This window comes from Symphalangus syndactylus, chromosome 13 (genome assembly GCF_028878055.3).
Source record: "Symphalangus syndactylus isolate Jambi chromosome 13, NHGRI_mSymSyn1-v2.1_pri, whole genome shotgun sequence".
Lineage (NCBI taxonomy): Eukaryota > Metazoa > Chordata > Mammalia > Primates > Hylobatidae > Symphalangus > Symphalangus syndactylus.
In genome coordinates, this window is record NC_072435.2 from 135,427,599 (window position 1) to 135,571,777 (window position 144,179).

The window sequence follows — 144,179 nt, forward strand, 5'->3', positions numbered from 1 at the left end:
CATGCTAAGCGCTAAGAGGCCTACATTGGGAAAAAGAATATCTTCAAATAAAAACTACACAGATGCATTCTGTGAAACTTATTTCTGATCTGTAAATTCAGTTAACAGAGATAAAACATATTTTTGATTGAGCAGTTATGAAACACACTTTTTGTAGAAAATGCAAGTGGAGATTCGGAGCGCTAACAGGGTAATAGTGGAAAAAGGAATGTCTTCAATTATAAACTACACAGAATCATTCGGGGAAACTTCTTTCTGATCTGTGCATTCAGCTAACCGTGTTAAACCATACTTTTGATTGAGCAGATCTGAACACTCTTTCTGTAGAAAATGCAACTGGACATTTGGAGCGCTAAGAGCGTAGTAGTGGAAAAAGGAATATATTCAAATATAAACTACACAGAAGCATTCTGTGAAACTTCTTTCTGATCTGAGCATTCAGCTAACAGATTTAAACCATACTTTTGATTGAGCAGTTTTGAAACACTCTGTCTGTATAAAATGCAACTGGACATTCGTAGCGCTAAGTGGGTAATAGTGGAAAAAAAATATGTTCAAATAGAAACTACACAGAAGCATTGTATGAAACTTCTTTCTGTTCTGTGCATTCAACTAACAGGGTTGAACCTTACTTTTGATTGAGCCGTTCTGAAACACTCTTTCTGTAGAAACTGCAATTGGACCTTCTGAGCGCTAAGAGGCCTATATTGGGAAATAGAATGTCTACAAATAAAAACTACACAGAAGAATTGTGTGAAACTTCTTTCTGTTCTGTTTGTTCAACTAAAAGAGTTGAACCTTAGTTTTGATTGAGCCGTTCTGAAACACTCTTTCTGTAGAAAATGCAAGTGGAGATTCGGAGCGCTAAGAGGGTAATAGTGGAAAAAGGAATGTCTCCAAATATAAACTACACAGAATCATTCTGTGAAACTTCTTTCTGATCTGTGCATTCAGCTAACAGAGTTAAACCATACTTTTGATTGAGCAGATCTGAACACTCTTTCTGTAGAAAATGCAACTGGACATTTGGAGCGCTAAGAGAGTAGTAGTAGAAAAAGGAATATATTCAAATATAAACTCCACAGAAGCATTCTGTGAAACTTCTTTCTGATCTGAGCATTCAGCTAAGAGAGTTAAACCATACTTTTGATTGAGCAGTTTTGAAACACTCTGTCTGTAGAAAATGCAACTGGACATTCGTAGCGCTAAGTGGGTAATAGTGGAAAAAAGAATATGTTCAAATATAAACTACACAGAAGCATTGTATGAAACTTTTTCTGTTCTGTGCATTCAACTAACTGAGTTGAACCTTACTTTTGATTGAGCCTTTCTGAAACACTCTTTCTGTAGAAACTGCAATTGGACATTCTGAGCGCTAAGAGGCCTATATTGGGAAAAAAAATATCTTCAAATAAAAACTACACAGAAGCATTGTGTGAAACTTATTTCTGATCTGTAAATTCAGTTAACAGAGATAAAACATATTTTTGATTGAGCAGTTATGAAACACTCTTTCTGTAGAAAATGCAAGTGGAGATTCGTAGCTCTAAGAGGGTAATAGTGGAAAAAGGAATGTCTCCAAATATAAACTACACAGAATCATTCTGTGAAACTTCTTTCTGATCTGTGCATTCAGCTAACAGAGTTAAACCATACTTTTGATTGAGCAGATCTGAACACTCTTTCTGTAGAAAATGCAACTGGACATTTGGAGCGCTAAGAGAGTAGTAGTGGAAAAAGGAATATATTCAAATATAAACTACACAGAAGCATTCTGTGAAACTTCTTTCTGATCTGAGCATTCAGCTAACAGAGTTAAACCATACTTTTGATTGAGCAGTTTTGAAACACTCTGTCTGTAGAAAATGCAACTGGACATTCGTAGCGCTAAGTGGGTAATAGTGGAAAAAAGAATATGTTCAAATATAAACTACACAGAAGCATTGTATGAAACTTCTTTCTGTTCTGTGCATTCAACTAACAGAGTTGAACCTTACTTTTGATTGAGCCTTTCTGAAACACTCTTTCTGTAGAAACTGCAATTGGACATTCTGAGCGCTAAGAGGCCTCTATTGGGAAAAATAATATCTTCAAATAAAAACTACACAGAAGAATTGTGTGAAACTTATTTCTGATATGTTCATAAATCTAACAGAGTTAAACCATACTTTTGATTGCGCAGTTCTGAACACTCTTTCTGTAGAAAATGCAAGTGGACATTCGGAGCGCTAAGAGGGTAATAGTGGAAAAAGGAATATATTCAAATATAAACTACACAGTAGCATTCTGTGAAAATTCTTTCTGTTCTGTGCATTCAACTAACAGAGTTGAACCTTACTTTTGATTGAGCCGTTCTGAAACACTCTTTCTGTAGAAACTGCAATTGGACATGCTAAGCGCTAAGAGGCCTCCATTGGGAAAAAGAATATCTTCAAATAAAAACTACACAGATGCATTCTGTGAAACTTATTTCTGATCTGTAAATTCAGTTAACAGAGATAAAACATATTTTTGATTGAGCAGTTATGAAACACTCTTTTTGTAGAAAATGCAAGTGGAGATTCGGAGCGCTAAGAGGGTAATAGTGGAAAAAGGAATGTCTTCAAATATAAACTACACAGAATCATTCGGGGAAACTTCTTTCTGATCTGTGCATTCAGCTAACAGTGTTAAACCATACTTTTGATTGAGCAGATCTGAACACTCTTTCTGTAGAAAATGCAACTGGACATTTGGAGCGCTAAGAGCGTAGTAGTGGAACAAGGAATATATTCAAATATAAACTACACAGAAGCATTCTGTGAAACTTCTTTCTGATCTGAGCATTCAGCTAACAGATTTAAACCATACTTTTGATTGAGCAGTTTTGAAACACTCTGTCTGTATAAAATGCAACTGGACATTCGTAGCGCTAAGTGGGTAATAGTGGAAAAAAAATATGTTCAAATATAAACTACACAGAAGCATTGTATGAAACTTCTTTCTGTTCTGTGCATTCAACTAACAGGGTTGAACCTTACTTTTGATTGAGCCGTTCTGAAACACTCTTTCTGTAGAAACTGCAATTGGACCTTCTGAGCGCTAAGAGGCCTATATTGGGAAATAGAATGTCTACAAATAAAAACTACACAGAAGAATTGTGTGAAACTTCTTTCTGTTCTGTTTGTTCAACTGAAAGAGTTGAACCTTAGTTTTGATTGAGCCGTTCTGAAACACTCTTTCTGTAGAAAATGCAAGTGGAGATTCGGAGCGCTAAGAGGGTAATAGTGGAAAAAGGAATGTCTCCAAATATAAACTACACAGAATCATTCTGTGAAACTTCTTTCTGATCTGTGCATTCAGCTAACAGAGTTAAACCATACTTTTGATTGAGCAGATCTGAACACTCTTTCTGTAGAAAATGCAACTGGACATTTGGAGCGCTAAGAGAGTAGTAGTGGAAAAAGGAATATATTCATATATAAACTACACAGAAGCATTCTGTGAAACTTCTTTCTGATCTGAGCATTCAGCTAACAGAGTTAAACCATACTTTTGATTGAGCAGTTTTGAAACACTCTGTCTGTAGAAAATGCAACTGGACATTCGTAGCGCTAAGTGGGTAATAGTGGAAAAAAGAATATGTTCAAATATAAACTACACAGAAGCATTGTATGAAACTTCTTTCTGTTCTGTGCATTCAACTAACAGAGTTGAACCTTACTTTTGATTGAGCCTTTCTGAAACACTCTTTCTGTAGAAACTGCAATTGGACATTCTGAGCGCTAAGAGGCCTATATTGGGAAAAATAATATCTTCAAATAAAAACTACACAGAAGCATTGTGTGAAACTTATTTCTGATATGTTCATTAAGATAACAGAGTTAAACCATACCTTTGATTGCGCAGTTCTGAACACTCTTTCTGTAGAAAATGCAAGTGGACATTCGGAGCGCTAAGAGGGTAATAGTGGAAAAAGGAATATATTCAAATATAAACTACACAGTAGCATTCTGTGAAAATTCTTCCTGTTCTGTGCATTCAACTAACAGAGTTGAACCTTACTTTTCATTGAGCCGTTCTGAAACACTCGTTCTGTAGAAACTGCAATTGGACATGCTAAGCGCTAAGAGGCCTACATTGGGAAAAAGAATATCTTCAAATAAAAACTACACAGATGCATTCTGTGAAACTTATTTCTGATCTGTAAATTCAGTTAACAGAGATAAAACATATTTTTGATTGAGCAGTTATGAAACACTCTTTTTGTAGAAAATGCAAGTGGAGATTCGGAGCGCTAAGAGGGTAATAGTGGAAAAAGGAATGTCTTCAAATATAAACTACACAGAATCATTCGGTGAAACTTCTTTCTGATCTGTGCATTTAGCTAACAGAGTTAAAAAAATACTTTTGATTGAGCAGATCTAAACTTTCTTTCTGTAGAAAATGCAACTGGACATTTGGAGCGCTAAGAGCGTAGTAGTGGAAAAAGGAATATATTCAAATATAAACTACACAGAAGCATTCTGTGAAACTTCTTTCTGATCTGAGCATTCAGCTAACAGAGTTAAACCATACTTTTGATTGAGCAGTTTTGAAACACTCTGTCTGTAGAAAATGCAACTGGACATTCGTAGCGCTAAGTGGGTAATAGTGGAAAAAAGAATATGTTCAAATATAAACTACACAGAATCATTGTATGAAACTTCTTTCTGTTCTGTGCATTCAACTAACAGAGTTGAACCTTACTTTTGATTGAGCCGTTCTGAAACACTCTTTCTGTAGAAACTGCAATTGGACATTCTGAGCGCTAAGAGGCCTATATTGGGAAAAAGAATGTCTACAAATAAAAACTACACAGAAGAATTGTGTGAAACTTCTTTCTGTTCTGTTTGTTCAACTAAAAGAGTTGAACCTTAGTTTTGATTGAGCCGTTCTGAAACACTCTTTCTGTAGAAAATGCAAGTGGAGATTCGGAGTGCTAAGAGGGTAATAGTGGAAAAAGGAATGTCTCCAAATATAAACTACACAGAATCATTCTGTGAAACTTCTTTCTGATCTGTGCATTCAGCTAACAGAGTTAAACCATACTTTTGATTGAGCAGATCTGAACACTCATTCTGTAGAAAATGCAACTGGACATTTGGAGCGCTAAGAGAGTAGTAGTGGAAAAAGGAATATATTCAAATATAAACTACACAGAAGCATTCTGTGAAACTTCTTTCTGATCTGAGCATTCAGCTAACAGAGTTAAACCATACTTTTGATTGAGCAGTTTTGAAACACTCTGTCTGTAGAAAATGCAACTGGACATTCGTAGCGCTAAGTGGGTAATAGTGGAAAAAAAATATGTTCAAATATAAACTACACAGAAGCATTGTATGAAACTTCTTTCTGTTCTGTGCATTCAACTAACAGAGTTGAACCTTACTTTTGATTGAGCCTTTCTGAAACACTCTTTCTGTAGAAACTGCAATTGGACATTCTGAGCGCTAAGAGGCCTCTATTGGGAAAAATAATATCTTCAAATAAAAACTACACAGAAGAATTGTGTGAAACTTATTTCTGATATGTTCATAAATCTAACAGAGTTAAACCATACTTTTGATTGCGCAGTTCTGAACACTCTTTCTGTACAAAATGCAAGTGGACATTCGGAGCGCTAAGAGGGTAATAGTGGAAAAAGGAATATATTCAAATATAAACTACACAGTAGCATTCTGTGAAAATTCTTTCTGTTCTGTGCATTCAACTAACAGAGTTGAACCTTACTTTTGATTGAGCCGTTCTGAAACACTCTTTCTGTAGAAACTGCAATTGGACATGCTAAGCGCTAAGAGGCCTACATTGGGAAAAAGAATATCTTCAAATAAAAACTACACAGATGCATTCTGTGAAACTTATTTCTGATCTGTAAATTCAGTTAACAGAGATAAAACATATTTTTGATTGAGCAGTTATGAAACACACTTTTTGTAGAAAATGCAAGTGGAGATTCGGAGCGCTAACAGGGTAATAGTGGAAAAAGGAATGTCTTCAATTATAAACTACACAGAATCATTCGGGGAAACTTCTTTCTGATCTGTTCATTCAGCTAACCGTGTTAAACCATACTTTTGATTGAGCAGATCTGAACACTCTTTCTGTAGAAAATGCAACTGGACATTTGGAGCGCTAAGAGCGTAGTAGTGGAAAAAGGAATATATTCAAATATAAACTACACAGAAGCATTCTGTGAAACTTCTTTCTGATCTGAGCATTCAGCTAACAGATTTAAACCATACTTTTGATTGAGCAGTTTTGAAACACTCTGTCTGTATAAAATGCAACTGGACATTCGTAGCGCTAAGTGGGTAATAGTGGAAAAAAAATATGTTCAAATATAAACTACACAGAAGCATTGTATGAAACTTCTTTCTGTTCTGTGCATTCAACTAACAGGGTTGAACCTTACTTTTGATTGAGCCGTTCTGAAACACTCTTTCTGTAGAAACTGCAATTGGACCTTCTGAGCGCTAAGAGGCCTATATTGGGAAATAGAATGTCTACAAATAAAAACTACACAGAAGAATTGTGTGAAACTTCTTTCTGTTCTGTTTGTTCAACTAAAAGAGTTGAACCTTAGTTTTGATTGAGCCGTTCTGAAACACTCTTTCTGTAGAAAATGCAAGTGGAGATTCGGAGCGCTAAGAGGGTAATAGTGGAAAAAGGAATGTCTCCAAATATAAACTACACAGAATCATTCTGTGAAACTTCTTTCTGATCTGTGCATTCAGCTAACAGAGTTAAACCATACTTTTGATTGAGCAGATCTGAACACTCTTTCTGTAGAAAATGCAACTGGACATTTGGAGCGCTAAGAGAGTAGTAGTAGAAAAAGGAATATATTCAAATATAAACTACACAGAAGCATTCTGTGAAACTTCTTTCTGATCTGAGCATTCAGCTAACAGAGTTAAACCATACTTTTGATTGAGCAGTTTTGAAACACTCTGTCTGTAGAAAATGCAACTGGACATTCGTAGCGCTAAGTGGGTAATAGTGGAAAAAAGAATATGTTCAAATATAAACTACACAGAAGCATTGTATGAAACTACTTTCTGTTCTGTGCATTCAACTAACAGAGTTGAACCTTACTTTTGATTGAGCCTTTCTGAAACACTCTTTCTGTAGAAACTGCAATTGGACATTCTGAGCGCTAAGAGGCCTATATTGGGAAAAATAATATCTTCAAATAAAAACTACACAGAAGCATTGTGTGAAACTTATTTCTGATATGTTCATTAAGCTAACAGAGTTAAACCATACTTTTGATTGCGCAGTTCTGAACACTCTTTCTGTAGAAAATGCAAGTGGACATTCGGAGCGCTAAGAGGGTAATAGTGGAAAAAGGAATATATTCAAATATAAACTACACAGTAGCATTCTGTGAAAATTCTTCCTCTTCTGTGCATTCAACTAACAGAGTTGAACCTTACTTTTCATTGAGCCGTTCTGAAACACTCTTTCTGTAGAAACTGCAATTGGACATGCTAAGCGCTAAGAGGCCTACATTGGGAAAAAGAATATCTTCAAATAAAAACTACACAGATGCATTCTGTGAAACTTATTTCTGATCTGTAAATTCAGTTATCAGAGATAAAACATATTTTTGATTGAGCAGTTATGAAACACTCTTTTTGTAGAAAATGCAAGTGGAGATTCGGAGCGCTAAGAGGGTAATAGTGGAAAAAGGAATGTCTTCAAATATAAACTACACAGAATCATTCGGTGAAACTTCTTTCTGATCTGTGCATTCAGCTAACAGAGTTAAACCATACTTTTGATTGAGCAGATCTGAACACTCTTTCTGTAGAAAATGCAACTGGACATTTGGAGCGCTAAGGGCGTAGTAGTGGAAAAAGGAATATATTCAAATATAAACTACACAGAAGCATTCTGTGAAACTTCTTTCTGATCTGAGCATTCAGCTAACAGAGTTAAACCATACTTTTGATTGAGCAGTTTTGAAACACTCTGTCTGTAGAAAATGCAACTGGACATTCGTAGCGCTAAGTGGGTAATAGTGGAAAAAAGAATATGTTCAAATATAAACTACACAGAATCATTGTATGAAACTTCTTTCTGTTCTGTGCATTCAAGTAACAGAGTTGAACCTTACTTTTGATTGAGCCGTTCTGAAACACTCTTTCTGTAGAAACTGCAATTGGACATTCTGAGCGCTAAGAGGCCTATATTGGGAAAAAGAATGTCTACAAATAAAAACTACACAGAAGAATTGTGTGAAACTTCTTTCTGTTCTGTTTGTTCAACTAAAAGAGTTGAACCTTAGTTTTGATTGAGCCGTTCTGAAACACTCTTTCTGTAGAAAATGCAAGTGGAGATTCGGAGCGCTAAGAGGGTAATAGTGGAAAAAGGAATGTCTCCAAATATAAACTACACAGAATCATTCTGTGAAACTTCTTTCTGATCTGTGCATTCAGCTAACAGAGTTAAACCATACTTTTGATTGAGCAGATCTGAACACTCTTTCTGTAGAAAATGCAACTGGACATTTGGAGCGCTAAGAGAGTAGTAGTGGAAAAAGGAATATATTCAAATATAAACTACACAGAAGCATTCTGTGAAACTTCTTTCTGATCTGAGCATTCAGCTAACAGAGTTAAACCATACTTTTGATTGAGCAGTTTTGAAACACTCTGTCTGTAGAAAATGCAACTGGACATTCGTAGCGCTAAGTGGGTAATAGTGGAAAAAAGTATATGTTCAAATATAAACTACACAGAAGCATTCTATGAAACTTCTTTCTGTTCTGTGCATTCAAATAACACAGTTGAACCTTACTTTTGATTGAGCCTTTCTGAAACACTCTTTCTGAAGAAACTGCAATTGGACATTCTGAGCGCTAAGAGGCCTCTATTGGGAAAAATAATATCTTCAAATAAAAACTACACAGAAGCATTGTGTGAAACTTATTTCTGATATGTTCATTAAGCTAACAGAGTTAAACCATACTTTTGATTGCGCAGTTCTGAACACTCTTTCTGTAGAAAATGCAAGTGGACATTCGGAGCGCTAAGAGGGTAATAGTGGAAAAAGGAATATATTCAAATATAAACTACACAGTAGCATTCTGTGAAAATTCTTTCTGTTCTGTGCATTCAACTAACAGAGTTGAACCTTACTTTTGATTGAGCCGTTCTGAAACACTCTTTCTGTAGAAACTGCAATTGGACATGCTAAGCGCTAAGAGGCCTACATTGGGAAAAAGAATATCTTCAAATAAAAACTACACAGATGCATTCTGTGAAACTTATTTCTGATCTGTAAATTCAGTTAACAGAGATAAAACATATTTTTGATTGAGCAGTTATGAAACACTCTTTTTGTAGAAAATGCAAGTGGAGATTCGGAGCGCTAAGAGGGTAATAGTGGAAAAAGGAATGTCTTCAAATATAAACTACACAGAATCATTCGGTGAAACTTCTTTCTGATCTGTGCATTCAGCTAACAGAGTTAAAAAAATACTTTTGATTGAGCAGATCTAAACTCTCTTTCTGTAGAAAATGCAACTGGACATTTGGAGCGCTAAGAGCGTAGTAGTGGAAAAAGGAATATATTCAAATATAAACTACACAGAAGCATTCTGTGACACTTCTTTCTGATCTGAGCATTCAGCTAACAGAGTTGAACCTTACTTTTGATTGAGCCGTTCTGAAACACTCTTTCTGTAGAAACTGCAATTGGACATTCTGAGCGCTAAGAGGCCTATATTGGGAAAAAGAATGTCTACAAATAAAAACTACACAGAAGAATTGTGTGAAACTTCTTTCTGTTCTGTTTGTTCAACTAAAAGAGTTGAACCTTAGTTTTGATTGAGCCGTTCTGAAACACTCTTTCTGTAGAAAATGCAAGTGGAGATTCGGAGCGCTAAGAGGGTAATAGTGGAAAAAGGAATGTCTCCAAATATAAACTACACAGAATCATTCTGTGAAACTTCTTTCTGATCTGTGCATTCAGCTAACAGAGTTAAACCATACTTTTGATTGACCAGATCTGAACACTCTTTCTGTAGAAAATGCAACTGGACATTTGGAGCGCTAAGAGAGTAGTAGTGGAAAAAGGAATATATTCAAATATAAACTACACAGAAGCATTCTGTGAAACTTCTTTCTGATCTGAGCATTCAGCTAACAGAGTTAAACCATACTTTTGATTGAGCAGTTTTGAAACACTCTGTCTGTAGAAAATGCAACTGGACATTCGTAGCGCTAAGTGGGTAATAGTGGAAAAAAGTATATGTTCAAATATAAACTACACAGAAGCATTCTATGAAACTTCTTTCTGTTCTGTGCATTCAAATAACACAGTTGAACCTTACTTTTGATTGAGCCTTTCTGAAACACTCTTTCTGAAGAAACTGCAATTGGACATTCTGAGCGCTAAGAGGCCTCTATTGGGAAAAATAATATCTTCAAATAAAAACTACACAGAAGCATTGTGTGAAACTTATTTCTGATATGTTCATTAAGCTAACAGAGTTAAACCATACTTTTGATTGCGCAGTTCTGAACACTCTTTCTGTAGAAAATGCAAGTGGACATTCGGAGCGCTAAGAGGGTAATAGTGGAAAAAGGAATATATTCAAATATAAACTACACAGTAGCATTCTGTGAAAATTCTTTCTGTTCTGTGCATTCAACTAACAGAGTTGAACCTTACTTTTGATTGAGCCGTTCTGAAACACTCTTTCTGTAGAAACTGCAATTGGACATGCTAAGCGCTAAGAGGCCTACATTGGGAAAAAGAATATCTTCAAATAAAAACTACACAGATGCATTCTGTGAAACTTATTTCTGATCTGTAAATTCAGTTAACAGAGATAAAACATATTTTTGATTGAGCAGTTATGAAACACTCTTTTTGTAGAAAATGCAAGTGGAGATTCGGAGCGCTAAGAGGGTAATAGTGGAAAAAGGAATGTCTTCAAATATAAACTACACAGAATCATTCGGTGAAACTTCTTTCTGATCTGTGCATTCAGCTAACAGAGTTAAAAAAATACTTTTGATTGAGCAGATCTAAACTCTCTTTCTGTAGAAAATGCAACTGGACATTTGGAGCGCTAAGAGCGTAGTAGTGGAAAAAGGAATATATTCAAATATAAACTACACAGAAGCATTCTGTGACACTTCTTTCTGATCTGAGCATTCAGCTAACAGAGTTAAACCATACTTTTGATTGAGCAGTTTTGAAACACTCTGTCTGTAGAAAATGCAACTGGACATTCGTAGCGCTAAGTGGGTAATAGTGGAAAAAAGAATATGTTCAAATATAAACTACACAGAATCATTGTATGAAACATCTTTCTGTTCTGTGCATTCAACTAACAGAGTTGAACCTTACTTTTGATTGAGCCGTTCTGAAACACTCTTTCTGTAGAAACTGCAATTGGACATTCTGAGCGCTAAGAGGCCTATATTGGGAAAAAGAATGTCTACAAATAAAAACTACACAGAAGAATTGTGTGAAACTTCTTTCTGTTCTGTTTGTTCAACTAAAAGAGTTGAACCTTAGTTTTGATTGAGCCGTTCTGAAACACTCTTTCTGTAGAAAATGCAAGTGGAGATTCGGAGTGCTAAGAGGGTAATAGTGGAAAAAGGAATGTCTCCAAATATAAACTACACAGAATCATTCTGTGAAACTTCTTTCTGATCTGTGCATTCAGCTAACAGAGTTAAACCATACTTTTGATTGAGCAGATCTGAACACTCATTCTGTAGAAAATGCAACTGGACATTTGGAGCGCTAAGAGAGTAGTAGTGGAAAAAGGAATATATTCAAATATAAACTACACAGAAGCATTCTGTGAAACTTCTTTCTGATCTGAGCATTCAGCTAACAGAGTTAAACCATACTTTTGATTGAGCAGTTTTGAAACACTCTGTCTGTAGAAAATGCAACTGGACATTCGTAGCGCTAAGTGGGTAATAGTGGAAAAAAGAATATGTTCAAATATAAACTACACAGAAGCATTGTATGAAACTTTTTCTGTTCTGTGCATTCAACTAACTGAGTTGAACCTTACTTTTGATTGAGCCTTTCTGAAACACTCTTTCTGTAGAAACTGCAATTGGACATTCTGAGCGCTAAGAGGCCTATATTGGGAAAAAAAATATCTTCAAATAAAAACTACACAGAAGCATTGTGTGAAACTTATTTCTGATCTGTAAATTCAGTTAACAGAGATGAAACATATTTTTGATTGAGCAGTTATGAAACACTCTTTCTGTAGAAAATGCAAGTGGAGATTCGGAGCGCTAAGAGGGTAATAGTGGAAAAAGGAATGTCTCCAAATATAAACTACACAGAATCATTCTGTGAAACTTCTTTCTGATCTGTGCATTCAGCTAACAGAGTTAAACCATACTTTTGATTGAGCAGATCTGAACACTCTTTCTGTAGAAAATGCAACTGGACATTTGGAGCGCTAAGAGAGTAGTAGTGGAAAAAGGAATATATTCAAATATAAACTACACAGAAGCATTCTGTGAAACTTCTTTCTGATCTGAGCATTCAGCTAACAGAGTTAAACCATACTTTTGATTGAGCAGTTTTGAAACACTCTGTCTGTAGAAAATGCAACTGGACATTCGTAGCGCTAAGTGGGTAATAGTGGAAAAAAGAATATGTTCAAATATAAACTACACAGAAGCATTGTATGAAACTTCTTTCTGTTCTGTGCATTCAACTAACAGAGTTGAACCTTACTTTTGATTGAGCCTTTCTGAAACACTCTTTCTGTAGAAACTGCAATTGGACATTCTGAGCGCTAAGAGGCCTCTATTGGGAAAAATAATATCTTCAAATAAAAACTACACAGAAGAATTGTGTGAAACTTATTTCTGATATGTTCATAAATCTAACAGAGTTAAACCATACTTTTGATTGCGCAGTTCTGAACACTCTTTCTGTAGAAAATGCAAGTGGACATTCGGAGCGCTAAGAGGGTAATAGTGGAAAAAGGAATATATTCAAATATAAACTACACAGTAGCATTCTGTGAAAATTCTTTCTGTTCTGTGCATTCAACTAACAGAGTTGAACCTTACTTTTGATTGAGCCGTTCTGAAACACTCTTTCTGTAGAAACTGCAATTGGACATGCTAAGCGCTAAGAGGCCTACATTGGGAAAAAGAATATCTTCAAATAAAAACTACACAGATGCATTCTGTGAAACTTATTTCTGATCTGTAAATTCAGTTAACAGAGATAAAACATATTTTTGATTGAGCAGTTATGAAACACTCTTTTTGTAGAAAATGCAAGTGGAGATTCGGAGCGCTAACAGGGTAATAGTGGAAAAAGGAATGTCTTCAATTATAAACTACACAGAATCATTCGGGGAAACTTCTTTCTGATCTGTGCATTCAGCTAACAGTGTTAAACATACTTTTGATTGAGCAGATCTGAACACTCTTTCTGTAGAAAATGCAACTGGACATTTGGAGCGCTAAGAGCGTAGTAGTGGAAAAAGGAATATATTCAAATATAAACTACACAGAAGCATTCTGTGAAACTTCTTTCTGATCTGAGCATTCAGCTAACAGATTTAAACCATACTTTTGATTGAGCAGTTTTGAAACACTCTGTCTGTATAAAATGCAACTGGACATTCGTAGCGCTAAGTGGGTAATAGTGGAAAAAAAATATGTTCAAATATAAACTACACAGAAGCATTGTATGAAACTTCTTTCTGTTCTGTGCATTCAACTAACAGGGTTGAACCTTACTTTTGATTGAGCCGTTCTGAAACACTCTTTCTGTAGAAACTGCAATTGGACCTTCTGAGCGCTAAGAGGCCTATATTGGGAAATAGAATGTCTACAAATAAAAACTACACCGAAGAATTGTGTGAAACTTCTTTCTGTTCTGTTTGTTTAACTAAAAGAGTTGAACCTTAGTTTTGATTTAGCCGTTCTGAAACACTCTTTCTGTAGAAAATGCAAGTGGAGATTCGGAGCGCTAAGAGGGTAATAGTGGAAAAAGGAATGTCTCCAAATATAAACTACACAGAATCATTCTGTGAAACTTCTTTCTGATCTGTGCATTCAGCTAACAGAGTTAAACCATACTTATCATTGAGCAGATCTGAACACTCTTTCTGTAGAAAATGCAACTGGACATTTGGAGCGCTAAGAGAGTAGTAGTGGAAAAAGGAATATATTCAAATATAAACTACACAGAAGCATTCTGTGAAACTTCTTTCTGATCTGAGCATTCAGCTAACAGAGTTAAACCATACTTTTGATTGAGCAGTTTTGAAACACAATGTCTGTAGAAAATGCAACTGGACATTCGTAGCGCTAAGTGGGTAATAGTGGAAAAAAAAATATGTTCAAATAGAAACTACACAGAAGCATTGTATGAAACTTCTTTCTGTTCTGTGCATTCAACTAACAGAGTTGAACCTTACTTTTGATTGAGCCTTTCTGAAACACTCTTTCTGTAGAAACTGCAATTGGACATTCTGAGCGCTAAGAGGCCTCTATTCGGAAAAATAATATCTTCAAATAAAAACTACACAGAAGCATTGTGTGAAACTTATTTCTGATATGTTCATTAAGCTAACAGAGTTAAACCATACTTTTGATTGCGCAGTTCTGAACACTCTTTCTGTAGAAAATGCAAGTGGACATTCGGAGCGCTAAGAGGGTAATAGTGGAAAAAGGAATATAGTCAAATATAAACTACACAGTAGCATTCTGTGAAAATTCTTTCTGTTCTGTGCATTCAACTAACAGAGTTGAACCTTACTTTTGATTGAGCCGTTCTGAAACACTCTTTCTGTAGAAACTGCAATTGGACATGCTAAGCGCTAAGAGTCCTACATTGGGAAAAAGAATATCTTCAAATAAAAACTACACAGATGCATTCTGTGAAACTTATTTCTGATCTGTAAATTCAGTTAACAGAGATAAAACATATTTTTGATTGAGCAGTTATGAAACACTCTTTTTGTAGAAAATGCAAGTGGAGATTCGGAGCGCTAAGAGGGTAATAGTGGAAAAAGGAATGTCTTCAAATATAAACTACACAGAATCATTCGGTGAAACTTCTTTCTGATCTGTGCATTCAGCTAACAGAGTTAAACATACTTTTGATTGAGCAGATCTGAACACACTTTCTGTAGAAAATGCAACTGGACATTTGGAGCGCTAAGAGCGTAGCAGTGGAAAAAGGAATATATTCAAATATAAACTACACAGAAGCATTCTGTGAAACTTCTTTCGATCTGAGCATTCAGCTAACAGAGTTAAACCATACTTTTGATTGAGCAGTTTTGAAACACTCTGTCTGTAGAAAATGCAACTGGACATTCGTAGCGCTAAGTGGGTAATAGTGGAAAAAAGAATATGTTCAAATATAAACTACACAGAAGCATTGTATGAAACTTCTTTCTGTTCTGTGCATTCAACTAACAGAGTTGAACCTTACTTTTGATTGAGCCGTTCTGAAACACTCTTTCTGTAGAAACTGCAATTGGACATTCTGAGCGCTAAGAGGCCTATATTGGGAAAAAGAATATCTACAAATAAAAACTACACAGAAGAATTGTGTGAAACTTCTTTCTGTTCTGTTTGTTCAACTAAAAGAGTTGAACCTTAGTTTTGATTGAGCCGTTCTGAAACACTCTTTCTGTAGAAAATGCAAGTGGAGATTCGGGGCGCTAAGAGGGTAATAGTGGAAAAAGGAATGTCTCCAAATATAAACTACACAGAATCATTCTGTGAAACTTCTTTCTGATCTGTGCATTCAGCTAACAGAGTTAAACCATAGTTTTGATTGAGCAGATCTGAACACTCTTTCTGTAGAAAATGCAACTGGACATTTGGAGCGCTAAGAGAGTAGTAGTGGAAAAAGGAATATATTCAAATATAAACTACACAGAAGCATTCTGTGAAATTTCTTTCTGATCTGAGCATTCAGCTAACAGAGTTAAACCATACATTTGATTGAGCAGTTTTGAAACACTCTGTCTGTAGAAAATGCAACTGGACATTCGTAGCGCTAAGTGGGTAATAGTGGAAAAAAGAATATGTTCAAATATAAACTACACAGAAGCATTGTATGAAACATTTTCTGTTCTGTGCATTCAACTAACAGAGTTGAACCTTACTTTTGATTGAGCCTTTCTGAAACACTCTTTCTGTAGAAACTGCAATTGGACATTCTGAGCGCTAAGAGGCCTATATTGGGAAAAATAATATCTTCAAATAAAAACTACACAGAAGCATTGTGTGAAACTTATTTCTGATCTGTAAATTCAGTTAACAGAGATAAAACATATTTTTGATTGAGCAGTTATGAAACACTCTTTCTGTAGAAAATGCAAGTGGAGATTCGGAGCGCTAAGAGGGTAATAGTGGAAAAAGGAATGTCTCCAAATATAAACTACACAGAATCATTCTGTGAAACTTCTTTCTGATCTGTGCATTCAGCTAACAGAGTTAAACCATAGTTTTGATTGAGCAGATCTGAACACTCTTTCTGTAGAAAATGCAACTGGACATTTGGAGCGCTAAGAGAGTAGTAGTGGAAAAAGGAATATATTCAAATATAAACTACACAGAAGCATTCTGTGAAACTTCTTTCTGATCTGAGCATTCAGCTAACAGATTTAAACCATACTATTGATTGAGCAGTTTTGAAACACTCTGTCTGTAGAAAATGCAACTGGACATTCGTAGCGCTAAGTGGGTAATAGTGGAAAAAATAATATGTTCAAATATAAACTACACAGAAGCATTGTATGAAACTTCTTTCTGTTCTGTGCATTCAAATAACAGAGTTGAACCTTACTTTTGATTGAGCCTTTCTGAAACACTCTTTCTGTAGAAACTGCAATTGTACATTCTGAGCGCTAAGAGGCCTCTATTGGGAAAAATAATATCTTCAAATAAAAACTACACAGAAGCATTGTGTGAAACTTATTTCTGATATGTTCATTAAGCTAACAGAGTTAACCCATACTTTTGATTGAGCAGTTCTGAACACTCTTTCTGTAGAAAATGCAAGTGGACATTCGGAGCGCTAAGAGGGTAATAGTGGAAAAAAGAGTATATTCAAATATAAACTACACAGTAGCATTCTGTGAAAATTCTTTCTGTTCTGTGCATTCAACTAACAGAGTTGAACCTTACTTTTGATTGAGCCTTTCTGAAACACTCTTTCTGTAGAAACTGCAATTGGACATTCTGAGCGCTAAGAGGCCTCCATTGGGAAAAATAATATCTTCAAATAAAAACTACACAGAAGAATTGTGTGAAACTTATTTCTGATATGTTCATAAATCTAACAGAGTTAAACCATACTTTTGATTGCGCAGTTCTGAACACTCTTTCTGTAGAAAATGCAAGTGGACATTCGGAGCGCTAAGAGGGTAATAGTGGAAAAAGGAATATATTCAAATATAAACTACACAGTAGCATTCTGTGAAAATTCTTTCTGTTCTGTGCATTCAACTAACAGAGTTGAACCTTACTTTTGATTGAGCCGTTCTGAAACACTCTTTCTGTAGAAACTGCAATTGGACATGCTAAGCGCTAAGAGGCCTACATTGGGAAAAAGAATATCTTCAAATAAAAACTACACAGATGCATTCTGTGAAACTTATTTCTGATCTGTAAATTCAGTTAACAGAGATAAAACATATTTTTGATTGAGCAGTTATGAAACACTCTTTTTGTAGAAAATGCAAGTGGAGATTCGGAGCGCTAACAGGGTAATAGTGGAAAAAGGAATGTCTTCAATTATAAACTACACAGAATCATTCGGGGAAACTTCTTTCTGATCTGTGCATTCAGCTAACAGTGTTAAACCATACTTTTGATTGAGCAGATCTGAACACTCTTTCTGTAGAAAATGCAACTGGACATTTGGAGCGCTAAGAGCGTAGTAGTGGAAAAAGGAATATATTCAAATATAAACTACACAGAAGCATTCTGTGAAACTTCTTTCTGATCTGAGCATTCAGCTAACAGATTTAAACCATACTTTTGATTGAGCAGTTTTGAAACACTCTGTCTGTATAAAATGCAACTGGACATTCGTAGCGCTAAGTGGGTAATAGTGGAAAAAAAATATGTTCAAATATAAACTACACAGAAGCATTGTATGAAACTTCTTTCTGTTCTGTGCATTCAACTAACAGGGTTGAACCTTACTTTTGATTGAGCCGTTCTGAAACACTCTTTCTGTAGAAACTGCAATTGGACCTTCTGAGCGCTAAGAGGCCTATATTGGGAAATAGAATGTCTACAAATAAAAACTACACCGAAGAATTGTGTGAAACTTCTTTCTGTTCTGTTTGTTTAACTAAAAGAGTTGAAACTTAGTTTTGATTTAGCCGTTCTGAAACACTCTTTCTGTAGAAAATGCAAGTGGAGATTCGGAGCGCTAAGAGGGTAATAGTGGAAAAAGGAATGTCTCCAAATATAAACTACACAGAATCATTCTGTGAAACTTCTTTCTGATCTGTGCATTCAGCTAACAGAGTTAAACCATACTTATCATTGAGCAGATCTGAACACTCTTTCTGTAGAAAATGCAACTGGACATTTGGAGCGCTAAGAGAGTAGTAGTGGAAAAAGGAATATATTCAAATATAAACTACACAGAAGCATTCTGTGAAACTTCTTTCTGATCTGAGCATTCAGCTAACAGAGTTAAACCATACTTTTGATTGAGCAGTTTTGAAACACAATGTCTGTAGAAAATGCAACTGGACATTCGTAGCGCTAAGTGGGTAATAGTGGAAAAAAAAATATGTTCAAATAGAAACTACACAGAAGCATTGTATGAAACTTCTTTCTGTTCTGTGCATTCAACTAACAGAGTTGAACCTTACTTTTGATTGAGCCTTTCTGAAACACTCTTTCTGTAGAAACTGCAATTGGACATTCTGAGCGCTAAGAGGCCTCTATTCGGAAAAATAATATCTTCAAATAAAAACTACACAGAAGCATTGTGTGAAACTTATTTCTGATATGTTCATTAAGCTAACAGAGTTAAACCATACTTTTGATTGCGCAGTTCTGAACACTCTTTCTGTAGAAAATGCAAGTGGACATTCGGAGCGCTAAGAGGGTAATAGTGGAAAAAGGAATATAGTCAAATATAAACTACACAGTAGCATTCTGTGAAAATTCTTTCTGTTCTGTGCATTCAACTAACAGAGTTGAACCTTACTTTTGATTGAGCCGTTCTGAAACACTCTTTCTGTAGAAACTGCAATTGGACATGCTAAGCGCTAAGAGTCCTACATTGGGAAAAAGAATATCTTCAAATAAAAACTACACAGATGCATTCTGTGAAACTTATTTCTGATCTGTAAATTCAGTTAACAGAGATAAAACATATTTTTGATTGAGCAGTTATGAAACACTCTTTTTGTAGAAAATGCAAGTGGAGATTCGGAGCGCTAAGAGGGTAATAGTGGAAAAAGGAATGTCTTCAAATATAAACTACACAGAATCATTCGGTGAAACTTCTTTCTGATCTGTGCATTCAGCTAACAGAGTTAAACATACTTTTGATTGAGCAGATCTGAACACACTTTCTGTAGAAAATGCAACTGGACATTTGGAGCGCTAAGAGCGTAGCAGTGGAAAAAGGAATATATTCAAATATAAACTACACAGAAGCATTCTGTGAAACTTCTTTCGATCTGAGCATTCAGCTAACAGAGTTAAACCATACTTTTGATTGAGCAGTTTTGAAACACTCTGTCTGTAGAAAATGCAACTGGACATTCGTAGCGCTAAGTGGGTAATAGTGGAAAAAAGAATATGTTCAAATATAAACTACACAGAAGCATTGTATGAAACTTCTTTCTGTTCTGTGCATTCAACTAACAGAGTTGAACCTTACTTTTGATTGAGCCGTTCTGAAACACTCTTTCTGTAGAAACTGCAATTGGACATTCTGAGCGCTAAGAGGCCTATATTGGGAAAAAGAATATCTACAAATAAAAACTACACAGAAGAATTGTGTGAAACTTCTTTCTGTTCTGTTTGTTCAACTAAAAGAGTTGAACCTTAGTTTTGATTGAGCCGTTCTGAAACACTCTTTCTGTAGAAAATGCAAGTGGAGATTCGGGGCGCTAAGAGGGTAATAGTGGAAAAAGGAATGTCTCCAAATATAAACTACACAGAATCATTCTGTGAAACTTCTTTCTGATCTGTGCATTCAGCTAACAGAGTTAAACCATAGTTTTGATTGAGCAGATCTGAACACTCTTTCTGTAGAAAATGCAACTGGACATTTGGAGCGCTAAGAGAGTAGTAGTGGAAAAAGGAATATATTCAAATATAAACTACACAGAAGCATTCTGTGAAATTTCTTTCTGATCTGAGCATTCAGCTAACAGAGTTAAACCATACTTATCATTGAGCAGATCTGAACACTCTTTCTGTAGAAAATGCAACTGGACATTTGGAGCGCTAAGAGAGTAGTAGTGGAAAAAGGAATATATTCAAATATAAACTACACAGAAGCATTCTGTGAAACTTCTTTCTGATCTGAGCATTCAGCTAACAGAGTTAAACCATACTTTTGATTGAGCAGTTTTGAAACACAATGTCTGTAGAAAATGCAACTGGACATTCGTAGCGCTAAGTGGGTAATAGTGGAAAAAAAAATATGTTCAAATAGAAACTACACAGAAGCATTGTATGAAACTTCTTTCTGTTCTGTGCATTCAACTAACAGAGTTGAACCTTACTTTTGATTGAGCCTTTCTGAAACACTCTTTCTGTAGAAACTGCAATTGGACATTCTGAGCGCTAAGAGGCCTCTATTCGGAAAAATAATATCTTCAAATAAAAACTACACAGAAGCATTGTGTGAAACTTATTTCTGATATGTTCATTAAGCTAACAGAGTTAAACCATACTTTTGATTGCGCAGTTCTGAACACTCTTTCTGTAGAAAATGCAAGTGGACATTCGGAGCGCTAAGAGGGTAATAGTGGAAAAAGGAATATAGTCAAATATAAACTACACAGTAGCATTCTGTGAAAATTCTTTCTGTTCTGTGCATTCAACTAACAGAGTTGAACCTTACTTTTGATTGAGCCGTTCTGAAACACTCTTTCTGTAGAAACTGCAATTGGACATGCTAAGCGCTAAGAGTCCTACATTGGGAAAAAGAATATCTTCAAATAAAAACTACACAGATGCATTCTGTGAAACTTATTTCTGATCTGTAAATTCAGTTAACAGAGATAAAACATATTTTTGATTGAGCAGTTATGAAACACTCTTTTTGTAGAAAATGCAAGTGGAGATTCGGAGCGCTAAGAGGGTAATAGTGGAAAAAGGAATGTCTTCAAATATAAACTACACAGAATCATTCGGTGAAACTTCTTTCTGATCTGTGCATTCAGCTAACAGAGTTAAACATACTTTTGATTGAGCAGATCTGAACACACTTTCTGTAGAAAATGCAACTGGACATTTGGAGCGCTAAGAGCGTAGCAGTGGAAAAAGGAATATATTCAAATATAAACTACACAGAAGCATTCTGTGAAACTTCTTTCGATCTGAGCATTCAGCTAACAGAGTTAAACCATACTTTTGATTGAGCAGTTTTGAAACACTCTGTCTGTAGAAAATGCAACTGGACATTCGTAGCGCTAAGTGGGTAATAGTGGAAAAAAGAATATGTTCAAATATAAACTACACAGAAGCATTGTATGAAACTTCTTTCTGTTCTGTGCATTCAACTAACAGAGTTGAACCTTACTTTTGATTGAGCCGTTCTGAAACACTCTTTCTGTAGAAACTGCAATTGGACATTCTGAGCGCTAAGAGGCCTATATTGGGAAAAAGAATATCTACAAATAAAAACTACACAGAAGAATTGTGTGAAACTTCTTTCTGTTCTGTTTGTTCAACTAAAAGAGTTGAACCTTAGTTTTGATTGAGCCGTTCTGAAACACTCTTTCTGTAGAAAATGCAAGTGGAGATTCGGGGCGCTAAGAGGGTAATAGTGGAAAAAGGAATGTCTCCAAATATAAACTACACAGAATCATTCTGTGAAACTTCTTTCTGATCTGTGCATTCAGCTAACAGAGTTAAACCATAGTTTTGATTGAGCAGATCTGAACACTCTTTCTGTAGAAAATGCAACTGGACATTTGGAGCGCTAAGAGAGTAGTAGTGGAAAAAGGAATATATTCAAATATAAACTACACAGAAGCATTCTGTGAAATTTCTTTCTGATCTGAGCATTCAGCTAACAGAGTTAAACCATACATTTGATTGAGCAGTTTTGAAACACTCTGTCTGTAGAAAATGCAACTGGACATTCGTAGCGCTAAGTGGGTAATAGTGGAAAAAAGAATATGTTCAAATATAAACTACACAGAAGCATTGTATGAAACATTTTCTGTTCTGTGCATTCAACTAACAGAGTTGAACCTTACTTTTGATTGAGCCTTTCTGAAACACTCTTTCTGTAGAAACTGCAATTGGACATTCTGAGCGCTAAGAGGCCTATATTGGGAAAAATAATATCTTCAAATAAAAACTACACAGAAGCATTGTGTGAAACTTATTTCTGATCTGTAAATTCAGTTAACAGAGATAAAACATATTTTTGATTGAGCAGTTATGAAACACTCTTTCTGTAGAAAATGCAAGTGGAGATTCGGAGCGCTAAGAGGGTAATAGTGGAAAAAGGAATGTCTCCAAATATAAACTACACAGAATCATTCTGTGAAACTTCTTTCTGATCTGTGCATTCAGCTAACAGAGTTAAACCATAGTTTTGATTGAGCAGATCTGAACACTCTTTCTGTAGAAAATGCAACTGGACATTTGGAGCGCTAAGAGAGTAGTAGTGGAAAAAGGAATATATTCAAATATAAACTACACAGAAGCATTCTGTGAAACTTCTTTCTGATCTGAGCATTCAGCTAACAGATTTAAACCATACTATTGATTGAGCAGTTTTGAAACACTCTGTCTGTAGAAAATGCAACTGGACATTCGTAGCGCTAAGTGGGTAATAGTGGAAAAAATAATATGTTCAAATATAAACTACACAGAAGCATTGTATGAAACTTCTTTCTGTTCTGTGCATTCAAATAACAGAGTTGAACCTTACTTTTGATTGAGCCTTTCTGAAACACTCTTTCTGTAGAAACTGCAATTGTACATTCTGAGCGCTAAGAGGCCTCTATTGGGAAAAATAATATCTTCAAATAAAAACTACACAGAAGCATTGTGTGAAACTTATTTCTGATATGTTCATTAAGCTAACAGAGTTAACCCATACTTTTGATTGAGCAGTTCTGAACACTCTTTCTGTAGAAAATGCAAGTGGACATTCGGAGCGCTAAGAGGGTAATAGTGGAAAAAAGAGTATATTCAAATATAAACTACACAGTAGCATTCTGTGAAAATTCTTTCTGTTCTGTGCATTCAACTAACAGAGTTGAACCTTACTTTTGATTGAGCCTTTCTGAAACACTCTTTCTGTAGAAACTGCAATTGGACATTCTGAGCGCTAAGAGGCCTCCATTGGGAAAAATAATATCTTCAAATAAAAACTACACAGAAGAATTGTGTGAAACTTATTTCTGATATGTTCATAAATCTAACAGAGTTAAACCATACTTTTGATTGCGCAGTTCTGAACACTCTTTCTGTAGAAAATGCAAGTGGACATTCGGAGCGCTAAGAGGGTAATAGTGGAAAAAGGAATATATTCAAATATAAACTACACAGTAGCATTCTGTGAAAATTCTTTCTGTTCTGTGCATTCAACTAACAGAGTTGAACCTTACTTTTGATTGAGCCGTTCTGAAACACTCTTTCTGTAGAAACTGCAATTGGACATGCTAAGCGCTAAGAGGCCTACATTGGGAAAAAGAATATCTTCAAATAAAAACTACACAGATGCATTCTGTGAAACTTATTTCTGATCTGTAAATTCAGTTAACAGAGATAAAACATATTTTTGATTGAGCAGTTATGAAACACTCTTTTTGTAGAAAATGCAAGTGGAGATTCGGAGCGCTAACAGGGTAATAGTGGAAAAAGGAATGTCTTCAATTATAAACTACACAGAATCATTCGGGGAAACTTCTTTCTGATCTGTGCATTCAGCTAACAGTGTTAAACCATACTTTTGATTGAGCAGATCTGAACACTCTTTCTGTAGAAAATGCAACTGGACATTTGGAGCGCTAAGAGCGTAGTAGTGGAAAAAGGAATATATTCAAATATAAACTACACAGAAGCATTCTGTGAAACTTCTTTCTGATCTGAGCATTCAGCTAACAGATTTAAACCATACTTTTGATTGAGCAGTTTTGAAACACTCTGTCTGTATAAAATGCAACTGGACATTCGTAGCGCTAAGTGGGTAATAGTGGAAAAAAAATATGTTCAAATATAAACTACACAGAAGCATTGTATGAAACTTCTTTCTGTTCTGTGCATTCAACTAACAGGGTTGAACCTTACTTTTGATTGAGCCGTTCTGAAACACTCTTTCTGTAGAAACTGCAATTGGACCTTCTGAGCGCTAAGAGGCCTATATTGGGAAATAGAATGTCTACAAATAAAAACTACACCGAAGAATTGTGTGAAACTTCTTTCTGTTCTGTTTGTTTAACTAAAAGAGTTGAAACTTAGTTTTGATTTAGCCGTTCTGAAACACTCTTTCTGTAGAAAATGCAAGTGGAGATTCGGAGCGCTAAGAGGGTAATAGTGGAAAAAGGAATGTCTCCAAATATAAACTACACAGAATCATTCTGTGAAACTTCTTTCTGATCTGTGCATTCAGCTAACAGAGTTAAACCATACTTATCATTGAGCAGATCTGAACACTCTTTCTGTAGAAAATGCAACTGGACATTTGGAGCGCTAAGAGAGTAGTAGTGGAAAAAGGAATATATTCAAATATAAACTACACAGAAGCATTCTGTGAAACTTCTTTCTGATCTGAGCATTCAGCTAACAGAGTTAAACCATACTTTTGATTGAGCAGTTTTGAAACACAATGTCTGTAGAAAATGCAACTGGACATTCGTAGCGCTAAGTGGGTAATAGTGGAAAAAAAAATATGTTCAAATAGAAACTACACAGAAGCATTGTATGAAACTTCTTTCTGTTCTGTGCATTCAACTAACAGAGTTGAACCTTACTTTTGATTGAGCCTTTCTGAAACACTCTTTCTGTAGAAACTGCAATTGGACATTCTGAGCGCTAAGAGGCCTCTATTCGGAAAAATAATATCTTCAAATAAAAACTACACAGAAGCATTGTGTGAAACTTATTTCTGATATGTTCATTAAGCTAACAGAGTTAAACCATACTTTTGATTGCGCAGTTCTGAACACTCTTTCTGTAGAAAATGCAAGTGGACATTCGGAGCGCTAAGAGGGTAATAGTGGAAAAAGGAATATAGTCAAATATAAACTACACAGTAGCATTCTGTGAAAATTCTTTCTGTTCTGTGCATTCAACTAACAGAGTTGAACCTTACTTTTGATTGAGCCGTTCTGAAACACTCTTTCTGTAGAAACTGCAATTGGACATGCTAAGCGCTAAGAGTCCTACATTGGGAAAAAGAATATCTTCAAATAAAAACTACACAGATGCATTCTGTGAAACTTATTTCTGATCTGTAAATTCAGTTAACAGAGATAAAACATATTTTTGATTGAGCAGTTATGAAACACTCTTTTTGTAGAAAATGCAAGTGGAGATTCGGAGCGCTAAGAGGGTAATAGTGGAAAAAGGAATGTCTTCAAATATAAACTACACAGAATCATTCGGTGAAACTTCTTTCTGATCTGTGCATTCAGCTAACAGAGTTAAACATACTTTTGATTGAGCAGATCTGAACACACTTTCTGTAGAAAATGCAACTGGACATTTGGAGCGCTAAGAGCGTAGCAGTGGAAAAAGGAATATATTCAAATATAAACTACACAGAAGCATTCTGTGAAACTTCTTTCGATCTGAGCATTCAGCTAACAGAGTTAAACCATACTTTTGATTGAGCAGTTTTGAAACACTCTGTCTGTAGAAAATGCAACTGGACATTCGTAGCGCTAAGTGGGTAATAGTGGAAAAAAGAATATGTTCAAATATAAACTACACAGAAGCATTGTATGAAACTTCTTTCTGTTCTGTGCATTCAACTAACAGAGTTGAACCTTACTTTTGATTGAGCCGTTCTGAAACACTCTTTCTGTAGAAACTGCAATTGGACATTCTGAGCGCTAAGAGGCCTATATTGGGAAAAAGAATATCTACAAATAAAAACTACACAGAAGAATTGTGTGAAACTTCTTTCTGTTCTGTTTGTTCAACTAAAAGAGTTGAACCTTAGTTTTGATTGAGCCGTTCTGAAACACTCTTTCTGTAGAAAATGCAAGTGGAGATTCGGGGCGCTAAGAGGGTAATAGTGGAAAAAGGAATGTCTCCAAATATAAACTACACAGAATCATTCTGTGAAACTTCTTTCTGATCTGTGCATTCAGCTAACAGAGTTAAACCATAGTTTTGATTGAGCAGATCTGAACACTCTTTCTGTAGAAAATGCAACTGGACATTTGGAGCGCTAAGAGAGTAGTAGTGGAAAAAGGAATATATTCAAATATAAACTACACAGAAGCATTCTGTGAAATTTCTTTCTGATCTGAGCATTCAGCTAACAGAGTTAAACCATACATTTGATTGAGCAGTTTTGAAACACTCTGTCTGTAGAAAATGCAACTGGACATTCGTAGCGCTAAGTGGGTAATAGTGGAAAAAAGAATATGTTCAAATATAAACTACACAGAAGCATTGTATGAAACATTTTCTGTTCTGTGCATTCAACTAACAGAGTTGAACCTTACTTTTGATTGAGCCTTTCTGAAACACTCTTTCTGTAGAAACTGCAATTGGACATTCTGAGCGCTAAGAGGCCTATATTGGGAAACATAATATCTTCAAATAAAAACTACACAGAAGCATTGTGTGAAACTTATTTCTGATCTGTAAATTCAGTTAACAGAGATAAAACATATTTTTGATTGAGCAGTTATGAAACACTCTTTCTGTAGAAAATGCAAGTGGAGATTCGGAGCGCTAAGAGGGTAATAGTGGAAAAAGGAATGTCTCCAAATATAAACTACACAGAATCATTCTGTGAAACTTCTTTCTGATATGTGCATTCAGCTAACAGAGTTAAACCATACTTTTTATTGAGCAGATCTGAACACTCTTTCTGTAGAAAATGCAACTGGACATTTGGAGCGCTAAGAGAGTAGTAGTGGAAAAAGGAATATATTCAAATATAAACTACACAGAAGCATTCTGTGAAACTTCTTTCTGATCTGAGCATTCAGCTAACAGATTTAAACCATACTATTGATTGAGCAGTTTTGAAACACTCTGTCTGTAGAAAATGCAACTGGACATTCGTAGCGCTAAGTGGGTAATAGTGGAAAAAAGAATATGTTCAAATATAAACTACACAGAAGCATTGTATGAAACTTCTTTCTGTTCTGTGCATTCAACTAACAGAGTTGAACCTTACTTTTGATTGAGCCTTTCTGAAACACTCTTTCTGTAGAAACTGCAATTGTACATTCTGAGCGCTAAGAGGCCTCTATTGGGAAAAATAATATCTTCAAATAAAAACTACACAGAAGCATTGTGTGAAACTTATTTCTGATATGTTCATTAAGCTAACAGAGTTAACCCATACTTTTGATTGCGCAGTTCTGAACACTCCTTCTGTAGAAAATGCAAGTGGACATTCGGAGCGCTAAGAGGGTAATAGTGGAAAAAAGAGTATATTCAAATATAAACTACACAGTAGCATTCTGTGAAAATTCTTTCTGTTCTGTGCATTCAACTAACAGAGTTGAACCTTACTTTTGATTGAGCCGTTCTGAAACACTCTTTCTGTAGAAACTGCAATTGTACATGCTAAGCGCTAAGAGGCCTACATTGGGAAAAAGAATATCTTCAAATAAAAACTACACAGATGCATTCTGTGAAACTTATTTCTGATCTGTAAATTCAGTTAACAGAGATAAAACATATTTTTGATTGAGCAGTTATGAAACACTCTTTTTGTAGAAAATGCAAGTGGAGATTCGGAGCGCTAAGAGGGTAATAGTGGAAAAAGGAATGTCTTCAAATATAAACTACACAGAATCATTCGGTGAAACTTCTTTCTGATCTGTGCATTCAGCTAACAGAGTTAAACCATACTTTTGATTGAGCAGATCTGAACACTCTTTCTGTAGAAAATGCAACTGGACATTTGGAGCGCTAGGAGCGTAGTAGTGGAAAAAGGAATATATTCAAATATAAACTACACAGAAGCATTCTGTGAAACTTCTTTCTGATCTGAGCATTCAGCTAACAGAGTTAAACCATACTTTTGATTGAGCAGTTTTGAAACACTCTGTCTGTAGAAAATGCAACTGGACATTCGTAGCGCTAAGTGGGTAATAGTGGAAAAAAGAATATGTTCAAATAGAAACTACACAGAAGCATTGTATGAAACTACTTTCTGTTCTGTGCATTCAACTAACAGGGTTGAACCTTACTTTTGATTGAGCCGTTCTGAAACACTCTTTCTGAAGAAACTGCAATTGGATATTCTGAGCGCTAAGAGGCCTATATTGGGAAAAACAATGTCTACAAATAAAAACTACACAGAAGAATTGTGTGAAACTTCTTTCTCTTCTGTTTGTTCAACTAAAAGAGTTGAACCTTAGTTTTGATTGAGACTTTCTGAAACACTCTTTCTGTAGAAAATGCAAGTGGGGATTCGGAGCGCTAAGAGGGTAATAGTGGAAAAAGGAATGTCTCCAAATATAAACTACACAGAATCATTCTGTGAAACTTCTTTCTGATCTGTGCATTCAGCTAACAGAGTTAAACCATATTTTTGAATGAGCAGATCTGAACACTCTTTCTGTAGAAAATGCAACTGGACATTTGGAGCGCTAAGAGAGTAGTAGTGGAAAAAGGAATATATTCAAATATAAACTACACAGAAGCATTCTGTGAAACTTCTTTCTGATCTGAGCATTCAGCTAACAGAGTTAAACCATACTTTTGATTGAGCAGTTTTGAAACACTCTGTCTGTAGAAAATGCAACTGGACATTCGTAGCGCTAAGTGGGTAATAGTGGAAAAAAGAATATGTTCAAATATAAACTACACAGAAGCATTGTATGAAACTTCTTTCTGTTCTGTGCATTCAACTAACAGAGTTGAACCTTACTTTTGATTGAGCCTTTCTGAAACACTCTTTCTGTAGAAACTGCAATTGGACATTCTGAGCGCTAAGAGGCCTCTATTGGGAAAAATAATATCTTCAAATAAAAACTACACAGAAGCATTGTGTGAAACTTATTTCTGATATGTTCATTAAGCTAACAGAGTTAAACCATACTTTTGATTGCGCAGTTCTGAACACTCTTTCTGTAGAAAATGCAAGTGGACATTCGGAGCGCTAAGAGGGTAATAGTGGAAAAAGGAATATATTCAAATATAAACTACACAGTAGCATTCTGTGAAAATTCTTTCTGTTCTGTGCATTCAACTAACAGAGTTGAACCTTACTTTTGATTGAGCCATTCTGAAACACTCTCTCTGTAGAAACTGCAATTGGACATGCTAAGCGCTAAGAGGCCTACGTTGGGAAAAAGAATATCTTCAAATAAAAACTACACAGATGCATTCTGTGAAACTTATTTCTGATCTGTAAATTCAGTTAACAGAGATAAAACATATTTTTGATTGAGCAGTTATGAAACACTCTTTTTGTAGAAAATGCAAGTGGAGATTCGGAGCGCTAAGAGGGTAATAGTGGAAAAAGGAATGTCTTCAAATATAAACTACAGAGAATCATTCGGTGAAACTTCTTTCTGATCTGTGCATTCAGCTAACAGAGTTAAACCATACTTTTGATTGAGCAGATCTGAACACTCTTTCTGTAGAAAATGCAACTGGACATTTGGAGCGCTAGGAGCGTAGTAGTGGAAAAAGGAATATATTCAAATATAAACTACACAGAAGCATTCTGTGAAACTTCTTTCTGATCTGAGCATTCAGCTAACAGAGTTAAACCATACTTTTGATTGAGCAGTTTTGAAACACTCTGTCTGTAGAAAATGCAACTGGACATTCGTAGCGCTAAGTGGGTAATAGTGGAAAAAAGAATATGTTCAAATAGAAACTACACAGAAGCATTGTATGAAACTACTTTCTGTTCTGTGCATTCAACTAACAGGGTTGAACCTTACTTTTGATTGAGCCGTTCTGAAACACTCTTTCTGAAGAAACTGCAATTGGATATTCTGAGCGCTAAGAGGCCTATATTGGGAAAAACAATGTCTACAAATAAAAACTACACAGAAGAATTGTGTGAAACTTCTTTCTCTTCTGTTTGTTCAACTAAAAGAGTTGAACCTTAGTTTTGATTGAGACTTTCTGAAACACTCTTTCTGTAGAAAATGCAAGTGGGGATTCGGAGCGCTAAGAGGGTAATAGTGGAAAAAGGAATGTCTCCAAATATAAACTACACAGAATCATTCTGTGAAACTTCTTTCTGATCTGTGCATTCAGCTAACAGAGTTAAACCATACTTTTGAATGAGCAGATCTGAACACTCTTTCTGTAGAAAATGCAACTGGACATTTGGAGCGCTAAGAGAGTAGTAGTGGAAAAAGGAATATATTCAAATATAAACTACACAGAAGCATTCTGTGAAACTTCTTTCTGATCTGAGCATTCAGCTAACAGAGTTAAACCATACTTTTGATTGAGCAGATTTGAAACACTCTGTCTGTAGAAAATGCAACTGGACATTCGTAGCGCTAAGTGGGTAATAGTGGAAAAAAGAATATGTTCAAATATAAACTACACAGAAGCATTGTATGAAACTACTTTCTGTTCTGTGCATTCAACTAACAGAGTTGAACCTTACTTTTGATTGAGCCTTTCTGAAACACTCTTTCTGTAGAAACTGCAATTGGACATTCTGAGCGCTAAGAGGCCTCTATTGGGAAAAATAATATCTTCAAATAAAAACTACACAGAAGCATTGTGTGAAACTTATTTCTGATATGTTCATTAAGCTAACAGAGTTAAACCATACTTTTGATTGCGCAGTTCTGAACACTCTTTCTGTAGAAAATGCAAGTGGACATTCGGAGCGCTAAGAGGGTAATAGTGGAAAAAGGAATATATTCAAATATAAACTACACAGTAGCATTCTGTGAAAATTCTTTCTGTTCTGTGCATTCAACTAACAGAGTTGAACCTTACTTTTGATTGAGCCATTCTGAAACACTCTCTCTGTAGAAACTGCAATTGGACATGCTAAGCGCTAAGAGGCCTACGTTGGGAAAAAGAATATCTTCAAATAAAAACTACACAGATGCATTCTGTGAAACTTATTTCTGATCTGTAAATTCAGTTAACAGAGATAAAACATATTTTTGATTGAGCAGTTATGAAACACTCTTTTTGTAGAAAATGCAAGTGGAGATTCGGAGCGCTAAGAGGGTAATAGTGGAAAAAGGAATGTCTTCAAATATAAACTACAGAGAATCATTCGGTGAAACTTCTTTCTGATCTGTGCATTCAGCTAACAGAATTAAACCATACTTTTGATTGAGCAGATCTGAACACTCTTTCTGTAGAAAATGCAACTGGACATTTGGAGCGCTAAGAGCTTAGTAGTGGAAAAAGGATTATATTCAAATATAAACTACACAGAAGCATTCTGTGAAACTTCTTTCTGATCTGAGCATTCAGCTAACAGAGTTAAAACATACTTTTGATTGAGCAGTTTTGAAACACTCTGTCTGTAGAAAATGCAACTGGACATTCGTAGCGCTAAGTGGGTAATAGTGGAAAAAAGAATATGTTCAAATATAAACTACACAGAAGCATTGTATGAAACTTCTTTCTGTTCTGTGCATTCAACTAACAGAGTTGAACCTTACTTTTGATTGAGCCGTTCTGAAACACTCTTTCTGTAGAAACTGCAATTGGACATTCTGAGCGCTAAGAGGCCTATATTGGGAAAAAGAATGTCTACAAATAAAAACTACACAGAAGAATTGTGTGAAACTTCTTTCTGTTCTGTTTGTTCAACTAAAAGAGTTGAACCTTAGTTTTGATTGAGCCGTTCTGAAACACTCTTTCTGTAGAAAATGCAAGTGGAGATTCGGAGCGCTAAGAGGGTAATAGTGGAAAAAGGAATGTCTCCAAATATAAACTACACAGAATCATTCTGTGAAACTTCTTTCTGATCTGTGCATTCAGCTAACAGAGTTAAACCATACTTTTGATTGAGCAGATCTGAACACTCTTTCTTTAGAAAATGCAACTGGACATTTGGAGCGCTAAGAGAGTAGTAGTGGAAAAAGGAATATATTCAAATATAAACTACACAGAAGCATTCTGTGAAACTTCTTTCTGATCTGAGCATTCAGCTAACAGAGTTAAACCATACTTTTGATTGAGCAGTTTTGAAACACTCTGTCTGTAGAAAATGCAACTGGACATTCGTAGCGCTAAGTTCGTAATAGTGGAAAAAAGAATATGTTCAAATATAAACTACACAGAAGCATTGTATGAAACTTCTTTCTGTTCTGTGCATTCAACTAACAGAGTTGAACCTTACTTTTGATTGAGCCTTTCTGAAACACTCTTTCTGTAGAAACTGCAATTGGACATTCTGAGCGCTAAGAGGCCTCTATTGGGAAAAATAATATCTTCAAATAAAAACTACACAGAAGCATTGTGTGAAACTTATTTCTGATATGTTCATTAAGCTAACAGAGTTAACCCATACTTTTGATTGCGCAGTTCTGAACACTCTTTCTGTAGAAAATGCAAGTGGACATTCGGAGCGCTAAGAGGGTAATAGTGGAAAAAAGAGTATATTCAAATATAAACTACACAGTAGCATTCTGTGAAAATTCTTTCTGTTCTGTGCATTCAACTAACAGAGTTGAACCTTACTTTTGATTGAGCCGTTCTGAAACACTCTTTCTGTAGAAACTGCAATTGGACATGCTAAGCGCTAAGAGGCCTACGTTGGGAAAAAGAATATCTTCAAATAAAAACTACACAGATCCATTCTGTGAAACTTATTTCTGATCTGTAAATTCAGTTAACAGAGATAAAACATATTTTTGATTGAGCAGTTATGAAACACTCTTTTTGTAGAAAATGCAAGTGGAGATTCGGAGCGCTAAGAGGGTAATAGTGGAAAAAGGAATGTCTTCAAATATAAACTACAGAGAATCATTCGGTGAAACTTCTTTCTGATCTGTGCATTCAGCTAACAAAGTTAAACCATACTTTTGATTGAGCAGATCTGAACACTCTTTCTGTAGAAAATGCAACTGGACATTTGGAGCGCTAAGAGCGTAGTAGTGGAAAAAGGAATATATTCAAATATAAACTACACAGAAGCATTCTGTGAAACTTCTTTCTGATCTGAGCATTCAGCTAACAGAGTTAAAACATACTTTTGATTGAGCAGTTTTGAAACCCTCTGTCTGTAGAAAATGCAACTGGACATTCGTAGCGCTAAGTGGGTAATAGTGGAAAAAAGAATATGTTCAAATATAAACTACACAGAAGCATTGTATGAAACTTCTTTCTGTTCTGTGCATTCAACTAACAGATTTGAACCTTACTTTTGATTGAGCCGTTCTGAAACACTCTTTCTGTAGAAACTGCAATTGGACATTCTGAGCGCTAAGAGGCCTATATTGGGAAAAAGAATGTCTACAAATAAAAACTACACAGAAGAATTTTGTGTAACTCCTTTCTGTTCTGTTTGTTCAACTAAAAGAGTTGAACCTTAGTTTTGATTGAGCCGTTCTGAAACACTCTTTCTGTAGAAAATGCAAGTGGAGATTCGGAGCGCTAAGAGGGTAATAGTGGAAAAAGGAATGTCTCCATATATAAACTACACAGAATCATTCTGTGAAACTTCTTTCTGATCTGTGCATTCAGCTAACAGAGTTAAACCATACTTTTGATTGAGCAGATCTGAAGACTCTTTCTGTAGAAAATGCAACTGGACATTTGGAGTGCTAAGAGAGTAGTAGTGGAAAAAGGAATATATTCAAATATAAACTACACAGAAGCATTCTGTGAAACTTCTTTCTGATCTGAGCATTCAGCTAACAGAGTTAAACCATACTTTTGATTGAGCAGTTTTGAAACACTCTGTCTGTAGAAAATGCAACTGGACATTCGTAGCGCTAAGTGGGTAATAGTGGAAAAGAGAATATGTTCAAATATAAACGACACAGAAGCATTGTATGAAACTTCTTTCTGTTCTGTGCATTCAACTAACAGAGTTGAACCTTACTTTTGATTGAGCCTTTCTGAAACACTCTTTCTGTAGAAACTGCAATTGGACATTCTGAGCGCTAAGAGGCCTCTATTGGGAAAAATAATATCTTCAAATAAAAACTACACAGAAGCATTGTGTGAAACTTATTTCTGTTATGTTCATTAAGCTAACAGAGTTAAACCATACTTTTGATTGCGCAGTTCTGAACACTCTTTCTGTAGAAAATGCAAGTGGACATTCGGAGCGCTAAGAGGGTAATAGTGGAAAAAGGAATATATTCAAATATAAACTACACAGTAGCATTCTGTGAAAATTCTTCCTGTTCTGTGCATTCAACTAACAGAGTTGAACCTTACTTTTGATTGAGCCGTTCTGAAACACTCTTTCTGTAGAAACTGCAATTGGACATGCTAAGCGCTAAGAGGCCTACATTGGGAAAAAGAATATCTTCAAATAAAAACTACACAGATGCATTCTGTGAAACTTATTTCTGATCTCTAAATTCAGTTAACAGAGATAAAACATATTTTTGATTGAGCAGTTATGAAACACTCTTTTTGTAGAAAATTCAAGTGGAGATTCGGAGCGCTAATAGGGTAATAGTGGAAAAAGGAATGTCTTCAAATATAAACTACACAGAATCATTCGGTGAAACTTCTTTTTGATCTGTGCATTCAGCTAACAGAGTTAAACCATACTTTTGATTGAGCAGATTTGAACACTCTTTCTGTAGAAAATGCAACTGGACATTTGGAGCGCTAAGAGCGTAGTAGTGGAAAAAGGAATATATTCAAATATAAACTACACAGAAGCATTCTGTGAAACTTCTTTCTGATCTGAGCATTCAGCTAACAGATTTAAACCATACTTTTGATTGAGCAGTTTTGAAACACTCTGTCTGTAGAAAATGCAACTGGACATTCGTAGCGCTAAGTGGGTAATAGTGGAAAAAAGAATATGTTCAAATATAAACTACACAGAAGCATTGTATGAAACTACTTTCTGTTCTGTGCATTCAACTAACAGAGTTGAACCTTACTTTTGATTGAGCCGTTCTGAAACACTCTTTCTGTAGAAACTGCAATTGGACATTCTGAGCGCTAAGAGGCCTATATTGGGAAAAAGAATGTCTACAAATAAAAACTACACAGAAGAATTGTGTGAAACTTCTTTCTCTTCTGTTTGTTCAACTAAAAGAGTTGAACCTTAGTTTTGATTGAGCCGTTCTGAAACACTATTTCTGTAGAAAATGCAAGTGCAGATTCGGAGCGCTAAGAGGGTAATAGTGGAAAAAGGAATGTCTCCAAATATAAACTACAAAGAATCATTCTGTGAAACTTCTTTCTGATCTGTGCATTCAGCTAACAGAGTTAAACCATACTTTTGATTGAGCAGATCTGAACACTCTTTCTGTAGAAAATGCAACTGGACATTTGGAGCGCTAAGAGAGTAGCAGTGGAAAAAGGAATATATTCAAATATAAACTACACAGAAGCATTCTGTGAAACTTCTTTCTGATCTGAGCATTCAGCTAACAGAGTTAAACCATACTTTTGATTGAGCAGTTTTGAAACCCTCTGTCTGTAGAAAATGCAACTGGACATTCGTAGCGCTAAGTGGGTAATAGTGGAAAAAAGAATATGTTCAAATATAAACTACACAGAAGCATTGTATGAAACTTCTTTCTGTTCTGTGCATTCAACTAACAGGGTTGAACCTTACTTTTAATTGAGCCTTTCTGAAACACTCTTTCTGTAGAAACTGCAATTGGACATTCTGAGCGCTAAGAGGCCTATATTGGGAAAAATAATATCTTCAAATAAAAACTACACAGAAGCATTGTGTGAAACTTATTTCTGATATGTTCATTAAGCTAACAGAGTTAAACCATACTTTTGATTGCGCAGTTCTGAACACTCTTTCTGTAGAAAATGCAAGTGGACATTCGGAGCGCTAAGAGATTAATAGTGGAAAAAGGAATATATTCAAATATAAACTACACAGTAGCATTCTGTGAAAATTCTTTCTGTTCTGTGCATTCAACTAACAGAGTTGAACCTTACTTTTGATTGAGCAGTTCTGAAACACACTTTCTGTAGAAACTGCAATTCGACATGCTAAGCGCTAAGAGGCCTACATTGGGAAAAAGAATATCTTCAAATAAAAACTACACAGATGCATTCTGTGTAACTTATTTCTGATCTGTAAATTCAGTTAACAGAGATAAAACATATTTTTGATTGAGCAGTTATGAATCACTCTTTTTGTAGAAAATGAAAGTGGAGATTCGGAGCGCTAAGATGGTAATAGTGGAAAAAGGAATGTCTCCATATATAAACTACACAGAATCATTCTGTGAAACTTCTTTCTGATCTGTGCATTCAGCTAACAGAGTTAAACCATACTTTTGATTGAGCAGATCTGAACACTCTTTCTGTAGAAAATGCAACTGGACATTTGGAGTGCTAAGATAGTAGTAGTGGAAAAAGGAATATATTCAAATATAAACTACACAGAAGCATTCTGTGAAACTTCTTTCTGATCTGAGCATTCAGCTAACAGAGTTAAACCATACTTTTGATTGAGCAGTTTTGAAACACTCTGTCTGTAGGAAATGCAACTGGACATTCGTAGCGCTAAGTGGGTAATAGTGGAAAAAAGAATATGTTCAAATATAAACGACACAGAAGCATTGTATGAAACTTCTTTCTGTTCTGTGCATTCAACTAACAGAGTTGAACCTTACTTTTGATTGAGCCTTTCTGAAACACTCTTTCTGTAGAAACTGCAATTGGACATTCTGAGCGCTAAGAGGCCTATATTGGGAAAAATAATATCTTCAAATAAAAACTACACAGAAGCATTGTGTGAAACTTATTTCTGATATGTTCATTAAGCTAACAGAGTTAAACCATACTTTTGATTGCGCAGTTCTGAACACTCTTTCTGTAGAAAATGCAAGTGGACATTCGGAGCGCTAAGAGGGTAATAGTGGAAAAAGGATTATATACAAATATAAACTACACAGTAGCATTCTGTGAAAATTATTTCTGTTCTGTGCATTCAACTAACAGAGTTGAACCTTACTTTTGATTGAGCCGTTCTGAAACACTCTTTCTGTAGAAACTGCAATTGGACATGCTAAGCGCTAAGAGGCCTACATTGGGAAAAAGAATATCTTCAAATAAAAACTACACAGATGCATTCTGTGAAACTTATTTCTGATCTGTAAATTCAGTTAACAGAGATAAAACATATTTTTGATTGAGCAGTTATGAAACACTCTTTTTGTAGAAAATGCAAGTGGAGATTCGGAGCGCTAAGAGGGTAATAGTGGAAAAAGGAATGTCTTCAAATATAAACTACACAGAATCATTCGGTGAAACTTCTTTTTGATCTGTGCATTCAGCTAACAGAGTTAAACCATACTTTTGATTGAGCAGATCTGAACACTCTTTCTGTAGAAAATGCAACTGGACATTTGGAGCGCTAAGAGAGTAGGAGTCGAAAAAGGAATATATTCAAATATAAACTACACAGAAGCATTCTGTGAATCTTCTTTCTGATCTGAGCATTCAGCTAACAGAGTTAAACCATACTTTTGATTGAGCAGTTTTGAAACACTCTGTCTGTAGAAAATGCAACTGGACATTCGTAGCGCTAAGTGGGTAATAGTGGAAAAAAGAATATGTTCAAATATAAACTACACAGAAGCATTGTATGAAACTTCTTTCTGTTCTGTGCATTCAACTAACAGAGTTGAACCTTACTTTTGATTGAGCCGTTCTGAAACACTCTTTCTGTAGAAACTGCAATTGGACATTCTGAGCGCTAAGAGGCCTATATTGGGAAAAAGAATGTCTACAAATAAAAACTACACAGAAGAATTGTGTGAAACTTCTTTCTCTTCTGTTTGTTCAACTAAAAGAGTTGAACCTTAGTTTTGATTGAGCCGTTCTGAAACACTCTTTCTGTAGAAAATGCAAGTGCAGATTCGGAGCGCTAAGAGGGTAATAGTGGAAAAAGGAATGTCTCCAAATATAAACTACACAGAATCATTCTGTGAAACTTCTTTCTGATCTGTGCATTCAGCTAACAGAGTTAAACCATACTTTTGTTTGAGCAGATCTGAACACTCTTTCTGTAGAAAATGCAACTGGACATTTGGAGCGCTAAGAGAGTAGTAGTGGAAAAAGGAATATATTCAAATATAAACTACACAGAAGCATTCTGTGAAACTTCTTTCTGATCTGAGCATTCAGCTAACAGAGTTAAACCATACTTTTGATTGAGCAGTTTTGAAACACTCTGTCTGTAGAAAATGCAACTGGACATTCGTAGCGCTAAGTGGGTAATAGTGGAAAAAAGAATATGTTCAAATATAAACTACACAGAAGCATTGTATGAAACTTCTTTCTGTTCTGTGCATTCAACTAACAGGGTTGAACCTTACTTTTGATTGAGCCTTTCTGAAACACTCTTTCTGTAGAAACTGCAATTGGACATTCTGAGCGCTAAGAGGCCTATATTGGGAAAAATAATATCTTCAAATAAAAACTACACAGAAGCATTGTGTGAAACTTATTTCTGATATGTTCATTAAGCTAACAGAGTTAAACCATACTTTTGATTGCGCAGTTCTGAACACTCTTTCTGTAGAAAATGCAAGTGGACATTCGGAGCGCTAAGAGGGTAATAGTGGAAAAAGGAATATATTCAAATATAAACTACACAGTAGCATTCTGTGAAAATTCTTTCTGTTCTGTGCATTCAACTAACAGAGTTGAACCTTACTTTTGATTGAGCCGTTCTGAAACACTCTTTCTGTAGAAACTGCAATTGGACATGCTAAGCGCTAAGAGGCCTACATTGGGAAAAAGAATATCTTCAAATAAAAACTACACAGATGCATTCTGTGAAACTTATTTCTGATCTGTAAATTCAGTTAACAGAGATAAAACATATTTTTGATTGAGCAGTTATGAAACACACTTTTTGTAGAAAATGCAAGTGGAGATTCAGAGCGCTAAGAGGGTAATAGTGGAAAAAGGAATGTCTGCAAATATAAACTACACAGAATCATTCTGTGAAACTTCTTTCTGATCTGTGCATTCAGCTAACAGAGTTAAACCATACTTTTGATTGAGCAGATCTGAACACTCTTTCTGTAGAAAATGCAACTGGACATTTGGAGCGCTAAGAGCGTAGTAGTGGAAAAAGGAATATATTCAAATATAAACTACACAGAAGCATTCTGTGAAACTTCTTTCTGATCTGAGCATTCAGCTAACAGAGTTAAACCATACTTTGGATTGAGCAGTTTTGAAACACTCTGTCTGTAGAAAATGCAACTGGACATTCGTAGCGCTAAGTGGGTAATAGTGGAAAAAAGAATATGTTCAAATATAAACTACACAGAAGCATTGTATGAAACTTCTTTCTGTTCTGTGCATTCAACTAACAGAGTTGAACCTTACTTTTGATTGAGCCGTTCTGAAACACTCTTTCTGTAGAAACTGCAATTGGACATTCTGAGCGCTAAGAGGCCTATATTGGGAAAAAGAATGTCTACAAATAAAAACTACACAGAAGAATTGTGTGAAACTTCTTTCTCTTCTGTTTGTTCAACTAAAAGAGTTGAACCTTAGTTTTGATTGAGCCGTTCTGAAACACTTTTTCTGTAGAAAATGCAAGTGCAGATTCGGAGTGCTAAGAGGGTAATAGTGGAAAAAGGAATGTCTCCAAATATAAACCACACAGAATCATTCTGTGAAACTTCTTTCTGATCTGTGCATTCAGCTAACAGAGTTAAACCATACTTTTGATTGAGCAGATCTGAACACTCTTTCTGTAGAAAATGCAACTGGACATTTGGAGCGCTAAGAGAGTAGTAGTGGAAAAAGGAATATATTCAAATATAAACTACACAGAAGCATTCTGTGAAACTTCTTTCTGATCTGAGCATTCAGCTAACAGAGTTAAACCATACTTTTGATTGAGCAGTTTTGAAACACTCTGTCTGTAGAAAATGCAACTGGACATTCGTAGCGCTAAGTGGGTAATAGTGGAAAAAAGAATATGTTCAAATATAAACTACACAGAAGCATTGTATGAAACTTTTTTCTGTTCTGTGCATTCAACTAACAGGATTGAACCTTACTTTTGATTGAGCCTTTCTGAAACACTCTTTCTGTAGAAACTGCAATTGGACATTCTGAGCGCTAAGAGGCCTATATTGGGAAAAATAATATCTTCAAATAAAAACTACACAGAAGCATTGTGTGAAACTTATTTCTGATATGTTCATTAAGATAACAGAGTTAAACCATACTTTTGATTGCGCAGTTCTGAACACTCTTTCTGTAGAAAATGCAAGTGGACATTCGCAGCGCTAAGAGGGTAATAGTGGAAAAAGGAATATATTCAAATATAAACTACACAGTAGCATTCTGTGAAAATTCTTTCTGTTCTGTGCATTCAACTAACAGAGTTGAACCTTACTTTTGATTGAGCCGTTCTGAAACACTCTTTCTGTAGAAACTGCAATTGGACATGCTAAGCGCTAAGAGGCCTACATTGGGAAAAAGAATATCTTCAAATAAAAACTACACAGATGCATTCTGTGAAACTTATTTCTGATCTGTAAATTCAGTTAACAGAGATAAAACATATTTTTGATTGAGCAGTTATGAAACACCCTTTTTGTAGAAAATGCAAGTGGAGATTCAGAGCGCTAAGAGGGTAATAGTGGAAAAAGGAATGTCTGCAAATATAAACTACACAGAATCATTCGGTGAAACTTCTTTCTGATCTGTGCATTCAGCTAACAGAGTTAAACCATACTTTTGATTGAGCAGATCTGAACACTCTTTCTGTAGAAAATGCAACTGGACATTTGGAGCGCTAAGAGCGTAGTAGTGGAAAAAGGAATATATTCAAATATAAACTACACAGAAGCATTCTGTGAAACTTCTTTCTGATCTGAGCATTCAGCTAACAGAGTTAAACCATACTTTGGATTGAGCAGTTTTGAAACACTCTGTCTGTAGAAAATGCAACTGGACATTCGTAGCGCTAAGTGGGTAATAGTGGAAAAAAGAATATGTTCAAATATAAACTACACAGAAGCATTGTATGAAACTTCTTTCTGTTCTGTGCATTCAACTAACAGAGTTGAACCTTACTTTGGATTGAGCCGTTCTGAAACACTCTTTCTGTAGAAACTGCAATTGGACATTCTGAGCGCTAAGAGGCCTATATTGGGAAAAAGAATGTCTACAAATAAAAACTACACAGAAGAATTGTGTGAAACTTCTTTCTGTTCTGTTTGTTCAACTAAAAGAGTTGAACCTTAGCTTTGATTGAGCCGTTCTGAAACACTCTTTCTGTAGAAAATGCAAGTGGAGATTCGGTGTGCTAAGAGGGTAATAGTGGAAAAAGGAATGTCTCCAAATATAAACTACACAGAATCATTCTGTGAAACTTCTTTCTGATCTGTGCATTCAGCTAACAGAGTTAAACCATACTTTTGATTGAGCGGATCTGAACACTCTTTCTGTAGAAAATGCAACTGGACATTTGGAGCGCTAAGAGAGTAGTAGTGGAAAAAGGAATATATTCAAATATAAACTACACAGAAGCATTCTGTGAAACTTCTTTCTGATCTGAGCATTCAGCTAACAGAGTTAAACCATACTTTTGATTGAGCAGTTTTGAAACACTCTGTCTGTAGAAAATGCAACTGGACATTCGTAGCGCTAAGTGGGTAATAGTGGAAAAAAGAATATGTTCAAATATAAACTACACAGAAGCATTGTATGAAACTACTTTCTGTTCTGTGCATTCAACTAACAGAGTTGAACCTTACTTTTGATTGAGCCTTTCTGAAACACTCTTTCTGTAGAAACTGCAATTGGACATTCTGAGCGCTAAGAGGCCTATATTGGGAAAAATAATACCTTCAAATAAAAACTACACAGAAGCATTGTGTGAAACTTATTTCTGATATGTTCATTAAGCTAACAGAGTTAAACCATACTTTTGATTGCGCGGTTCTGAACACTCTTTCTGTAGAAAATGCAAGTGGACATTCGGAGCGCTAAGAGGGTAATAGTGGAAAAAGGAATATATTCAAATATAAACTACACAGTAGCATTCTGTGAAAATTCTTTCTGTTCTGTGCATTCAACTAACAGAGTTGAACCTTACTTTTGATTGAGCCGTTCTGAAACACTCTTTCTGTAGAAACTGCAATTGGACATGCTAAGCGCTAAGAGGCCTACATTGGGAAAAAGAATATCTTCAAATAAAAACTACACAGATGCATTCTGTGAAACTTATTTCTGATCTGTAAATTCAGTTAACAGAGATAAAACATATTTTTGATTGAGCAGTTATGAAACACTCTTTCTGTAGAAAATGCAAGTGGAGATTCGGAGCGCTAAGGGGGTAATAGTGGAAAAAGGAATGTCTTCAAATATAAACTACACAGAATCATTCGGGGAAACTTCTTTCTGATCTGTGCATTCAGCTAACAGAGTTAAACCATACTTTTGATTGAGCAGATCTGAACACTCTTTCTGTAGAAAATGCAACTGGACATTTGGAGCGCTAAGAGCGTAGTAGTGGAAAAAGGAATATATTCAAATATAAACTACACAGAAGCATTCTGTGAAACTTCTTTCTGATCTGAGCATTCAGCTAACAGAGTTAAACCATACTTTTGATTGAGCAGTTTTGAAACACTCTGTCTGTAGAAAATGCAACTGGACATTCGTAGCGCTAAGTGGGTAATAGTGGAAAAAAGAATATGTTCAAATATAAACTACACAGAAGCATTGTATGAAACTCCTTTCTGTTCTGTGCATTCAACTAACAGGGTTGAACCTTACTATTGATTCAGCCGTTCTGAAACACTCTTTCTGTAGAAACTGCAATTGGACATTCTGAGCGCTAAGAGGCCTATATTGGGAAAAAGAATGTCCACAAATAAAAACTACACAGAAGAATTGTGTGAAATTTCTTTCTGTTGTGTTTGTTCAACTAAAAGAGTTGAACCTTAGTTTTGATTGAGCCATTCTGAAACACTCTTTCTGTAGAAAATGCAAGTGGAGATTCGGAGCGCTAAGAGGGTAATAGTGGAAAAAGGAATGTCTCCAATTATAAACTACACAGAATCATTCTGTGAAACTTCTTTCTGATCTGTGCATTCAGCTAACAGAGTTAAACCATACTTTTGATTGAGCAGATCTGAATACTCTTTCTGTAGAAAATGCAACTGGACATTTGGAGCGCTAAGAGATTAGTAGTGGAAAAAGGAATATATTCAAATAAAAACTACACAGAAGCATTATGTGAAACTTCTTTCTGATCTGAGCATTCAGCTAACAGAGTTAAACCATACTTTTGATTGAGCAGTTTTGAAACACTCTGTCTGCAGAAAATGCAACTGGACATTCGTAGCGCTAAGTGGGTAATAGTGGAAAAAAGAATATGTTCAAATATAAACTACACAGAAGCAGTGTATGAAACTTCTTTCTGTTCTGTGCATTCAACTAACAGAGTTGAACCTTACTTTTGATTGAGCCTTTCTGAAACACTCTTTCTGTAGAAACTGCAATTGGACATTCTGAGCGCTAAGAGGCCTCTATTGGGAAAAATAATATCTTCAAATAAAAACTACACAGAAGCATTGTGTGAAACTTATTTCTGATATGTTCATTAAGCTAACAGAGTTAAACCATACTTTTGATTGCGCAGTTCTGAACACTCGTTCTGTAGAAAATGCAAGTGGACATTCGGAGCGCTAAGAGGGTAATAGTGGAAAAAGGAATATATTCAAATATAAACTACACAGTAGCATTCTGTGAAAATTCTTTCTGTTCTGTGCTTTCAACTAACAGAGTTGAACCTTACTTTTGATTGAGCCGTTCTGAAACACTCTTTCTGTAGAAACTCCAATTGGTCATGCTAAGCGCTAAGAGGCCTACATTGGGAAAAAGAATATCTTCAAATAAAAACTACACAGATGCATTCTCTGAAACTTATTTCTGATCTGTAAATTCAGTTAACAGAGATAAAACATATTTTTGATTGAGCAGTTATGAAACACTCTTTTTGTAGAAAATGCAAGTGGAGATTCGGAGCGCTAAGAGGGTAATAGTGGAAAAAGGAATGTCTTCAAATATAAACTACACAGAATCATTCGGTGAAACTTCTTTCTGGTCTGTGCATTCAGCTAACAGAGTTAAACCATACTTTTGATTGAGCAGATCTGAACACTCTTTCTGTAGAAAATGCAACTGGACATTTGGAGCGCTAAGAGCGTAGTAGTGGAAAAAGGAATATATTCAAATATAAACTACACAGAAGCATTCTGTGAGACTTCTTTCTGATCTGAGCATTCAGCTAACAGAGTTAAACCATACTTTTGATTGAGCAGTTTTGAAACACTCTGTCTGTAGAAAATGCAACTGGACATTCGTAGCGCTAAGTGGGTAATAGTGGAAAAAAGAATATGTTCAAATATAAACTACACAGAAGCATTGTATGAAACTACTTTCTGTTCTGTGCATTCAACTAACAGAGTTGAACCTTACTTTTGATTGAGCCGTTCTGAAACACTCTTTCTGTAGAAACTGCAATTGGATATTCTGAGCGCTAAGAGGCCTATATTGGGAAAAAGAATGTCTACAAATAAAAACTACACAGAAGAATTGTGTGAAACTTCTTTCTGTTCTGTTTGTTCAACTAAAAGAGTTGAACCTTAGTTTTGATTGAGCCTTTCAGAAACACTCTTTCTGTAGAAAATGCAAGTGGAGATTCGGAGCGCTAAGAGGGTAATAGTGGAAAAAGTAATGTCTTCAAATATAAACTACACAGAATCATTCGGTGAAACTTCTTTCTGATCTGTGCATTCAGCTAACAGAGTTAAACCATACTTTTGATTGAGCAGATCTGAACTCTCTTTCTGTAGAAAATGCAACTGGACATTTGGAGCGCTAAGAGCGTAGTAGTGGAAAAAGGAATATATTCAAATATAAACTACACAGAAGCATTCTGTGAAACTTCTTTCTGATATGAGCATTCAGCTAACAGAGTTAAACCATACTTTGGATTGAGCAGTTTTGAAACACTCTGTCTGTAGAAAATGCAACTGGACATTCGTAGCGCTAAGTGGGTAATAGTGGAAAAAAGAATATGTTCAAATATAAACTACACAGAAGCATTGTATGAAACTTCCTTCTGTTCTGTGCATTCAACTAACAGATTTGAACCTTACTTTTGATTGAGCCTTTCTGAAACACTCTTTCTGTAGAAACTGCAATTGGACATTCTGAGCGCTAAGAGGCCTATATTGGGAAAAAGAATGTCTACAAATAAAAACTACACAGAAGAATTGTGTGAAACTTCTTTCTGTTCTGTTTGTTCAACTAAAAGAGTTGAACCTTAGTTTTGATTGAGCCGTTCTGAAACACTCTTTCTGTAGAAAATGCAAGTGGAGATTCGGAGCGCTAAGAGGGTAATAGTGGAAAAAGGAATGTCTCCAAATATAAACTACACAGAATCATTCTGTGAAACTTCTTTCTGATCTGTGCATTCAGCTAACAGAGTTAAACCATACTTTTGATTGAGCAGATCTGAACACTCTTTCTGTAGAAAATGCAACTGGACATTTGGAGCGCTAAGACAGTAGTAGTGGAAAAAGGAATATATTCAAATATAAACTACACAGAAGCATTCTGTGAAACTGCTTTCTGATCTGAGCATTCAGCTAACAGAGTTAAACCATACTTTTGATTGAGCAGTTTTGAAACACTCTGTCTGTAGAAAATGCAACTGGTCATTCGTAGCGCTAAGTGGGTAATAGTGGAAAAAAGAATATGTTCAAATATAAACTACACAGAAGCATTGTATGGAACTACTTTCTGTTCTGTGCATTCGACTAACAGAGTTGAACCTTACTTTTGATTGAGCCTTTCTGAAACACTCTTTCTGTAGAAACTGCAATTGGACATTCTGAGCGCTAAGAGTCCTATATTGGGAAAAATAATATCGTCAAATAAAAACTACACAGAAGCATTGTGTGAAACTTATTTCTGATATGTTCATTAAGCTAACAGAGTTAAACCATACTTTTGATTGTGCAGTTCTGAACACTCTTTCTGTAGAAAATGCAAGTGGACATTCGGAGCGCTAAGAGGGTAATAGTGGAAAAAGGAATATATTCAAATATAAACTACACAGTAGCATTCTGTGAAAATTCTTTCTGTTCTGTGCATTCAACTAACAGAGTTGAACCTTACTTTTGATTGAGCCGTTCTGAAACACTCTTTCTGTAGAAACTGCAATTGGACATGCTAAGCGCTAAGAGGCCTACATTGGGAAAAAGAATATGTTCAAATAAAAACTACACAGATGCATTCTGTGAAACATATTTCTGATGTGTAAATTCAGTTAACAGAGATAAAACATATTTTTGATTGAGCAGTTATGAAACACTCTTTTTGTAGAAAATGCAAGTGGAGATTCGGAGCGCTAAGAGGGTAATAGTGGAAAAAGGAATGTCTTCAAATATAAACTACACAGAATCATTCGGGGAAACTTCTTTCTGATCTGTGCATTCAGCTAACAGAGTTAAACCATACTTTTGATTGAGCAGATCTGAACACTCTTTCTGTAGAAAATGCAACTGTACATTTGGAGAGCTAAGAGCGTAGTAGTGGAAAAAGGAATATATTCAAATATAAACTACACAGAAGCATTCTGTGAAACTTCTTTCTGATCTGAGCATGCAGCTAACAGAGTTAAACCATACTTTGGATTGAGCAGTTTTGAAACACTCTGTCTGTAGAAAATGCAACTGGACATTCGTAGCGCTAAGTGGGTAATAGTGGAAAAAAGAATATGTTCAAATATAAACTACACAGAAGCATTGTATGAAACTTCCTTCTGTTCTGTGCATTCAACTAACAGATTTGAACCTTACTTTTGATTGAGCCTTTCTGAAACACTCTTTCTGTAGAAACTGCAATTGGACATTCTGAGCGCTAAGAGGCCTATATTGGGAAAAAGAATGTCTACAAATAAAAACTACACAGAAGAATTGTGTGAAACTTCTTTCTGTTCTGTTTGTTCAACTAAAAGAGTTGAACCTTAGTTTTGATTGAGCCGTTCTGAAACACTCTTTCTGTAGAAAATGCAAGTGGAGATTCGGAGCGCTAAGAGGGTAATAGTGGAAAAAGGAATGTCTCCAAATATAAACTACACAGAATCATTCTGTGAAACTTCTTTCTGATCTGTGCATTCAGCTAACAGAGTTAAACCATACTTTTGATTGAGCAGATCTGAACACTCTTTCTGTAGAAAATGCAACTGGACATTTGGAGCGCTAAGACAGTAGTAGTGGAAAAAGGAATATATTCAAATATAAACTACACAGAAGCATTCTGTGAAACTGCTTTCTGATCTGAGCATTCAGCTAACAGAGTTAAACCATACTTTTGATTGAGCAGTTTTGAAACACTCTGTCTGTAGAAAATGCAACTGGTCATTCGTAGCGCTAAGTGGGTAATAGTGGAAAAAAGAATATGTTCAAATATAAACTACACAGAAGCATTGTATGGAACTACTTTCTGTTCTGTGCATTCGACTAACAGAGTTGAACCTTACTTTTGATTGAGCCTTTCTGAAACACTCTTTCTGTAGAAACTGCAATTGGACATTCTGAGCGCTAAGAGTCTTATATTGGGAAAAATAATATCGTCAAATAAAAACTACACAGAAGCATTGTGTGAAACTTATTTCTGATATGTTCATTAAGCTAACAGAGTTAAACCATACTTTTGATTGTGCAGTTCTGAACACTCTTTCTGTAGAAAATGCAAGTGGACATTCGGAGCGCTAAGAGGGTAATAGTGGAAAAAGGAATATATTCAAATATAAACCACACAGTAGCATTCTGTGAAAATTCTTTCTGTTCTGTGCATTCAACTAACAGAGTTGAACCTTACTTTTGATTGAGCCGTTCTGAAACACTCTTTCTGTAGAAACTGCAATTGGACATGCTAAGCGCTAAGAGGCCTACATTGGGAAAAAGAATATGTTCAAATAAAAACTACACAGATGCATTCTGTGAAACATATTTCTGATGTGTAAATTCAGTTAACAGAGATAAAACATATTTTTGATTGAGCAGTTATGAAACACTCTTTTTGTAGAAAATGCAAGTGGAGATTCGGAGCGCTAAGAGGGTAATAGTGGAAAAAGGAATGTCTTCAAATATAAACTACACAGAATCATTCGGGGAAACTTCTTTCTGATCTGTGCATTCAGCTAACAGAGTTAAACCATACTTTTGATTGAGCAGATCTGAACACTCTTTCTGTAGAAAATGCAACTGTACATTTGGAGAGCTAAGAGCGTAGTAGTGGAAAAAGGAATATATTCAAATATAAACTACACAGAAGCATTCTGTGAAACTTCTTTCTGATCTGAGCATTCAGCTAACAGAGTTAAACCATACTTTTGATTGAGCAGTTTTGAAACACTCTGTCTGTAGAAAATGCAACTGGACATTCGTAGCGCTAAGTGGGTAATAGTGGAAAAAAGAATATGTTCAAATATAAACTACACAGAAGCTTTGTATGAAACTTCTTTCTGTTCTGTGCATTCAACTAACAGGGTTGAACCTTACTTTTGATTGAGCCGTTCTGAAACACTCTTTCTGTAGAAACTGCAATTGGACATTCTGATCACTAAGAGGCCTATATTGGCAAAAAGAATGTCTACAAATAAAAACTACACAGAAGAATTTTGTGAAACTGCTTTCTGTTCTGTTTGTTCAACTAAAAGAATTGAACCTAACTTTTGATTGAGCCGTTCTGAAACACTCTTTCTGTAGAAAATGCAAGTGGAGATTCGGTGTGCTAAGAGGGTAATAGTGGAAAAAGGAATGTCTCCAAATATAAACTACACAGAATCATTCTGTGAAACTTCTTTCTGATCTGTGCATTCAGCTAACAGAGTTAAACCATACTTTTGATTGAGCTGATCTGAACACTCTTTCTGTAGAAAATGCAACTGGACATTTGGAGCGCTAAGAGAGTAGTAGTGGAAAAAGGAATATATTCAAATATAAACTACACAGAAGCATTCTGTGAAACTTCTTTCTGATCTGAGCATTCAGCTAACAGAGTTAAACCATACTTTTGATTGAGCAGTTTTGAAACACTCTGTCTGTAGAAAATGCAACTGGACATTCGTAGCGCTAAGTGGGTAATAGGGACAAAAGAATATGTTCAAATATAAACTACACAGAAGCATTGTATGAAACTTCTTTCTGTTCTGTGCATTCAACTAACAGAGTTGAACCTTACTTTTGATTGAGCCGTTCTGAAACACTCTTTCTGTAGAAACTGCAATTGGACATTCTGAGCGCTAAGAGGCCTATATTGGGAAAAAGAATGTCCACAAATAAAAACTACACAGAAGAATTGTGTGAAACTTCTTTCTGTTCTGTTTGTTCAACTAAAAGAGTTGAACCTTAGTTTTGATTGAGCCGTTCTGAAACACTCTTTCTGTAGAAAATGCAAGTGGAGATTCGGAGCGCTAAGAGGGTAATAGTGGAAAAAGGAATGTCTCCAAATATAAACTACACAGAATCATTCTGTGAAACTTCTTTCTGATCTGTGCATTCAGCTAACAGAGTTAAACCATACTTTTGATTGAGCAGATCTGAACACTCTTTCTGTAGAAAATGCAACTGGACATTTGGAGCGCTAAGAGCGTAGTAGTGGAAAAAGGAATATATTCAAATATAAACTACACAGAAGCATTCTGTGAAACTTCTTTCTGATCTGAGCATTCAGCTAACAGAGTTAAACCATACTTTTGATTGAGCAGTTTTGAAACACTATGTCTGTAGAAAATGCAACTGGACATTCGTAGCGCTAAGTGGGTAATAGTGGAAAAAAGAATATGTTCAAATATAAACTACACAGAAGCATTGTATGAAACTTCTTTCTGTTCTGTGCATTCAACTAACAGGGTTGAACCTTACTTTTGATTGAGCCGTTCTGAAACACTCTTTCTGTAGAAACTGCAATTGGACATTCTGAGCGCTAAGAGGCCTATATTGGGAAAAAGAATGTCCACAAATAAAAACTACACAGAAGAATTGTGTGAAACTTCTTTCTGTTCTGTTTGTTCAACTAAAAGAGTTGAACCTTAGATTTGATTGAGCCGTTCTGAAACACTCTTTCTGTAGAAAATGCAAGTGGAGATTCGGAGCGCTAAGAGGGTAATAGTGGAAAAAGGAATGTCTCCAAATATAAACTACACAGAATCATTCTGTGAAACTTCTTTCTGATCTGTGCATTCAGCTAACAGAGTTAAACCATACTTTTGATTGAGCAGATCTGAACACTCTTTCTGTAGAAAATGCAACTGGACATTTGGAGCGCTAAGAGATTAGTAGTGGAAAAAGGAATATATTCAAATAAAAACTACACAGAAGCATTCTGTGAAACTTCTTTCTGTTCTGAGCATTCAGCTAACAGAGTTAAACCATACTTTTGATTGATCAGTTTTGAAACACTCTGTCTGCAGAATATGCAACTGGACATTCGTAGCGCTAAGTGGGTAATAGTGGAAAAAAGAATATGTTCAAATATAAACTACACAGAAGCATTGTATGAAACTTCTTTCTGTTCTGTGCATTCAACTAACAGAGTTGAACCTTACTTTTGATTGAGCCTTTCTGAAACACTCTTTCTGTAGAAACTGCAATTGGACATTCTGAGCGCTAAGAGGCCTCTATTGGGAAAAATAATATCTTCAAATAAAAACTACACAGAAGCATTGTGTGAAACTTATTTCTGATATGTTCATTAAGCTAACAGAGTTAAACCACACTTTTGATTGCGCAGTTCTGAACACTCTTTCTGTAGAAAATGCAAGTGGACATTCGGAGCGCTAAGAGGGTAATAGTGGAAAAAGGAATATATTCAAATATAAACTACACAGTAGCATTCTGTGAAAATTCTTTCTGTTCTGTGCATTCAACTAACAGAGTTGAACCTTACTTTTGATTGAGCCGTTCTGAAACACTCTTTCTGTAGAAACTGCAATTGGGCATGCTAAGCGCTAAGAGGCCTACATTGGGAAAATAATATCTTCAAATAAAAACTACACAGATGCATTCTGTGAAACTTATTTCTTATCTGTAAATTCAGTTAACAGAGATAAAACATATTTTTGATTGAGCAGTTATGAAACACTCTTTTTGTAGAAAATGCAAGTGGAGATTCGGAGCGCTAAGAGGGTAATAGTGGAAAAAAGAATATGTTCAAATATAAACTACACAGAAGCATTGTATGAAACTTCTTTCTGTTCTGTGCATTCAACTAACAGAGTTGAACCTTACTTTTGATTGAGCCGTTCTGAAACACTCTTTCTGTAGAAACTGCAATTGGACATGCTAAGCGCTAAGAGGCCTACATTGGGAAAAAGAATATCATCAAATAAAAACTACACAGATACATTCTGTGAAACTTATTTCTGATCTGTAAATTCAGTTAACAGAGATAAAACATATTTTTGATTGAGCGGTTATGAAACACTCTTTTTGTAGAAAATGCAAGTGGAGATTCGGAGCGCTAAGAGGGTAATAGTGGAAAAAGGAATGTCTTCAAATATAAAATACACAGAATCATTCGGTGAAACTTCTTTCTGATCTGTGCATTCAGCTAACAGAGTTAAACCATACTTTTGATTGAGCAGTTTTGAAACACTCTGTCTGTAGAAAATGCAACTGGACATTCGTAGCGCTAAGAGGGTAATAGTGGAAAAAAGAATATGTTCAAATACAAACTACACAGAAGCATTCTATGAAATTACTTTCTGTTCTGTGCATTCAACTAACAGAGTTGAACCTTACATTTGATTGAGCCGTTCTGAAACACTCTTTCTGTAGAAACTGCAATTGGACATTCTGAGCGCTAAGAGGCCTATATTGGGAAAAAGAATGTCTACAAATAAAAACTACACAGAAGAATTGTGTGAAACTCCTTTCTGTTCTGTTTGTTCTACTAAAAGAGTTGAACCTTAGTTTTGATTGAGCCGTTCTGAAACACTCTTTCTGTAGAAAATGCAAGTGGAGATTCGGAGCGCTAAGAGGGTAATAGTGGAAAAAGGAATGTCTCCAAATATAAACTACACAGAATCTTTCTGTGAAACTTCTTTCTGATCTGTGCATTCAGCTAACAGAGTTAAACCATACTTTTGATTGAGCAGATCTGAACACTCTTTCTGTAGAAAATGCAACTGGACATTTGGAGCGCTAAGAGCGTAGTAGTGGAAAAAGGAATATATTCAAATATAAACTACACAGAAGCATTCTGTGAAACTTCTTTCTGATCTGAGCATTCCGCTAACAGAGTTAAACCATACTTTGGATTGAGCCGTTCTGAAACACTCTTTCTGTAGAAACTGCAATTGGACATTCTGAGCGCTAAGAGGCCTATATTGGGAAAAAGAATCTCTACAAATAAAAACTACACAGAAGAATTGTGTGAAACTTCTTTCTGTTCTGTTTGTTCAACTAAAAGAGTTGAACCTTAGTTTTGATTGAGCCGTTCTGAAACACTCTTTCTGTAGAAAATGCAAGTGGAGATTCGGAGCGCTAAGAGGGTAATAGTGGAAAAAGGAATGTCTCCAAATATAAACTACACAGAATCATTCTGTGAAACTTCTTTCTGATCTGTGCACTCAGCTAACAGAGTTAAACCATACTTTTGATTGAGCAGATCTGAACACTCTTTCTGTAGAAAATGCAACTGGACATTTGGAGCGCTAAGAGAGTAGTAGTGGAAAAAGGAATATATTCAAATATAAACTACACTGAAGCATTCTGTGAAACTTCTTTCTGATCTGAGCATTCAGCTAACAGAGTTAAACCATACTTTTGATTGAGCAGTTTTGAAACACTCTGTCTGTAGAAAATGCAACTGGACATTCGTAGCGCTAAGTGGGTAATAGTGGAAAAAAGAATATGTTCAAATATAAACTACACAGAAGCATTGTATGAAACTACTTTCTGTTCTGTGCATTCAACTAACAGAGTTGAAACTTACTTTTGATTGAGCCTTTCTGAAACACTCTTTCTGTAGAAACTGCCATTGGACATTCTGAGCGCTAAGAGGCCTATATTGGGAAAAATAATATCTTCAAATAAAAACTACACAGAAGCATTGTGTGAAACTTATTTCTGATATGTTCATTAAGCTAACAGAGTTAAACCATACTTTTGATTGCGCAGTTCTGAACACTCTTTCTGTAGAAAATGCAAGTGGACATTCGGAGCGCTAAGAGGGTAATAGTGGAAAAAGGAATATATTCAAATATAAACTACACAGTAGCATTCTGTGAAAATTCTTTCTGTTCTGTGCATTCAACTAACAGAGTTGAAACTTACCTTTGATTGAGCCGTTCTGAAACACTCTTTCTGTAGAAACTGCAATTGGACATGCTAAGCGCTGAGGCCTACATTGGGAAAAAGAATATCTTCAAATAAAAACTACACAGATGCATTCTGTGAAACTTATTTCTGATCTGTAATTTCAGTTAACAGAGATAAAACATATTTTTGATTGAGCAGTTATGAAACACTCTTTTTGTAGAAAATGCAAGTGGAGATTCGGAGCTCTAAGAGCGTAATAGTGGAAAAAGGAATGTCTTCAAATATAAACTACACAGAATCATTCGGTGAAACTTCTTTCTGATCCGTGCATTCAGCTAACAGAGTTAAACCATACTTTTGATTGAGCAGATCTGAACACTCTTTCTGTAGAAAATGCAACTGGACATTTGGAGCGCTAAGAGCGTAGTAGTGGAAAAAGGAATATATTCAAATATAAACTACACAGAAGCATTCTGTGAAACTTCTTTCTGATCTGAGCATTCAGCTAACAGAGTTAAACCATGCTTTTGATTGAGCAGTTTTGAAACACTCTGTCTGTAGAAAATGCAACTGGACATTCGTAACGCTAAGTGGGTAATAGTGGAAAAAAGAATATGTTCAAATATAAACTACACAGAAGCATTGTATGAAACTTCTTTCTGTTCTGTGCATTCAACTAACAGAGTTGAACCTTACTTTTGATTGAGCCGTTCTGAAACACTCTTTCTGTAGAAACTGCAATTGGACATTCTGAGCGCTAAGAGGCCTATATTGGGAAAAAGAATGTCTACAAATAAAAACTACACAGAAGAATTGTGTGAAACTTCTTTCTGTTCTGTTTGTTCAACTAAAAGAGTTGAACCTTAGTTTTGATTGAGCCGTTCTGAAACACTCTTTCTGTAGAAAATGCAAGTGGAGATTCAGAGCTCTAAGAGGGTAATAGTGGAAAAAGGAATGTCTCCAAATATAAACTACACAGAATCATTCTGTGAAACTTCTTTCTGATCTGTGCACTCAGCTAACAGAGTTAAACCATACTTTTGATTGAGCAGATCTGAACACTCTTTCTGTAGAAAATGCAACTGGACATTTGGAGCGCTAAGAGAGTAGTAGTGGAAAAAGGAATATATTCAAATATAAACTACACTGAAGCATTCTGTGAAACTTCTTTCTGATCTGAGCATTCAGCTAACAGAGTTAAACCATACTTTTGATTGAGCAGTTTTGAAACACTCTGTCTGTAGAAAATGCAACTGGACATTCGTAGCGCTAAGTGGGTAATAGTGGAAAAAAGAATATGTTCAAATATAAACTACACAGAAGCATTGTATGAAACTACTTTCTGTTCTGTGCATTCAACTAACAGAGTTGAAACTTACTTTTGATTGAGCCTTTCTGAAACACTCTTTCTGTAGAAACTGCCATTGGACATTCTGAGCGCTAAGAGGCCTATATTGGGAAAAATAATATCTTCAAATAAAAACTACACAGAAGCATTGTGTGAAACTTATTTCTGATATGTTCATTAAGCTAACAGAGTTAAACCATACTTTTGATTGCGCAGTTCTGAACACTCTTTCTGTAGAAAATGCAAGTGGACATTCGGAGCGCTAAGAGGGTAATAGTGGAAAAAGGAATATATTCAAATATAAACTACACAGTAGCATTCTGTGAAAATTCTTTCTGTTCTGTGCATTCAACTAACAGAGTTGAAACTTACCTTTGATTGAGCCGTTCTGAAACACTCTTTCTGTAGAAACTGCAATTGGACATGCTAAGCGCTGAGGCCTACATTGGGAAAAAGAATATCTTCAAATAAAAACTACACAGATGCATTCTGTGAAACTTATTTCTGATCTGTAATTTCAGTTAACAGAGATAAAACATATTTTTGATTGAGCAGTTATGAAACACTCTTTTTGTAGAAAATGCAAGTGGAGATTCGGAGCTCTAAGAGCGTAATAGTGGAAAAAGGAATGTCTTCAAATATAAACTACACAGAATCATTCGGTGAAACTTCTTTCTGATCCGTGCATTCAGCTAACAGAGTTAAACCATACTTTTGATTGAGCAGATCTGAACACTCTTTCTGTAGAAAATGCAACTGGACATTTGGAGCGCTAAGAGCGTAGTAGTGGAAAAAGGAATATATTCAAATATAAACTACACAGAAGCATTCTGTGAAACTTCTTTCTGATCTGAGCATTCAGCTAACAGAGTTAAACCATGCTTTTGATTGAGCAGTTTTGAAACACTCTGTCTGTAGAAAATGCAACTGGACATTCGTAACGCTAAGTGGGTAATAGTGGAAAAAAGAATATGTTCAAATATAAACTACACAGAAGCATTGTATGAAACTTCTTTCTGTTCTGTGCATTCAACTAACAGAGTTGAACCTTACTTTTGATTGAGCCGTTCTGAAACACTCTTTCTGTAGAAACTGCAATTGGACATTCTGAGCGCTAAGAGGCCTATATTGGGAAAAAGAATGTCTACAAATAAAAACTACACAGAAGAATTGTGTGAAACTTCTTTCTGTTCTGTTTGTTCAACTAAAAGAGTTGAACCTTAGTTTTGATTGAGCCGTTCTGAAACACTCTTTCTGTAGAAAATGCAAGTGGAGATTCAGAGCTCTAAGAGGGTAATAGTGGAAAAAGGAATGTCTCCAAATATAAACTACACAGAATCATTCGGTGAAACTTCTTTCTGATCTGTGCATTCAGCTAACAGAGTTAAACCATACTTTTGATTGAGCAGATCTGAACACTCTTTCTGTAGAAAATGCAACTGGACATTTGGAGCGCTAAGAGCGTAGTAGTGGAAAAAGGAATATATTCAAATATAAACTACACAGAAGCATTCTGTGAAACTTCTTTCTGATCTGAGCATTCAGCTAACAGAGTTAAACCATACTTTGGATTGAGCAGTTTTGAAACACTCTGTAGAAAATGCAACTGGACATTCGTAGCGCTAAGTGGGTAATAGTGGAAAAAAGAATATGTTCAAATATAAACTACACAGAAGCATTGTATGAAACTTCCTTCTGTTCTGTGCATTCAACTAACAGAGTTGAACCTTACTTTTGATTGAGCCTTTCTGAAACACTCTTTCTGTAGAAACTGCAATTGGACATTCTGAGCGCTAAGAGGCCTATATTGGGAAAAATAATATCTTCAAATAAAAAGTACACAGAAGCATTGTGTGAAACTTATTTCTGATATGTTCATTAAGCTAACAGGGTTAAACCATACTTTTGATTGCGCAGTTCTGAACACTCTTTCTGTAGAAAATGCAAGTGGACATTCGGAGCGCTAAGAGGGTAATAGTGGAAAAAGGATTATATTCAAATATAAACTACACAGTAGCATTCTGTGAAAATTATTTCTGTTCTGTGCATTCAACTAACAGAGTTGAACCTTACTTTTGATTGAGCCGTTCTGAAACACTCTTTCTGTAGAAACTGCAATTGGACATGCTAAGCGCTAAGAGGCCTACATTGGGAAAAAGAATATCTTCAAATAAAAACTACACAGATGCATTCTGTGAAACTTATTTCTGATCTGTAATTTCAGTTAACAGAGATAAAACATATTTTTGATTGAGCAGTTATGAAACACTCTTTTTGTAGAAAATGCAAGTGGAGATTCGGAGCTCTAAGAGGGTAATAGTGGAAAAAGGAATGTCTTCAAATATAAACTACACAGAATCATTCGGTGAAACTTCTTTCTGATCTGTGCATTCAGCTAACAGAGTTAAACCATACTTTTGATTGAGCAGATCTGAACACTCTTTCTGTAGAAAATGCAACTGGACATTTGGAGCGCTAAGAGCGTAGTAGTGGAAAAAGGAATATATTCAAATATAAACTACACAGAAGCATTCTGTGAAACTTCTTTCTGATCTGAGCATTCAGCTAACAGAGTTAAACCATACTTTTGATTGAGCAGTTTTGAAACACTCTGTCTGTAGAAAATGCAACTGGACATTCGTAGCGCTAAGTGGGTAATAGTGGAAAAAAGAATATGTTCAAATATAAACTACACAGAAGCATTGTATGAAACTTCTTTCTGTTCTGTGCATTCAAATAACAGAGTTGAACCTTACTTTTGATTGAGCCGTTCTGAAACACTCTTTCTGTAGAAACTGCAATTGGACCTTCTGAGCGCTAAGAGGCCTATATCGGGAAAAAGAATGTCTACAAATAAAAACTACACAGAAGAATTGTGTGAAACTTCTTTCTGTTCTGTTTGTTCAACTAAAAGAGTTGAACCTTAGTTTTGATTGAGCCGTTCTGAAACACTCTTTCTGTAGAAAATCCAAGTGGAGATTCAGAGCTCTAAGAGGGTAATAGTGGAAAAAGGAATGTCTCCAAATATAAACTACACAGAATCATTCGGTGAAACTTCTTTCTGATCTGTGCATTCAGCTAACAGAGTTAAACCATACTTTTGATTGAGCAGATCTGAACACTCTTTCTGTAGAAAATGCAACTGGACATTTGGAGCGCTAAGAGAGTAGTAGTGGAAAAAGGAATATATTCAAATATAAACTACACAGAAGCATTCTGTGAAACTTCTTTCTGATCTGAGCATTCAGCTAACAGAGTTAAACCATACTTTTGATTGAGCAGTTTTGAAACACTCTGTCTGTAGAAAATGCAACTGGACATTCGTAGTGCTAAGTGGATAATAGTGGAAAAAAGAATATGTTCAAATATAAACTACACAGAAGCATTGTATGAAACTTCTTTCTGTTCTGTGCATTCAACTAACAGAGTTGAACCTTACTTTTGATTGAGCCTTTCTGAAACACTCTTTCTGTAGAAACTGCAATTGGACATTCTGAGCGCTAAGAGGCCTCTATTGGGAAAAATAATATCTTCAAATAAAAACTACACAGAAGCATTGTGTGAAACTTATTTCTGATATGTTCATTAAGCTAACAGAGTTAAACCATACTTTTGATTGCGCAGTTCTGAACACTCGTTCTGTAGAAAATGCAAGTGGACATTCGGAGCGCTAAGAGGGTAATAGTGGAAAAAGTAATATATTCAAATATAAACTACACAGTAGCATTCTGTGAAAATTCTTTCTGTTCTGTGCATTCAACTAACAGAGTTGAACCTTACTTTTGATTGAGCCGTTCTGAAACACTCTTTCTGTAGAAACTCCAATTGGTCATGCTAAGCGCTAAGAGGCCTACATTGGGAAAAAGAATATCTTCAAATAAAAACTACACAGATGCATTCTCTGAAACTTATTTCTGATCTGTAAATTCAGTTAACAGAGATAAAACATATTTTTGATTGAGCAGTTATGAAACACTCTTTTTGTAGAAAATGCAAGTGGAGATTCGGAGCGCTAAGAGGGTAATAGTGGAAAAAGTAATGTCTTCAAATATAAACTACACAGAATCATTCGGTGAAACTTCTTTCTGGTCTGTGCATTCAGCTAACAGAGTTAAACCATACTTTTGATTGAGCAGATCTGAACACTCTTTCTGTAGAAAATGCAACTGGACATTTGGAGCGCTAAGAGCGTAGTAGTGGAAAAAGGAATATATTCAAATATAAACTACACAGAAGCATTCTGTGAGACTTCTTTCTGATCTGAGCATTCAGCTAACAGAGTTAAACCATACTTTTGATTGAGCAGTTTTGAAACACTCTGTCTGTAGAAAATGCAACTGGACATTCGTAGCGCTAAGTGGGTAATAGTGGAAAAAAGAATATGTTCAAATATAAACTACACAGAAGCATTGTATGAAACTTCTTTCTGTTCTGTGCATTCAACTAACAGAGTTGAACCTTACTTTTGATTGAGCCGTTCTGAAACACTCTTTCTGTAGAAACTGCAATTGGACATTCTGAGCGCTAAGAGGCCTATATTGGGAAAAAGAATGTCTACAAATAAAAACTACACAGAAGAATTGTGTGAAACTTCTTTCTGTTCTGTTTGTTCAACTAAAAGAGTTGAACCTTAGTTTTGATTGAGCCGTTCTGAAACACTCTTTCTGTAGAAAATGCAAGTGGAGATTCAGAGCTCTAAGAGGGTAATAGTGGAAAAAGGAATGTCTCCAAATATAAACTACACAGAATCATTCGGTGAAACTTCTTTCTGATCTGTGCATTCAGCTAACAGAGTTAAACCATACTTTTGATTGAGCAGATCTGAACACTCTTTCTGTAGAAAATGCAACTGGACATTTGGAGCGCTAAGAGAGTAGTAGTGGAAAAAGGAATATATTCAAATATAAACTACACAGAAGCATTCTGTGAAACTTCTTTCTGATCTGAGCATTCAGCTAACAGAGTTAAACCATACTTTTGATTGAGCAGTTTTGAAACACTCTGTTTGTAGAAAATGCAACTGGACATTCGTAGTGCTAAGTGGATAATAGTGGAAAAAAGAATATGTTCAAATATAAACTACACAGAAGCATTGTATGAAACTTCTTTCTGTTCTGTGCATTCAACTAACAGAGTTGAACCTTACTTTTGATTGAGCCTTTCTGAAACACTCTTTCTGTAGAAACTGCAATTGGACATTCTGAGCGCTAAGAGGCCTCTATTGGGAAAAATAATATCTTCAAATAAAAACTACACAGAAGCATTGTGTGAAACTTATTTCTGATATGTTCATTAAGCTAACAGAGTTAAACCATACTTTTGATTGCGCAGTTCTGAACACTCGTTCTGTAGAAAATGCAAGTGGACATTCGGAGCGCTAAGAGGGTAATAGTGGAAAAAGGAATATATTCAAATATAAACTACACAGTAGCATTCTGTGAAAATTCTTTCTGTTCTGTGCATTCAACTAACAGAGTTGAACCTGACTTTTGATTGAGCCGTTCTGAAACACTCTTTCTGTAGAAACTCCAATTGGTCATGCTAAGCGCTAAGAGGCCTACATTGGGAAAAAGAATATCTTCAAATAAAAACTACACAGATGCATTCTCTGAAACTTATTTCTGATCTGTAAATTCAGTTAACAGAGATAAAACATATTTTTGATTGAGCAGTTATGAAACACTCTTTTTGTAGAAAATGCAAGTGGAGATTCGGAGCGCTAAGAGGGTAATAGTGGAAAAAGGAATGTCTTCAAATATAAACAACACAGAATCATTCGGTGAAACTTCTTTCTGGTCTGTGCATTCAGCTAACAGAGTTAAACCATACTTTTGATTGAGCAGATCTGAACACTCTTTCTGTAGAAAATGCAACTGGACATTTGGAGCGCTAAGAGCGTAGTAGTGGAAAAAGTAATATATACAAATATAAACTACACAGAAGCATTCTGTGAGACTTCTTTCTGATCTGAGCATTCAGCTAACAGAGTTAAACCATACTTTTGATTGAGCAGTTTTGAAACACTCTGTCTGTAGAAAATGCAACTGGACATTCGTAGCGCTAAGTGGGTAATAGTGGAAAAAAGAATATGTTCAAATATAAACTACACAGAAGCATTGTATGAAACTTCCTTCTGTTCTGTGCATTCAACTAACAGAGTTGAACCTTACTTTTGATTGAGCCTTTCTGAAACACTCTTTCTGTAGAAACTGCAATTGGACATTCTGAGCGCTAAGAGGCCTATATTGGGAAAAAGAATGTCTACAAATAAAAACTACACAGAAGAATTGTGTGAAACTTCTTTCTGTTCTGTTTGTTCAACTAAAAGAGTTGAACCTTAGTTTTGATTGAGCCGTTCTGAAACACTCTTTCTGTAGAAAATGCAAGTGGAGATTCGGAGCGCTAAGAGGGTAATAGTGGAAAAAGGAATGTCTCCAAATATAAACTACACAGAATCATTCTGTGAAACTTCTTTCTGATATGTGCATTCAGCTAACAGAGTTAAACCATACTTTTGATTGAGCAGATCTGAACACTCTTTCTGTAGAAAATGCAACTGGACATTTGGAGCGCTAAGAGAGTAGTAGTGGAAAAAGGAATATATTCAAATATAAACTACACAGAAGCATTCTGTGAAACTGCTTTCTGATCTGAGCATTCAGCTAACAGAGTTAAACCATACTTTTGATTGAGCAGTTTTGAAACACTCTGTCTGTAGAAAATGCAACTGGTCATTCGTAGCGCTAAGTGGGTAATAGTGGAAAAAAGAATATGTTCAAATATAAACTACACAGAAGCATTGTATGGAACTACTTTCTGTTCTGTGCATTCGACTAACAGAGTTGAACCTTACTTTTGATTGAGCCTTTCTGTAACACTCTTTCTGTAGAAACTGCAATTGGACATTCTGAGCGCTAAGAGTCCTATATTGGGAAAAATAATATCTTCAAATAAAAACTACACGGAAGCATTGTGTGAAACTTATTTCTGATATGTTCATTAAGCTAACAGAGTTAAACCATACTTTTGATTGCGCAGTTCTGAACACTCTTTCTGTAGAAAATGCAAGTGGACATTCGGAGCGCTAAGGTGGTAATAGTTTAAAAAAGGAATATATTCAAATATAAACTACACAGTAGCATTCTGTGAAAATTCTTTCTGTTCTGTGCATTCAACTAACAGAGTTGAACCTTACTTTTGATTGAGCCGTTCTGAAACACTCTTTCTGTAGAAACTGCAATTGGACATGCTAAGCGCTAAGAGGCCTACATTGGGAAAAAGAATATCTTCAAATAAAAACTACACAGATGCATTCTGTGAAACTTATTTCTGATCTGTAAATTCAGTTAACAGAGATAAAACATATTTTTGATTGAGCAGTTATGAAACACTCTTTTTGTAGAAAATGCAAGTGGAGATTCGGAGCGCTAAGAGGTTAATAGTGGAAAAAGGAATGTCTTCAAATATAAACTACACAGAATCATTCGGTGAAACTTCCTTCTGATCTGTGCATTCAGCTAACAGAGTTAAACCATACTTTTGATTGAGCAGATCTGAACACTCTTTCTGTAGAAAATGCAACTGGACATTTGGAGCGCTAAGAGCGTAGTAGTGGAAAAAGGAATATATACAAATATAAACTACACAGAAGCATTCTGTGAAACTTCTTTCTGATCTGAGCATTCAGCTAACAGAGTTAAACCATACTTTGGATTGAGCAGTTTTGAAACACTCTGTCTGTAGAAAATGCAACTGGACATTCGTAGCGCTAAGTGGGTAATAGTGGAAAAAAGAATATGTTCAAATATAAACTACACAGAAGCATTGTATGAAACTTCTTTCTGTTCTGTGCATTCAACTAACAGAGTTGAACCTTACTTTTGATTGAGCCGTTCTGAAACACTCTTTCTGTAGAAACTGCAATTGGACATTCTGAGCGCTAAGAGGCCTATATTGGGAAAAAGAATGTCTACAAATAAAAACTACACAGAAGAATTGTGTGAAACTTCTTTCTGTTCTGTTTGTTCAACTAAAAGAGTTGAACCTTAGTTTTGATTGAGCCTTTCTGAAACACTCTTTCTGTAGAAAATGCAAGTGGAGATTCGGAGCGCTAAGAGGGTAATAGTGGAAAAAGGAATGTCTCCAAATATAAACTACACAGAATCATTGTGTGAAACTTCTTTCTGATCTGTGCATTCAGCTAACAGAGTTAAACCATACTTTTGATTGAGCAGATCTGAACACTCTTTCTGTAGAAAATGCAACTGGACATTTGGAGCGCTAAGAGAGTAGTAGTGGAAAAAGGAATATATTCAAATATAAACTACACAGAAGCATTCTGTGAAACTTCTTTCTGATCTGAGCATTCAGCTAACAGAGGTAAAACATACTTTTGATTGAGCAGTTTTGAAACACTCTGTCTGTAGAAAATGCAACTGGACATTCGTAGCGCTAAGTGGGTAATAGTGGAAAAATGTATATGTTCAAATATAAACTACACAGAAGCATTGTATGAAACTTCTTTCTGTTCTGTGCATTCAACTAACAGAGTTGAACCTTACTTTTGATTGAGCCTTTCTGAAACACTCTTTCTATAGAAACTGCAATTGGACATTCTGAGCGCTAAGAGGCCTCTATTGGGAAAAATAATATCTTCAAATAAAAACTACACAGAAACATTGTGTGAAACTTATTTCTGATATGTTCATTAAGCTAACAGAGTTAAACCATACTTTTGATTGCGCAGTTCTGAACACTCTTTCTGTAGAAAATGCAAGTGGACATTCGGAGCGCTAAGAGGGTAATAGTGGAAAAAGGAATATATTCAAATATAAACTACACAGTAGCATTCTGTGAAAATTCTTTCTGTTCTGTGCATTCAACTAACAGAGTTGAACCTTACTTTTGATTGAGCCGTTCTGAAACACTCTTTCTGTAGAAACTGCAATTGGACATGCTAAGCGCTAAGAGGCCTACATTGGGAAAAATAATATCTTCAAATAAAAACTACACAGATGCATTCTGTGAAAATTATTTCTGATCTGTAAATTCAGTTAACAGAGATAAAACATATTTTTGATTGAGCAGTTATGAAACACTCTTTTTGTAGAAAATGCAAGTGGAGATTCGGAGCGCTAAGAGGGTAATAGTGGAAAAAGGAATGTCTTCAAATATAAACTACACAGAATCATTCGGTGAAACTTCCTTCTGATCTGTGCATTCAGCTAACAGAGTTAAACCATACTTTTGATTGAGCAGATCTGAACACTCTTTCTGTAGAAAATGCAACTGGACATTTGGAGCGCTAAGAGCGTAGTAGTGGAAAAAGGAATATATTCAAATATAAACTACACAGAAGCATTCTGTGAAACTTCTTTCTGATCTGAGCATTCAGCTAACAGAGTTAAACCATACTTTGGATTGAGCAGTTTTGAAACACTCTCTCTGTAGAAAATGCAACTGGACATTCGTAGCGCTAAGTGGGTAATAGTGGAAAAAAGAATATGTTCAAATATAAACTACACAGAAGCATTGTATGAAACTTCTTTCTGTTCTGTGCATTCAACTAACAGAGTTGAACCTTACTTTTGATTGAGCCGTTCTGAAACACTCTTTCTGTAGAAACTGCAATTGGACATTCTGAGCGCTAAGAGGCCTATATTGGGAAAAAGAATGTCTACAAATAAAAACTACACAGAAGAATTGTGTGAAACTTCTTTCTGTTCTGTTTGTTCAACTAAAGGAGTTGAACCTTAGTTTTGATTGAGCCGTTCTGAAACACTCTTTCTGTAGAAAATGCAAGTGGAGATTCGGAGCGCTAAGAGGGTAATAGTGGAAAAAGGAATGTCTCCAAATATAAACTACAGAGAATCATTCTGTGAAACTTCTTTCTGATCTGTGCATTCAGCTAACAGATTTAAACCATACTTTTGATTGAGCAGATCTGAACACTCTTTCTGTAGAAAATGCAACTGGACATTTGGAGCACTAAGAGAGTAGTAGTGGAAAAAGGAATATATTCAAATATAAACTACACAGAAGCATTCTGTGAAACTTCTTTCTGATCTGAGCATTCAGCTAACAGAGTTAAACCATACTTTTGATTGAGCAGTTTTGAAACACTCTGTCTGTAGAAAATGCAACTGGACATTCGTAGCGCTAAGTGGGTAATAGTGGAAAAAAGTATATGTTCAAATATAAACTACACAGAAGCATTGTATGAAACTACTTTCTGTTCTGTGCATTCAACTAACAGAGTTGAACCTTACTTTTGATTGAGCCTTTCTGAAACACTCTTTCTGTAGAAACAGCAATTGGACATTCTGAGCGCTAAGAGTCCTATATTGGGAAAAATAATATCTTCAAATAAAAACTACACAGAAGCATTGTGTGAAACTTATTTCTGATATGTTCATTAAGCTAACAGAGTTAAACCATACTTTTGTTTGCGCAGTTCTGAACACTCTTTCTGTAGAAAATGCAAGTGGACATTCGGAGCGCTAAGGGGGTAATAGTGGAAAAAGGAATATATTCAAATATAAACTACACAGTAGCATTCTGTGAAAATTCTTTCTGTTCTGTGCATTCAACTAACAGAGTTGAACCTTACTTTTGATTGAGCCGTTCTGAAACACTCTTTCTGTAGAAACTGCAATTGGACATGCTAAGCGCTAAGAGGCCTACATTGGGAAAAAGAATATCTTCAAATAAAAACTACACAGATGCATTCTGTGAAACTTATTTCTGATCTGTAAATTCAGTTAACAGAGATAAAACATATTTTTGATTGAGCAGTTACGAAACACTCTTTTTGTAGAAAATGCAAGTGGAGATTCGGAGCGCTAAGAGGGTAATAGTGGAAAAAGGAATGTCTTCAAATATAAACTACACAGAATCATTCGGTGAAACTTCTTTCTGATCTGTGCATTCAGCTAACAGAGTTAAACCATGCTTTTGATTGAGCAGATCTGAACACAATTTCTGTAGAAAATGGAACTGGACATTTGGAGCGCTAAGAGCGTAGTAGTGGAAAAAGGAATATATTCAAATATAAACTACACAGAAGCATTCTGTGAAACTTCTTTCTGATCTGAGCATTCAGCTAACAGAGTTAAACCATACTTTGGATTGAGCAGATTTGAAACACTCTGTCTGTAGAAAATGCAACTGGACATTCGTAGCGCTAAGTGGGTAATAGTGGAAAAAAGAATATGTTCAAATATAAACTACACAGAAGCATTGTATGAAACTTCTTTCTGTTCTGTGCATTCAACTAACAGAGTTGAACCTTACTTTTGATTGAGCCGTTCTGAAACACTCTTTCTGTAGAAACTGCAATTGGACATTCTGAGCGCTAAGAGGCCTATATTGGGAAAAAGAATGTCTACAAATAAAAACTACACAGAAGAATTGTGTGAAACTTCTTTCTGTTCTGTTTGTTCAACTAAAAGAGTTGAACCTTAGTTTTGATTGAGCCTTTCTGAAACACTCTTTCTGTAGAAAATGCAAGTGGAGATTCGGAGCGCTAAGAGGGTAATAGTGGAAAAAGGAATGTCTCCAAATATAAACTACACAGAATCATTGTGTGAAACTACTTTCTGATCTGTGCATTCAGCTAACAGAGTTAAACCATACTTTTGATTGAGCAGATCTGAACACTCTTTCTGTAGAAAATGCAACTGGACATTTGGAGCGCTAAGAGCGTAGTAGTGGAAAAAGGAATATATTCAAATATAAACTACACAGAAGCATTCTGTGAAACTTCTTTCTGATCTGAGCATTCAGCTAACAGAGTTAAACCATACTTTGGATTGAGCAGTTTTGAAACACTCTCTCTGTAGAAAATGCAACTGGACATTCGTAGCGCTAAGTGGGTAATAGTGGAAAAAAGAATATGTTCAAATATAAACTACACAGAAGCATTGTATGAAACTTCTTTCTGTTCTGTGCATTCAACTAACAGAGTTGAACCTTACTTTTGATTGAGCCGTTCTGAAACACTCTTTGTGTAGAAACTGCAATTGGACATTCTGAGCGCTAAGAGGCCTATATTGGGAAAAAGAATGTCTACAAATAAAAACTACACAGAAGAATTGTGTGAAACTTCTTTCTGTTCTGTTTGTTCAACTAAAGGAGTTGAACCTTAGTTTTGATTGAGCCGTTCTGAAACACTCTTTCTGTAGAAAATGCAAGTGGAGATTCGGAGCGCTAAGAGGGTAATAGTGGAAAAAGGAATGTCTCCAAATATAAACTACAGAGAATCATTCTGTGAAACTTCTTTCTGATCTGTGCATTCAGCTAACAGAGTTAAACCATACTTTTGATTGAGCAGATCTGAACACTCTTTCTGTAGAAAATGCAACTGGACATTTGGAGCACTAAGAGAGTAGTAGTGGAAAAAGGAATATATTCAAATATAAACTACACAGAAGCATTCTGTGAAACTTCTTTCTGATCTGAGCATTCAGCTAACAGAGTTAAACCATACTTTTGATTGAGCAGTTTTGAAACACTCTGTCTGTAGAAAATGCAACTGGACATTCGTAGCGCTAAGTGGGTAATAGTGGAAAAAAGTATATGTTCAAATATAAACTACACAGAAGCATTGTATGAAACTACTTTCTGTTCTGTGCATTCAACTAACAGAGTTGAACCTTACTTTTGATTGAGCCTTTCTGAAACACTCTTTCTGTAGAAACTGCAATTGGACATTCTGAGCGCTAAGAGTCCTATATTGGGAAAAATAATATCTTCAAATAAAAACTACACAGAAGCATTGTGTGAAACTTATTTCTGATATGTTCATTAAGCTAACAGAGTTAAACCATACTTTTGTTTGCGCAGTTCTGAACACTCTTTCTGTAGAAAATGCAAGTGGACATTCGGAGCGCTAAGGGGGTAATAGTGGAAAAAGGAATATATTCAAATATAAACTACACAGTAGCATTCTGTGAAAATTCTTTCTGATCTGTGCATTCAACTAACAGAGTTGAACCTTACTTTTGATTGAGCCGTTCTGAAACACTCTTTCTGTAGAAACTGCAATTGGACATGCTAAGCGCTAAGAGGCCTACATTGGGAAAAAGAATATCTTCAAATAAAAACTACACAGATGCATTCTGTGAAACTTATTTCTGATCTGTAAATTCAGTTAACAGAGATAAAACATATTTTTGATTGAGCAGTTACGAAACACTCTTTTTGTAGAAAATGCAAGTGGAGATTCGGAGCGCTAAGAGGGTAATGGTGGAAAAAGGAATGTCTTCAAATATAAACTACACAGAATCATTCGGTGAAACTTCTTTCTGATCTGTGCATTCAGCTAACAGGGTTAAACCATACTTTTGATTGAGCAGATCTGAACACAATTTCTGTAGAAAATGGAACTGGACATTTGGAGCGCTAAGAGCGTAGTAGTGGAAAAAGGAATATATTCAAATATAAACTACACAGAAGCATTCTGTGAAACTTCTTTCTGATCTGAGCATTCAGCTAACAGAGTTAAACCATACTTGGATTGAGCAGATTTGAAACACTCTGTCTGTAGAAAATGCAACTGGACATTCGTAGCGCTAAGTGGGTAATAGTGGAAAAAAGAATATGTTCAAATATAAACTACACAGAAGCATTGTATGAAACTTCTTTCTGTTCTGTGCATTCAACTAACAGAGTTGAACCTTACTTTTCATTGAGCCGTTCTGAAACACTCTTTCTGTAGAAACTGCAATTGGACATTCTGAGCGCTAAGAGGCCTATATTGGGAAAAAGAATGTCTACAAATAAAAACTACACAGAAGAATTGTGTGAAACTTCTTTCTGTTCTGTTTGTTCAACTAAAAGAGTTGAACCTTAGTTTTGATTGAGCCGTTCTGAAACACTCTTTCTGTAGAAAATGCAAGTGGAGATTCGGAGCGCTAAGAGGGTAATAGTGGAAAAAGGAATGTCTCCAAATATAAACTACACAGAATCATTCTGTGAAACTTCTTTCTGATCTGTGCATTCAGCTAACAGAGTTAAACCATAGTTTTGATTGAGCAGATCTGAACATTCTTTCTGTAGAAAATGCAAGTGGAGATTCGGAGAGCTAAGAGGGTAATAGTGGAAAAAGGAGTGTCTCCAAATATAAACTACACAGAATCATTCTGTGAAACTTCTTTCTGATCTGTGCATTCAGCTAACAGAGTTAAACCATACTTTTGATTGAGCAGATCTGAACACTCTTTCTGTAGAAAATGCAACTGGACATTTGGAGCGCTAAGAGAGTAGTAGTGGAAAAAGGAATATATTCAAATATAAACTACACAGAAGCATTCTGTGAAACTTCTTTCTGATCTGAGCATTCAGCTAACAGAGGTAAAACATACTTTTGATTGAGCAGTTTTGAAACACTCTGTCTGTAGAAAATGCAACTGGACATTCGTAGCGCTAAGTGGGTAATAGTGGAAAAATGTATATGTTCAAATATAAACTACACAGAAGCATTGTATGAAACTTCTTTCTGTTCTGTGCATTCAACTAACAGAGTTGAACCTTACTTTTGATTGAGCCGTTCTGAAACACTCTTTCTGTAGAAACTGCAATTGGACATGCTAAGCACTAAGAGGCCTACATTGGGAAAAATAATATCTTCAAATAAAAACTACACAGATGCATTCTGTGAAAATTATTTCTGATCTGTAAATTCAGTTAACAGAGATAAAACATATTTTTGATTGAGCAGTTATGAAACACTCTTTTTGTAGAAAATGCAAGTGGAGATTCGGAGCGCTAAGAGGGTAATAGTGGAAAAAGGAATGTCTTCAAATATAAACTACACAGAATCATTCGGTGAAACTTCCTTCTGATCTGTGCATTCAGCTAACAGAGTTAAACCATACTTTTGATTGAGCAGATCTGAACACTCTTTCTGTAGAAAATGCAACTGGACGTTTGGAGCGCTAAGAGCGTAGTAGTGGAAAAAGGAATATATTCAAATATAAACTACACAGAAGCATTCTGTGAAACTTCTTTCTGATCTGAGCATTCAGCTAACAGAGTTAAACCATACTTTGGATTGAGCAGTTTTGAAACACTCTCTCTGTAGAAAATGCAACTGGACATTCGTAGCGCTAAGTGGGTAATAGTGGAAAAAAGAATATGTTCAAATATAAACTACACAGAAGCATTGTATGAAACTTCTTTCTGTTCTGTGCATTCAACTAACAGAGTTGAACCTTACTTTTGATTGAGCCGTTCTGAAACACTCTTTCTGTAGAAACTGCAATTGGACATTCTGAGCGCTAAGAGGCCTATATTGGGAAAAAGAATGTCTACAAATAAAAACTACACAGAAGAATTGTGTGAAACTTCTTTCTGTTCTGTTTGTTCACCTAAAGGAGTTGAACCTTAGTTTTGATTGAGCCGTTCTGAAACACTCTTTCTGTAGAAAATGCAAGTGGAGATTCGGAGCGCTAAGAGGGTAATAGTGGAAAAAGGAATGTCTCCAAATATAAACTACAGAGAATCATTCTGTGAAACTTCTTTCTGATCTGTGCATTCAGCTAACAGAGTTAAACCATACTTTTGATTGAGCAGATCTGAACACTCTTTCTGTAGAAAATGCAACTGGACATTTGGAGCACTAATAGAGTAGTAGTGGAAAAAGGAATATATTCAAATATAAACTACACAGAAGCATTCTGTGAAACTTCTTTCTGATCTGAGCATTCAGCTAACAGAGTTAAACCATACTTTTGATTGAGCAGTTTTGAAACACTCTGTCTGTAGAAAATGCAACTGGACATTCGTAGCGCTAAGTGGGTAATAGTGGAAAAAAGTATATGTTCAAATATAAACTACACAGAAGCATTGTATGAAACTACTTTCTGTTCTGCGCATTCAACTAACAGAGTTGAACCTTACTTTTGATTGAGCCTTTCTGAAACACTCTTTCTGTAGAAACTGCAATTGGACATTCTGAGCGCTAAGAGTCCTATATTGGGAAAAATAATATCTTCAAATAAAAACTACACAGAAGCATTGTGTGAAACTTATTTCTGATATGTTCATTAAGCTAACAGAGTTAAACCATACTTTTGTTTGCGCAGTTCTGAACACTCTTTCTGTAGAAAATGCAAGTGGACATTCGGAGCGCTAAGGGGGTAATAGTGGAAAAAGGAATATATTCAAATATAAACTACACAGTAGCATTCTGTGAAAATTCTTTCTGTTCTGTGCATTCAACTAACAGAGTTGAACCTTACTTTTGATTGAGCCGTTCTGAAACACTCTTTCTGTAGAAACTGCAATTGGACATGCTAAGCGCTAAGAGGCCTACATTGGGAAAAAGAATATCTTCAAATAAAAACTACACAGATGCATTCTGTGAAACTTATTTCTGATCTGTAAATTCAGTTAACAGAGATAAAACATATTTTTGATTGAGCAGTTACGAAACACTCTTTTTGTAGAAAATGCAAGTGGAGATTCGGAGCGCTAAGAGGGTAATAGTGGAAAAAGGAATGTCTTCAAATATAAACTACACAGAATCATTCGGTGAAACTTCTTTCTGATCTGTGCATTCAGCTAACAGAGTTAAACCATACTTTTGATTGAGCAGATCTGAACACAATTTCTGTAGAAAATGGAACTGGACATTTGGAGCGCTAAGAGCGTAGTAGTGGAAAAAGGAATATATTCAAATATAAACTACACAGAAGCATTCTGTGAAACTTCTTTCTGATCTGAGCATTCAGCTAACAGAGTTAAACCATACTTTGGATTGAGCAGATTTGAAACACTCTGTCTGTAGAAAATGCAACTGGACATTCGTAGCGCTAAGTGGGTAATAGTGGAAAAAAGAATATGTTCAAATATAAACTACACAGAAGCATTGTATGAAACTTCTTTCTGTTCTGTGCATTCAACTAACAGAGTTGAACCTTACTTTTGATTGAGCCGTTCTGAAACACTCTTTCTGTAGAAACTGCAATTGGACATTCTGAGCGCTAAGAGGCCTATATTGGGAAAAAGAATGTCTACAAATAAAAACTACACAGAAGAATTGTGTGAAACTTCTTTCTGTTCTGTTTGTTCAACTAAAAGAGTTGAACCTTAGTTTTGATTGAGCCTTTCTGAAACACTCTTTCTGTAGAAAATGCAAGTGGAGATTCGGAGCGCTAAGAGGGTAATAGTGGAAAAAGGAATGTCTCCAAATATAAACTACACAGAATCATTCTGTGAAACTTCATTCTGATCTGTGCATTCAGCTAACAGAGTTAAACCATACTTTTGATTGAGCAGATCTGAACACTCTTTCTGTAGAAAATGCAACTGGACATTTGGAGCGCTAAGAGAGTAGTAGTGGAAAAAGGAATATATTCAAATATAAACTACACAGAAGCATTCTGTGAAACTTCTTTCTGATCTGAGCATTCAGCTAACAGAGTTAAAACATACTTTTGATTGAGCAGTTTTGAAACACTCTGTCTGTAGAAAATGCAATTGGACATTCGTAGCGCTAAGTGGGTAATAGTGGAGAAAAGTATATGTTCAAATATAAACTACACAGAAGCATTGTATGAAACTTCTTTCTGTTCTGTGCATTCAACTAACAGAGTTGAACCTTACTTTTGATTGAGCCTTTCTGAAACACTCTTTCTATAGAAACTGCAATTGGACATTCTGAGCGCTAAGAGGCCTCTATTGGGAAAAATAATATCTTCAAATAAAAACTACACAGAAACATTGTGTGAAACTTATTTCTGATATGTTCATTAAGCTAACAGAGTTAAACCATACTTTTGATTGCGCAGTTCTGAACACTCTTTCTGTAGAAAATCAAGTGGACATTCGGAGCACTAAGAGGGTAATAGTGGAAAAAGGAATATATTCAAATATAAACTACACAGTAGCATTCTGTGAAAATTATTTCTGTTCTGTGCATTCAACTAACAGAGTTGAACCTTACTTTTGATTGAGCCGTTCTGAAACACTCTTTCTGTAGAAACTGCAATTGGACATGCTAAGCGCTAAGAGGCCTACATTGGGAAAAATAATATCTTCAAATAAAAACTACACAGATGCATTCTCTGAAACTTATTTCTGATCTGTAAATTCAGTTAACAGAGATAAAACATATTTTTGATTGAGCAGTTATGAAACACTCTTTTTGTAGAAAATGCAAGTGGAGATTCGGAGCGCTAAGAGGGTAATAGTGGAAAAAGGAATGTGTTCAAATATAAACTACACAGAATCATTCGGTGAAACATACTTCTGATCTGTGCATTAAGCTAACAGAGTTAAACCATACTTTTGATTGAGCAGATCTGAACACTCTTTCTGTAGAAAATGCAACTGGACATTTGGAGCGCTAAGAGCGTAGTAGTGGAAAAAGGAATATATTCAAATATAAACTACACAGAAGCATTCTGTGAAACTTCTTTCTGATCTGAGCATTCAGCTAACAGAGTTAAACCATACTTTGGATTGAGCAGTTTTGAAACACTCTGTCTGTAGAAAATGCAACTGGACATTCGTAGCGCTAAGTGGGTAATAGTGGAAAAAAGAATATGTTCAAATATAAACTACACAGAAGCATTGTATGAAATTTCTTTCTGTTCTCTGCATTCAACTAACAGAGTTGAACCTTACTTTTGATTGAGCCGTTCTGAAACACTCTTTCTGTAGAAACTGCAATTGGACATTCTGAGCGCTAAGAGGCCTAAATTGGGAAAAAGAATGTCTACAAATAAAAACTACACAGAAGAATTGTGTGAAACTTCTTTCTGTTCTGTTTGTTCAACTAAAAGAGTTGAACCTTAGTTTTGATTGAGCCATTCTGAAACACTCTTTCTGTAGAAAATGCAAGTGGAGATTCGGAGCGCTAAGAGGGTAATAGTGGAAAAAGGAATGTCTCCAAATATAAACTACACAGAATCATTCTGTGAAACTTCTTTCTGATCTGTGCATTCAGCTAACAGAGTTAAACCATACTCTTGATTGAGCAGATCTGAACACTCTTTCTGTAGAAAATGCAACTGGACATTTGGAGCGCTAAGAGAGTAGTAGTGGAAAAAGGAATATATTCAAATATAAACTACACAGAAGCATTCTGTGAAACTTCTTTCTGATCTGAGCATTCAGCTAACAGAGTTAAACCATACTTTTGATTGAGCAGTTTTGAAACACTCTGTCTGTAGAAAATGCAACTGGACATTCGTAGCGCTAAGTGGGTAATAGTGGAAAAAAGAATATGTTCAAATATAAACTACACAGAAGCATTGTATGAAACTTCTTTCTGTTCTGTGCATTCAACTAACGGAGTTGAACCTTACTTTTGATTGAGCCTTTCTGAAACACTCTTTCTGTAGAAACTGCAATTGGACATTCTGAGCGCTAAGAGGCCTCTATTGGGAAAAATAATACCTTCAAATAAAAACTACACAGAAGCATTGTGTGAAACTTATTTCTGATATGTTCATTAAGCTAACAGAGTTAAACCATACTTTTGATTGCGCAGTTCTGAACACTCTTTCTGTAGAAAATGCAAGTGGACATTCGGAGCGCTAAGACGGTAATAGTGGAAAAAGGAATATATTCAAATATAAACTACACAGTAGCATTCTGTGAAAATTCTTTCTGTTCTGTGCATTCAACTAACAGAGTTGAACCTTACTTTTGATTGAGCCGTTCTGAAACACTCTTTCTGTAGAAACTGCAATTGGACATGCTAAGCGCTAAGAGGCCTACATTGGGAAAAATAATATCTTCAAATAAAAACTACACAGATGCATTCTGTGAAACTTATTTCTGATCTGTAAATTCAGTTAACAGAGATAAAACATATTTTTGATTGAGCAGTTATGAAACACTCTTTTTGTAGAAAATGCAAGTGGAGATTCGGAGCGCTAAGAGGGTAATAGTGGAAAAAGGAATGTCTTCAAATATAAACTACACAGAATCATTCGGTGAAACTTCCTTCTGATCTGTGCATTCAGCTAACAGAGTTAAACCATACTTTTGATTGAGCAGATCTGAACACTCTTTCTGTAGAAAATGCAACTGGACATTTGGAGCGCTAAGAGCGTAGTAGTGGAAAAAGTTATATATACAAATATAAACTACACAGAAGCATTCTGTGAAACTTCTTTCTGATCCGAGCATTCAGCTAACAGAGTTAAACCATACTTTGGATTGAGCAGTTTTGAAACACTCTGTCTGTAGAAAATGCAACTGGACATTCGTAGCGCTAAGTGGGTAATAGTGGAAAAAAGAATATGTTCAAATATAAACTACACAGAAGCATTGTATGAAACTTCTTTCTGTTCTGTGCATTCAACTAACAGAGTTGAACCTTACTTTTGATTGAGCCGTTCTGAAACACTCTTTCTGTAGAAACTGCAATTGGACATTCTGAGCGCTAAGCGGCCTATATTGGGAAAAAGAATGTCTACAAATAAAAACTACACGGAAGAATTGTGTGAAACTTCTTTCTGTTCTGTTTGTTCAACTAAAAGAGTTGAACCTTAGTTTTGATTGAGCCGTTCTGAAACACTCTTTCTGTAGAATATGCAAGTGGAGATTCGGAGCGCTAAGAGGGTAATAGTGGAAAAAGGAATCTCTCCAAATATAAACTACAGAGAATCATTCTGTGAAACTTCTTTCTGATCTGTGCATTCAGCTAACAGAGTTAAACCATACTTTTGATAGAGGAGATCTGAACACTCTTTCTGTAGAAAATGCAACTGGACATTTGGAGCGCTATGAGAGTAGTAGTGGAAAAAGGAATATATTCAAATATAAACTACACAGAAGCATTCTGTGAAACTTCTTTCTGATCTGAGCATTCAGCTAACAGAGTTAAGCCATACTTTTGATTGAGCAGTTTTGAAACACTCTGTCTGTAGAAAATGCAACTGGACATTCGTAGCGCTAAGTGGGTAATAGTGGAAAAAAGAATATGTTCAAATATAAACTACACAGAAGCATTGTATGAAACTTCTTTCTGTTCTGTGCATTCAACTAACAGAGTTGAACCTTACTTTGATTGAGCCTTTCTGAAACACTCTTTCTGTAGAAACTGCAATTGGACATTCTGAGCGCTAAGAGGCCTCTATTGGGAAAAATAATACCTTCAAATAAAAACTACACAGAAGCATTGTGTGAAACTTATTTCTGATATGTTCATTAAGCTAACAGAGTTAAACCATACTTTTGATTGCGCAGTTCTGAACACTCTTTCTGTAGAAAATGCAAGTGGACATTCGGAGCGCTAAGGGGGTAATAGTGGAAAAAGGAATATATTCAAATATAAACTACACAGTAGCATTCTGTGAAAATTCTTTCTGTTCTGTGCATTCAACTAACAGAGTTGAACCTTACTTTTGATTGAGCCGTTCTGAAACACTCTTTCTGTAGAAACTGCAGTTGGACATGCTAAGCGCTAAGAGGCCTACATTGGGAAAAAGAATATCTTCAAATAAAAACTACACAGATGCATTCTGTGAAACTTATTTCTGATCTGTAAATTCAGTTAACAGAGATAAAACATATTTTTGATTGAGCAGTTATGAAACACTCTTTTTGTAGAAAATGCAAGTGGAGATTCGGAGCGCTAAGAGGGTAATAGTGGAAAAAGGAATGTCTTCAAATATAAACTACACAGAATCATTCGGTGAAACTTCTTTCTGATCTGTGCATTCAGCTAACAGAGTTAAACCATACTTTTGATTGAGCAGATCTGTACACTCTTTCTGTAGAAAATGCAACTGGACATTTGGAGCGCTAAGAGCGTAGTAGTGGAAAAAGGAATATATTCAAATATAAACTACACAGAAGCATTCTGTGAAACTTCTTTCTGATCTGAGCATTCAGCTAACAGAGTTAAACCATACTTTGGATTGAGCAGTTTTGAAACACTCTGTCTGTAGAAAATGCAACTGGACATTCGTAGCGCTAAGTGGGTAATAGTGGAAAAAAGAATATGTTCAAATATAAACTACACAGAAGCATTTTATGAAACTTCTTTCTGTTCTGTGCATTCAACTAACAGAGTTGAACCTTACTTTTGATTGAGCCGTTCTGAAACACTCTTTCTGTAGAAACTGCAATTGGACATTCTGAGCGCTAAGAGGCCTATATTGGGAAAAAGAATGTCTACAAATAAAAACTACACAGAAGAATTGTGTGAAACTTCTTTCTGTTCTGTTTGTTCAACTAAAAGAGTTGAACCTTAGTTTTGATTGAGCCGTTCTGAAACACTCTTTCTGTAAAAAATGCAAGTGGAGATTCGGAGCGCTAAGAGGGTAATAGTGGAAAAAGGAATGTCTCCAAATATAAACTACACAGAATCATTCTGTGAAACTTCTTTCTGATCTGTGCATTCAGCTAACAGAGTTAAACCATACTTTTGATTGAGCAGATCTGAACACTCTTTCTGTAGAAAATGCAACTGGACATTTGGAGCGCTAAGAGAGTAGTAGTGGAAAAAGGAATATATTCAAATATAAACTACACAGAAGCATTCTGTGAAACTGCTTTCTGATCTGAGCATTCAGCTAACAGAGTTAAACCATACTTTTGATTGAGCAGTTTTGAAACACTCTGTCTGTAGAAAATGCAACTGGACATTCGTAGCGCTAAGTGGGTAATAGTGGAAAAAAGAATATGTTCAAATATAAACTACACAGAAGCATTGTATGAAACTACTTTCTGTTCTGTGCATTCAACTAACAGAGTTGAACCTTACTTTTGATTGAGCCTTTCTGAAACACTCTTTCTGTAGAAACTGCAATTGGACATTCTGAGCGCTAAGAGTCCTATATTGGGAAAAATAATATCTTCAAATAAAAACTACACAGAAGCATTGTGTGAAACTTATTTCTGATATGTTCATTAAGCTAACAGAGTTAAACCATACTTTTGATTGCGCAGTTCTGAACACTCTTTCTGTAGAAAATGCAAGTGGACATTCGGAGCGCTAAGGGGGTAATAGTGGAAAAAGGAATATATTCAAATATAAACTACACAGTAGCATTCTGTGAAAATTCTTTCTGTTCTGTGCATTCAACTAACAGAGTTGAACCTTACTTTTGATTGAGCCGTTCTGAAACACTCTTTCTGTAGAAACTGCAATTGGACATGCTAAGCGCTAAGAGGCCTACATTGGGAAAAAGAATATCTTCAAATAAAAACTACACAGATGCATTCTGTGAAACTTATTTCTGATGTGTAAATTCAGTTAACAGAGATAAAACATATTTTTGATTGAGCAGTTACGAAACACTCTTTTTGTAGAAAATGCAAGTGGAGATTCGGAGCGCTAAGAGGGTAATAGTGGAAAAAGGAATGTCTTCAAATATAAACTACACAGAATCATTCGGGGAAACTTCTTTCTGATCTGTGCATTCAGCTAACAGAGTTAAACCATACTTTTGATTGAGCAGATCTGAACACAATTTCTGTAGAAAATGCAACTGGACATTTGGAGCGCTAAGAGCGTAGTAGTGGAAAAAGGAATATATTCAAATATAAACTACACAGAAGCATTCTTTGAAACTTCTTTCTGATCTGAGCATTCAGCTAACAGAGTTAAACCATACTTTGGATTGAGCAGTTTTGAAACACTCTGTCTGTGGAAAATGCAACTGGACATTCGTAGCGCTAAGTGGGTAATAGTGGAAAAAAGAATATGTTCAAATATAAACTACACAGAAGCATTGTATGAAACTTCTTTCTGTTCTGTGCATTCAACTAACAGAGTTGAACCTTACTTTTGATTGAGCCGTTCTGAAACACTCTTTCTGTAGAAACTGCAATTTGACATTCTGAGCGCTAAGAGGCCTATATTGGGAAAAAGAATGTCTACAAATAAAAACTACACAGAAGAATTGTGTGAAACTTCTTTCTATTCTGTTTGTTCAACTAAAAGATTTGAACCTTAGTTTTGATTGAGCCTTTCTGAAACACTCTTTCTGTAGAAAATGCAAGTGGAGATTCGGAGCGCTAAGAGGGTAATAGTGGAAAAAGGAATGTCTCCAAATATAAACTACACAGAATCATTCTGTGAAACTTCTTTCTGATCTGTGCATTCAGCTAACAGAGTTAAACCATACTTTTGATTGAGCAGATCTGAACACTCTTTCTGTAGAAAATGCAACTGGACATTTGGAGCGCTAAGAGAGTAGTAGTGGAAAAAGGAATATATTCAAATATAAACTACACAGAAGCATTCTGTGAAACTTCTTTCTGATCTGAGCATTCAGCTAACAGAGTTAAAACATACTTTTGATTGAGCAGTTTTGAAACACTCTGTCTGTAGAAAATGCAACTGGACATTCGTAGCGCTAAGTGGGTAATAGTGGAAAAAAGTATATGTTCAAATATAAACTACACAGAAGCATTGTATGAAACTTCTTTCTGTTCTGTGCATTCAACTAACAGAGTTGAACCTTACTTTTGATTGAGCCTTTCTGAAACACTCTTTCTATAGAAACTGCAAATGGACATTCTGAGCGCTAAGAGGCCTCTATTGGGAAAAATAATATCTTCAAATAAAAACTACACAGAAACATTGTGTGAAACTTATTTCTGATACGTTCATTAAGCTAACAGAGTTAAACCATACTTTTGATTGCGCAGTTCTGAACACTCTTTCTGTAGAAAATGCAAGTGGACATTCGGAGCGCTAAGAGGGTAATAGTGGAAAAAGGAATATATTCAAATATAAACTACACAGTAGCATTCTGTGAAAATTATTTCTGTTCTGTGCATTCAACTAACAGAGTTGAACCTTACTTTTGATTGAGCCGTTCTGAAACACTCTTTCTGTAGAAACTGCAATTGGACATGCTAAGCGCTAAGAGGCCTACATTGGGAAAAAGAATATCTTCAAATAAAAACTACACAGATGCATTCTGTGAAACTTATTTCTGATCTGTAAATTCAGTTAACAGAGATAAAACATATTTTTGATTGAGCAGTTATGAAACACTCTTTTTGTAGAAAATGCAAGTGGAGATTCGGAGCGCTAAGAGGGTAATAGTGGAAAAAGGAATGTCTTCAAATATAAACTACACAGAATCATTCGGTGAAACTTCCTTCTGATCTGTGCATTCAGCTAACAGAGTTAAACCATACTTTTGATTGAGCAGATCTGAACACTCTTTCTGTAGAAAATGCAACTGGACATTTGGAGCGCTAAGAGCGTAGTAGGGGAAAAAGGAATATATTCAAATATAAACTACACAGAAGCATTCTGTGAAACTTCTTTCTGATCTGAGCATTCAGCTAACAGAGTTAAACCATACTTTTGATTGAGCAGTTTTGAAACACTCTGTCTGTAGAAAATGCAACTGGACATTCGTAGCGCTAAGTGGGTAATAGTGGAAAAAAGAATATGTTCAAATATAAACTACACAGAAGCATTGTATGAAACTTCTTTCTGTTCTGTGCATTCAACTAACAGAGTTGAACCTTACTTTTGATTGAGCCGTTCTGAAACACTCTTTCTGTAGAAACTGCAATTGGACATGCTAAGCGCTAAGAGGCCTACATTGGGAAAAAGAATATCTTCAAATAAAAACTACACAGATGCATTCTGTGAAACTTATTTCTGATCTGTAAATTCAGTTAACAGAGATAAAACATATTTCTGATTGAGCAGTTATGAAACACTCTTTTTGTAGAAAATGCAAGTGGAGATTCGGAGCGCTAAGAGGGTAATAGTGGAAAAAGGAATGTCTTCAAATATAAACTACACAGAATCATTCGGTGAAACTTCCTTCTGATCTGTGCATTCAGCTAACAGAGTTAAACCATACTTTTGATTGAGCAGATCTGAACACTCTTTCTGTAGAAAATGCAACTGGACATTTGGAGCGCTAAGAGCGTAGTAGTGGAAAAAGTTATATATTCAAATATAAACTACACAGAAGCATTCTGTGAAACTTCTTTCTGATCCGAGCATTCAGCTAACAGAGTTAAACCATACTTTGGATTGAGCAGTTTTGAAACACTCTGTCTGTAGAAAATGCAACTGGACATTCGTAGCGCTAAGTGGGTAATAGTGGAAAAAAGAATATGTTCAAATATAAACTACACAGAAGCATTGTATGAAACTTCTTTCTGTTCTGTGCATTCAACTAACAGAGTTGAACCTTACTTTTGATTGAGCCGTTCTGAAACACTCTTTCTGTAGAAACTGCAATTGGACATTCTGAGCGCTAAGCGGCCTATATTGGGAAAAAGAATGTCTACAAATAAAAACTACACGGAAGAATTGTGTGAAACTTCTTTCTGTTCTGTTTGTTCAACTAAAAGTGTTGAACCTTAGTTTTGATTGAGCCGTTCTGAAACACTCTTTCTGTAGAATATGCAAGTGGAGATTCGGAGCGCTAAGAGGGTAATAGTGGAAAAAGGAATGTCTCCAAATATAAACTACAGAGAATCATTCTGTGAAACTTCTTTCTGATCTGTGCATTCAGCTAACAGAGTTAAACCATACTTTTGATTGAGGAGATCTGAACACTCTTTCTGTAGAAAATGCAACTGGACATTTGGAGCGCTAAGAGAGTAGTAGTGGAAAAAGGAATATATTCAAATATAAACTACACAGAAGCATTCTGTGAAACTTCTTTCTGATCTGAGCATTCAGCTAACAGAGTTAAGCCATACTTTTGATTGAGCAGTTTTGAAACACTCTGTCTGTAGAAAATGCAACTGGACATTCGTAGAGCTAAGTGGGTAATAGTGGAAAAAAGAATATGTTCAAATATAAACTACACAGAAGCATTGTATGAAACTTCTTTCTGTTCTGTGCATTCAACTCACAGAGTTGAACCTTACTTTTGATTGAGCCTTTCTGAAACACTCTTTCTGTAGAAACTGCAATTGGACATTCTGAGCGCTAAGAGGCCTCTATTGGGAAAAATAATACCTTCAAATAAAAACTACACAGAAGCATTGTGTGAAACTTATTTCTGATATGTTCATTAAGCTAACAGAGTTAAACCATACTTTTGATTGCGCAGTTCTGAACACTCTTTCTGTAGAAAATGCAAGTGGACATTCGGAGCGCTAAGGGGGTAATAGTGGAAAAAGGAATATATTCAAATATAAACTACACAGTAGCATTCTGTGAAAATTCTTTCTGTTCTCTGCATTCAACTAACAGAGTTGAACCTTACTTTTGATTGAGCCGTTCTGAAACACTCTTTCTGTAGAAACTGCAGTTGGACATGCTAAGCGCTAAGAGGCCTACATTGGGAAAAAGAATATCTTCAAATAAAAACTACACAGATGCATTCTGTGAAACTTATTTCTGATCTGTAAATTCAGTTAACAGAGATAAAACATATTTTTGATTGAGCAGTTATGAAACACTCTTTTTGTAGAAAATGCAAGTGGAGATTCGGAGCGCTAAGAGGGTAATAGTGGAAAAAGGAATGTCTTCAAATATAAACTACACAGAATCATTCGGTGAAACTTCTTTCTGATCTGTGCATTCAGCTAACAGAGTTAAACCATACTTTTGATTGAGCAGATCTGTACACTCTTTCTGTAGAAAATGCAACTGGACATTTGGAGCGCTAAGAGCGTAGTAGTGGAAAAAGTAATATATTCAAATATAAACTACACAGAAGCATTCTGTGAAACTTCTTTCTGATCTGAGCATTCAGCTAACAGAGTTAAACCATACTTTGGATTGAGCAGTTTTGAAACACTCTGTCTGTAGAAAATGCAACTGGACATTCGTAGCGCTAAGTGGGTAATAGTGGAAAAAAGAATATGTTCAAATATAAACTACACAGAAGCATTGTATGAAACTTCTTTCTGTTCTGTGCATTCAACTAACAGAGTTGAACCTTACTTTTGATTGAGCCGTTCTGAAACACTCTTTCTGTAGAAACTGCAATTGGACATTCTGAGCGCTAAGAGGCCTATATTGGGAAAAAGAATGTCTACAAATAAAAACTACACAGAAGAATTGTGTGAAACTTCTTTCTGTTCTGTTTGTTCAACTAAAAGAGTTGAACCTTAGTTTTGATTGAGCCGTTCTGAAACACTCTTTCTGTAAAAAATGCAAGTGGAGATTCGGAGCGCTAAGAGGGTAATAGTGGAAAAAGGAATGTCTCCAAATATAAACTACACAGAATCATTCTGTGAAACTTCTTTCTGATCTGTGCATTCAGCTAACAGAGTTAAACCATACTTTTGATTGAGCAGATCTGAACACTCTTTCTGTAGAAAATGCAACTGGACATTTGGAGCGCTAAGAGAGTAGTAGTGGAAAAAGGAATATATTCAAATATAAACTACACAGAAGCATTCTGTGAAACTGCTTTCTGATCTGAGCATTCAGCTAACAGAGTTAAACCATACTTTTGATTGAGCAGTTTTGAAACACTCTGTCTGTAGAAAATGCAACTGGACATTCGTAGCGCTAAGTGGGTAATAGTGGAAAAAAGAATATGTTCAAATATAAACTACACAGAAGCATTGTATGAAACTTCTTTCTGTTCTGTGCATTCAACTAACAGAGTTGAACCTTACTTTTGATTGAGCCTTTCTGAAACACTCTTTCTGTAGAAACTGCAATTGGACATTCTGAGCGCTAAGAGGCCTCTATTGGGAAAAATAATACCTTCAAATAAAAACTACACAGAAGCATTGTGTGAAACTTATTTCTGATATGTTCATTAAGCTAACGGAGTTAAACCATACTTTTGATTGCGCAGTTCTGAACACTCTTTCTGTAGAAAATGCAAGTGGACATTCGGAGCGCTAAGGGGGTAATAGTGGAAAAAGGAATATATTCAAATATAAACTACACAGTAGCATTCTGTGAAAATTCTTTCTGTTCTGTGCATTCAACTAACAGAGTTGAACCTTACTTTTGATTGAGCCGTTCTGAAACACTCTTTCTGTAGAAACTGCAGTTGGACATGCTAAGCGCTAAGAGGCCTACATTGGGAAAAAGAATATCTTCAAATAAAAACTACACAGATGCATTCTGTGAAACTTATTTCTGATCTGTAAATTCAGTTAACAGAGATAAAACATATTTTTGATTGAGCAGTTATGAAACACTCTTTTTGTAGAAAATGCAAGTGGAGATTCGGAGCGCTAAGAGGGTAATAGTGGAAAAAGGAATGTCTTCAAATATAAACTACACAGAATCATTCGGTGAAACTTCTTTCTGATCTGTGCATTCAGCTAACAGAGTTAAACCATACTTTTGATTGAGCAGATCTGTACACTCTTTCTGTAGAAAATGCAACTGGACATTTGGAGCGCTAAGAGCGTAGTAGTGGAAAAAGGAATATATTCAAATATAAACTACACAGAAGCATTCTGTGAAACTTCTTTCTGATCTGAGCATTCAGCTAACAGAGTTAAACCATACTTTGGATTGAGCAGTTTTGAAACACTCTGTCTGTAGAAAATGCAACTGGACATTCGTAGCGCTAAGTGGGTAATAGTGGAAAAAAGAATATGTTCAAATATAAACTACACAGAAGCATTGTATGAAACTTCTTTCTGTTCTGTGCATTCAACTAACAGAGTTGAACCTTACTTTTGATTGAGCCGTTCTGAAACACTCTTTCTGTAGAAACTGCAATTGGACATTCTGAGCGCTAAGAGGCCTATATTGGGAAAAAGAATGTCTACAAATAAAAACTACACAGAAGAATTGTGTGAAACTTCTTTCTGTTCTGTTTGTTCAACTAAAAGAGTTGAACCTTAGTTTTGATTGAGCCGTTCTGAAACCCTCTTTCTGTAAAAAATGCAAGTGGAGATTCGGAGCGCTAAGAGGGTAATAGTGGAAAAAGGAATGTCTCCAAATATAAACTACACAGAATCATTCTGTGAAACTTCTTTCTGATCTGTGCATTCAGCTAACAGAGTTAAACCATACTTTTGATTGAGCAGATCTGAACACTCTTTCTGTAGAAAATGCAACTGGACATTTGGAGCGCTAAGAGAGTAGTAGTGGAAAAAGGAATATATTCAAATATAAACTACACAGAAGCATTCTGTGAAACTGCTTTCTGATCTGAGCATTCAGCTAACAGAGTTAAACCATACTTTTGATTGAGCAGTTTTGAAACACTCTGTCTGTAGAAAATGCAACTGGACATTCGTAGCGCTAAGTGGGTAATAGTGGAAAAAAGAATATGTTCAAATATAAACTACACAGAAGCATTGTATGAAACTACTTTCTGTTCTGTGCATTCAACTAACAGAGTTGAACCTTACTTTTGATTGAGCCTTTCTGAAACACTCTTTCTGTAGAAACTGCAATTGGACATTCTGAGCGCTAAGAGTCCTATATTGGGAAAAATAATATCTTCAAATAAAAACTACACAGAAGCATTGTGTGAAACTTATTTCTGATATGTTCATTAAGCTAACAGAGTTAAACCATACTTTTGATTGCGCAGTTCTGAACACTCTTTCTGTAGAAAATGCAAGTGGACATTCGAAGCGCTAAGGGGGTAATAGTGGAAAAAGGAATATATTCAAATATAAACTACACAGTAGCATTCTGTGAAAATTCTTTCTGTTCTGTGCATTCAACTAACAGAGTTGAACCTTACTTTTGATTGAGCCGTTCTGAAACACTCTTTCTGTAGAAACTGCAATTGGACATGCTAAGCGCTAAGAGGCCTACATTGGGAAAAAGAATATCTTCAAATAAAAACTACACAGATGCATTCTGTGAAACTTATTTCTGATCTGTAAATTCAGTTAACAGAGATAAAACATATTTTTGATTGAGCAGTTACGAAACACTCTTTTTGTAGAAAATGCAAGTGGAGATTCGGAGCGCTAAGAGGGTAATAGTGGAAAAAGGAATGTCTTCAAATATAAACTACACAGAATCATTCGGTGAAACTTCTTTCTGATCTGTGCATTCAGCTTAGAGAGTTAAACCATACTTTTGATTGAGCAGATCTGAACAAAATTTCTGTAGAAAATGCAACTGGACATTTGGAGCGCTAAGAGCGTAGTAGTGGAAAAAGGAATATATTCAAATATAAACTACACAGAAGCATTCTTTGAAACTTCTTTCTGATCTGAGCATTCAGCTAACAGAGTTAAACCATACTTTGGATTGAGCAGTTTTGAAACACTCTGTCTATGGAAAATGCAACTGGACATTCGTAGCGCTAAGTGGGTAATAGTGGAAAAAAGAATATGTTCAAATATAAACTACACAGAAGCATTGTATGAAACTTCTTTCTGTTCTGTGCATTCAACTAACAGAGTTGAACCTTACTTTTGATTGAGCCGTTCTGAAACACTCTTTCTGTAGAAACTGCAATTGGACATTCTGAGCGCTAAGAGGCCTATATTGGGAAAAAGAATGTCTACAAATAAAAACTACACAGAAGAATTGTGTGAAACTTCTTTCTATTCTGTTTGTTCAACTAAAAGATTTGAACCTTAGTTTTGATTGAGCCTTTCTGAAACACTCTTTCTGTAGAAAATGCAAGTGGAGATTCGGAGCGCTAAGAGGGTAATAGTGGAAAAAGGAATGTCTCCAAATATAAACTACACAGAATCATTCTGTGAAACTTCTTTCTGATCTGTGCATTCAGCTAACAGAGTTAAACCATACTTTTGATTGAGCAGATCTGAACACTCTTTCTGTAGAAAATGCAACTGGACATTTGGAGCGCTAAGAGAGTAGTAGTGGAAAAAGGAATATATTCAAATATAAACTACACAGAAGCATTCTGTGAAACTTCTTTCTGATCTGAGCATTCAGCTAACAGAGTTAAAACATACTTTTGATTGAGCAGTTTTGAAACACTCTGTCTGTAGAAAATGCAACTGGACATTCGTAGCGCTAAGTGGGTAATAGTGGAAAAAAGTATATGTTCAAATATAAACTACACAGAAGCATTGTATGAAACTTCTTTCTGTTCTGTGCATTCAACTAACAGAGTTGAACCTTAATTTTGATTGAGCCTTTCTGAAACACTCTTTCTATAGAAACTGCAAATGGACATTCTGAGCGCTAAGAGGCCTCTATTGGGAAAAATAATATCTTCAAATAAAAACTACACAGAAATATTGTGTGAAACTTATTTCTGATACGTTCATTAAGCTAACAGAGTTAAACCATACTTTTGATTGCGCAGTTCTGAACACTCTTTCTGTAGAAAATGCAAGTGGACATTCGGAGCGCTAAGAGGGTAATAGTGGAAAAAGGAATATATTCAAATATAAACTACACAGTAGCATTCTGTGAAAATTATTTCTGTTCTGTGCATTCAACTAACAGAGTTGAACCTTACTTTTGATTGAGCCGTTCTGAAACACTCTTTCTGTAGAAACTGCAATTGGACATGCTAAGCGCTAAGAGGCCTACATTGGGAAAAATAATATCTTCAAATAAAAACTACACAGATGCATTCTGTGAAACTTATTTCTGATCTGTAAATTCAGTTAACAGAGATAAAACATATTTTTGATTGAGCAGTTATGAAACACTCTTTTTGTAGAAAATGCAAGTGGAGATTCGGAGCGCTAAGAGGGTAATAGTGGAAAAAGGAATGTCTTCAAATATAAACTACACAGAATCATTCGGTGAAACTTCCTTCTGATCTGTGCATTAAGCTAACAGAGTTAAACCATACTTTTGATTGAGCAGATCTGAACACTCTTTCTGTAGAAAATGCAACTGGACATTTGGAGCGCTAAGAGCGTAGTAGTGGAAAAAGGAATATATTCAAATATAAACTACACAGAAGCATTCTGTGAAACTTCTTTCTGATCTGAGCATTCAGCTAACAGAGTTAAACCATACTTTGGATTGAGCAGTTTTGAAACACTCTGTCTGTAGAAAATGCAACTGGACATTCGTAGCGCTAAGTTGGTAATAGTGGAAAAAAGAATATGTTCAAATATAAACTACACAGAAGCATTGTATGAAACTTCTTTCTGTTCTGTGCATTCAACTAACAGAGTTGAACCTTACTTTTGATTGAGCCGTTCTGAAACACTCTTTCTGTAGAAACTGCAATTGGACATTCTGAGCGCTAAGCGGCCTATATTGGGAAAAAGAATGTCTACAAATAAAAACTACACAGAAGAATTGTGTGAAACTTCTTTCTGTTCTGTTTGTTCAACTAAAAGAGTTGAACCTTAGTTTTGATTGAGCCGTTCTGAAACACCCTTTCTGTAGAATATGCAAGTGGAGATTCGGAGCGCTAAGAGGGTAATAGTGGAAAAAGGAATGTCTCCAAATATAAACTACAGAGAATCATTCTGTGAAACTTCTTTCTGATCTGTGCATTCAGCTAACAGAGTTAAACCATACTTTTGATTGAGGAGATCTTAACACTCTTTCTGTAGAAAATGCAACTGGACATTTGGAGCGCTAAGAGAGTAGTAGTGGAAAAAGGAATATATTCAAATATAAACTACACAGAAGCATTCTGTGAAACTTCTTTCTGATCTGAGCATTCAGCTAACAGAGTTAAGCCATACTTTTGATTGAGCAGTTTTGAAACACTCTGTCTGTAGAAAATGCAACTGGACATTCGTAGCGCTAAGTGGGTAATAGTGGAAAAAAGAATATGTTCAAATATAAACTACACAGAAGCATTGTATGAAACTTCTTTCTGTTCTGTGCATTCAACTAACAGAGTTGAACCTTACTTTTGATTGAGCCTTTCTGAAACACTCTTTCTGTAGAAACTGCAATTGGACATTCTGAGCGCTAAGAGGCCTCTATTGGGAAAAATAATACCTTCAAATAAAAACTACACAGAAGCATTGTGTGAAACTTATTTCTGATATGTTCATTAAGCTAACAGAGTTAAACCATACTTTTGATTGCGCAGTTCTGAACACTCTTTCTGTAGAAAATGCAAGTGGACATTCGGAGCGCTAAGGGGGTAATAGTGGAAAAAGGAATATATTCAAATATAAACTACACAGTAGCATTCTGTGAAAATTCTTTCTGTTCTGTGCATTCAACTAACAGAGTTGAACCTTACTTTTGATTGAGCCGTTCTGAAACACTCTTTCTGTAGAAACTGCAATTGGACATGCTAAGCGCTAAGAGGCCTACATTGGGAAAAAGAATATCTTCAAATAAAAACTACACAGATGCATTCTGTGAAACTTATTTCTGATCTGTAAATTCAGTTAACAGAGATAAAACATATTTTTGATTGAGCAGTTATGAAACACTCTTTTTGTAGAAAATGCAAGTGGAGATTCGGAGCGCTAAGAGGGTAATAGTGGAAAAAGGAATGTCTTCAAATATAAACTACACAGAATCATTCGGTGAAACTTCTTTCTGATCTGTGCATTCAGCTAACAGAGTTAAACCATACTTTTGATTGAGCAGATCTGTACACTCTTTCTGTAGAAAATGCAACTGGACATTTGGAGCGCTAAGAGCGTAGTAGTGGAAAAAGGAATATATTCAAATATAAACTACACAGAAGCATTCTGTGAAACTTCTTTCTGATCTGAGCATTCAGCTAACAGAGTTAAACCATACTTTGGATTGAGCAGTTTTGAAACACTCTGTCTGTAAAAAATGCAACTGGACATTCGTAGCGCTAAGTGGGTAATAGTGGAAAAAAGAATATGTTCAAATATAAACTACACAGAAGCATTGTATGAAACTTCTTTCTGTTCTGTGCATTCAACTAACAGAGTTGAACCTTACTTTTGATTGAGCCGTTCTGAAACACTCTTTCTGTAGAAACTGCAATTGGACATTCTGAGCGCTAAGAGGCCTATATTGGGAAAAAGAATGTCTACAAATAAAAACTACACAGAAGAATTGTGTGAAACTTCTTTCTGTTCTGTTTGTTCAACTAAAAGAGTTGAACCTTAGTTTTGATTGAGCCGTTCTGAAACACTCTTTCTGTAAAAAATGCAAGTGGAGATTCGGAGCGCTAAGAGGGTAATAGTGGAAAAAGGAATGTCTCCAAATATAAACTACACAGAATCATTCTGTGAAACTTCTTTCTGATCTGTGCATTCAGCTAACAGAGTTAAACCATACTTTTGATTGAGCAGATCTGAACACTCTTTCTGTAGAAAATGCAACTGGACATTTGGAGCGCTAAGAGAGTAGTAGTGGAAAAAGGAATATATTCAAATATAAACTACACAGAAGCATTCTGTGAAACTGCTTTCTGATCTGAGCATTCAGCTAACAGAGTTAAACCATACTTTTGATTGAGCAGTTTTGAAACACTCTGTCTGTAGAAAATGCAACTGGACATTCGTAGCGCTAAGTGGGTAATAGTGGAAAAAAGAATATGTTCAAATATAAACTACACAGAAGCATTGTATGAAACTACTTTCTGTTCTGTGCATTCAACTAACAGAGTTGAACCTTACTTTTGATTGAGCCTTTCTGAAACACTCTTTCTGTAGAAACTGCAATTGGACATTCTGAGCGCTAAGAGTCCTATATTGGGAAAAATAATATCTTCAAATAAAAACTACACAGAAGCATTGTGTGAAACTTATTTCTGATATGTTCATTAAGCTAACAGAGTTAAACCATACTTTTGATTGCGCAGTTCTGAACACTCTTTCTGTAGAAAATGCAAGTGGACATTAGAAGCGCTAAGGGGGTAATAGTGGAAAAAGGAATATATTCAAATATAAACTACACAGTAGCATTCTGTGAAAATTCTTTCTGTTCTGTGCATTCAACTAACAGAGTTGAACCTTACTTTTGATTGAGCCGTTCTGAAACACTCTTTCTGTAGAAACTGCAATTGGACATGCTAAGCGCTAAGAGGCCTACATTGGGAAAAAGAATATCTTCAAATAAAAACTACACAGATGCATTCTGTGAAACTTATTTCTGATCTGTAAATTCAGTTAACAGAGATAAAACATATTTTTGATTGAGCAGTTACGAAACACTCTTTTTGTAGAAAATGCAAGTGGAGATTCGGAGCGCTAAGAGGGTAATAGTGGAAAAAGGAATGTCTTCAAATATAAACTACACAGAATCATTCGGTGAAACTTCTTTCTGATCTGTGCATTCAGCTAACAGAGTTAAACCATACTTTTGATTGAGCAGATCTGAACAAAATTTCTGTAGAAAATGCAACTGGACATTTGGAGCGCTAAGAGCGTAGTAGTGGAAAAAGGAATATATTCAAATATAAACTACACAGAAGCATTCTTTGAAACTTCTTTCTGATCTGAGCATTCAGCTAACAGAGTTAAACCATACTTTGGATTGAGCAGTTTTGAAACACTCTGTCTGTGGAAAATGCAACTGGACATTCGTAGCGCTAAGTGGGTAATAGTGGAAAAAAGAATATGTTCAAATATAAACTACACAGAAGCATTGTATGAAACTTCTTTCTGTTCTGTGCATTCAACTAACAGAGTTGAACCTTACTTTTGATTGAGCCGTTCTGAAACACTCTTTCTGTAGAAACTGCAATTGGACATTCTGAGCGCTAAGAGGCCTATATTGGGAAAAAGAATGTCTACAAATAAAAACTACACAGAAGAATTGTGTGAAACTTCTTTCTATTCTGTTTGTTCAACTAAAAGATTTGAACCTTAGTTTTGATTGAGCCTTTCTGAAACACTCTTTCTGTAGAAAATGCAAGTGGAGATTCGGAGCGCTAAGAGGGTAATAGTGGAAAAAGGAATGTCTCCAAATATAAACTACACAGAATCATTCTGTGAAACTTCTTTCTGATCTGTGCATTCAGCTAACAGAGTTAAACCATACTTTTGATTGAGCCGATCTGAACACTCTTTCTGTAGAAAATGCAACTGGACATTTGGAGCGCTAAGAGAGTAGTAGTGGAAAAAGGAATATATTCAAATATGAACTACACAGAAGCATTCTGTGAAACTTCTTTCTGATCTGAGCATTCAGCTAACAGAGTTAAAACATACTTTTGATTGAGCAGTTTTGAAACACTCTGTCTGTAGAAAATGCAACTGGACATTCGTAGCGCTAAGTGGGTAATAGTGGAAAAAAGTATATGTTCAAATATAAACTACACAGAAGCATTGTATGAAACTTCTTTCTGTTCTGTGCATTCAACTAACAGAGTTGAACCTTAATTTTGATTGAGCCTTTCTGAAACACTCTTTCTATAGAAACTGCAAATGGACATTCTGAGCGCTAAGAGGCCTCTATTGGGAAAAATAATATCTTCAAATAAAAACTACACAGAAATATTGTGTGAAACTTATTTCTGATACGTTCATTAAGCTAACAGAGTTAAACCATACTTTTGATTGCGCAGTTCTGAACACTCTTTCTGTAGAAAATGCAAGTGGACATTCGGAGCGCTAAGAGGGTAATAGTGGAAAAAGGAATATATTCAAATATAAACTACACAGTAGCATTCTGTGAAAATTATTTCTGTTCTGTGCATTCAACTAACAGAGTTGAACCTTACTTTTGATTGAGCCGTTCTGAAACACTCTTTCTGTAGAAACTGCAATTGGACATGCTAAGCGCTAAGAGGCCTACATTGGGAAAAATAATATCTTCAAATAAAAACTACACAGATGCATTCTGTGAAACTTATTTCTGATCTGTAAATTCAGTTAACAGAGATAAAACATATTTTTGATTGAGCAGTTATGAAACACTCTTTTTGTAGAAAATGCAAGTGGAGATTCGGAGCGCTAAGAGGGTAATAGTGGAAAAAGGAATGTCTTCAAATATAAACTACACAGAATCATTCGGTGAAACTTCCTTCTGATCTGTGCATTAAGCTAACAGAGTTAAACCATACTTTTGATTGAGCAGATCTGAACACTCTTTCTGTAGAAAATGCAACTGGACATTTGGAGCGCTAAGAGCGTAGTAGTGGAAAAAGGAATATATTCAAATATAAACTACACAGAAGCATTCTGTGAAACTTCTTTCTGATCTGAGCATTCAGCTAACAGAGTTAAACCATACTTTGGATTGAGCAGTTTTGAAACACTCTGTCTGTAGAAAATGCAACTGGACATTCGTAGCGCTAAGTGGGTAATAGTGGAAAAAAGAATATGTTCAAATATAAACTACACAGAAACATTGTATGAAACTTCTTTCTGTTCTGTGCATTCAACTAACAGAGTTGAACCTTACTTTTGATTGAGCCGTTCTGAAACACTCTTTCTGTAGAAACTGCAATTGGACATTCTGAGCGCTAAGCGGCCTATATTGGGAAAAAGAATGTCTACAAATAAAAACTACACAGAAGAATTGTGTGAAACTTCTTTCTGTTCTGTTTGTTCAACTAAAAGAGTTGAACCTTAGTTTTGATTGAGCCGTTCTGAAACACCCTTTCTGTAGAATATGCAAGTGGAGATTCGGAGCGCTAAGAGGGTAATAGTGGAAAAAGGAATGTCTCCAAATATAAACTACAGAGAATCATTCTGTGAAACTTCTTTCTGATCTGTGCATTCAGCTAACAGAGTTAAACCATACTTTTGATTGAGGAGATCTGAACACTCTTTCTGTAGAAAATGCAACTGGACATTTGGAGCGCTAAGAGAGTAGTAGTGGAAAAAGGAATATATTCAAATATAAACTACACAGAAGCATTCTGTGAAACTTCTTTCTGATCTGAGCATTCAGCTAACAGAGTTAAGCCATACTTTTGATTGAGCAGTTTTGAAACACTCTGTCTGTAGAAAATGCAACTGGACATTCGTAGCGCTAAGTGGGTAATAGTGGAAAAAAGAATATGTTCAAATATAAACTACACAGAAGCATTGTATGAAACTTCTTTCTGTTCTGTGCATTCAACTAACAGAGTTGAACCTTACTTTTGATTGAGCCTTTCTGAAACACTCTTTCTGTAGAAACTGCAATTGGACATTCTGAGCGCTAAGAGGCCTCTATTGGGAAAAATAATACCTTCAAATAAAAACTACACAGAAGCATTGTGTGAAACTTATTTCTGATATGTTCATTAAGCTAACAGAGTTAAACCATACTTTTGATTGCGCAGTTCTGAACACTCTTTCTGTAGAAAATGCAAGTGGACATTCGGAGCGCTAAGGGGGTAATAGTGGAAAAAGGAATATATTCAAATATAAACTACACAGTAGCATTCTGTGAAAATTCTTTCTGTTCTGTGCATTCAACTAACAGAGTTGAACCTTACTTTTGATTGAGCCGTTCTGAAACACTCTTTCTGTAGAAACTGCAATTGGACATGCTAAGCGCTAAGAGGCCTACATTGGGAAAAAGAATATCTTCAAATAAAAACTACACAGATGCATTCTGTGAAACTTATTTCTGATCTGTAAATTCAGTTAACAGAGATAAAACATATTTTTGATTGAGCAGTTATGAAACACTCTTTTTGTAGAAAATGCAAGTGGAGATTCGGAGCGCTAAGAGGGTAATAGTGGAAAAAGGAATGTCTTCAAATATAAACTACACAGAATCATTCGGTGAAACTTCTTTCTGATCTGTGCATTCAGCTAACAGAGTTAAACCATACTTTTGATTGAGCAGATCTGTACACTCTTTCTGTAGAAAATGCAACTGGACATTTGGAGCGCTAAGAGCGTAGTAGTGGAAAAAGGAATATATTCAAATATAAACTACACAGAAGCATTCTGTGAAACTTCTTTCTGATCTGAGCATTCAGCTAACAGAGTTAAACCATACTTTGGATTGAGCAGTTTTGAAACACTCTGTCTGTAGAAAATGCAACTGGACATTCGTAGCGCTAAGTGGGTAATAGTGGAAAAAAGAATATGTTCAAATATAAACTACACAGAAGCATTGTATGAAACTTCTTTCTGTTCTGTGCATTCAACTAACAGAGTTGAACCTTACTTTTGATTGAGCCGTTCTGAAACACTCTTTCTGTAGAAACTGCAATTGGACATTCTGAGCGCTAAGAGGCCTATATTGGGAAAATGAATGTCTACAAATAAAAACTACACAGAAGAATTGTGTGAAACTTCTTTCTGTTCTGTTTGTTCAACTAAAAGAGTTGAACCTTAGTTTTGATTGAGCCGTTCTGAAACACTCTTTCTGTAAAAAATGCAAGTGGAGATTCGGAGCGCTAAGAGGGTAATAGTGGAAAAAGGAATGTCTCCAAATATAAACTACACAGAATCATTCTGTGAAACTTCTTTCTGATCTGTGCATTCAGCTAACAGAGTTAAACCATACTTTTGATTGAGCAGATCTGAACACTCTTTCTGTAGAAAATGCAACTGGACATTTGGAGCGCTAAGAGAGTAGTAGTGGAAAAAGGAATATATTCAAATATAAACTACACAGAAGCATTCTGTGAAACTGCTTTCTGATCTGAGCATTCAGCTAACAGAGTTAAACCATACTTTTGATTGAGCAGTTTTGAAACACTCTGTCTGTAGAAAATGCAACTGGACATTCGTAGCGCTAAGTGGGTAATAGTGGAAAAAAGAATATGTTCAAATATAAACTACACAGAAGCATTGTATGAAACTACTTTCTGTTCTGTGCATTCAACTAACAGAGTTGAACCTTACTTTTGATTGAGCCTTTCTGAAACACTCTTTCTGTAGAAACTGCAATTGGACATTCTGAGCGCTAAGAGTCCTATATTGGGAAAAATAATATCTTCAAATAAAAACTACACAGAAGCATTGTGTGAAACTTATTTCTGATATGTTCATTAAGCTAACAGAGTTAAACCATACTTTTGATTGCGCAGTTCTGAACACTCTTTCTGTAGAAAATGCAAGTGGACATTCGGAGCGCTAAGGGGGTAATAGTGGAAAAAGGAATATATTCAAATATAAACTACACAGTAGCATTCTGTGAAAATTCTTTCTGTTCTGTGCATTCAACTAACAGAGTTGAACCTTACTTTTGATTGAGCCGTTCTGAAACACTCTTTCTGTAGAAACTGCAATTGGACATGCTAAGCGCTAAGAGGCCTACATTGGGAAAAAGAATATCTTCAAATAAAAACTACACAGATGCATTCTGTGAAACTTATTTCTGATCTGTAAATTCAGTTAACAGAGATAAAACATATTTTTGATTGAGCAGTTATGAAACACTCTTTTTGTAGAAAATGCAAGTGGAGATTCGGAGCGCTAAGAGGGTAATAGTGGAAAAAGGAATGTCTTCAAATATAAACTACACAGAATCATTCGGTGAAACTTCTTTCTGATCTGTGCATTCAGCTAACAGAGTTAAACCATACTTTTGATTGAGCAGATCTGTACACTCTTTCTGTAGAAAATGCAACTGGACATTTGGAGCGCTAAGAGCGTAGTAGTGGAAAAAGGAATATATTCAAATATAAACTACACAGAAGCATTCTGTGAAACTTCTTTCTGATCTGAGCATTCAGCTAACAGAGTTAAACCATACTTTGGATTGAGCAGTTTTGAAACACTCTGTCTGTAGAAAATGCAACTGGACATTCGTAGCGCTAAGTGGGTAATAGTGGAAAAAAGAATATGTTCAAATATAAACTACACAGAAGCATTGTATGAAACTTCTTTCTGTTCTGTGCATTCAACTAACAGAGTTGAACCTTACTTTTGATTGAGCCGTTCTGAAACACTCTTTCTGTAGAAACTGCAATTGGACATTCTGAGCGCTAAGAGGCCTATATTGGGAAAATGAATGTCTACAAATAAAAACTACACAGAAGAATTGTGTGAAACTTCTTTCTGTTCTGTTTGTTCAACTAAAAGAGTTGAACCTTAGTTTTGATTGAGCCGTTCTGAAACACTCTTTCTGTAAAAAATGCAAGTGGAGATTCGGAGCGCTAAGAGGGTAATAGTGGAAAAAGGAATGTCTCCAAATATAAACTACACAGAATCATTCTGTGAAACTTCTTTCTGATCTGTGCATTCAGCTAACAGAGTTAAACCATACTTTTGATTGAGCAGATCTGAACACTCTTTCTGTAGAAAATGCAACTGGACATTTGGAGCGCTAAGAGAGTAGTAGTGGAAAAAGGAATATATTCAAATATAAACTACACAGAAGCATTCTGTGAAACTGCTTTCTGATCTGAGCATTCAGCTAACAGAGTTAAACCATACTTTTGATTGAGCAGTTTTGAAACACTCTGTCTGTAGAAAATGCAACTGGACATTCGTAGCGCTAAGTGGGTAATAGTGGAAAAAAGAATATGTTCAAATATAAACTACACAGAAGCATTGTATGAAACTACTTTCTGTTCTGTGCATTCAACTAACAGAGTTGAACCTTACTTTTGATTGAGCCTTTCTGAAACACTCTTTCTGTAGAAACTGCAATTGGACATTCTGAGCGCTAAGAGTCCTATATTGGGAAAAATAATATCTTCAAATAAAAACTACACAGAAGCATTGTGTGAAACTTATTTCTGATATGTTCATTAAGCTAACAGAGTTAAACCATACTTTTGATTGCGCAGTTCTGAACACTCTTTCTGTAGAAAATGCAAGTGGACATTCGGAGCGCTAAGGGGGTAATAGTGGAAAAAGGAATATATTCAAATATAAACTACACAGTAGCATTCTGTGAAAATTCTTTCTGTTCTGTGCATTCAACTAACAGAGTTGAACCTTACTTTTGATTGAGCCGTTCTGAAACACTCTTTCTGTAGAAACTGCAATTGGACATGCTAAGCGCTAAGAGGCCTACATTGGGAAAAAGAATATCTTCAAATAAAAACTACACAGATGCATTCTGTGAAACTTATTTCTGATCTGTAAATTCAGTTAACAGAGATAAAACATATTTTTGATTGAGCAGTTATGAAACACTCTTTTTGTAGAAAATGCAAGTGGAGATTCGGAGCGCTAAGAGGGTAATAGTGGAAAAAGGAATGTCTTCAAATATAAACTACACAGAATCATTCGGTGAAACTTCTTTCTGATCTGTGCATTCAGCTAACAGAGTTAAACCATACTTTTGATTGAGCAGATCTGTACACTCTTTCTGTAGATAATGCAACTGGACATTTGGAGCGCTAAGAGCGTAGTAGTGGAAAAAGGAATATATTCAAATATAAACTACACAGAAGCATTCTGTGAAACTTCTTTCTGATCTGAGCATTCAGCTAACAGAGTTAAACCATACTTTTGATTGAGCAGTTTTGAAACACTCTGTCTGTAGAAAATGCAACTGGACATTCGTAGCGCTAAGTGGGTAATAGTGGAAAAAAGAATATGTTCAAATATAAACTACACAGAAGCATTGTATGAAACTTCTTTCTGTTCTGTGCATTCAACTAACAGAGTTGAACCTTACTTTTGATTGAGCCGTTCTGAAACACTCTTTCTGTAGAAACTGCAATTGGACATTCTGAGCGCTAAGAGGCCTATATTGGGAAAAAGAATGTCTACAAATAAAAACTACACAGAAGAATTGTGTGAAACTTCTTTCTGTTCTGTTTGTTCAACTAAAAGAGTTGAACCTTAGTTTTGATTGAGCCGTTCTGAAACACTCTTTCTGTAAAAAATGCAAGTGGAGATTCGGAGCGCTAAGAGGGTAATAGTGGAAAAAGGAATGTCTCCAAATATAAACTACACAGAATCATTCTGTGAAACTTCTTTCTGATCTGTGCATTCAGCTAACAGAGTTAAACCATACTTTTGATTGAGCAGATCTGAACACTCTTTCTGTAGAAAATGCAACTGGACATTTGGAGCGCTAAGAGAGTAGTAGTGGAAAAAGGAATATATTCAAATATAAACTACACAGAAGCATTCTGTGAAACTGCTTTCTGATCTGAGCATTCAGCTAACAGTGTTAAACCATACTTTTGATTGAGCAGTTTTGAAACACTCTGTCTGTAGAAAATGCAACTGGACATTCGTAGCGCTAAGTGGGTAATAGTGGAAAAAAGAATATGTTCAAATATAAACTACACAGAAGCATTGTATGAAACTACTTTCTGTTCTGTGCATTCAACTAACAGAGTTGAACCTTACTTTGATTGAGCCTTTCTGAAACACTCTTTCTGTAGAAACTGCAATTGGACATTCTGAGCGCTAAGAGTCCTATATTGGGAAAAATAATATCTTCAAATAAAAACTACACAGAAGCATTGTGTGAAACTTATTTCTGATATGTTCATTAAGCTAACAGAGTTAAACCATACTTTTGATTGCGCAGTTCTGAACACTCTTTCTGTAGAAAATGCAAGTGGACATTCGGAGCGCTAAGGGGGTAATAGTGGAAAAAGGAATATATTCAAATATAAACTACACAGTAGCATTCTGTGAAAATTCTTTCTGTTCTGTGCATTCAACTAACAGAGTTGAACCTTACTTTTGATTGAGCCGTTCTGAAACACTCTTTCTGTAGAAAGTGCAATTGGACATGCTAAGCGCTAAGAGGCCTACATTGGGAAAAAGAATATCTTCAAATAAAAACTACACAGATGCATTCTGTGAAACTTATTTCTGATCTGTAAATTCAGTTAACAGAGATAAAACATATTTTTGATTGAGCAGTTACGAAACACTCTTTTTGTAGAAAATGCAAGTGGAGATTCGGAGCGCTAAGAGGGTAATAGTGGAAAAAGGAATGTCTTCAAATATAAACTACACAGAATCATTCGGTGAAACTTCTTTCTGATCTGTGCATTCAGCTAACAGAGTTAAACCATACTTTTGATTGAGCAGATCTGAACACAATTTCTGTAGAAAATGCAACTGGACATTTGGAGCGCTAAAAGCGTAGTAGTGGAAAAAGGAATATATTCAAATATAAACTACACAGAAGCATTCTTTGAAACTTCTTTCTGATCTGAGCATTCAGCTAACAGAGTTAAACCATACTTTGGATTGAGCAGTTTTGAAACACTCTGTCTGTGGAAAATGCAACTGGACATTCGTAGCGCTAAGTGGGTAATAGTGGAAAAAAGAATATGTTCAAATATAAACTACACAGAAGCATTGTATGAAACTTCTTTCTGTTCTGTGCATTCAACTAACAGAGTTGAACCTTACTTTTGATTGAGCCGTTCTGAAACACTCTTTCTGTAGAAACTGCAATTGGACATTCTGAGCGCTAAGAGGCCTATATTGGGAAAAAGAATGTCTACAAATAAAAACTACACAGAAGAATTGTGTGAAACTTCTTTCTGTTCTGTTTGTTCAACTAAAAGATTTGAACCTTAGTTTTGATTGAGCCTTTCTGAAACACTCTTTCTGTAGAAAATGCAAGTGGAGATTCGGAGCGCTAAGAGGGTAATAGTGGAAAAAGGAATGTCTCCAAATATAAACTACACAGAATCATTCTGTGAAACTTCTTTCTGATCTGTGCATTCAGCTAACAGAGTTAAACCATACTTTTGATTGAGCAGATCTGAACACTCTTTCTGTAGAAAATGCAACTGGACATTTGGAGCGCTAAGAGAGTAGTAGTGGAAAAAGGAATATATTCAAATATAAACTACACAGAAGCATTCTGTGAAACTTCTTTCTGATCTGAGCATTCAGCTAACAGAGTTAAAACATACTTTTGATTGAGCAGTTTTGAAACACTCTGTCTGTAGAAAATGCAACTGGACATTCGTAGCGCTAAGTGGGTAATAGTGGAAAAAAGAATATGTTCAAATATAAACTACACAGAAGCATTGTATGAAACTTCTTTCTGTTCTGTGCATTCAACTAACAGAGTTGAACCTTACTTTTGATTGAGCCTTTCTGAAACACTCTTTCTATAGAAACTGCAAATGGATATTCTGAGCGCTAAGAGGCCTCTATTGGGAAAAATAATATCTTCAAATAAAAACTACACAGAAACATTGTGTGAAACTTGTTTCTGATACGTTCATTAAGCTAACAGAGTTAAACCATACTTTTGATTGCGCAGTTCTGAACACTCTTTCTGTAGAAAATGCAAGTGGACATTCGGAGCGCTAAGAGGGTAATAGTGGAAAAAGGAATATATTCAAATATAAACTACACAGTAGCATTCTGTGAAAATTATTTCTGTTCTGTGCATTCAACTAACAGAGTTGAACCTTACTTTTGATTGAGTCGTTCTGAAACACTCCTTCTGTAGAAACTGAAATTGGACATGCTAAGCGCTAAGAGGCCTACATTGGGAAAAATAATATCTTCAAATAAAAACTACACAGATGCATTCTGTGAAACTTATTTCTGATCTGTAAATTCAGTTAACAGAGATAAAACATATTTTTGATTGAGCAGTTATGAAACACTCTTTTTGTAGAAAATGCAAGTGGAGATTCGGAGCGCTAAGAGGGTAATAGTGGAAAAAGGAATGTGTTCAAATATAAACTACACAGAATCATTCGGTGAAACTTCCTTCTGATCTGTGCATTAAGCTAACAGAGTTAAACCATACTTTTGATTGAGCAGATCTGAACACTCTTTCTGTAGAAAATGCAACTGGACATTTGGAGCGCTAAGAGCGTAGTAGTGGAAAAAGGAATATATTCAAATATAAACTACACAGAAGCATTCTGTGAAACTTCTTTCTGATCTGAGCATTCAGCTAACAGAGTTAAACCATACTTTGGATTGAGCAGTTTTGAAACACTCTGTCTGTAGAAAATGCAACTGGACATTCGTAGCGCTAAGTGGGTAATAGTGGAAAAAAGAATATGTTCAAATATAAACTACACAGAAGCATTGTATGAAATTTCTTTCTGTTCTGTGCATTCAACTAACAGAGTTGAACCTTACTTTTGATTGAGCCGTTCTGAAACACTCTTTCTGTAGAAACTGCAATTGGACATTCTGAGCGCTAAGAGGCCTATATTGGGAAAAAGAATGTCTACAAATAAAAACTACACAGAAGAATTGTGTGAAACTTCTTTCTGTTCTGTTTGTTCAACTAAAAGAGTTGAACCTTAGTTTTGATTGAGCCTTTCTGAAACACTCTTTCTGTAGAAAATGCAAGTGGAGATTCGGAGCGCTAAGAGGGTAATAGTGGAAAAAGGAATGTCTCCAAATATAAACTACACAGAATCATTCTGTGAAACTTCTTTCTGATCTGTGCATTCAGCTAACAGAGTTAAACCATACTTTTGATTGAGCAGATCTGAACACTCTTTCTGTAGAAAATGCAACTGGACATTTGGAGCGCTAAGAGAGTAGTAGTGGAAAAAGGAATATATTCAAATATAAACTACACAGAAGCATTCTGTGAAACTTCTTTCTGATCTGAGCATTCAGCTAACAGAGTTAAAACATACTTTTGATTGAGCAGTTTTGAAACACTCTGTCTGTAGAAAATGCAACTGGACATTCGTAGCGCTAAGTGGGTAATAGTGGAAAAAAGAATATGTTCAAATATAAACTACACAGAAGCATTGTATGAAACTTCTTTCTGTTCTGTGCATTCAACTAACAGAGTTGAACCTTACTTTTGATTGAGCCTTTCTGAAACACTCTTTCTATAGAAACTGCAAATGGATATTCTGAGCGCTAAGAGGCCTCTATTGGGAAAAATAATATCTTCAAATAAAAACTACACAGAAACATTGTGTGAAACTTGTTTCTGATACGTTCATTAAGCTAACAGAGTTAAACCATACTTTTGATTGCGCAGTTCTGAACACTCTTTCTGTAGAAAATGCAAGTGGACATTCGGAGCGCTAAGAGGGTAATAGTGGAAAAAGGAATATATTCAAATATAAACTACACAGTAGCATTCTGTGAAAATTATTTCTGTTCTGTGCATTCAACTAACAGAGTTGAACCTTACTTTTGATTGAGTCGTTCTGAAACACTCCTTCTGTAGAAACTGAAATTGGACATGCTAAGCGCTAAGAGGCCTACATTGGGAAAAATAATATCTTCAAATAAAAACTACACAGATGCATTCTGTGAAACTTATTTCTGATCTGTAAATTCAGTTAACAGAGATAAAACATATTTTTGATTGAGCAGTTATGAAACACTCTTTTTGTAGAAAATGCAAGTGGAGATTCGGAGCGCTAAGAGGGTAATAGTGGAAAAAGGAATGTGTTCAAATATAAACTACACAGAATCATTCGGTGAAACTTCCTTCTGATCTGTGCATTAAGCTAACAGAGTTAAACCATACTTTTGATTGAGCAGATCTGAACACTCTTTCTGTAGAAAATGCAACTGGACATTTGGAGCGCTAAGAGCGTAGTAGTGGAAAAAGGAATATATTCAAATATAAACTACACAGAAGCATTCTGTGAAACTTCTTTCTGATCTGAGCATTCAGCTAACAGAGTTAAACCATACTTTGGATTGAGCAGTTTTGAAACACTCTGTCTGTAGAAAATGCAACTGGACATTCGTAGCGCTAAGTGGGTAATAGTGGAAAAAAGAATATGTTCAAATATAAACTACACAGAAGCATTGTATGAAATTTCTTTCTGTTCTGTGCATTCAACTAACAGAGTTGAACCTTACTTTTGATTGAGCCGTTCTGAAACACTCTTTCTGTAGAAACTGCAATTGGACATTCTGAGCGCTAAGAGGCCTATATTGGGAAAAAGAATGTCTACAAATAAAAACTACACAGAAGAATTGTGTGAAACTTCTTTCTGTTCTGTTTGTTCAACTAAAAGAGTTGAACCTTAGTTTTGATTGAGCCGTTCTGAAACACTCTTTCTGTAGAAAATGCAAGTGGAGATTCGGAGCGCTAAGAGGGTAATAGTGGAAAAAGGAATGTCTCCAAATATAAACTACACAGAATCATTCTGTGAAACTTCTTTCTGATCTGTGCATTCAGCTAACAGAGTTAAACCATACTTTTGATTGAGCAGATCTGAACACTCTTTCTGTAGAAAATGCAACTGGATATTTGGAGCGCTAAGAGAGTAGTAGTGGAAAAAGGAATATATTCAAATATAAACTACACAGAAGCATTCTGTGAAACTTCTTTCTGATCTGAGCATTCAGCTAACAGAGTTAAACCATACTTTTGATTGAGCAGTTTTGAAACACTCTGTCTGTAGAAAATGCAACTGGACATTCGTAGCGCTAAGTGGGTAATAGTGGAAAAAAGAATATGTTCAAATATAAACTACACAGAAGCATTGTATGAAACTTCTTTCTGTTCTGTGCATTCAACTAACAGAGTTGAACCTTACTTTTGATTGAGCCTTTCTGAAACACTCTTTCTATAGAAACTGCAAATGGACATTCTGAGCGCTAAGAGGCCTCTATTGGGAAAAATAATATCTTCAAATAAAAACTACACAGAAACATTGTGTGAAACTTGTTTCTGATACGTTCATTAAGCTAACAGAGTTAAACCATACTTTTGATTGCGCAGTTCTGAACACTCTTTCTGTAGAAAATGCAAGTGGACATTCGGAGCGCTAAGAGGGTAATAGTGGAAAAAGGAATATATTCAAATATAAACTACACAGTAGCATTCTGTGAAAATTATTTCTGTTCTGTGCATTCAACTAACAGAGTTGAACCTTACTTTTGATTGAGTCGTTCTGAAACACTCCTTCTGTAGAAACTGCAATTGGACATGCTAAGCGCTAAGAGGCCTACATTGGGAAAAATAATATCTTCAAATAAAAACTACACAGATGCATTCTGTGAATCTTATTTCTGATCTGTAAATTCAGTTAACAGAGATAAAACATATTTTTGATTGAGCAGTTATGAAACACTCTTTTTGTAGAAAATGCAAGTGGAGATTCGGAGCGCTAAGAGGGTAATAGTGGAAAAAGGAATGTGTTCAAATATAAACTACACAGAATCATTCGGTGAAACTTCCTTCTGATCTGTGCATTAAGCTAACAGAGTTAAACCATACTTTTGATTGAGCAGATCTGAACACTCTTTCTGTAGAAAATGCAACTGGACATTTGGAGCGCTAAGAGCGTAGTAGTGGAAAAAGGAATATATTCAAATATAAACTACACAGAAGCATTCTGTGAAACTTCTTTCTGATCTGAGCATTCAGCTAACAGAGTTAAACCATACTTTGGATTGAGCAGTTTTGAAACCCTCTGTCTGTAGAAAATGCAACTGGACATTCGTAGCGCTAAGTGGGTAATAGTGGAAAAAAGAATATGTTCAAATATAAACTATACAGAAGCATTGTATGAAATTTCTTTCTGTTCTGTGCATTCAACTAACAGAGTTGAACCTTACTTTTGATTGAGCCGTTCTGAAACACTCTTTCTGTAGAAACTGCAATTGGACATTCTGAGCGCTAAGAGGCCTATATTGGGAAAAAGAATGTCTACAAATAAAAACTACACAGAAGAATTGTGTGAAACTTCTTTCTGTTCTGTTTGTTCAACTAAAAGAGTTGAACCTTAGTTTTGATTGAGCCGTTCTGAAACACTCTTTCTGTAGAAAATGCAAGTGGAGATTCGGAGCGCTAAGAGGGTAATAGTGGAAAAAGGAATGTCTCCAAATATAAACTACACAGAATCATTCTGTGAAACTTCTTTCTGATCTGTGCATTCAGCTAACAGGGTTAAACCATACTTTTGATTGAGCAGATCTGAACACTCTTTCTGTAGAAAATGCAACTGGATATTTGGAGCGCTAAGAGAGTAGTAGTGGAAAAAGGAATATATTCAAATATAAACTACACAGAAGCATTCTGTGAAACTTCTTTCTGATCTGAGCATTCAGCTAACAGAGTTAAACCATACTTTTGATTGAGCAGTTTTGAAACACTCTGTCTGTAGAAAATGCAACTGGACATTCGTAGCGCTAAGTGGGTAATAGTGGAAAAAAGAATATGTTCAAATATAAACTACACAGAAGCATTGTATGAAACTTCTTTCTGTTCTGTGCATTCAACTAACAGAGTTGAACCTTACTTTTGATTGAGCCTTTCTGAAACACTCTTTCTGTAGAAACTGCAATTGGACATTCTGAGCGCTAAGAGGCCTCTATTGGGAAAAATAATACCTTCAAATAAAAACTACACAGAAGCATTGTGTGAAACTTATTTCTGATATGTTCATTAAGCTAACAGAGTTAAACCATACTTTTGATTGCGCAGTTCTGAACACTCTTTCTGTAGAAAATGCAAGTGGACATTCGGAGCGCTAAGACGGTAATAGTGGAAAAAGGAATATATTCAAATATAAACTACACAGTAGCATTCTGTGAAAATTCTTTCTGTTCTGTGCATTCAACTAACAGAGTTGAACCTTACTTTTGATTGAGCCGTTCTGAAACACTCTTTCTGTAGAAACTGCAATTGGACATGCTAAGCGCTAAGAGGCCTACATTGGGAAAAATAATATCTTCAAATAAAAACTACACAGATGCATTCTGTGAAACTTATTTCTGATCTGTAAATTCAGTTAACAGAGATAAAACATATTTTTGATTGAGCAGTTATGAAGCACTCTTTTTGTAGAAAATGCAAGTGGACATTTGGAGCGCTAAGAGGGTAATAGTGGAAAAAGGAATGTCTTCAAATATAAACTACACAGAATCATTCGGTGAAATTTCTTTCTGATCTGTGCATTCAGCTAACAGAGTTAAACCATACTTTTGATTGAGCAGATCTGAACACTCTTTCTGTAGAAAATGCAACTGGACATTTGGAGCGCTAAGAGCGTAGTAGTGGAAAAAGGAATATATTCAAATATAGACTACACAGAAGCATTCTGTGAAACTTCTTTCTGATCTGAGCATTCAGCTAACAGAGTTAAACCATACTTTGGATTGAGCAGTTTTGAAACACTCTGTCTGTAGAAAATGCAACTGGACATTCGTAGCGCTAAGTGGGTAATAGTGGAAAAAAGAATATGTTCAAATATAAACTACACAGAAGCATTGTATGAAACTTCTTTCTGTTCTGTGCATTCAACTAACAGAGTTGAACCTTACTTTTGATTGAGCCGTTCTGAAACACTCTTTCTGTAGAAACTGCAATTGGACATTCTGAGCGCTAAGAGGCCTATATTGGGAAAAAGAATGTCTACAAATAAAAACTACACAGAAGAATTGTGTGAAACTTCTTTCTGTTCTGTTTGTTCAACTAAAAGAGTTGAACCTTAGTTTTGATTGAGCCGTTCTGAAACACTCTTTCTGTAGAAAATGCAAGTGGAGATTCAGAGCGCTAAGAGGGTAATAGTGGAAAAAGGAATGTCTCCAAATATAAACTACACAGAATCATTCTGTGAAACTTCTTTCTGATCTGTGCATTCAGCTAACAGAGTTAAACCATGCTTTTGATTGAGCAGATCTGAACACTCTTTCTGTAGAAAATGCAACTGGACATTTGGAGCGCTAAGAGAGTAGTAGTGGAAAAAGGAATATATTCAAATATAAACTACGCAGAAGCATTCTGTGAAACTTCTTTCTGATCTGAGCATTCAGCTAACAGAGTTAAACCATACTTTTGATTGAGCAGTATTGAAACACTCTCTCTGTAGAAAATGCAACTGGACATTCGTAGTGCTAAGTGGGTAATAGTGGAAAAAAGAATATGTTCAAATATAAACTACACAGAAGCATTGTATGAAACTTCTTTCTGTTCTGTGCATTCAACTAACAGAGTTGAACCTTACTTTTCATTGAGCCTTTCTGAAACACTCTTTCTGTAGAAACTGCAATTGGACATTCTGAGCGCTAAGAGGCCTCTATTGGGAAAAATAATATCTTCGAATAAAAACTACACAGAAGCATTGTGTGAAACTTATTTCTGATATGTTCATTAAGCTAACGGAGTTAAACCATACTTTTGATTGCGCAGTTCTGAACAGTCTTTCTGTAGAAAATGCAAGTGGACATTCGGAGCGCTAAGGGGGTAATAGTGGAAAAAGGAATATATTCAAATATAAACTACACAGTAGCATTCTGTGAAAATTCTTTCTGTTCTGTGCATTCAACTAACAGAGTTGAACCTTACTTTTGATTGAGCCGTTCTGAAACACTCTTTCTGTAGAAACTGCAATTGGACATGCAAAGAGCTAAGAGGCCTACATTGGGAAAAAGAATATCTTCAAATAAAAACTACACAGATGCATTCTGTGAAACTTATTTCTGATCTGTAAATTCAGTTAACAGAGATAAAACATATTTTTGATTGAGCAGTTATGAAACACTCTTTTTGTAGAAAATGCAAGTGGAGATTCGGAGCGCTAAGCGGGTAATAGTGGAAAAAGGAATGTCTTCAAATATAAACTACACAGAATCATTCGGTGAAACTTCTTTCTGATCTGTGCATTCAGCTAACAGAGTTAAACCATACTTTTGATTGAGCAGATCTGAACACTCTTTCTGTAGAAAATGCAACTGGACATTTGGAGCGCTAAGAGCGTAGTAGTGGAAAAAGGAATATATTCAAATATAAACTACACAGAAGAATTCTGTGAAACTTCTTTCTGATCTGAGCATTCAGCTAACAGAGTTAAACCATACTTTGGATTGAGCAGTTTTGAAACACTCTGTCTGTAGAAAATGCAACTGGACATTCGTAGCGCTAAGTGGGTAATAGTGGAAAAAAGAATATGTTCAAATATAAACTACACAGAAGCATTGTATGAAACTTCTTTCTGTTCTGTGCATTCAACTAACAGAGTTGAACCTTACTTTTGATTGAGCCGTTCTGAAACTCTCTTTCTGTAGAAACTGCAATTGGACATTCTGAGCGCTAAGAGGCCTATATTGGGAAAAAGAATGTCTACAAATAAAAACTACACAGAAGAATTGTGTGAAACTTCTTTCTGTTCTGTTTGTTCAACTAAAAGAGTTGAACCTTAGTTTTGATTGAGCCGTTCTGAAACACTCTTTCTGTAGAAAATGCAAGTGGAGATTCGGAGCGCTAAGAGGGTAATAGTGGAAAAAGGAATGTCTCCAAATATAAACTACACAGAATCATTCTGTGAATCTTCTTTCTGAACTGTGCATTCAGCTAACAGAGTTAAACCATACTTTTGATTGAGCAGATCTGAACACTCTTTCTGTAGAAAATGCAACTGGACATTTGGAGCGCTAAGAGAGTAGTAGTGGAAAAAGGAATATATTCAAATATAAACTACACAGAAGCATTCTGTGAAACTTGTTTCTGATCTGAGCATTCAGCTAACAGAGTTAAACCATACTATTGATTGAGCAGTTTTGAAACACTCTGTCTGTAGAAAATGCAACTGGACATTCGTAGCGCTAAGTGGGTAATAGTGGAAAAAAGAATATGTTCAAATATAAACTACACAGAAGCATTGTATGAAACTTCTTTCTGTTCTGTGCATTCAACTAACAGAGTTGAACCTTACTTTTGATTGAGCCTTTCTGAAACACTCTTTCTGTAGAAACTGCAATTGGACATTCTGAGCGCTGAGGCCTCTATTGGGAAAAATAATATCTTCAAATAAAAACTACACAGAAGCATTGTGTGAAACTTATTTCTGATATGTTCATTAAGCTAACAGAGTTAAACCATACTTTTGATTGCGCAGTTCTGAACACTCTTTCTGTAGAAAATGCAAGTGGACATTCGGAGCGCTAAGAGGGTAATAGTGGAAAAAGGAATATATTCAAATATAAACTACACAGTAGCATTCTGTGAAAATTCTTTCTGTTCTGTGCATTCAACTAACAGAGTTGAACCTTACTTTTGTTTGAGCCGTTCTGAAACACTCTTTCTGTGGAAACTGCAATTGGACATGCTAAGCACTAAGAGGCCTACATTGGGAAAAAGAATATCTTCAAATAAAAACTACACAGATGCATTCTGTGAAACTTATTTCTGATCTGTAAATTCAGTTAACAGAGATAAAACATATTTTTGATTGAGCAGTTATGAAACACTCTTTTTGTAGAAAATGCAAGTGGAGATTTGGAGCGCTAAGAGGGTAATAGTGGAAAAAGGAATGTCTTCAAATATAAACTACACAGAATCATTCGGTGAAATTTCTTTCTGATCTGTGCATTCAGCTAACAGAGTTAAACCATACTTTTGATTGAGCAGATCTGAACACTCTTTCTGTAGAAAATGCAACTGGACATTTGGAGCGCTAAGAGCGTAGTAGTGGAAAAAGGAATATATTCAAATATAGACTACACAGAAGCATTCTGTGAAACTTCTTTCTGATCTGAGCATTCAGCTAACAGAGTTAAACCATACTTTGGATTGAGCAGTTTTGAAACACTCTGTCTGTAGAAAATGCAACTGGACATTCGTAGCGCTAAGTGGGTAATAGTGGAAAAAAGAATATGTTCAAATATAAACTACACAGAAGCATTGTATGAAACTTCTTTCTGTTCTGTGCATTCAACTAACAGAGTTGAACCTTACTTTTGATTGAGCCGTTCTGAAACACTCTTTCTGTAGAAACTGCAATTGGACATTCTGAGCGCTAAGAGGCCTATATTGGGAAAAAGAATGTCTACAAATAAAAACTACACAGAAGAATTGTGTGAAACTTCTTTCTGTTCTGTTTGTTCAACTAAAAGAGTTGAACCTTAGTTTTGATTGAGCCGTTCTGAAACACTCTTTCTGTAGAAAATGCAAGTGGAGATTCGGAGCGCTAAGAGGGTAATAGTGGAAAAAGGAATGTCTCCAAATATAAACTACACAGAATCATTCTGTGAAACTTCTTTCTGATCTGTGCATTCAGCTAACAGAGTTAAACCATGCTTTTGATTGAGCAGATCTGAACACTCTTTCTGTAGAAAATGCAACTGGACATTTGGAGCGCTAAGAGAGTAGTAGTGGAAAAAGGAATATATTCAAATATAAACTACGCAGAAGCATTCTGTGAAACTTCATTCTGATCTGAGCATTCAGCTAAGAGAGTTAAACCATACTTTTGATTGAGCAGTATTGAAACACTCTCTCTGTAGAAAATGCAACTGGACATTCGTAGCGCTAAGTGGGTAATAGTGGAAAAAAGAATATGTTCAAATATAAACTACACAGAAGCATTGTATGAAACTTCTTTCTGTTCTGTGCATTCAACTAACAGAGTTGAACCTTACTTTTCATTGAGCCTTTCTGAAACACTCTTTCTGTAGAAACTGCAATTGGACATTCTGAGCACTAAGAGGCCTCTATTGGGAAAAATAATATCTTCGAATAAAAACTACACAGAAGCATTGTGTGAAACTTATTTCTGATATGTTCATTAAGCTAACAGAGTTAAACCATACTTTTGATTGCGCAGTTCTGAACACTCTTTCTGTAGAAAATGCAAGTGGACATTCGGAGCGCTAAGGGGGTAATAGTGGAAAAAGGAATATATTCAAATATAAACTACACAGTAGCATTCTGTGAAAATTCTTTCTGTTCTGTGCATTCAACTAACAGAGTTGAACCTTACTTTTGATTGAGCCGTTCTGAAACACTCTTTCTGTAGAAACTGCAATTGGACATGCAAAGAGCTAAGAGGCCTACATTGGGAAAAAGAATATCTTCAAATAAAAACTACACAGATGCATTCTGTGAAACTTATTTCTGATCTGTAAATTCAGTTAACAGAGATAAAACATATTTTTGATTGAGCAGTTATGAAACACTCTTTTTGTAGAAAATGCAAGTGGAGATTCGGAGCGCTAAGCGGGTAATAGTGGAAAAAGGAATGTCTTCAAATATAAACTACACAGAATCATTCGGTGAAACTTCTTTCTGATCTGTGCATTCAGCTAACAGAGTTAAACCATACTTTTGATTGAGCAGATCTGAACACTCTTTCTGTAGAAAATGCAACTGGACATTTGGAGCGCTAAGAGCGTAGTAGTGGAAAAAGGAATATATTCAAATATAAACTACACAGAAGAATTCTGTGAAACTTCTTTCTGATCTGAGCATTCAGCTAACAGAGTTAAACCATACTTTGGATTGAGCAGTTTTGAAACACTCTGTCTGTAGAAAATGCAACTGGACATTCGTAGCGCTAAGTGGGTAATAGTGGAAAAAAGAATATGTTCAAATATAAACTACACAGAAGCATTGTATGAAACTTCTTTCTGTTCTGTGCATTCAACTAACAGAGTTGAACCTTACTTTTGATTGAGCCGTTCTGAAACTCTCTTTCTGTAGAAACTGCAATTGGACATTCTGAGCGCTAAGAGGCCTATATTGGGAAAAAGAATGTCTACAAATAAAAACTACACAGAAGAATTGTGTGAAACTTCTTTCTGTTCTGTTTGTTCAACTAAAAGAGTTGAACCTTAGTTTTGATTGAGCCGTTCTGAAACACTCTTTCTGTAGAAAATGCAAGTGGAGATTCGGAGCGCTAAGAGGGTAATAGTGGAAAAAGGAATGTCTCCAAATATAAACTACACAGAATCATTCTGTGAATCTTCTTTCTGAACTGTGCATTCAGCTAACAGAGTTAAACCATACTTTTGATTGAGCAGATCTGAACACTCTTTCTGTAGAAAATGCAACTGGACATTTGGAGCGCTAAGAGAGTAGTAGTGGAAAAAGGAATATATTCAAATATAAACTACACAGAAGCATTCTGTGAAACTTGTTTCTGATCTGAGCATTCAGCTAACAGAGTTAAACCATACTATTGATTGAGCAGTTTTGAAACACTCTGTCTGTAGAAAATGCAACTGGACATTCGTAGCGCTAAGTGGGTAATAGTGGAAAAAAGAATATGTTCAAATATAAACTACACAGAAGCATTGTATGAAACTTCTTTCTGTTCTGTGCATTCAACTAACAGAGTTGAACCTTACTTTTGATTGAGCCTTTCTGAAACACTCTTTCTGTAGAAACTGCAATTGGACATTCTGAGCGCTAAGAGGCCTCTATTGGGAAAAATAATATCTTCAAATAAAAACTACACAGAAGCATTGTGTGAAACTTATTTCTGATATGTTCATTAAGCTAACAGAGTTAAACCATACTTTTGATTGCGCAGTTCTGAACACTCTTTCTGTAGAAAATGCAAGTGGACATTCGGAGCGCTAAGAGGGTAATAGTGGAAAAAGGAATATATTCAAATATAAACTACACAGTAGCATTCTGTGAAAATTCTTTCTGTTCTGTGCATTCAACTAACAGAGTTGAACCTTACTTTTGTTTGAGCCGTTCTGAAACACTCTTTCTGTGGAAACTGCAATTGGACATGCTAAGCACTAAGAGGCCTACATTGGGAAAAAGAATATCTTCAAATAAAAACTACACAGATGCATTCTGTGAAACTTATTTCTGATCTGTAAATTCAGTTAACAGAGATAAAACATATTTTTGATTGAGCAGTTATGAAACACTCTTTTTGTAGAAAATGCAAGTGGAGATTTGGAGCGCTAAGAGGGTAATAGTGGAAAAAGGAATGTCTTCAAATATAAACTACACAGAATCATTCGGTGAAATTTCTTTCTGATCTGTGCATTCAGCTAACAGAGTTAAACCATACTTTTGATTGAGCAGATCTGAACACTCTTTCTGTAGAAAATGCAACTGGACATTTGGAGCGCTAAGAGCGTAGTAGTGGAAAAAGGAATATATTCAAATATAGACTACACAGAAGCATTCTGTGAAACTTCTTTCTGATCTGAGCATTCAGCTAACAGAGTTAAACCATACTTTGGATTGAGCAGTTTTGAAACACTCTGTCTGTAGAAAATGCAACTGGACATTCGTAGCGCTAAGTGGGTAATAGTGGAAAAAAGAATATGTTCAAATATAAACTACACAGAAGCATTGTATGAAACTTCTTTCTGTTCTGTGCATTCAACTAACAGAGTTGAACCTTACTTTTGATTGAGCCGTTCTGAAACACTCTTTCTGTAGAAACTGCAATTGGACATTCTGAGCGCTAAGAGGCCTATATTGGGAAAAAGAATGTCTACAAATAAAAACTACACAGAAGAATTGTGTGAAACTTCTTTCTGTTCTGTTTGTTCAACTAAAAGAGTTGAACCTTAGTTTTGATTGAGCCGTTCTGAAACACTCTTTCTGTAGAAAATGCAAGTGGAGATTCGGAGCGCTAAGAGGGTAATAGTGGAAAAAGGAATGTCTCCAAATATAAACTACACAGAATCATTCTGTGAAACTTCTTTCTGATCTGTGCATTCAGCTAACAGAGTTAAACCATGCTTTTGATTGAGCAGATCTGAACACTCTTTCTGTAGAAAATGCAACTGGACATTTGGAGCGCTAAGAGAGTAGTAGTGGAAAAAGGAATATATTCAAATATAAACTACGCAGAAGCATTCTGTGAAACTTCTTTCTGATCTGAGCATTCAGCTAACAGAGTTAAACCATACTTTTGATTGAGCAGTATTGAAACACTCTCTCTGTAGAAAATGCAACTGGACATTCGTAGCGCTAAATGGGTAATAGTGGAAAAAAGAATATGTTCAAATATAAACTACACAGAAGCATTGTATGAAACTTCTTTCTGTTCTGTGCATTCAACTAACAGAGTTGAACCTTACTTTTCATTGAGCCTTTCTGAAACACTCTTTCTGTAGAAACTGCAATTGGACATTCTGAGCGCTAAGAGGCCTCTATTGGGAAAAATAATATCTTCGAATAAAAACTACACAGAAGCATTGTGTGAAACTTATTTCTGATATGTTCATTAAGCTAACAGAGTTAAACCATACTTTTGATTGCGCAGTTCTGAACACTCTTTCTGTAGAAAATGCAAGTGGACATTCGGAGCGCTAAGGGGGTAATAGTGGAAAAAGGAATATATTCAAATATAAACTACACAGTAGCATTCTGTGAAAATTCTTTCTGTTCTGTGCATTCAACTAACAGAGTTGAACCTTACTTTTGATTGAGCCGTTCTGAAACACTCTTTCTGTAGAAACTGCAATTGGACATGCAAAGAGCTAAGAGGCCTACATTGGGAAAAAGAATATCTTCAAATAAAAACTACACAGATGCATTCTGTGAAACTTATTTCTGATCTGTAAATTCAGTTAACAGAGATAAAACATATTTTTGATTGAGCAGTTATGAAACACTCTTTTTGTAGAAAATGCAAGTGGAGATTCGGAGCGCTAAGCGGGTAATAGTGGAAAAAGGAATGTCTTCAAATATAAACTACACAGAATCATTCGGTGAAACTTCTTTCTGATCTGTGCATTCAGCTAACAGAGTTAAACCATACTTTTGATTGAGCAGATCTGAACACTCTTTCTGTAGAAAATGCAACTGGACATTTGGAGCGCTAAGAGCGTAGTAGTGGAAAAAGGAATATATTCAAATATAAACTACACAGAAGAATTCTGTGAAACTTCTTTCTGATCTGAGCATTCAGCTAACAGAGTTAAACCATACTTTGGATTGAGCAGTTTTGAAACACTCTGTCTGTAGAAAATTCAACTGGACATTCGTAGCGCTAAGTGGGTAATAGTGGAAAAAAGAATATGTTCAAATATAAACTACACAGAAGCATTGTATGAAACTTCTTTCTGTTCTGTGCATTCAACTAACAGAGTTGAACCTTACTTTTGATTGAGCCTTTCTGAAACACTCTTTCTGTAGAAACTGCAATTGGACATTCTGAGCGCTAAGAGGCCTCTATTGGGAAAAATAATATCTTCAAATAAAAACTACACAGAAGCATTGTGTGAAACTTATTTCTGATATGTTCATTAAGCTAACAGAGTTAAACCATACTTTTGATTGCGCAGTTCTGAACACTCTTTCTGTAGAAAATGCAAGTGGACATTCGGAGCGCTAAGAGGGTAATAGTGGAAAAAGGAATATATTCAAATATAAACTACACAGTAGCATTCTGTGAAAATTCTTTCTGTTCTGTGCATTCAACTAACAGAGTTGAACCTTACTTTTGTTTGAGCCGTTCTGAAACACTCTTTCTGTGGAAACTGCAATTGGACATGCTAAGCACTAAGAGGCCTACATTGGGAAAAAGAATATCTTCAAATAAAAACTACACAGATGCATTCTGTGAAACTTATTTCTGATCTGTAAATTCAGTTAACAGAGATAAAACATATTTTTGATTGAGCAGTTATGAAACACTCTTTTTGTAGAAAATGCAAGTGGAGATTTGGAGCGCTAAGAGGGTAATAGTGGAAAAAGGAATGTCTTCAAATATAAACTACACAGAATCATTCGGTGAAATTTCTTTCTGATCTGTGCATTCAGCTAACAGAGTTAAACCATACTTTTGATTGAGCAGATCTGAACACTCTTTCTGTAGAAAATGCAACTGGACATTTGGAGCGCTAAGAGCGTAGTAGTGGAAAAAGGAATATATTCAAATATAGACTACACAGAAGCATTCTGTGAAACTTCTTTCTGATCTGAGCATTCAGCTAACAGAGTTAAACCATACTTTGGATTGAGCAGTTTTGAAACACTCTGTCTGTAGAAAATGCAACTGGACATTCGTAGCGCTAAGTGGGTAATAGTGGAAAAAAGAATATGTTCAAATATAAACTACACAGAAGCATTGTATGAAACTTCTTTCTGTTCTGTGCATTCAACTAACAGAGTTGAACCTTACTTTTGATTGAGCCGTTCTGAAACACTCTTTCTGTAGAAACTGCAATTGGACATTCTGAGCGCTAAGAGGCCTATATTGGGAAAAAGAATGTCTACAAATAAAAACTACACAGAAGAATTGTGTGAAACTTCTTTCTGTTCTGTTTGTTCAACTAAAAGAGTTGAACCTTAGTTTTGATTGAGCCGTTCTGAAACACTCTTTCTGTAGAAAATGCAAGTGGAGATTCGGAGCGCTAAGAGGGTAATAGTGGAAAAAGGAATGTCTCCAAATATAAACTACACAGAATCATTCTGTGAAACTTCTTTCTGATCTGTGCATTCAGCTAACAGAGTTAAACCATGCTTTTGATTGAGCAGATCTGAACACTCTTTCTGTAGAAAATGCAACTGGACATTTGGAGCGCTAAGAGAGTAGTAGTGGAAAAAGGAATATATTCAAATATAAACTACGCAGAAGCATTCTGTGAAACTTCTTTCTGATCTGAGCATTCAGCTAACAGAGTTAAACCATACTTTTGATTGAGCAGTATTGAAACACTCTCTCTGTAGAAAATGCAACTGGACATTCGTAGCGCTAAGTGGGTAATAGTGGAAAAAAGAATATGTTCAAATATAAACTACACAGAAGCATTGTATGAAACTTCTTTCTGTTCTGTGCATTCAACTAACAGAGTTGAACCTTACTTTTCATTGAGCCTTTCTGAAACACTCTTTCTGTAGAAACTGCAATTGGACATTCTGAGCGCTAAGAGGCCTCTATTGGGAAAAATAATATCTTCGAATAAAAACTACACAGAAGCATTGTGTGAAACTTATTTCTGATATGTTCATTAAGCTAACAGAGTTAAACCATACTTTTGATTGCGCAGTTCTGAACACTCTTTCTGTAGAAAATGCAAGTGGACATTCGGAGCGCTAAGGGGGTAATAGTGGAAAAAGGAATATATTCAAATATAAACTACACAGTAGCATTCTGTGAAAATTCTTTCTGTTCTGTGCATTCAACTAACAGAGTTGAACCTTACTTTTGATTGAGCCGTTCTGAAACACTCTTTCTGTAGAAACTGCAATTGGACATGCAAAGAGCTAAGAGGCCTACATTGGGAAAAAGAATATCTTCAAATAAAAACTACACAGATGCATTCTGTGAAACTTATTTCTGATCTGTAAATTCAGTTAACAGAGATAAAACATATTTTTGATTGAGCAGTTATGAAACACTCTTTTTGTAGAAAATGCAAGTGGAGATTCGGAGCGCTAAGCGGGTAATAGTGGAAAAAGGAATGTCTTCAAATATAAACTACACACAATCATTCGGTGAAACTTCTTTCTGATCTGTGCATTCAGCTAACAGAGTTAAACCATACTTTTGATTGAGCAGATCTGAACACTCTTTCTGTAGAAAATGCAACTGGACATTTGGAGCGCTAAGAGCGTAGTAGTGGAAAAAGGAATATATTCAAATATAAACTACACAGAAGAATTCTGTGAAACTTCTTTCTGATCTGAGCATTCAGCTAACAGAGTTAAACCATACTTTGGATTGAGCAGTTTTGAAACACTCTGTCTGTAGAAAATTCAACTGGACATTCGTAGCGCTAAGTGGGTAATAGTGGAAAAAAGAATATGTTCAAATATAAACTACACAGAAGCATTGTATGAAACTTCTTTCTGTTCTGTGCATTCAACTAACAGAGTTGAACCTTACTTTTGATTGAGCCGTTCTGAAACACTCTTTCTGTAGAAACTGCAATTGGACATTCTGAGCGCTAAGAGGCCTATATTGGGAAAAAGAATGTCTACAAATAAAAACTACACAGAAGAATTGTGTGAAACTTCTTTCTGTTCTGTTTGTTCAACTAAAAGAGTTGAACCTTAGTTTTGATTGAGCCGTTCTGAAACACTCTTTCTGTAGAAAATGCAAGTGGAGATTCGGAGCGCTAAGAGGGTAATAGTGGAAAAAGGAATGTCTCCAAATATAAACTACACAGAATCATTCTGTGAAACTTCTTTCTGATCTGTGCATTCAGCTAACAGAGTTAAACCATGCTTTTGATTGAACAGATCTGAACACTCTTTCTGTAGAAAATGCAACTGGACATTTGGAGCGCTAAGAGAGTAGTAGTGGAAAAAGGAATATATTCAAATATAAACTACGCAGAAGCATTCTGTGAAACTTCTTTCTGATCTGAGCATTCAGCTAACAGAGTTAAACCATACTTTTGATTGAGCAGTATTGAAACACTCTCTCTGTAGAAAATGCAACTGGACATTCGTAGCGCTAAGTGGGTAATAGTGGAAAAAAGAATATGTTCAAATATAAACTACACAGAAGCATTGTATGAAACTTCTTTCTGTTCTGTGCATTCAACTAACAGAGTTGAACCTTACTTTTGATTGAGCCTTTCTGAAACACTCTTTCTGTAGAAACTGCAATTGGACATTCTGAGCGCTAAGAGGCCTCTATTGGGAAAAATAATATCTTCAAATAAAAACTACACAGAAGCATTGTGTGAAACTTATTTCTGATATGTTCATTAAGCTAACAGAGTTAAACCATACTTTTGATTGCGCAGTTCTGAACACTCTTTCTGTAGAAAATGCAAGTGGACATTCGGAGCGCTAAGAGGGTAATAGTGGAAAAAGGAATATATTCAAATATAAACTACACAGTAGCATTCTGTGAAAATTCTTTCTGTTCTGTGCATTCAACTAACAGAGTTGAACCTTACTTTTGTTTGAGCCGTTCTGAAACACTCTTTCTGTGGAAACTGCAATTGGACATGCTAAGCACTAAGAGGCCTACATTGGGAAAAAGAATATCTTCAAATAAAAACTACACAGATGCATTCTGTGAAACTTATTTCTGATCTGTAAATTCAGTTAACAGAGATAAAACATATTTTTGATTGAGCAGTTATGAAACACTCTTTTTGTAGAAAATGCAAGTGGAGATTCGGAGCGCTAAGAGGGTAATAGTGGAAAAAGGAATGTCTTCAAATATAAACTACACAGAATCATTCGGTGAAACTTCTTTCTGATCTGTGCATTCAGCTAACAGAGTTAAACCATACTTTTGATTGAGCAGATCTGAACACTCTTTCTGTAGAAAATGCAACTGGACATTTGGAGCGCTAAGAGCGTAGTAGTGGAAAAAGGAATATATTCAAATATAAACTACACAGAAGCATTCTGTGAAACTTCTTTCTGATCTGAGCATTCAGCTAACAGAGTTAAAGCATACTTTGGATTGAGCAGTTTTGAAACACTCTGTCTGTAGAAAATGCAACTGGACAGTCGTAGGGCTAAGTGGGTAATAGTGGAAAAAAGAATATGTTCAAATATAATCTACACAGAAGCATTGTATGAAACTTCTTTCTGTTCTGTGCATTCAACTAACAGAGTTGAACCTTACTTTTGATTGAGCCGTTCTGAAACACTCTTTCTGTAGAAACTGCAATTGGACATTCTGAGCGCTAAGAGGCCTATATTGGGAAAAAGAATGTCTACAAATAAAAACTACACAGAAGAATTGTGTGAAACTTCTTTCTGTTCTGTTTGTTCAACTAAAAGAGTTGAACCTTAGTTTTGATTGAGCCGTTCTGAAACACTCTTTCTGTAGAAAATGCAAGTGGAGATTCGGAGCGCTAAGAGGGTAATAGTGGAAAAAGGAATGTCTCCAAATATAAACTACACAGAATCACTCTGTGAAACTTCTTTCTGATCTGTGCATTCAGCTAACAGGGTTAAACCATACTTTTGATTGAGCAGATCTGAACACTCTTTCTGTAGAAAATGCAACTGGACATTTGGAGCGCTAAGAGCGTAGTAGTGGAAAAAGGAATATATTCAAATATAAACTACACAGAAGCATTCTGTGAAACTTCTTTCTGATCTGAGCATTCAGCTAACAGAGTTAAACCATACTTTTGATTGAGCAGTTTTGAAACACTCTGTCTGTAGAAAATGCAACTGGACATTCGTACCGCTAAGTGGGTAATAGTGGAAAAAAGAATATGTTCAAATATAAACTACACAGAAGCATTGTATGAAACTTCTTTCTATTCTGTGCATTCAACTAACAGAGTTGAACCTTACTTTTGATTGAGCCGTTCTGAAACACTCTTTCTGTAGAAACTGCAATTGGACATTCTGAGCGCTAAGAGGCCTATATTGGGAAAAAAAATGTCTACAAATAAAAACTACACAGAAGAATTGTGTGAAACTGCTTTCTATTCTGTTTGTTCAACTAAAAGAGTTGAACCTTAGTTTTGATTGAGCCGTTCTGAAACACTCTTTCTGTAGAAAATGCAAGTGGAGATTCGGAGCGCTAAGAGGGTAATAGTGGAAAAAGGAATGTCTCCAAATATAAACTACACAGAATCATTCTGTGAAACTTCTTTCTGATCTGTGCATTCAGCTAACAGAGTTAAACCATGCTTTTGATTGAGCAGATCTGAACACTCTTTCTGTAGAAAATGCAACTGGACATTTGGAGCGCTAAGAGAGTAGTAGTGGAAAAAGGAATATATTCAAATATAAACTACGCAGAAGCATTCTGTGAAACTTCTTTCTGATCTGAGCATTCAGCTAACAGAGTTAAACCATACTTTTGATTGAGCAGTATTGAAACACTCTCTCTGTAGAAAATGCAACTGGACATTCGTAGCGCTAAGTGGGTAATAGTGGAAAAAAGAATATGTTCAAATATAAACTACACAGAAGCATTGTATTAAACTTCTTTCTGTTCTGTGCATTCAACTAACAGAGTTGAACCTTACTTTTCATTGAGCCTTTCTGAAACACTCTTTCTGTAGAAACTGCAATTGGACATTCTGAGCGCTAAGAGGCCTATATTGGGAAAAATAATATCTTCGAATAAAAACTACACAGAAGCATTGTGTGAAACTTATTTCTGATATGTTCATTAAGCTAAAAGAGTTAAACCATACTTTTGATTGCGCAGTTCTGAACACTCTTTCTGTAGAAAATGCAAGTGGACATTCGGATCCTTAAGAGGGTAATAGTGGAAAAAGGAATATATTCAAATATAAACTCCACAGTAGCATTCTGTGAAAATTCTTTCTGTTCTGTGCATTCAACTAACAGAGTTGAACCTTACTTTTGATTGAGCCGTTCTGAAACACTCTTTCTGTAGAAACTGCAATTGGACATGCTAAGCGCTAAGAGGCCTATATTGGGAAAAAGAATATCTTCAAATAAAAACTACACAGATGCATTCTGTGAAACTTATTTCTGAACTGTAAATTCAGTTAACAGAGATAAAACATATTTTTGATTGAGCAGTTAATAAACACTCTTTCTGTAGAAAATGCAAGTGGAGATTCGGAGCGCTAAGATGGTAATAGTGGAAAAAGGAATGTCTCCAAATATAAACTACACAGAATCATTCTTTGAAACTTCTTTCTGATCTGTGCATTCAGCTAACAGAGTTAAACCATACTTTTGATTGAGCAGATCTGAACACTCTTTCTGTAGAAAATGCAACTGGACATTTGGAGCGCTAAGAGAGTAGTAGTGGAAAAACTAATATATTCAAATATAAACTACACAGAAGCATTCTGTGAAACATCTTTCTGAACTGAGCATTCAGCTAACAGAGTTAAACCATACTTTTGATTGAGCAGTTTTGAAACACTCTGTCTGTAGAAAATGCAACTGGACATTCGTAGCGCTAAGTGGGTAATAGTGGAAAAAAGAATATGTTCAAATATAAACTACACAGAAGCATTGTATGAAACTTCTTTCTGTTCTGTGCATTCAACTAACAGAGTTGAACCTTTCTTTTGATTGAGCCTTTCTGAAACACTCTTTCTGTAGAAACTGCAATTGGACATTCTGAGCGCTAAGAGGCCTATATTGGGAAAAATAATATCTTCAAATAAAAACTACACAGAAGCATTGTGTGAAACTTATTTCTGATATGTTCATTAAGCTAACAGAGTTAAACCATACTTTTGATTGCGCAGTTCTGAACACTCTTTCTGTAGAAAATGCAAGAGGACATTCGGAGCGTTAAGAGGGTAATAGTGGAAAAAGGAATATATTCAAATATAAACTACACAGTAGCATTCTGTGAAAATTTTTTCTGTTCTGTGCATTCAACTAACAGTGTTGAACCTTACTTTTGATTGAGCCGTTCTGAAACACTCTTTCTGTAGAAATTGCAATTGGACATGCTAAGCGCTAGGAGGCCTATATTGGGAAAAAGAATATCTTCAAATAAAAACTACACAGATGCATTCTGTGAAACTTATTTCTGATCTGTAAATTCAGTTAACAGAGATAAAACATATTTTTGATTGAGCAGTTATGAAACACTCTTTTTGTAGAAAATGCAAGTGGAGATTCGGAGCGCTAAGAGGGTAATAGTGGAAAAAGGAATGTCTTCAAATATAAACTACACAGAATCATTCGGTGAAACTTCTTTCTGATCTGTGCATTCAGCTAACAGATTTAAACCATACTTTTGATTGAGCAGATCTGAACACTCTTTCTGTAGAAAATGCAACTGGACATATGGAGCGCTAAGAGCGTAGTAGTGGAAAAAGGAATATATTCAAATATAAACTACACAGAAGCATTCTGTGAAACTTCTTTCTGATCTGAGCATTCAGCTAACAGAGTTAAACCATACTTTTGATTGAGCAGTTTTGAAACACTCTGTCTGTAGAAAATGCAACTGGACATTCGTAGCGCTAAGTGGGTAATAGTGGAAAAAAGAATATGTTCAAATATAAACTACACAGAAGCATTGTATGAAACTTCTTTCTGTTCTGTGCATTCAACTAACAGAGTTGAACCTTACTTTTGATTGAGCCGTTCTGAAACACTCTTTCAGTAGAAACTGCAATTGGACATTCTGAGCGCTAAGAGGCCTATATTGGGAAAAAGAATTTCTACAAATAAAAACTACACAGAAGAATTGTGTGAAACTTCTTTCTGTTCTGTTTGTTCAACTAAAAGAGTTGAACCTTAGTTTTGATTGAGCCGTTCTGAAACACTCTTTCTGTAGAAAATGCAACTGGAGATTCGGAGCGCTAAGAGGGTAATAGTGGAAAAAGGAATGTCTCCAAATATAAACTACACAGAATCATTCTGTGAAACTTCTTTCTGATCTGTGCATTCAGCTAACAGAGTTAAACCATACTTTTGATTGAGCAGATCTGAACACTCTTTCTGTAGAAAATGCAACTGGACATTTGGAGCGCTAAGAGAGTAGTAGTGGAAAAAGGAATATATTCAAATATAAACTACACAGAAGCATTCTGTGAAACTTCTTTCTGATCTGAGCATTCAGCTAACAGATTTAAACCATACTTTTGATTGAGCAGTTTTGAAACACTCTGTCTGTAGAAAATGCAACTGGACATTCGTAGCGCTAAGTGGATAATAGTGGAAAAAAGAATATGTTCAAATATAAACTACACAGAAGCATTGTATGAAACTTCTTTCTGTTCTGTGCATTCAACTAACAGAGTTGAACCTTACTTTTGATTGAGCCTTTCTGAAACACTCTTTCTGTAGAAACTGCAATTGGACATTCTGAGCGCTAAGAGGCCTATATTGGGAAAAATAATATCTTCAAATAAAAACTACACAGAAGCATTGTGTGAAACTTATTTCTGATATGTTCATTAAGCTAACAGAGTTAAACCATACTTTTGATTGCGCAGTTCTGAACACTCTTTCTGTAGAAAATGCAAGTGGACATTCGGAGCGCTAAGAGGGTAATAGTGGAAAAAGGAATATATTCAAATATAAACTACACAGTAGCATTCTGTGAAAATTCTTTCTGTTCTGTGCATTCAACTAACAGAGTTGAACCTTACTTTTGATTGAGCCGTTCTGAAACACTCTTTCTGTAGAAACTGCAATTGGACATGCTAAGCGCTAAGAGGCCTACATTGGGAAAAAGAATATCTTCAAATAAAAACTACACAGATGCATTCTGTGAAACTTATTTCTGATCTGTAAATTCAGTTAACAGAGATAAAACATATTTTTGATTGAGCAGTTATGAAACACTCTTTTTGTAGAAAATGCAAGTGGAGATTCGGAGCGCTAAGGGGGTAATAGTGGAAAAAGGAATGTCTTCAAATATAAACTACACAGAATCATTCGGTGAAACTTTTTTCTGATCTGTGCATTCAGCTAACAGAGTTAAACCATACTTTTGATTGAGCAGATCTGAACACTCTTTCTGTAGAAAATGCAACTGGACATTTGGAGCGCTAAGAGCGTAGTAGTGGAAAAAGGAATATATTCAAATATAAACTACACAGAAGCATTCTGTGAAACTTCTTTCTGATCTGAGCATTCAGCTAACAGAGTTAAACCATACTTTGGATTGAGCAGTTTTGAAACACTCTGTCTGTAGAAAATGCAACTGGACATTCGTAGCGCTAAGTGGGTAATAGTGGAAAAGAGAATATATTCAAATATAAACTACACAGAAGCATTGTATGAAACTTCTTTCTGTTCTGTGCATTCAACTAACAGAGTTGAACCATACTTTTGATTGAGCCGTTCTGAAACACTCTTTCTGTAGAAACTGCAATTGGACATTCTGAGCGCTCAGAGGCCTATATTGGGAAAAAGAATGTCTACAAATAAAAACTACACAGAAGAATTGTGTGAAACTTCTTTCTGTTCTGTTTGTTCAACTAAAAGAGTTGAACCTTAGTTTTGATTGAGCCGTTCTGAAACACTCTTTCTGTAGAAAATGCAAGTGGAGATTCGGAGCGCTAAGAGGGTAATAGTGGAAAAAGGAATGTCTCCAAATATAAACTACACAGAATCATTCTGTGAAACTTCTTTCTGATCTGTGCATTCAGCTAACAGAGTTAAACCATACTTTTGATTGAGCAGATCTGAACACTCTTTCTGTAGAAAATGCAACTGGACATTTGGAGCGCTAAGAGAGTAGTAGTGGAAAAAGGAATATATTCAAATATAAACTACACAGAAGCATTCTGTGAAACTTCTTTCTGATCTGAGCATTCAGCTAACAGAGTTAAACCATACTTTTGATTGAGCAGTTTTGAAACACTCTGTCTGTAGAAAATGCAACTGGACATTCGTAGCGCTAAGTGGGTAATAGTGGAAAAAAGAATATGTTCAAATATAAACTACACAGAAGCATTGTATGAAACTACTTTCTGTTCTGTGCATTCAACTAACAGAGTTGAACCTTACTTTTGATTGAGCCTTTCTGAAACACTCTTTCTGTAGAAACTGCAATTGGACATTCTGAGCGCTAAGAGGCCTCTATTGGGAAAAATAATATCTTCAAATAAAAACTACACAGAAGCATTGTGTGAAACTTATTTCTGATATGTTCATTAAGCTAACAGAGTTAAACCATACTTTTGATTGCGCAGTTCTGAACACTCTTTCTGTAGAAAATGCAAGTGGACATTCGGAGCGCTAAGAGGGTAATAGTGGAAAAAGGAATATATTCAAATATAAACTACACAGTAGCATTCTGTGAAAATTCTTTCTGTTCTGTGCATTCAACTAACAGAATTGAACCTTACTTTTGTTTGAGCCGTTCTGAAACACTCTTTCTGTGGAAACTGCAATTGTACATGCTAAGCACTAAGAGGCCTACATTGGGAAAAAGAATATCTTCAAATAAAAACTACACAGATGCATTCTGTGAAACTTATTTCTGATCTGTAAATTCAGTTAACAGAGATAAAACATATTTTTGATTGAGCAGTTTTGAAACACTCTGTCTGTAGAAAATGCAACTGGACATTCGTAGCGCTAAGTGGGTAATAGTGGAAAAAAGAATATGTTCAAATATAAACTACACAGAAGCATTGTATGAAACTTCTTTCTGTTCTGTGCATTCAACTAACAGAGTTGAACCTTACTTTTGATTGAGCCGTTCTGAAACACTATTTCTGTAGAAACTGCAATTGGACATTCTGAGCGCTCAGAGGCCTATATTGGGAAAAAGAATGTCTACAAATAAAAACTACACAGAAGAATTTTGTGAAACTTCTTTCTGTTCTGTTTGTTCAACTAAAAGAGTTGAACCTTCGTTTTGATTGAGCCGTTCTGAAACACTCTTTCTGTAGAAAATGCAAGTGGAGATTCGGAGTGCTAAGAGGCTAATAGTGGAAAAAGGAATGTCTCCAAATATAAACTACACAGAATCATTCTGTGAAACTTCTTTCTGATCTGTGCATTCAGCTAACAGAGTTAAACCATACTTTTGATTGAGCAGATCTGAACACTCTTTCTGTAGAAAATGCAACTGGACATTTGGAGCGCTAAGAGCGTAGTAGTGGAAAAAAGAATATATTCAAATATAAACTACACAGAAGCATTCTGTGAAACTTCTTTCTGATCTGAGCATTCAGCTAACAGAGTTAAACCATACTTTGGATTGAGCAGTTTTGAAACACTCTGTCTGTAGAAAATGCAACTGGACATTCGTAGCGCTAAGTGGGTAATAGTGGAAAAAAGAATATGTTCAAATATAAACTACACAGAAGCATTGTATGAAACTTCTTTCTGTTCTGTGCATTCAACTAACAGAGTTGAACCTTACTTTTGATTGAGCCTTTCTGAAACACTCTTTCTGTAGAAACTGCAATTGGACATTCTGAGCGCTAAGAGGCCTATATTGGGAAAAATAATATCTTCGAATAAAAACTACACAGAAGCATTGTGTTAAACTTATTTCTGATATGTTCATTAAGCTAAAAGGGTTAAACCATACTTTTGATTGTGCAGTTCTGAACACTCTTTCTGTAGAAAATGCAAGTGGACATTCGGATCCTTAAGAGGGTAATAGTGGAAAAAGGAATATATTCAAATATAAACTCCACAGTAGCATTCTGTGAAAATTCTTTCTGTTCTGTGCATTCAACTAACAGAGTAGAACCTTACTTTTGATTGAGCCGTTCTGAAACACTCTTTCTGTAGAAACTGCAATTGGACATGCTAAACGCTAAGAGGCCTATATTGGGAAAAAGTATATCTTCAAATAAAAACTACACAGATGCATTCTGTGAAACTTATTTCTGAACTGTAAATTCAGTTAACAGAGATAAAACATATTTTTGATTGAGCAGTTATGAAACACTCTTTCTGTAGAAAATGCAAGTGGAGATTCGGAGCGCTAAGATGGTAATAGTGGAAAAAGGAATGTCTCCAAATATAAACTACACAGAATCATTCGGTGAAACTTCTTTCTGATCTGTGCATTCAGCTAACAGATTTAAACCATAATTTAGATTGAGCAGATCTGAACACTCTTTCTGTAGAAAATGCAACTGGACATTTGGAGCGCTAAGAGCGTGGTAGTGGAAAAAGGAATATATTCAAATATAAACTACACAGAAGCATTCTGTGAAACTTCTTTCTGATCTGAGCATTCAGCTAACAGAGTTAAACCATACTTTTGATTGAGCAGTTTTGAAACACTCTGTCTGTAGAAAATGCAACTGGACATTCGTAGCGCTAAGTGGGTAATAGTGGAAAAAAGAATATGTTCAAATATAAACTACACAGAAGCATTGTATGAAACTTCTTTCTGTTCTGTGCATTCAACTAACAGAGTTGAACCTTACTTTTGATTGAGCCGTTCTGAAACACTCTTTCTGTAGAAACTGCAATTGGACATTCTGAGCGCTAAGAGGCCTATATTGGGAAAAAGAATGTCTACAAATAAAAACTACACAGAAGAATTGTGTGAAACTTCTTTCTGTTCTGTTTGTTCAACTAAAAGAGTTGAACCTTAGTTTTGATTGAGCCGTTCTGAAACACTCTTTCTGTAGAAAATGCAACTGGAGATTCGGAGCGCTAAGAGGGTAATAGTGGAAAAAGGAATGTCTCCAAATATAAACTACACAGAATCATTCTGTGAAACTTCTTTCTGATCTGTGCATTCAGCTAACAGAGTTAAACCATACTTTTGATTGAGCAGATCTGAACACTCTTTCTGTAGAAAATGCAACTGGACATTTGGAGCGCTAAGAGAGTAGTAGTGGAAAAAGGAATATATTCAAATATAAACTACACAGAAGCATTCTGTGAAACTTCTTTCTGATCTGAGCATTCAGCTAACAGATTTAAACCATACTTTTGATTGAGCAGTTTTGAAACACTCTGTCTGTAGAAAATGCAACTGGACATTCGTAGCGCTAAGTGGATAATAGTGGAAAAAAGAATATGTTCAAATATAAACTACACAGAAGCATTGTATGAAACTTCTTTCTGTTCTGTGCATTCAACTAACAGAGTTGAACCTTACTTTTGATTGAGCCTTTCTGAAACACTCTTTCTGTAGAAACTGCAATTGGACATTCTGAGCGCTAAGAGGCCTATATTGGGAAAAATAATATCTTCAAATAAAAACTACACAGAAGCATTGTGTGAAACTTATTTCTGATATGTTCATTAAGCTAACAGAGTTAAACCATACTTTTGATTGCGCAGTTCTGAACACTCTTTCTGTAGAAAATGCAAGAGGACATTCGGAGCGTTAAGAGGGTAATAGTGGAAAAAGGAATATATTCAAATATAAACTACACAGTAGCATTCTGTGAAAATTTTTTCTGTTCTGTGCATTCAACTAACAGTGTTGAACCTTACTTTTGATTGAGCCGTTCTGAAACACTCTTTCTGTAGAAATTGCAATTGGACATGCTAAGCGCTAGGAGGCCTATATTGGGAAAAAGAATATCTTCAAATAAAAACTACACAGATGCATTCTGTGAAACTTATTTCTGATCTGTAAATTCAGTTAACAGAGATAAAACATATTTTTGATTGAGCAGTTATGAAACACTCTTTTTGTAGAAAATGCAAGTGGAGATTCGGAGCGCTAAGAGGGTAATAGTGGAAAAAGGAATGTCTTCAAATATAAACTACACAGAATCATTCGGTGAAACTTCTTTCTGATCTGTGCATTCAGCTAACAGATTTAAACCATACTTTTGATTGAGCAGATCTGAACACTCTTTCTGTAGAAAATGCAACTGGACATATGGAGCGCTAAGAGCGTAGTAGTGGAAAAAGGAATATATTCAAATATAAAATACACAGAAGCATTCTGTGAAACTTCTTTCTGATCTGAGCATTCAGCTAACAGAGTTAAACCATACTTTTGATTGAGCAGTTTTGAAACACTCTGTCTGTAGAAAATGCAACTGGACATTCGTAGCGCTAAGTGGGTAATAGTGGAAAAAAGAATATGTTCAAATATAAACTACACAGAAGCATTGTATGAAACTTCTTTCTGTTCTGTGCATTCAACTAACAGAGTTGAACCTTACTTTTGATTGAGCCGTTCTGAAACACTCTTTCTGTAGAAACTGCAATTGGACATTCTGAGCGCTAAGAGGCCTATATTGGGAAAAAGAATGTCTACAAATAAAAACTACACAGAAGAATTGTGTGAAACTTCTTTCTGTTCTGTTTGTTCAACTAAAAGAGTTGAACCTTAGTTTTGATTGAGCCGTTCTGAAACACTCTTTCTGTAGAAAATGCAACTGGAGATTCGGAGCGCTAAGAGGGTAATAGTGGAAAAAGGAATGTCTCCAAATATAAACTACACAGAATCATTCTGTGAAACTTCTTTCTGATCTGTGCATTCAGCTAACAGAGTTAAACCATACTTTTGATTGAGCAGATCTGAACACTCTTTCTGTAGAAAATGCAACTGGACATTTGGAGCGCTAAGAGAGTAGTAGTGGAAAAAGGAATATATTCAAATATAAACTACACAGAAGCATTCTGTGAAACTTCTTTCTGATCTGAGCATTCAGCTAACAGATTTAAACCATACTTTTGATTGAGCAGTTTTGAAACACTCTGTCTGTAGAAAATGCAACTGGACATTCGTAGCGCTAAGTGGATAATAGTGGAAAAAAGAATATGTTCAAATATAAACTACACAGAAGCATTGTATGAAACTTCTTTCTGTTCTGTGCATTCAACTAACAGAGTTGAACCTTACTTTTGATTGAGCCTTTCTGAAACACTCTTTCTGTAGAAACTGCAATTGGACATTCTGAGCGCTAAGAGGCCTATATTGGGAAAAATAATATCTTCAAATAAAAACTACACAGAAGCATTGTGTGAAACTTATTTCTGATATGTTCATTAAGCTAACAGAGTTAAACCATACTTTTGATTGCGCAGTTCTGAACACTCTTTCTGTAGAAAATGCAAGTGGACATTCGGAGCGCTAAGAGGGTAATAGTGGAAAAAGGAATATATTCAAATATAAACTACACAGTAGCATTCTGTGAAAATTCTTTCTGTTCTGTGCATTCAACTAACAGAGTTGAACCTTACTTTTGATTGAGCCGTTCTGAAACACTCTTTCTGTAGAAACTGCAATTGGACATGCTAAGCGCTAAGAGGCCTACATTGGGAAAAATAATATCTTCAAATAAAAACTACACAGATGCATTCTGTGAAACTTATTTCTTGTCTGTAAATTCAGTTAACAGAGATAAAACATATTTTTGATTGAGCAGTTATGAAACACTCTTTTTGTAGAAAATGCAAGTGGAGATTCGGAGCGCTAAGGGGGTAATAGTGGAAAAAGGAATATCTTCAAATATAAACTACACAGAATCATTCGGTGAAACTTCTTTCTGATCTGTGCATTCAGCTAACAGAGTTAAACCGTACTTTTGATTGTGCAGATCTGAACACTCTTTCTGTAGAAAATGCAACTGGACATTTGGAGCGCTAAGAGCGTCGTAGTGGAAAAAGGAATATATTCAAATATAAACTACACAGAAGCATTCTGTGAAACTTCTTTCTGATCTGAGCATTCAGCTAACAGAGTTAAACCATACTTTTGATTGAGCAGTTTTGAAACACTCTGTCTGTAGAAAATGCAACTGGACATTCGTAGCGCTAAGTGGGTAATAGTGGAAAAAAGAATATGTTCAAATATAAACTACACAGAAGCATTGTATGAAACTTCTTTCTGTTCTGTGCATTCAACTAACAGAGTTGAACCTTACTTTTGATTGAGCCTTTCTGAAACACTCTTTCTGTAGAAACTGCAATTGGACATTCTGAGCGCTAAGAGGCCTCTATTGGGAAAAATAATATCTTCAAATAAAAACTACACAGAAACATTGTGTGAAACTTATTTCTGATATGTTCATTAAGCTAACAGAGTTAAACCATACTTTTGATTGCGCAGTTCTGAACACTCTTTCTGTAGAAAATGCAAGTGGACATTCGGAGCGCTAAGAGGGTAATAGTGGAAAAAGGAATATATTCAAATATAAACTACACAGTAGCATTCTGTGAAAATTCTTTCTCTTCTGTGCATTCAAATAACAGAGTTGAACCTTACTTTTGATTGAGCCGTTCTGAAACACTCTTTCTGTAGAAACTGCAATTGGACATGCTAAGCGCTAAGAGGCCTACATTGGGAAAAAGAATATCTTCAAATAAAAACTACACAGATGCATTCTGTGAAACTTATTTCTGATCTGTAAATTCAGTTAAGAGAGATAAAACATATTTTTGATTGAGCAGTTATGAAACACTCTTTTTGTAGAAAATGCAAGTGGAGATTCGGAGCGCTAAGGGGGTAATAGTGGAAAAAGGAATGTCTTCAAATATAAACTACACAGAATCATTCGGTGAAACTTCTTTCTGATCTGTGCATTCAGCTAACAGAGTTAAACCATACTTTTGATTGAGGAGATCTGAACACTCTTTCTGTAGAAAATGCAACTGGACATTTGGAGCGCTAAGAGCGTAGTAGTGGAAAAAGGAATATATTCAAATATAAACTAAACAGAAGCATTCTGTGAAACTTCTTTCTGATCTGAGCATTCAGCTAACAGAGTTAAACCATACTTTGGATTGAGCAGTTTTGAAACACTCTGTCTGTAGAAAATGCAACTGGACATTCGTAGCGCTAAGTGGGTAATAGTGGAAAAGAGAATATATTCAAATATAAACTACACAGAAGCATTGTATGAAACTTCTTTCTGTTCTGTGCATTCAACTAACAGAGTTGAACCATACTTTTGATTGAGCCGTTCTGAAACACTCTTTCTGTAGAAACTGCAATTGGACATTCTGAGCGCTCAGAGGCCTATATTGGGAAAAAGAATGTCTACAAATAAAAACTACACAGAAGAATTGTGTGAAACTTCTTTCTGTTCTGTTTGTTCAACTAAAAGAGTTGAACCTTAGTTTTGATTGAGCCGTTCTGAAACACTCTTTCTGTAGAAAATGCAAGTGGAGATTCGGAGCGCTAAGAGGGTAATAGTGGAAAAAGGAATGTCTCCAAATATAAACTACACAGAATCATTCTGTGAAACTTCTTTCTGATCTGTGCATTCAGCTAACAGAGTTAAACCATACTTTTGATTGAGCAGATCTGAACACTCTTTCTGTAGAAAATGCAACTGGACATTTGGAGCGCTAAGAGAGTAGTAGTGGAAAAAGGAATATATTCAAATATAAACTACACAGAAGCATTCTGTGAAACTTCTTTCTGATCTGAGCATTCAGCTAACAGAGTTAAACCATACTTTTGATTGAGCAGTTTTGAAACACTCTGTCTGTAGAAAATGCAACTGGACATTCGTAGCGCTAAGTGGGTAATAGTGGAAAAAAGAATATGTTCAAATATAAACTACACAGAAGCATTGTATGAAACTACTTTCTGTTCTGTGCATTCAACTAACAGAGTTGAACCTTACTTTTGATTGAGCCTTTCTGAAACACTCTTTCTGTAGAAACTGCAATTGGACATTCTGAGCGCTAAGAGGCCTCTATTGGGAAAAATAATATCTTCAAATAAAAACTACACAGAAGCATTGTGTGAAACTTATTTCTGATATGTTCATTAAGCTAACAGAGTTAAACCATAGTTTTGATTGCGCAGTTCTGAACACTCTTTCTGTAGAAAATGCAAGTGGACATTCGGAGCGCTAAGAGGGTAATAGTGGAAAAAGGAATATATTCAAATATAAACTACACAGTAGCATTCTGTGAAAATTCTTTCTGTTCTGTGCATTCAACTAACAGAGTTGAACCTTACTTTTGTTTGAGCCGTTCTGAAACACTCTTTCTGTGGAAACTGCAATTGTACATGCTAAGCACTAAGAGGCCTACATTGGGAAAAAGAATATCTTCAAATAAAAACTACACAGATGCATTCTGTGAAACTTATTTCTGATCTGTAAATTCAGTTAACAGAGATAAAACATATTTTTGATTGAGCAGTTTTGAAACACTCTGTCTGTAGAAAATGCAACTGGACATTCGTAGCGCTAAGTGGGTAATAGTGGAAAAAAGAATATGTTCAAATATAAACTACACAGAAGCATTGTATGAAACTTCTTTCTGTTCTGTGCATTCAACTAACAGAGTTGAACCTTACTTTTGATTGAGCCGTTCTGAAACACTATTTCTGTAGAAACTGCAATTGGACATTCTGAGCGCTCAGAGGCCTATATTGGGAAAAAGAATGTCTACAAATAAAAACTACACAGAAGAATTGTGTGAAACTTCTTTCTGTTCTGTTTGTTCAACTAAAAGAGTTGAACCTTCGTTTTGATTGAGCCGTTCTGAAACACACTTTCTGTAGAAAATGCAAGTGGAGATTCGGAGTGCTAAGAGGGTAATAGTGGAAAAAGGAATGTCTCCAAATATAAACTACATAGAATCATTCTGTGAAACTTCTTTCTGATCTGTGCATTCAGCTAACAGAGTTAAACCATACTTTTGATTGAGCAGATCTGAACACTCTTTCTGTAGAAAATGCAACTGGACATTTGGAGCGCTAAGAGCGTAGTAGTGGAAAAAAGAATATATTCAAATATAAACTACACAGAAGCATTCTGTGAAACTTCTTTCTGATCTGAGCATTCAGCTAACAGAGTTAAACCATACTTTGGATTGAGCAGTTTTGAAACACTCTGTCTGTAGAAAATGCAACTGGACATTCGTAGCGCTAAGTGGGTAATAGTGGAAAAAAGAATATGTTCAAATATAAACTACACAGAAGCATTGTATGAAACTTCTTTCTGTTCTGTGCATTCAACTAACAGAGTTGAACCTTACTTTTGATTGAGCCTTTCTGAAACACTCTTTCTGTAGAAACTGCTATTTGACATTCTGAGCGCTAAGAGGCCTATATTGGGAAAAATAATATCTTCGAATAAAAACTACACAGAAGCATTGTGTTAAACTTATTTCTGATATGTTCATTAAGCTAAAAGTGTTAAACCATACTTTTGATTGTGCAGTTCTGAACACTCTTTCTGTAGAAAATGCAAGTGGACATTCGGATCCTTAAGAGGGTAATAGTGGAAAAAGGAATATATTCAAATATAAACTCCACAGTAGCATTCTGTGAAAATTCTTTCTGTTCTGTGCATTCAACTAACAGAGTAGAACCTTACTTTTGATTGAGCCGTTCTGAAACACTCTTTCTGTAGAAACTGCAATTGGACATGCTAAGCGCTAAGAGGCCTATATTGGGAAAAATATATCTTCAAATAAAAACTACACAGATGCATTCTGTGAAACTTATTTCTGAACTGTAAATTCAGTTAACAGAGATAAAACATATTTTTGATTGAGCAGTTATGAAACACTCTTTCTCTAGAAAATGCAAGTGGAGATTCGGAGCGCTAAGATGGTAATAGTGGAAAAAGTAATGTCTCCAAATATAAACTACACAGAATCATTCGGTGAAACTTCTTTCTGATCTGTGCATTCAGCTAACAGATTTAAACCATAATTTTGATTGAGCAGATCTGAACACTCTTTCTGTAGAAAATGCAACTGGACATTTGGAGCGCTAAGAGCGTGGTAGTGGAAAAAGGAATATATTCAAATATAAACTACACAGAAGCATTCTGTGAAACTTCTTTCTGATCTCAGCATTCAGCTAACAGAGTTAAACCATACTTTTGATTGAGCAGTTTTGAAACACTCTGTCTGTAGAAAATGCAACTGGACATTCGTAGCGCTAAGTGGGTAATAGTGGAAAAAAGAATATGTTCAAATATAAACTACACAGAAGCATTGTATGAAACTTCTTTCTGTTCTGTGCATTCAACTAACAGAGTTGAACCTTACTTTTGATTGAGCCGTTCTGAAACACTCTTTCTGTAGAAACTGCAATTGGACATTCTGAGCGCTAAGAGGCCTATATTGGGAAAAAGAATGTCTACAAATAAAAACTACACAGAAGAATTGTGTGAAACTTCTTTCTGTTCTGTTTGTTCAACTAAAAGAGTTGGACCTTCGTTTTGATTGAGCCGTTCTGAAACACTCTTTCTGTAGAAAATGCAAGTGGAGATTCGGAGTGCTAAGAGGGTAATAGTGGAAAAAGGAATGTCTCCAAATATAAACTACACAGAATCATTCTGTGAAACTTCTTTCTGATCTGTGCATTCAGCTAACAGAGTTAAACCATACTTTTGATTGAGCAGATCTGAACACTCTTTCTGTAGAAAATGCAACTGGACATTTGGAGCGCTAAGAGCGTAGTAGTGGAAAAAAGAATATATTCAAATATAAACTACACAGAAGCATTCTGTGAAACTTCTTTCTGATCTGAGCATTCAGCTAACAGAGTTAAACCATACTTTGGATTGAGCAGTTTTGAAACACTCTGTCTGTAGAAAATGCAACTGGACATTCGTAGCGCTAAGTGGGTAATAGTGGAAAAAAGAATATGTTCAAATATAAACTGCACAGAAGCATTGTATGAAACTTCTTTCTGTTCTGTGCATTCAACTAACAGAGTTGAACCTTACATTTGATTGAGCCTTTCTGAAACACTCTTTCTGTAGAAACTGCAATTGGACATTCTGAGCGCTAAGAGGCCTATATTGGGAAAAATAATATCTTCGAATAAAAACTACACAGAAGCATTGTGTTAAACTTATTTCTGATATGTTCATTAAGCTAAAAGGGTTAAACCATACTTTTGATTGTGCAGTTCTGAACACTCTTTCTGTAGAAAATGCAAGTGGACATTCGGATCCTTAAGAGGGTAATAGTGGAAAAAGGAATATATTCAAATATAAACTCCACAGTAGCATTCTGTGAAAATTCTTTCTGTTCTGTGCATTCAACTAACAGAGTAGAACCTTACTTTTGATTGAGCCGTTCTGAAACACTCTTTCTGTAGAAACTGCAATTGGACATGCTAAGCGCTAAGAGGCCTATATTGGGAAAAAGAATATCTTCAAATAAAAACTACACAGATGCATTCTGTGAAACTTATTTCTGAACTGTAAATTCAGTTAACAGAGATAAAACATATTTTTGATTGAGCAGTTATGAAACACTCTTTCTGTAGAAAATGCAAGTGGAGATTCGGAGCGCTAAGATGGTAATAGTGGAAAAAGGAATGTCTCCAAATATAAACTACACAGAATCATTCTGTGAAACTTCTTTCTCATCTGTGCATTCAGCTAACAGAGTTAAACCATACTTTTGATTGAGCAGATCTGAACACTCTTTCTGTAGAAAATGCAACTGGACATTTGGAGCGCTAAGAGAGTAGTAGTGGAAAAAGGAATATATTCAAATATAAACTACACAGAAGCATTCTGTGAAACTTCTTTCTGATCTGAGCATTCAGCTAACAGAGTTAAACCATACTTTTGATTGAGCAGTTTTGAAACACTCTGTCTGTAGAAAATGCAACTGGACATTCGTAGCGCTAAGTGGGTAATAGTGGAAAAAAGAATATGTTCAAATATAAACTACACAGAAGCATTGTATGAAACTTCTTTCTGTTCTGTGCATTCAACTAACAGATTTGAACCTTTCTTTTGATTGAGCCTTTCTGAAACACTCTTTCTGTAGAAACTGCAATTGGACATTCTGAGCGCTAAGAGGCCTATATTGGGAAAAATAATATCTTCAAATAAAAACTACACAGAAGCATTGTGTGAAACTTATTTCTGATATGTTCATTAAGCTAACAGAGTTAAACCATACTTTTGATTGCGCAGTTCTGAACACTCTTTCTGTAGAAAATGCAAGTGGACATTCGGAGCGTTAAGAGGGTAATAGTGGAAAAAGGAATATATTCAAATATAAACTACACAGTAGCATTCTGTGAAAATTCTTTCTGTTCTGTGCATTCAACTAACAGAGTTGAACCTTAGTTTTGATTGAGCCGTTCTGAAACACTCTTTCTATAGAAATTGCAATTGGACATGCTAAGCGCTAGGAGGCCTACATTGGGAAAAAGAATATCTTCAAATAAAAACTACACAGATGCATTCTGTGAAACTTATTTCTGATCTGTAAATTCAGTTAACAGAGATAAAACATATTTTTGATTGAGCAGTTATGAAACACTCTTTTTGTAGAAAATGCAAGTGGAGATTCGGAGCGCTAAGAGGGTAATAGTGGAAAAAGGAATGTCTTCAAATATAAACTACACAGAATCATTCGGTGAAACTTCTTTCTGATCTGTGCATTCAGCTAACAGATTTAAACCATACTTTTGATTGAGCAGATCTGAACACTCTTTCTGTAGAAAATGCAACTGGACATTTGGAGCGCTAAGAGCGTAGTAGTGGAAAAAGGAATATATTCAAATATAAACTACACAGAAGCATTCTGTGAAACTTCTTTCTGATCTGAGCATTCAGCTAACAGAGTTAAACCATACTTTGGATTGAGCAGTTTTGAAACACTCTGTCTGTAGAAAATGCAACTGGACATTCGTAGCCCTAAGTGGGTAATAGTGGAAAAAAGAATATGTTCAAATATAAACTGCACAGAAGCATTGTATGAAACTTCTTTCTGTTCTGTGCATTCAACTAACAGAGTTGAACCTTACATTTGATTGAGCCTTTCTGAAACACTCTTTCTGTAGAAACTGCAATTGGACATTCTGAGCGCTAAGAGGCCTATATTGGGAAAAATAATATCTTCGAATAAAAACTACACAGAAGCATTGTGTTAAACTTATTTCTGATATGTTCATTAAGCTAAAAGGGTTAAACCATACTTTTGATTGTGCAGTTCTGAACACTCTTTCTGTAGAAAATGCAAGTGGACATTCGGATCCTTAAGAGGGTAATAGTGGAAAAAGGAATATATTCAAATATAAACTCCACAGTAGCATTCTGTGAAAATTCTTTCTGTTCTGTGCATTCAACTAACAGAGTAGAACCTTACTTTTGATTGAGCCGTTCTGAAACACTCTTTCTGTAGAAACTGCAATTGGACATGCTAAGCGCTAAGAGGCCTATATTGGGAAAAAGAATATCTTCAAATAAAAACTACACAGATGCATTCTGTGAAACTTATTTCTGAACTGTAAATTCAGTTAACAGAGATAAAACATATTTTTGATTGAGCAGTTATGAAACACTCTTTCTGTAGAAAATGCAAGTGGAGATTCGGAGCGCTAAGATGGTAATAGTGGAAAAAGGAATGTCTCCAAATATAAACTACACAGAATCATTCTGTGAAACTTCTTTCTCATCTGTGCATTCAGCTAACAGAGTTAAACCATACTTTTGATTGAGCAGATCTGAACACTCTTTCTGTAGAAAATGCAACTGGACATTTGGAGCGCTAAGAGAGTAGTAGTGGAAAAAGGAATATATTCAAATATAAACTACACAGAAGCATTCTGTGAAACTTCTTTCTGATCTGAGCATTCAGCTAACAGAGTTAAACCATACTTTTGATTGAGCAGTTTTGAAACACTCTGTCTGTAGAAAATGCAACTGGACATTCGTAGCGCTAAGTGGGTAATAGTGGAAAAAAGAATATGTTCAAATATAAACTACACAGAAGCATTGTATGAAACTTCTTTCTGTTCTGTGCATTCAACTAACAGATTTGAACCTTTCTTTTGATTGAGCCTTTCTGAAACACTCTTTCTGTAGAAACTGCAATTGGACATTCTGAGCGCTAAGAGGCCTATATTGGGAAAAATAATATCTTCAAATAAAAACTACACAGAAGCATTGTGTGAAACTTATTTCTGATATGTTCATTAAGCTAACAGAGTTAAACCATACTTTTGATTGCGCAGTTCTGAACACTCTTTCTGTAGAAAATGCAAGTGGACATTCGGAGCGTTAAGAGGGTAATAGTGGAAAAAGGAATATATTCAAATATAAACTACACAGTAGCATTCTGTGAAAATTCTTTCTGTTCTGTGCATTCAACTAACAGAGTTGAACCTTACTTTTGATTGAGCCGTTCTGAAACACTCTTTCTATAGAAATTGCAATTGGACATGCTAAGCGCTAGGAGGCCTACATTGGGAAAAAGAATATCTTCAAATAACAACTACACAGATGCATTCTGTGAAACTTATTTCTGATCTGTAAATTCAGTTAACAGAGATAAACATATTTTTGATTGAGCAGTTATGAAACACTCTTTTTGTAGAAAATGCAAGTGGAGATTCGGAGCGCTAAGAGGGTAATAGTGGAAAAAGGAATGTCTTCAAATATAAACTACACAGAATCATTCGGTGAAACTTCTTTCTGATCTGTGCATTCAGCTAACAGATTTAAACCATACTTTTGATTGAGCAGATCTGAACACTCTTTCTGTAGAAATTGCAACTGGACATTTGGAGCGCTAAGAGCGTAGTAGTGGAAAAAGGAATATATTCAAATATAAACTACACAGAAGCATTCTGCGAAACTTCTTTCTGATCTGAGCATTCAGCTAACAGAGTTAAACCATACTTTTGATTGAGCAGTTTTGAAACACTCTGTCTGTAGAAAATGCAACTGGACATTCGTAGCGCTAAGTGGGTAATAGTGGAAAAAAGAATATGTTCAAATATAAACTACACAGAAGCATTGTATGAAACTTCTTTCTGTTCTGTGCATTCAACTAACAGAGTTGAACCTTACTTTTGATTGAGCCGTTCTGAAACACTCTTTCTGTAGAAACTGCAATTGGACATTCTGAGCGCTAAGAGGCCTATATTGGGAAAAAGAATGTCTACAAATAAAAACTACACAGAAGAATTGTGTGAAACTTCTTTCTGTTCTGTTTGTTCAACTAAAAGAGTTGAACCTTCGTTTTGATTGAGCCGTTCTGAAACACTCTTTCTGTAGAAAATGCAAGTGGAGATTCGGAGCGCTAAGAGGGTAATAGTGGAAAAAGGAATGACTCCAAATATAAACTACACAGAATCATTCTGTGAAACATCTTTCTGATCTGTGCATTCAGCTAACAGAGTTAAACCATACTTTTGATTGAGCAGATCTGAACACTCTTTCTGTAGAAAATGCAACTGGACATTTGGAGCGCTAAGAGCGTAGTAGTGGAAAAAAGAATATATTCAAATATAAACTACACAGAAGCATTCTGTGAAACTTCTTTCTGATCTGAGCATTCAGCTAACAGAGTTAAACCATACTTTTGATTGAGCAGTTTTGAAACACTCTGTCTGTAGAAAATGCAACTGGACATTCGTAGCGCTAAGTGGGTAATAGTGGAAAAAAGAATATGTTCAAATATAAACTACACAGAAGCATTGTATGAAACTTCTTTCTGTTCTGTGCATTCAACTAACAGAGTTGAACCTTACTTTTGATTGAGCCGTTCTGAAACACTCTTTCTGTAGAAACTGCAATTGGACATGCTAAGCGCTAAGAGGCCTATATTGGGAAAAAGAATATCTTCAAATAAAAACTACACAGATGCATTCTGTGAAACTTATTTCTGAACTGTAAATTCAGTTAACAGAGATAAAACATATTTTTGATTGAGCAGTTATGAAACACTCTTTCTGTAGAAAATGCAAGTGGAGATTCGGAGCGCTAAGATGGTAATAGTGGAAAAAGGAATGTCTCCAAATATAAACTACACAGAATCATTCTGTGAAACTTCTTTCTCATCTGTGCATTCAGCTAACAGAGTTAAACCATACTTTTGATTGAGCAGATCTGAACACTCTTTCTGTAGAAAATGCAACTGGACATTTGGAGCGCTAAGAGAGTAGTAGTGGAAAAAGGAATATATTCAAATATAAACTACACAGAAGCATTCTGTGAAACTTCTTTCTGATCTGAGCATTCAGCTAACAGAGTTAAACCATACTTTTGATTGAGCAGTTTTGAAACACTCTGTCTGTAGAAAATGCAACTGGACATTCGTAGCGCTAAGTGGGTAATAGTGGAAAAAAGAATATGTTCAAATATAAACTACACAGAAGCATTGTATGAAACTTCTTTCTGTTCTGTGCATTCAACTAACAGATTTGAACCTTTCTTTTGATTGAGCCTTTCTGAAACACTCTTTCTGTAGAAACTGCAATTGGACATTCTGAGCGCAAGAGGCCTATATTGGGAAAAATAATATCTTCAAATAAAAACTACACAGAAGCATTGTGTGAAACTTATTTCTGATATGTTCATTAAGCTAACAGAGTTAAACCATACTTTTGATTGCGCAGTTCTGAACACTCTTTCTGTAGAAAATGCAAGTGGACATTCGGAGCGTTAAGAGGGTAATAGTGGAAAAAGGAATATATTCAAATATAAACTACACAGTAGCATTCTGTGAAAATTCTTTCTGTTCTGTGCATTCAACTAACAGAGTTGAACCTTACTTTTGATTGAGCCGTTCTGAAACACTCTTTCTATAGAAATTGCAATTGGACATGCTAAGCGCTAGGAGGCCTACATTGGGAAAAAGAATATCTTCAAATAAAAACTACACAGATGCATTCTGTGAAACTTATTTCTGATCTGTAAATTCAGTTAACAGAGATAAAACATATTTTTGATTGAGCAGTTGTGAAACACTCTTTTTGTAGAAAATGCAAGTGGAGATTCGGAGCGCTAAGAGGGTAATAGTGGAAAAAGGAATGTCTTCAAATATAAACTACACAGAATCATTCGGTGAAACTTCTTTCTGATCTGTGCATTCAGCTAACAGATTTAAACCATACTTTTGATTGAGCAGATCTGAACACTCTTTCTGTAGAAAATGCAACTGGACATTTGGAGCGCTAAGAGCGTAGTAGTGGAAAAAGGAATATATTCAAATATAAACTACACAGAAGCATTCTGTGAAACTTCTTTCTGATCTGAGCATTCAGCTAACAGAGTTAAACCATACTTTTGATTGAGCAGTTTTGAAACACTCTGTCTGTAGAAAATGCAACTGGACATTCGTAGCGCTAAGTGGGTAATAGTGGAAAAAAGAATATGTTCAAATATAAACTACACAGAAGCATTGTATGAAACTTCTTTCTGTTCTGTGCATTCAACTAACAGAGTTGAACCTTACTTTTGATTGAGCCGTTCTGAAACACTCTTTCTGTAGAAACTGCAATTGGACATTCTGAGCGCTAAGAGGCCTATATTGGGAAAAAGAATGTCTACAAATAAAAACTACACAGAAGAATTGTGTGAAACTTCTTTCTGTTCTGTTTGTTCAACTAAAAGAGTTGAACCTTAGTTTTGATTGAGCCGTTCTGAAACACTCTTTCTGTAGAAAATGCAAGTGGAGATTCGGAGCGCTAAGAGGGTAATAGTGGAAAAAGGAATGTCTCCAAATATAAACTACACAGAATCATTCTGTGAAATTTCTTTCTGATCTGTGCATTCAGCTAACAGAGTTAAACCATACTTTTGATTGAGCAGATCTGAACACTCTTTCTGTAGAAAATGCAACCGGACATTTGGAGCGCTAAGAGAGTAGTAGTGGAAAAAGGAATATATTCAAATATAAACTACACAGAAGCATTCTGTGAAACTTCTTTCTGATCTGAGCATTCAGCTAACAGAGTTAAACCATACTTTTGATTGAGCAGTTTTGAAACACTCTGTCTGTAGAAAATGCAACTGGACATTCGTAGCGCTAAGTGGGTAATAGTGGAAAAAAGAATATGTTCAAATATAAACTACACAGAAGCATTGTATGAAACTTCTTTCTGTTCTGTGCATTCAACTAACAGAGTTGAACCTTACTTTTGATTGAGCCTTTCTGAAACACTCTTTCTGTAGAAACTGCAATTGGACATTCTGAGCGCTAAGAGGCCTATATTGGGAAAAATAATATCTTCAAATAAAAACTACACAGAAGCATTGTGTGAAACTTATTTCTGATATGTTCATTAAGCTAACAGAGTTAAACCATACTTTTGATTGCGCAGTTCTGAACACTCTTTCTGTAGAAAATGCAAGTGGACATTCGGAGCGCTAAGAGGGTAATAGTGGAAAAAGGAATATATTCAAATATAAACTACACAGTAGCATTCTGTGAAAATTCTTTCTGTTCTGTGCATTCAACTAACAGAGTTGAACCTTACTTTTGATTGAGCCGTTCTGAAACACTCTTTCTGTAGAATCTGCAATTGGACATGCTAGGCGCTAAGAGGCCTACATTGGGAAAAAGAATATCTTCAAATAAAAACTACACAGATGCATTCTGTGAAACTTATTTCTGATCTGTAAATTCAGTTAACAGAGATAAAACATATTTTTGATTGAGCAGTTATGAAACACTCTTTTTGTAGAAAATGCAAGTGGAGATTCGGAGCGCTAAGTGGGTAATAGTGGAAAAAGGAATGTCTTCAAATATAAACTACACAGAATCATTCGGTGAAACTTCTTTCTGATCTGTGCATTCAGCTAACAGAGTTAAACCATACTTTTGATTGAGCAGATCTGAAC